The sequence below is a fragment of the Candoia aspera genome, chromosome 3 (assembly GCF_035149785.1).
Source record: "Candoia aspera isolate rCanAsp1 chromosome 3, rCanAsp1.hap2, whole genome shotgun sequence".
Lineage (NCBI taxonomy): Eukaryota > Metazoa > Chordata > Lepidosauria > Squamata > Boidae > Candoia > Candoia aspera.
In genome coordinates this window covers 189,060,425-189,204,603 of record NC_086155.1, presented here as the reverse complement: position 1 = coordinate 189,204,603, position 144,179 = coordinate 189,060,425, and the positions used below count along the sequence as shown (strand labels likewise).

At 39.5% G+C, this 144,179-nt stretch overlaps 3 protein-coding genes across 4 annotated transcripts; 2 read left to right on the top strand and 1 right to left on the bottom strand.

Annotated features, from left to right (window-relative positions):
• The first annotated feature begins 42,062 nt into the window (after window positions 1-42,062).
• Window positions 42,063-75,936, top strand: LRP12 (LDL receptor related protein 12). 2 transcript variants are annotated; one of them, XM_063299586.1, is made up of 7 exons: window positions 42,063-42,398; window positions 57,629-57,685; window positions 64,473-64,608; window positions 65,837-66,039; window positions 67,602-68,700; window positions 69,134-69,266; window positions 73,473-75,936. In XM_063299586.1, the coding sequence occupies exons 1-7, from the start codon at window positions 42,320-42,322 to the stop codon at window positions 74,331-74,333; spliced, it is 2,568 nt and encodes an 855-aa protein (XP_063155656.1). In that variant the 5' UTR covers window positions 42,063-42,319; the 3' UTR covers window positions 74,334-75,936. The 2 variants fall into 2 exon arrangements, with proteins under 2 accessions (XP_063155656.1, XP_063155657.1); XM_063299587.1 differs by lacking the exon at window positions 57,629-57,685.
• A 6,129-nt stretch (window positions 75,937-82,065) lies between these two features.
• DPYS (dihydropyrimidinase) lies at window positions 82,066-122,525 on the top strand. The gene is made up of 10 exons (XM_063299584.1): window positions 82,066-82,385; window positions 90,823-90,981; window positions 92,958-93,137; window positions 95,537-95,726; window positions 101,424-101,580; window positions 102,991-103,132; window positions 105,088-105,230; window positions 117,287-117,494; window positions 118,581-118,682; window positions 120,846-122,525. The coding sequence occupies exons 1-9, from the start codon at window positions 82,137-82,139 to the stop codon at window positions 118,653-118,655; spliced, it is 1,503 nt and encodes a 500-aa protein (XP_063155654.1). The 5' UTR covers window positions 82,066-82,136; the 3' UTR covers window positions 118,656-118,682; window positions 120,846-122,525.
• On the bottom strand, window positions 122,521-130,233 carry DCSTAMP (dendrocyte expressed seven transmembrane protein). Its single transcript, XM_063299585.1, has 3 exons — window positions 129,194-130,233; window positions 123,081-123,407; window positions 122,521-122,613 (listed from the first exon to the last, which is right to left on the bottom strand). The coding sequence occupies exons 1-3, from the start codon at window positions 130,205-130,207 to the stop codon at window positions 122,521-122,523; spliced, it is 1,434 nt and encodes a 477-aa protein (XP_063155655.1). The 5' UTR covers window positions 130,208-130,233.
• Between the last annotated feature and the right edge of the window lie 13,946 nt (window positions 130,234-144,179).

The window sequence follows — 144,179 nt, the reverse complement described above, 5'->3', positions numbered from 1 at the left end:
AGAAACTGGGAGCATATATATGTACACACACCCTGATTTTCCATGAAAGTAGCTGTATTGAATAAACCTTTGTAAGAAATAAAGTATTAGATTTGTCAGCAAGCATTAAATACTATTTTATTTTATTTTATTTTATTTATCAAATTTTACCACGGCCCATCTCCCCCCCCAAAGGAGGGACTCTGGGTGGCTAATACTAATGTTGTGAGCAACATCTGATTTTTTTTTCTTCTTCTCAGGCATTCTGCCCTGTTCCCACTGATTCACTCAAGATTTTTATATTCCTATTCCTGTATTTATTAGCTATTTTTTATTGACAGTAATTATATGCCACTCAACAGCACCATGAGCCACATATAACAACAAAACAATAAAATACTATTACAAATCATTTTTAAATGATGCAGCAAAAAAGCTCCAGCCACAGCAAATAACATCAGCATGGCAAAATCTGCAGCAACCTCAGAAATATGTATTAAACAGACATTAACTTTATGCTCGAGTTTGAAACAGTTTAGAGCAGGGCGTTCAGATACTGCCAAACTACAGCTTCATCCTTCTGGCTGAGGGTGATGGGAGTTATATTCCTTCAACATCTGCATGGGCAGTTTGTTCCATAAAGTAGGGATTAGGAAAGCCTAGATCCCAATCCAAGACCCCGTGTGGAGGGAATCCAGAAGCAGGCCCTTCCTCAGTGTCTAAACTGGTCAGGCAGAATCATGCTTGGCAAAAGGGTTTCTGATGCATCCTGATGCCAGGCCATGTAGGGTCCACATGTAATAAGCAGCACTTTGAATTGGCCAGGAAGCCTACTGACAGCAGCAATGATATTGATGTTATATGACATTGGTCTCCTCACAGCCACTAGCCTGGCCTGAAACATTCTGTATCAGTTGCAGCTTCTGAGTTATCTTCAAAGGCAGTCCCACACAGAGAGCATTGCAGTAGTCCAATCAATATGGTCAAGCCATGTCACCAGGCATCCTGATCCAGCTGGGCTACAATTGGCATACCACTGAAGATGGGCAAAGGCTTTACTGCTGATCTAGCAGAAGCTGGGAGTCCAGGAGAACACCTGAGTCATGGACCAGGTCCTACTGGGGAAGCATAACTCCATAAAGAGTGACTACTGTGGCAGATGTACTTACAAATGTACTGTAATTCTGTTTTGCCAGGGTTTAATCTGAGTTTCTTTATCCATATCTGGACCTAACAGCCTATAGATAACAGTTCAAGGTGTCTAGTTTGGCCTACAGTGGTAATTTAGAACTGAGTGTCATCAGCATATTGACAGCATCTCATCTCAAACCACCTCTCTATGTGGCTTTGGATAGACATTAAATAGCATGAGGATAAGGGACTCAGTGCTATGGTACCCATATTGGAGCACCCAAAATCTTGATCATTATTTCCCCATGACCATTGATTGGACCCACCACCACCACCACTCAGGTAGGAGTGGAAACACTGTAAGACAGTGCTTCTAACTCCAAAATACTTGCAGATGGTCTATTACTGTGGTCAATTATATCCAAAGCTGCAGAACAGTCCAAGAGGATCAGGAAGGATGTTTTTACCCAGTCCAGGTCCTGATGAAGATAACTGTAAAAATGCTGATTTTGTCCCATCACAGGCCTGCACCCTGACTAAAAAGAATCTAGATAATCTGCTTCCCCTTGGATCTTCTGCAGTTTAATCCCCAATACCCCAGCACCCAGCTTCCCTAAAAGGAAATTATCTGGATCTGAAGAGATTTTGGAGAAAGGGTGAACATTATCAAGGATGGATGTATCAAGAGAAGTTTCTTTTTTCAAGAGAGGGTGTCCTATTGCCTCCTTCAAAGCAGGGGGCATCACACTGCCCCTCAAAGAAGTATCCAGAAGAATCCAGCTGCACATAAAGCATCTAGGAGGAGCATGGATCTAACCCATAGTCACTTCATTGACTTTATCTGCAATTGACTTTATCTGCAAAAAATACCCTTATCCAGCCTGCTACTTTTCCTTGAAAGGTTCCAGGTTACTTAGGAGAGTGATGCCTATAAGTCTTATTGTGCACAGACATTTACCACCACCAGCCTGAGTCAATAAAGGCAATTGACTTAGAATGAGGGAAATACAATAGGAGCAACTTAATTAGAAGAAGGAAACCGCATCTTTCTCCTGTAAAGGCCAACCACCAGATTCCCCAATCATACCTTCCTCTGGCCATCAGACACTCAATAGGAAGCCCAGCTACTCCAGCACTGGAGTCTAATCCTAATCCTAAACCCCTGCCCTGCCCCGCCCCATTCCAATTCAGCTCTCTCCATTCATTCATTCTGTCAGCACTGATTGCCCTATGCTGCAAGGGATTTCCACAAGCAGGTCCAGAACATTCAACACAATTTCTCAGTCATACCAACCACAATCTTCTGCTTACATTCTACAACAAGCAACATACAGTGATTCACTTCACCATCCAAAACAGCAACTACTTATGTCCTTGAGATAACCAACCTTCAGATCTTCCCCCAACTTTTCACCCTATTATCGATGTACCATACATCAACAGAAGCACAGAATCCTTCATCCCGTTCTCTTGCTCTGAAGGGGAGCCTTTCTCATCACTCTCCTGATCTCACCTGTGAGGAAGAAGCTAAAACAAATTATTTCATTCCTCAAAACATAGTCTGTTAACGTCTGCCATCTACCATACCCACAGACTTGGAGGTTTGTTTGTTTATTTATTTTATTTATTTCAAGATTTATAAGGCTGCTCAACTCAGATAGTGTGTCTCTGGGCAGCACGCAACATAAACACACAATAAATAAAAACAAAACAAAACAAAGAAAACCACCTAACAACAGACAGACAATATATAAATACAAAATGTAAAATGTAAAATACATGTAATACAGGTAGTCCTTGGGTTACGATGACAATCAGGACTGGAATTGTAAGTAAGGACCTCACAAGTCGTTAAGCGAGGACCTCACATGACTACAACTTCTGACTTCCTGCTGGCTTCCCCACTGACTTTGCTTGGGGGAAGCTGGCAAGGAACATTGGAAATCACAATCACATGACTGCAGTTTGCTGTGACGTTGTAATCATGAGCTGAGCACCAGCTGCCCAGATCACAATCACGTGATCATGGGGGCACTGCAATGGCCAGAACTCCAAGGACCTGTCATAAGTCCCCCTTGTTCAGCACTGTCACAAGTTTGAACAGTCACTGAACGAGTGGTCATAACCCAAGGACCACCTGTATATAAAATATAGCATTGTTGCTCCCAGCTCAACCTCTCCAGTCCAACTAAACTTCTCACTTTCATTTTCACCATCATTTCCTAATGGTCTAGCTTCGGTCCCATTGCTCCTGCTTCTGCTGCTGCTCCACTGTCCTGGGGCAATCCGGCTACCACCTTGAATGTTAGCCATTCTGTGCCATTGCCCTCTCACTCTTAGCTGCCTAGGCTATAAGGGCAACCACTTCACCGTCTTCCTGCAATACCATCAGGAAGGCTCTGCCAGTGCCACTCGTCTTCTCCTGTACTCTTTTACACCCTTGAACAACATCTTTGGGAGAGCAGAGTATCGGTAAAATTCACATCGTTCATGTTATTCCTTTTTTCTTCTTATTATCAACATTTGCATCTCCCATCCATTCCTTTTCCACTCAGTTTCTTCTTCACAGCACACTGTAACAGAACCAGCATCCACTCTCCCAAAGATTCCTCCAATTTACTTTTTCTGTCATCTTTGCTCATCTGCTGAAATTTTTCACAACATCCACAATAACTCCAAATCAACCAAAAAAAAAAAAAACCCTGGCCAGCTGAATCTATCAATCACATCTAGGTACCATCTTTAAAAAAAAAATGAACATACTTGTCCTAACAAGCAGGAACCACGCTGAGACGAGGAGTAGGTCTCTAGTGTTTATTACTGCTACATTAGATAGAAAATCCTAACAAACTGAAGAAGCGTAGAAAACCCATACAGATAAACCCCAAACGTCAAGGCAGGTCTGTTCTATGTCTCTTTGAATGACTGCTCAACTCCTCACTACTACGCATGCGTTTTCCCCCCTGGATAGGGGCCCCCTCCTGCTCACCATCAGTGCTCATGACAATACTGAACTACAACATCATGGGTTCAGTAAGACTTACTCCCAAGAAAAGTCATAACAGACTTTTCCAGAATTTTCTAATTTATGATTTAATTCAGCTTTTACTTCACTATGCTCAAATAAATCTTTAATTTGGATAAAATGTCACCCATACAGTTGAATTTACATTATAAACCACTCTGAGACAAATATTAATGAAGCAATGATGTATACATGCATGCTTAAAATTAATCAATTAACTAAATAAACACATTTATAAAGCTGCCTTTGAAGTTTATGCAATATTTTTCTTTGGACCATGACAGAAATTGGCTTTTCATTGCCTGTAAACTGAATGGAGACTTTTCCCCACAAATATCTTCTTTTAATATTCAAGATGACATGTGACAACCTTGATGTATTTTATTTGAATCCCATCAATAAGGAAATATAGCTTTATATTTTGATATATTAATAATTTTTGGTTTATATTGTAGTATTGTATTTTAATATTACAGAGGACACTGAGTTCACAATATACAGTGTTTTGTTGTTTATTCGTTCAGTTGCCTCCAACTCTTCGTGACTCCATGGACCAGCCCACGCCAGAGCTTCCTGTTGGTCATCAATACCCCCAGCTCCCCCAGGGACGAATCCGTCACCTCTATATACAGTATACAGTATGTATTTAATTAATAGCCATAAATTCTACTGAAGCCAGTAAGGTTGTCCCCACTGAATTCTAGAAATGTTCAATCACAGTTCTTAGCAGTTTCTTAATTTTGATGTGTATAATGACGATTTTGCAGTGAGCAGGCCCCAAAAGCTATTTTGTTCAGAATTTCCTGCTCATCAGTATGAGAGTCTTAAACTGACATAATATGCCCATCTATATCAGACCAAATTTTCTACTGCTTCTTGCTTTATCCATTTTTTATTTTCCTATATTTATGGCCATGTTTTTCATATGATACATTTGCATCTAACATACCTTTTTCTATAGATCTTCCCTCTATGGCCATCAAGCCATTCTGTGAGAAAAGTGGTTCAGACTGAGACCTCTTGTAATTCTTTATTTGCAGCACCATTGATTTACTAATTCTGTGTGATCTGTTGTTATTTGACCCTCTCTGTGTTACCCTTTCACAAAACCTTATAGATTCTGTCCTCTCCACATAGATTCTACTCATTCTGGTATATCCCCCCAAAATCCAAAAGCTGAACAGAAACCAATATTACCAATCCTAAAATATATTTCGGGAATCCACTGGGCCACAGAAGCTACATGGAAAAACTCTGAACAGTGTAAGATGATATTCAAAACCCATGTGAAAAGTGTTAAATTTAGGTCACCAACACTTAAAGTCAGAATATTCTCAATAGTAGTTATTTGATTATTTATCCTGAAGGATTTAGCAAATTGCTAGTTAAGGCATTTCCCCAAGCATTTTTTAAAAATATTAATTGCATTGGCTTTGACTGATTGGAGCCAAACACCTATTGGGAGAGTTTTTAGAGAATACAGTACAGCCAGTACACAACCTGAGCTTTATGGACAGTACTGGATGAGCTATACTAATCCGATAGTAATTGCTCCAAATCCAGTTCAGATTACGTTTCAAGATTCGCCTCTGTCAAAAAAAGAGAGAGAGAAATACAATTCAGTAGTCTAAGTTCAAATTTTTGTAGTGCAAAAAACATACACTGATGTTTTCCCCAACTGTTCATTAAGGACCATTTGTTTTTTAAGGATTATGAAGCCAAAGAGCCTAACAGAAAGAAGAAATCTTGGGAAGGTCTAAGGTTAAAATAGCATATTTTATCAGTAGAAAGATGAAGTGACTTTAGAGCTGTAATAATGATAATTTCTGTGACCAACAGTGCTGTCTTATGATTAATCAATTATGCAAATCACCACCATTTCAAAGCTAAGTAAAGGTAAAGGTTTCCCTTGACATTAAGTCCAGTCGTGTCCGACTCTAGGGGCGGTGCTCATCTCCGTTTCAAGGCCGAAGAGCCGGCGTTTGTCCGTAGACACTTCCGTGGTCATGTGGCCAGCATGACTACACGGAATGCTGTTACCTGCCCGCCGAAGCGGTACCTATTAATCTACTCACATTTGCATGTTTTCAAACTGCTAGGTTGGCAGGAGCTGGGACTAGCAACGGGAGCTCACCCCGATATGCGGATTTGAACTGCCGACCTTCCAATCAGCAAGCTCAGCAGCTCAGCGGTTTAACCCGCAGTGCCACCGCGTCCCATTTCAAAGCTAGTAAAGACTTATTTAATGACATTTTTCATGCATCTCATTGGCTTTAATAGATTATCATCCAGCTCTATCTTGACAGAGACATCCACCAGAGCAGATCATCCGGCCCCATGTAGCAGTCCATAAAATCCTTTGTCCAGATTGTGAAAACAGTTGTTTATTGGAATAGATTCCCCTCCCTTCCCCAATATATTGATTGCTTTAGAAAGTGGGTGACTGTAGCTCAGCGGCTAGCTTGTTAGCCTTATTCTCCTGGAAAAATGCCTTCATGCAAGGAGGCTGCAAATGAATAGACTCCTGAGTTTAATGTATCAAAATTGGCTCCATATTCCTCTTTACCATCCCAAAATGATCTTCAGTCAACTTGTGCTTTTAAGAATAATTCACTCCTTTATTGCCTCACTTCTGTACAGAGGATAGAAATAATTCAGAATTTTTTGTGCACTTTACACCCTTAAGGAAAACAACAACAAGGTTAATTTTAGGAAGAAGTTAAAGAACCCTGATATCCTGTCCAAAGCTGCATTGTGTGACACATAGTAGAACATTTTAAAAGTGATGTCATTTTCAAGAAGCAGAAGGAGAAAGAGGGCTAAGGGAAGAACTCAGAATTTCATTTTTGTAATGCTTCCCATATAAAAGAAGAGAGATGCACTCCCATTAGATAGAAAGCTATCAGATTCAATCAGCCTAACTACATCATGCATTTCCCCTAATTTTTACCTAATGCCCATCTTGTTTCCCTTTCTTACAACAGTGCTGAAGAAATGAAGCTATCAACCAGAACCAAACCAAGAAAGATACCTATCCTTAATTCCAGATGTGGATTGCAGAGGTATTTATTTAAAGTAGGGTTTCTCAACCTTGGCAGGTTTCAGAAGTGTGGACTTCAATTCCCAGAATTCCTCAGCTAGCATGGGAGTTGAAGTCCACACATCTGAAACCTGCCAAGGTTGAGAAGCACTGCTTTAAAGTATTCAATTTCTATATAAAGAGTTCAGTTCATAGGGATCTTGGGCTCTTATAAAGGAGCCACCATTCTGTAGTTCAGATACTACAGTCCAGTCTGCTAACCATGATCAAATGAATCATAAAGAGATAATCTCCCTCCCCAGCACCTAAGGAAGGCCCTGTCTTACAACCCCATGGAACTTGCAGTGTGTTGAACAGAGCTTGGATGCTCTATGTATGTTATTTCTGTGCTGATGCCTAGTTTTGCTCCAGCTGATGCTCCAAGCTACACCAAGCCAAGAAACTTTGCCCCAGCTGATGCCCAAGCTACATCAAGCCAAGCAATGAAGCTCAAGTAAAAGTGGAGGGGAAAAAAGTGGAGAAAAAAGTGGAGAAAAGGGCATGATCCACAATATTGGAGCAGGCGAAAGGATACAGGCAAACACATCAGAAATAAAAGCAATTCCTAGTCTCAGGAAGCAAATGACTACTCTTCTTTTTTTTCTCCCAGTAATCTGTTATAAAATAAAACTTCCTCAAAAAAAAAACCCCTGTGCTTCCTTAAAAAAAAAGAGCAGGGGCAGAAACTTCCTAGAAATTAAATAAAGCAATTAGACAAAAATGATTTGTAACTTGTATCATGTTACTGTGGTTCCAAACACCTTTCACATATTTATACAATGTAACAAAACCTTTATTTTACTCATATGATTAAAAACTTTATATTAAATCCATGACTTTCCCCTTTTCACCGATATGACTGGGTAAAAATTCAGATGCTTCAAGAATAAAGTTGCATTCCATGAATTTTGCTAAAGATAAATTAGATCTGGGGGGGGGGGCGGAATTAAGAAGTGCAACATTAGTTATGAATGACTCAAGACCTCCATCTAGTGGCTACATAAGATGTAATGTTCATTTCCAAAATTTAATATTCCATTCCAATATGTCTTTTTTCCCCTACAGTGTTTAATTTCGATTCATGAAACACAAGGCCAGCCCTTCCATTAGGCAAAATGCGGCCTGCTTATCTCAGACAGCAGATTCTAGGTATCATAGTTTTTCTTTTTAATGAATAACAGTATACAAATTGAGTAATTAACAATAACTAGAATAATGATATCTGGATTGTCCATCTGTTGGCCATACTTTTTCCATTCTAACCTTTCCAATGACAATTTCAAGTGGAACTAGTGTAGCCTGCTGACCACAATCAACATGCTCACAGTCATGGTCAGCAGGGACATTCCTTTTCCATGTTCACAGAGTTTGCAAGGTACTTCATTTGAAAACATGCTGTCTCCTTGTTTGAGAATCAGTAGAAAGGCAGCAGGAACTAATCAATCGATGCCCCAGAGGAGCCTTTTCTAATCTGGATGCTCTCCAGATATATGGACTTCCAGAATTCTCAGCAATGGGTGGAGAATTCTGGTGTTTGAAGTGTATGTATCTGAAAGACACCCAACGGGGAAAACTGAACTAGAAAGACAAATTGTGTAGATTTAGGAAATACTCCTAAATACTCCTAAACCATTCTCCTAGACCTAGGTTTTGGGGGCTAGAGGATGAAGCAGGTTAGCGTTTAGCCCAGAGGTTGATATCTTGAAACTTAGAGCTCAGTGTACCAGAATTGAAGAGCACTGGAAGAGCACTGAAATCAAACCGGAATTTGCCTCCAAGATTGCATTCAGGGATCTGCTTACCTAGGAACAGGCCTCACTGAACTCAGCAATATTTACTTTGAGAGACCACCATAAAAATAAGGGAGGCATCAAAGAGAGATCTGCTGGCACTGGTGCCTCTTCTGCTTATTCTTCCTCCTCCTTTCTCCTCAGCAGCTTTCACCACAGTTGTGGCTGTCTCACCCATCAGATACCTCCTAAGAGAAACCATCACAGCCGTGTGTCCAGCCCTCTCTGCACAGAGTACAGAAGAGCTTTGTGGCTCTCAAGTAAAAATAAAGCTTTTAGCTTTTGGATCAATAAATGTTGTCTCTCTATATATGTGGAACATGGTTTTTGCATGTCTCTTTCATTACATCAAAGTAAGCTGAGTTTTAGGCACCAGGGCATACCCCCAAGTAAATGAAACCTTAAAATGCAATTCAGTGCATGCTGCTCAGAAATAAATTCAAGGCTGCAACCTAAGTCCGCTTAGCTGGGAAATAACATTAGTGGGTCTGAAAATACATCTAAGAATGCTCTTCACATCTTGATTGATCAATTCAGAGAATATAGAGTTTCTGTTTGGCTCTACCAATATTAACAACATTAATTCAAGTCTGTTTGGCTCTATCAATATTAACAACATTAGCAAGCACAGCCTTGTAATATGTACCCACTATAGATATATCTGGAGAATCCATCGTCCCTGGTTTATAACAGGCTTCCATGACCTGGTTGATGCTAACGGAAATTACAATTCCATGCATCTAGAGGGCTCCAGGTTGGAGAAAGCTGTCCTACACTTTGCATTGTGCATTCTATATGATGTAGCCTTTCTTCCACAGATATCCCCAGATGGTTTTGAGCTGTGTGGTTTGAGCATTGCTCCCCAAGTTACTAAAAACTGGGTGTCCTTATTCCTAGGCCAGGAACTCTCTTCCAATTAGTTCAGTAGGCATACATTTTGTAGAACTATGCACTGCTGCTTGATAAGATAGCGGGAAGGAAGCTATTTTCTGATTTACAGATAGGGTATCTGCCTTCACAGTTTTCATGGCAGTTTTAAAAGTTCTAAACACATTTGGTTTCCCATTTGCACTTACTCTGATGGCAGAGAGCAGATAAAAACATGTCAAATATTATCGCACTGGCAAAGGTTCCTCATTATTTGAGATACAGACCTGGGCCCATTTTTATCAGATTTCAATTCTTCAGGTAAACCATGATTCACAAAGTGAAGCATTATGCTGTAATGGCTACATTAACAGGAGACACAGAGATAAAATTCTGGTCATTTTGACTGTGCACCTACTATCATTAGAACTCTTTCATTTTAGGAGATGATTCGTTGGCAAAGATTACGGCTTCAGTTGGGTAAATTGTCTGGAGTTATAAACAAATCAGTTTTTAACTATGTCTTTTACCTTCTACTGCTATGTAAATTGGAAACAAAATTTTCTCCAAGTGTGGTACATAGTATTTACAGGATGGTGGATGGAAATATATTTAAATGTTTTACATGGAGATAGGCAACCTGGGGCCCTCCAGATGTTCTGGGCCTTGGGTCTTTTCAACCCCAGCTAACAGAACCAATAGAAAGAGACTGTGGGAGCTATAATCCAAAATGTCTGGAGAGCATCCAACTGCCTACCCCTATTCCAGTGGCATCCATAACAATTCACAATTGCATCTAAATAATGACATGTGCAGATGTTGACAAAAACAGACCTCAAGATAGAGAAAGGACCAAACTTAGTATTTGCATCAAGATATCTACCATAAGTACATAAGTCATCTCATTTGTGTCAGGCCATCATGACACACCTAGCATCATTTGCTTCCATGCCCTTCCTAAAGATGTCTGCGTCTAGCTTGGAATACATGGCTTTCATTATCACAAGAGGTATTTTAATTCTAATCGGTTTTAATAATATTTTTAAATGATGCTGTATGAAAATGACATGTTTTTATAGAAAAGGGCAGAAAAAACCTTGGCTTAAGCTATACCCAAATCCAGTTTCCTGAGAGCATGTTCTTTTGAAGACAATGAGACTTTGAGTAGAAATGTATAGGATTGAGCTATAGGATCTTGGCTAGCATGAACAGTGGCTCAAATGACATACATGATTTTATGTTTATAATGATGGTGGATGCTATCATACCTGTATCTTTCACAATTAGTTGAAAGGCAAATAATCTGGGGACAAATACATTGAGCTGAAGGTTTTTTCCCATTATCTGCTTTCTCCTGCCAACCTGTTCCTTGGCCTCAGGATCATAAACTGGTACTATCTTCTTCCTTGAGGTTGTGCAATGTCCACCTTACTTTTCCCTGCATGTATCTCTTCTGCCATTCCAACAAGTAATGTACGGTGAGGGTAAGGCCACGGTAAACCCACATCCTGCTCTTCTTCTACTGTATTGGCCCAAAACCAAGAACTCTGGGTTTCCTTTACTACCATCAGAGTAAGTGGAAGGAGGGGCCCAGAGAGTCATCTACTGGCACTGATGCCGCTTTGGCCACTGCTGCTGCTGCCACCCTCTTACCAGTGTCACCACAGCTGTGGCTATCTCATTCCACAAGTCACCTCCTGAGAAGAACTGCCACTTCCACCCATTCAACCCTTTCAGCTATCACCTCTGCATGAAGAGTCCCCATGACAGAGGAGTCAGGTTCTATTGGTCACCGTGCCAGAATGGTGAAGTAGGCCTCTCTGCTTCTGCTACCAATTTGTTGTTTATTCATTTAGTCGCTTCCGACTCTTCGTGACTTCATGGACCAGTCCACGCCAGAGCTTCCTGTCGGTCGTCAACACCCACAGCATCCCCAGGGACGAGTCCGTCACCTCTACAATATCATCCATCCACCTTGCCCTTGGTCGGCCCCTCTTCCTTTTGCCCTCCACTCTCCCTAGCATCAGCATCTTCTCCAGGGTGTCCTGTCTTCTCATGATATTTCATGACAAAAATTTCAGTTTTGCCTTTAATATCATTCCCTCAAGTGAGCAGTCTGGCTTTATTTCCTGGAGGATGGACTGGTCTGATCCTCTTGCAGTCCAAGGCACTCTCAGAATTTTCCTCCAACACCACAGTTCAAAAGCATCTATCTTCCTTCTCTCAGCCTTCCTTATGGTCCAGCTCTCACAGCCATATGTTACTACGGGGAACACCATTGCTTTAACTATGTGGACCTTTGTTGTCAGTGTGATGTCTCTGCTCTTAACCATTTTATCGAGATTTGTCATTGCTCTTCTCCCAAGGATTAAGCGTCTTCTGATTTCCTGACTGCAATCAGCATCTGCAGTAATCTTCGGACCTAGAAATACAAAGTCTTTCACTGCTTCTACATTTTCTCCCTCTATTTGCCAGTTATCAATCAAGCTGGTTGCCATAATCTTGCTTTTTTTGAGGTTTAGCTGCAAGCCAGCTTTTGCACTTTCTTCTTTCACCTTCATCATAAGGCTCCTCAGTTCCTCTTTGCTTTCAGCCATCAAAGTGGTATCATCTGCATATCTGAGATTGTTAATGTTTCTTCCAGCAATTTTAACTCCAGCCTTGGATTCCTCAAGCCCAGCATGTCCCATGATGTGTTCTGCGTTCAAATTGGATTGGTAGGGTGAGAGTATACAGCCCTGCCATACTCCTTTCCCAATCTGAAACCAGTCCATTGTTCTGTGGTCTGTTCTTACTGTTGCTACTTGGTCGTTATACAGATTCGTCAGGAGGCAGACAAGATGACTTGGTATCCCCATACCACTAAGAACTTGCCACAATTTGTTATGGTCCACACAGTCAAAGGCTTTAGAATAGTCAATAAAACAGAAATAGATGTGTTTCTGAAACTCCCTGGCTTTTTCCATTATCCAGCGGATATTGGCAATTTGGTCCCTAGTTCCTCTGCCTTTTCTAAACCCAGCTTGTACATCTGGCAATTCTCGCTCCATGAATTGCTGAAGTCTACCTTGCAGGATCTTGAGCATTACCTTACTGGCTTGTGAAATGAGTGCCACTGTTCAATAGTTTGAACAGTCTTTAGTGTTTCCCTTTTTTGGTATGGGGATATAAGTTGATTTTTTCCAGTCTGATGGCCATTCTTGTGTTTTCCAAATTTGCTGGCATATAGCATGCATTACCATGACAGCATCATCTTGCAAGATTTTGAACAGTTCAGCTGGGATGCCGTCATCTCCTGCTGCCTTGTTATTAGCAATGCTTCTTAAGGTCCATTCAACCTCATTCTTCAGGATGTCTGGCTCTAGCTCACTGACCACACCGTCAAAGCTATCCCTGATATTGTTATCCTTCCTATACAGGTCTTCCGTATATTCTTGCCACCTTTTCTTGATCTCTTCTTCTTCTGTTAGGTCCTTGCCATCTTTGTTTTTGATCATACCCATTTTGGCCTGGAATTTACCTCCAATGTTTCTAATTTTCTGGAAGAGGACTCTTGTCCTTCCTATTCTATTGTCTTCTTCCACTTCTGTGCATTGCTTGTTTAAAAATAATTCCTTATCTCTTCTGGCTAACCTCTGGAATTTTGCATTTAATTGGGCATATCTCCCCCTATCACTGTTGCCTTTTGCTTTTCTTCTTTCTTGGGCTACTTCTAGTGTCTCAGCAGACAGCCATTTTGCCTTCTTGGTTTCCTCTTTCTTTGGGATGTATTTTGTTGCCGCCTCCTGAACAATGTTGCGGACTTCTGTCCAGAGTTCTTCCGGGACCCTATCTACTAAATCTAGTCCCTTAAATCGATTCTTCACCTCCACTGCATATTCCTTAGGAATATTAGTGAGCTCATATCTAGCTGATCTGTGGGTCTTCCCTAATCTCCTTAGTCTGATCCTAAATGTGCAATAAGAAGTTCATGATCTGAACTACAGTCAGCTCCAGGTCTTGTTTTTACCGACTGTATAGATGTTCACCACCTTTGGCTGCAAAGGATGTAGTCAATCTGATTTCAGTGTTGTCCATCTGGTGAAGTCCATGTATAAAGCCATCTCTTAGGTTGTTGGAAGAGAGTGTTTGTTATGCAGAGTGAGTTGTCTTGACTCATTCTATCAGCCTATGTCCTGCTTCGTTTCGTTCTCCCAGGCCATGCTTACCTGTAATTCCAGGTGTCATTTGACTGCCCACCTTAGCATTCCAGTCTCCTGTGATGAAAATAACATCTCTTTTAGGCGTGTTGTCCAGTAGGTGCTGCAGGTCCTCATAGAACTGCTCTACTTCAGCTTCTTCAGCATCTGTGGTTGGGGCGTATATTTGGATCACTGTGATGTTAGATGGCTTGCCCTGAATTTGAATTGAGATCATTCTGTCATTTTTTGGATTGTATCCAAGCACTGCTTTAGCCACTTTACTATTAATTATGAAGGCTACTCCATTTCTTCTGTGGTCCTCTTGTCCACAGAAGTAGATCTGGTGGTCATTTGATGTGAAGTGGCCCATTCCAGTCCATTTCAGTTTGCTGACGCCCAAAATGTCTATCTTTAATCTTGACATCTCACCAATAACCACATCCAATTTGCCCTGGCTCATAGATCTTACATTCCAGGTTCCAATGGTGTGTTGATCCTTAGACATCAGATTCGCCGTTCACCACCAGCACCGTCGGCCACTAGCCATCCTTTCGGCTTTGAGCTAGCTGTGTCATCACATCTGGGGCTAGTTGAGCTCATCCTCTGTTCCTCCCCAGTAGCATTTTGACCATCTTCCGACCTGGGGGTCTCATCTTCCAATGGTATACCGAAATATCTCTGGTTGTACTGATCCATTTAGTTTTCACGGCAAGAATACTGGGGTGGGTTGCCATTACCTTCCCCAGGGATCGCATTTAGTCTGACCTCTCTGTCATGACCTTCCCATCTTGGGTGGCCCTTCATGGTTTAACTCGAGGCATCATTGAGGTGCTCAAGCTCCAGCACCACAACAAGGTAACGATCCTTTGCTGAAGTCTGCTACCAGTAGTTATGGATTAATAATGGCAGAACAGTAAAGTGGACATCTCAGCAGGTTTGGAGTATTGTCAGAATCCCACAGAGCATAGTTCTGCTACAAATGCCACCTAAGAAACTTTCTCCTTCAGTTTGCAAAACTTTTGATTGATGGTTTCTGTTTTATTGACAATACCCTGAACTTTCACTTTCTGCAAGTATATTCGAATAGACACACACACTTACACATACATATTGTTAGAGTGTGGAGAAATAATTATCTTTTGTTACTTCACTCTTTCCAGTTTGCTTCTAGGATTTTTTTTTCTCTCATTTTCATTAAAGGGTATCTTTCCATTTATATATTTATTCAATTTATATAGCTGCCCATCTCACATTTGTGATTCTGGGCAGCTTACAATTGAAACATAAACAGTGCCAAAAAAAATCAGAAACTAAAACAACCATACAAACATTAAAACAATTGAACAATTAAAAGCATACAGTCACCAGGAGAGCACAGCCATTCAAGAACAGTTTCTGTTGAGCTCCAGGTGAGAATTTACAGCCATCAATATATTTTTTGTTTAGGCAAGTCTAGGATAGCAAACAAAAGAATTACTCAATTCCACTAAAATTAAAAATCCAGTGGCTGACATCACTGTATTCATTCATTCATTCATTCATTCATTCATTCATTCATGACTTTGTATACACTACTGCATTGAATTCTAGCAATTTACAAATATAATCCCAGGAAACAATAAACACATAAAAGTAGACAAACTGAGAATGATGTGGTGTTGTTCACAAGAAGCTGAGATGTCTAATTTGGATGGCTTTAAAAGGGAATGTCTTCTGTATTTAAGGTATATCTGACTATCATTTACCAGGGACCACAAAACGATACCGTCCAGGTTTTCCTTTGAGCACCTGTATGATTATTGTTGGATTTTATGAGCTGGGGTAGTTAAGAAATTGTTTTAGTTTTAATGGGATTTTATTAGAATTTTATCGTATATTTATTTGAATTTTTATTGTATATTTATTCTATATTGTAAACCGCCCAGAGTCCCTCCGGTTGGAGGAGATGGGCGGTGACAAATTTGATAAATAAAATAAATAAATAAACAGAGTGCTAGAATAGATTGACTTCTTGTCTGACCTAGCAGGATTCTTCTGATGTTCTAGGTAGCCATGGAAATTGGAAACAAGCCATTCTGAGCTCCATGGGATTTTCACCTGACATATACATACTGTATTGCATTGCTTATCATTTTACTCTCAGTACTTTGTTGACTGGTTTTGTTGTCTGACTTCCACTCTATTGTGGTTTTTATGCTTTTACTTTCTGTAAACCACGACGAGTCACAAGATTCAGTGGTCTATGAACAGAATAAATAAGCAAACAAGCCGAACTGCACAATTTAGAGTTTTCAGCTAGCCACATTGCAAATGCAGCTCAGTGCTCAGTAGAGTTCATACCATATAGGAGGGACGAAAAAATCCTTTGGAAAGTAGCACTGTACTTAGAAAATGTAGCATGTCAGTGGAGACAGCTGGGGGCAGGTGCTGAAGCATTTCCCAAGCCTTGAAAAAAAAGGTGGCTGCTTTAGAAAAGAGCTGCTTTGTAAACATACCTATGCATATTTGTTTATTTATATACAGGAGAGAAATGTCTGGTAAAGAATTGAACCAATACAATATTTATACATCAGCAGCTGGTCCAGATAGAGTTGTTCATACTTCCATATGCTGACTACTTGTGCGGAATATGAATGTGAGTCTCAATAAAAACAATATCACACTTCTAGATAAAGCCCATATTAAGATGTCGGTCTCATTTGCAGTTAACAAGCAATTTCCAAAAGTGAATAGAAAGGGAAGTATGCAAATTTAATGTCCTTTCAAAGGTGCCAACCTTGATTAGAGCAAGATGGCTATTCCCTCATGTCCCATAGAAGCGGCTGTCTGGAGCACTTGTGGGAGATCTCAAGTCCTCTCCTGGTCCGAAGAAGTTTTGAAGAGCTGGTCTACTCATCAGCAATTCATTCCACTGTGGTTGTCAGGTCCACTTTTTGCAGAGCCATCTTCAGTCCACCATTTCTTCCTTCCTTTCAGCTATTGGAAATCTTTGGATCAACAAGTTTGACAGAACTTAGGAAAAAAAATTGGGAATATACAGCAAAAGGGTGATTAAAACTTTGACTTTGGAAAGTTACAAATGGACTAAGGGTCCAGATAAATTTGAAATAAGATTTTGGAATTAATTATAAAGAATCCTTCCCGTGGGAAAATGCTTTTGTTTTTGTTTTTTTAAAAAAACATTATAAGGTAAGATTTTAAAAATTGGACACTAGAGGGAACTAAAGATTACAATTAAAGGAGAAGAAGACCTAAACTCAATTTACAATTACAGAATGAAGCAAAATATTCTAATGTTGGACATATGAAAGGATATTTTCGAAGGATATTCTGAGGATATGGACTCAGAAATTATTATTAACAGTGTCAATAGAGACATCTGCCTCTATGGACCAGTGTTTCTCAACCTTGGCAACTTTAAGATGTGTGGACTTCAACTCCCAGAATTCCCTAGCCAGCACTGGCTGGGGAATTCTGAGAGCTGAAGTCCACACATCTTAAAGTTGCCAAGATTGAGAAACACTCAGCTAGACGATCTTCTGAGCAGCTGCTATTTTAATAGAATTTTATTTGGTTACATATAACAGTTCAGATTACTGTTTTTTTTTGTTTTTTTTTAGTGTTAATGCGTAACATTTCCATATTAACACAGTTATAATTAAGGACAGTTCCTCCTGATTTTTTTAAAAAAATGCCCTTCCAATAATGTTAAGAATGTTTGTTTATCCTTTTGTGATCAGTCTGCATTTGCCACTAGAAATAGTAAATCAGAAAAGTGTAGTTTTAATATATTATTGTTTTCACAACTTGTAGAAATTAAAGTACTCTTTTAAAATATAAGATGGTCTTTGAGAGGTTTAAAATAAAACTGAACAGAACAAACTAGTTCTACAGCTAGGAAAATTATTTATTAGTAAGAACCAAATAAGACAAAACATTGCTGTACTACAGAAGGCAATCACCCTCAAGGTGGAGAGACTGGATGAATGAATTGTCAATAGATATTGGAATTACAAAAGTTAATACAAAAGCTGGCCTACTCTTTTATGGCGTTTTATTTACTCCTAATAAAGGTATTGGCCAATTAATTTTTAAAAAATCATTTTCCTTCCACTAGAGGGTGCTGGTTTGTAAGCAGAGAAAATCAGAATATGGTTTTGTTTCTCAGTTTCCAGAGCCCAAAGAAATTTAGTTTTCAAGAATGGTGCAAGCATTTAATTTTAATACTCAGTTTGAAGACAATTCAACTGAATCTCCAAATGAAAGTTCTGAATCAGGTTGTCAGCTTGGACCAAATTGCCAAGTTAAATTAGAAGTTTCTGAATCAACTCAAGAATTCAATGGTCTTTTAAAACTGGATCAATCTGACTTGATACTCCAGTTTCAAAATCCAGATAAGTTCAGAGATCCAAATGAAACTAACAGTTCAGATCAGGTTGATTGAATAATCCAAACTAATAATCTAAATCAGATTGGATCCAATACGCACATTTCTGCCTCTTCTTTTTACAGACTGCTGTTTTAGGTTTCTGATAGTCCCGATTGGCTTCTACGTCATTTCAGGAGCTATAAGGATCCATTTGTCTTAGTTATCTGTAAAATACAGAATTAAAGAGAACATGGTGTCAATAAATACAATAATGTAGTTGGACACCAGAATTACTTTGACAGAATCAATATAACAGACTTCTGAAGTGTTAGACTACAAAGCTGGCTGGAAGTTGTGGGTGTTATACTCCAACACATTAAGCAGTCACCAAATTGGAAAAGGCTGTAACAGCCAGACTCCACATTATGCCTGCAGATTACTAATTGAGATGGTTGTTGTCATTACTGCTGTATAATTTTATACATGCAGGTGTGAGGTGTTGGTAATGTGATTGTGAAAGATGAGGGTGAAGGCATTAACCTTCTCTGTTTGCCATTTCGTCCATGAAAATCACCCAGATTGCAGTGTTGATTTATAAAATGTGGGAAAATAAATGCCTCAATTATATCCCCCACTTTGTAAGCAGCAGTTTGAACAAAGAGTGAGTTTGGACCAGAAAGAAGGTCCTGGGGAAGGTTTATATAATGCTCTAATGCACATTGTTCCCTCAGTTAAAATAAAGACTGCTGTAAACAGTACCCTGGAGGAATGATATTAAAACATCTGTTGCATGTATGTATGTGTCATGAGTACGGAGGGAGAGCAGGGGGCTCCCATCCAGACTGTAAAGCGCATGCGTAGCACTGAGGAATTAGGCAGCCATTCCAAGAGGCACAGATCGGGCCCGCCTTAACCTTTGGGGTTTATATGTCTGGGTTTTTCCCACGCTTCTTTAGTTTGTTAGGATTTCCTGTATGTAGCAGCAATAAAACACTAGAGACCTGTTCCTTGTCTCAGCGTGGTTCCTGGCTGTTAGGACAGTAGGTATATATATATTCATTCATTCATTCATTCATTCATTCATTCATCCATTCATTCTGTAGTTAGGCAGGGATTGCTTTCAAAATTACTTGGTAAGCTGGTGTGGATCTAGAGCAGGGGACACCTTCATAAAGATTCAGGTGGTTCATTGACCTCCCCCCCCCATTTATTATATGAAAATAATTTAATAAATGCTACTATAATAATAATAATAATAATAATAATGACAACTCAAGGCTGCTCTCGCTGCGGCTGATGATCCAACCCTGGGTAACACTGTCTTGCCACTAGCTACCTCACCTTCAGGACTAGGGACTGGTATGGTACTCTACAGAGACCTCAAAAGATTAATTGACCTCAACTGACATTCCATCATTTATCAACCTGCTATTGACCCCCAGACATTTACTGGTCCCCTTTTGACCCCCAGAAATTTGTTGATCCTTTGGATAGTCCCATTGTCCTTTGGGTGTCAATATTGGCCACTTTGGGGAACCCTGATCTAGAGCGAGCACTAGCACACTCTCCTCCCACTATTCATCAAAGTAGCCCAAATGTTTTCAGGATTCTATGGGGGCCTCCTGCTTAAGGAATCCATTCATTACACTTAATGCAAATCTTCAACCAGCAACATCTGTAGGGAAACAATCTTAGAAAACTATTGCTGAATGTGGATAAGCACATTGCTCTGAACTGCTTGGAAGTTCCTTGCTAGATTTGTAAAGTGTTTTATGAAAAAAGAAGAAATTACACAGCTACCTGGGCATCCACAGGGATGGTCGGCAATGTCAAAATGATGGGCATTGCCAGTCCCTCCCCCCCTTTTAACATACATTGCCCATCTCTCTTAGCTACCTACTTGGGGGACCAACTAGGTTGCAGAAATCCAGATCACTTTTGATGACAGCAGAGTCAGTTTCCTTATCTCTTTGTAGTCATTTGGTAATTACCTGGATTTTTGAAGCCTAGATATGAAAGCCCCTTGCAGAAAGGACAAAAAAACCCTAAGATTGTTACATTGCCTTATTCTCAAATCCTCTAAAGTCAATGTATATATTTAAGAAACTTGTGTATCAGTGGTAAGCTTATAGCCACTTATAGCTGTAGTTGAATAAGAAGTAATTCAACAGATTGACTAAGAAATTGACAACTTTTCTTCAATTCATTGCTCCTGTTTTACAGTAACTATATTGTACAAACTATGTAACATATTTGAAATTATTGGAGTTTTAGCATTTAGGAACTAGCCAACAAACTTTGCAAACTTCTTCATTTTTAAACAATCTCTTTTGCAGAGATTGTTTCAATTTTCAATAATTTCAATTTAGATTCCTTTTAATTTTAATAACAGAAATATAAGCAAACTCATGCTTCAAAGTCTCTTGTTTTTTAGATTAGATTTAAGATAAGCTTTCAAGCGCCTGAAACAGATTCAGGTAGTAATTAATTGCTAACCCCAAAATAACCTTTTAAGTCAATCTTGAAGCTTTATGGTACAAGTTCATTAAAATCATAAGTCTTTTTACATTTGCACATTTTTTGCTGGGTATGTGACTCTTTTATGTTTCTGATCTACATATCAACCTCTGTCTATGCCTATTGTCATAATAACCAATAATGCATAACTTACACTTAAATTAAAACATACTGGTTATTGGCAAGAACAACAACCAATAATAAGTAACCTGTTAAGAGTCATCATATAAAGAAAAGGAAGTCTGCATCTGGTAAGCATGATTCTTTTAAAGCTTATTTAAGTGTTTTGATTCTAAAAATATGTGCTTTTCTGAAGAATCATGGAACCATTAACAGGATCTGCCGAAAGCAAAATAAGAAATCTTGTCTGTATTCATAGTTTCACTACTTGAAAGGGTTTGAAAATAAAAGGGGGTAGAGCTTTGCTGTAGAAATTCAATGGCAGGATCTAGGCCCTGTAGGAGCTATTAAGAAAGAGTCAGAGGTCAGATATGACCTGCTGGTTCAAACTCTGGCACAAATGCTTTTTTTTTTTAATTATGATTTTTCTTTTCTTGAGTAGGTAGTTTTCCGCTGGATTTTGGGGGGAAACATGCCCTGGGTTTTACTGTTTACTATTTTACCATTTTTCCATTTCCATTTTACTGTTTTACCATTTTTCTTTTTCTTTTCCTCTTCCTCTTTTCCTCTTTTATTTTTTTGTATTTTAATTGTTGTCAAATTTGTTTTGTTCACCTTTTTTTCTTTTTTCAGAATGTATAAACAATATTAAGTAACAAAACAGCAAAGATCTTAATATTAAGTAATCAGCTTAAGACTGAAACCTTTTTTGTACAACAAACACTTTGATGCAACCCATAGTGGTTTTTTTAATGTTATATTTAATGCTGGTTGAAAAAGTTAAATAATCTTATGCTCATTAACATTGACATTTTAAATCAGAATCAATACTGATATTTCTTTCTTCTTTTTATCTTCAGTGGTCTAAGTTATTTAAACATTAGAGTATTTACATTCTTTAATTAATACTGTACAAATACCACTGTATCAAAACAATATAATGTATAATGTAAGTTTCACAACAATGTAATAACAAATATTACTATTAAAAAACATTAACCTTCAGCTCCCACACGACTGTAAAATTTAATAAGAAAACTGATGGTTTAAAAACAAGCAACTTTCTCTACGCTAAGCAAAGATCTTAACCACCGTGCTATTTCAACAATATTGGTGAAGTGAGGTAGAGAAACTATTAGATGCATGATAAATAGACATTGGCCCAGGTAAAGAGGCAGTCCTTTCTCAGGTGAAGTAGCTAGTGACCTGCCAAAGTTACCCCTCAACAAATTGAAGCACTTTATCCCATGATGGGAGCACTCGAACCAATGTAACAAGGAAAAGTATACATTAGACGTGGAGCAGGGTAAACATGCCCTGAGGTCACTTTGAAGGTAAATGGGAGGTTTATACCATCTAGAAAAATTCTTCTGTGTGTTCTGGTAACTGGGCAACTGGGAAGTTCAGATAAGCCATTACTCTAATTTCATATGACTCAGTTTTGACAATCAGACATTAGCCCTCCATAAGCTATGCATAAAATTCCCAGGATTTGTTAGTGAAATGATAATTAAAATCTATATATTTCTGTTGTTTATGTAATGCAGAGATTATATAAATTAGGTGACCTCAAGAGCTTCCATGCAGCCAAACTGTGGGCTACAGGGAAGCCTGTCTTGATAGTACAGGGGTTGAAATAGCTGATCTACCTCTTGTAAGACTAAGTTTTGGGTCCTCATAGCAAGTAACATCATGGAAGAAAAATGCTAGATATGCAAGGCATTCATATTGTTAAAATGAACCAAGTTTAGATCTAGATGATCCCTGGATGAAAGACCATTGGGAGCTCTATGTATGCTGTCTTGAATTTCATATGGAAGAAAAGCAGGCTTTAATTGTACTAAAATATAAATCACAATTAAATTATCTATAGAAAAATCAAGTGAGAAATTATCCCATCTGTCCTGTAACAAAGTCAGTCATCTGCCTTCTATTTAGTCCTGACATCTGCTTGAATAAATTACTCTGAGTTTTTATTAACATACATTTTCTAATATCACCATGGTGATAATGATTAATCCAGAAACCAGATAGAATAAAAAATGAAATAGTTTATTGTAAATAAATTAAATCCTTTTCTTTCTTGCTCCCAGTAAAATAATACATTTATAGTCTTTTTTATTTTTGAATCATTGTCTTATAGGATTTAAAAGTGATTTGGAATTCTTGAGAATCATCCTAAGTAGAGCTAATAATCACCACTTCTTTAAATGACTAAAAAACTAGCTTTTATTGAAACACACAGATATGCAAGATGGAGGGTCAGTTCAAAGGAAAAGGGAGAGGAAGGAAGAGAGAAAGCAAGATTAGAAGAACCTAAAATGAATGGATTAGGTATTCAAAGACAAGAAAGACTGATATTTCATAATCCTCCTAAGACTTTTTGTGGTGTGCAAGATTTTTTTTTTGGACTGTATGTAATATGCTAGCTTTCAATGGTCTCCAGGCTAACACCTGCATCTTCCCATCTTTAATGGGAGAAGAGAATAATTCTTTTCCTACTGTGACAAGTTACAGAAGTTTTTAGAACTTCTGCATGCATAACCGAGTACAGCCTTTGTCAATGCAAGGTTTGATTGAGCACTTTCAAATCAGATTCTGAAAGCTGTATAGATCTACTGTGAACAATGAGATAGATGCTAGACTCAGCCAGGTGTTCCAGGGGCATACATTGAAGCACTATGGAATAGTGAAATGACTGTCAGAATTACAATAAGGTAACTAATACCTAGTCACAAATCTTATATTAGTCAAACCAGTTATGTATATGAACCTCCTCTCGTGTATCCAATCTATAATATCAGCCTGATTCACACATTATGCTAATTCACAGATTGCTTAACAGTGATTGATTAAGCAAGCATATTTGGCCGGGTTTGTATAACATGCTAAACCATAAATAACAGTTTGCAAACCACAATGACTAGGTTAACACAACCAGACTAAGCCAAAACCAAGTGAACCCATCATGTGTTGGAGTGCTGTTCAAACTCAGTTGTAATGATGTTGCAGCAACTCAGCCTACAAGTATGCCTGTCTTATGTTTCTTGGAGCAAGAATGTCACAAAAGCCATCTGTTGGCTAAGAGCAGAGAAGTGTGCTTTCAGTACATTGCCATACTTCTATTATTATAATGATTATAATCATTTTTAAAATACGGTGCTCACAGGCATCCATGGGGTTGGTCAAGGGGGCACCAATGATGAAAGCAACACTGTACCAAAAGCTCTGCCCTTCTGCAGATGCCTCATGATATCACACATAAGTATGAAATGAGTGGGGCTTATGTCACAAAGTGGCAAAGAGTTCATTTTGATGAAAACACTGGGTCCTCTAATAGTTCCTATCTAACCTAATAATATTTTTATGTTGAATGAAAACAAGCTACTATATTTTGCTGAATGTTACCTAAACCAATCCAAAATGTGCATTTTTTTAAGGGCTTCCAATATGAAGTGATTTCCACAGAAAATTTGGTCAGTTGCAGATAATGATTAAGGGTGAAGTTGGTAACCTGAAGAAGAAAATGCTGCCGGAGACTGCATTTTCATTGGGCTGGAGGATATCAGAAAACAATGAGATCTGTTTCTACCTCCAGAAACTGTTGGTGGCCCATATTCACAATGGGGCTTCCTGGCAGTGCAAATATACCCTTAGATGAGTGTTTTTCAAACTTGGCAACTTTAAGATGTGCGGACTTCAACTCCCAGAATTCCCCAGCCAGGCTGCATACTGCTAATTTTCTATGTTCTAGATCTGGTTTAGTTCTCCCGGCAGCCATACCCTGAAAAAGACAGATTATCAAGACAGAGAAACATATTGAAATAATTTATCATATTATCATAAAATTTTATTTATTTATTTATTTATTTTGTAATATTTTTATGACCGCCCATCTCCCCCACACGGGGGACCCTGGGTGGTTCAATGGAGGGAGGGGAATAAACCCAAAAGAGAATAATAAATAGTTTGAAAATACAGTATTTTCTCATTTCCACAACATATTAGGTACTTAGTAAACAGGCTAGTAGAAAATATGCGCTTTACATGGGGCTACCCCTGAAGAATATCCGGAAGCTACAGCTGGTGCAAAATGCAGCTGCGCGGGCGATCTTGGGTTTCCCAAGATCAGCACACGTCACTCCTTTGCTCCGCGAGCTGCATTGGTTGCCAGTTTGTTTCCGGGTCCAATTCAAGGTGTTGGTTATAACCTTTAAAGCCCTACATGGCATGGGTCCAGGTTACCTAAGGGACCATCTCCTCCCCATCACATCAGCCCGTCCCACCTGGTCATGTAGAGAGGGCATGCTACAGACCCCATCTGCAAGAGAATTCCATCTGGTGGGGTCCAGGAGGCGGGCCTTCTCTGCAATAGCACTTGCCCTTTGGAATATCCTTCCCCCGGAAGTGAGATTGGCTCCCTCCCTCCTGAACAGCTAAAGACCTGGTTCTGTAATTATGCCTGGGGTGGGAGGGAGAGTAGCCATTCTTGAGGATGGTTAGTTTCTTAGAAGGACCCAGCTCTGCCTGCAAATCATAAAGAACTTTTAGCCATCGAGGTTTTTATTATATTCATTGTATTATATTATAGTGTTTTATAGTTTCATATTTTATAAAATATTTTATATTTTTATTTATGCTTTATTGTAAACCGCCCAGAGTCCCTTTTGGGAGATGGGTGGTGATAAATTTGATTAATAAATAAAATAAATAAATATTTTTAATTGTTGATGTAGGATTTTAGCAGTTTCACCTAGATAAGAAAGCTTCAAGGCTATGTATTTTTACTATGGCTTTGGAAGATAAAGATTTATAGACTTCCATTTGGCCTCAAAATGCTTCACAAAAGATGCTGCAGCAAATATTTGGGGGGGGATTGCTATCATCAAGATATAAATTGGTGGCATCCTTCTAATGGACAGAATGAAAGAAGAACATGATCCTGATTACTAAAGGTTTCAGAGAGCAATTGGTGGGCTGAAATGTAGCAAGTAGAACTGAAAAATTGTTTACTTGACAGTGTCTGAAATAACGTCTAAAAATGGATCATATTGATCCAAGAAAAGAAAGCACCTCTTTTGCCACCTCAGCAAGGAGGGTGTTCAACCATTCTTAGAGATGGTAACTCATGCAACCTGTTGCATTAAACTCAGACAGAGCATACTAGTAGCTTTAAAATGCCTACAGAAAATGCAGTTCATGAGTATAATCCATCCTAGACAAAACAGCCTTAATAGAAAAAGGGCTGTATTTATTTGTTTGATTTCTTTCTTGCCTTTAATCCAGGAGATCAAGAGAATGAACACAGCGTTTCCTCCTTCAGTTTTCCCCACAACAATTCTGTGAGGTAGGTTGGGCTGAGAGATAGTGAATGGTCCAAAGTCATTCAGAGAATTTCCATGGCACATGGTTGATCCGAACCTGGGTCTCCACAATTCCATACTTTAAATACTATGCCATATTAGTTCTCTTCAAACACAGAGAGGGAAAGATCCACCTGTAGAAATGGATTTGCTGAAAGAGCTTAGTGGGAATTGATTTATTTACCCTCAGAAACATGAACTATCAGATTGTTCTGGATTATTTTTCTGAACTTATCTTTTAGATGGTCCAACTGTGTCATAACTTACTCAGCACAATAAGGTTCCTTGAAATAAGTCATTTCTTAATTTTTAAAACATGAATTTAAAAAGTTTGCCAAGCTGTATGAACATCAATATATATACAGCAGCACCCTGGCTGCAATTAGAATTTGGGAGCAACTAGTAGTATTAAAGATTGATGCAAGGGGAATCTGTAGCAAGCAATTAGGAGCTTGCAAGAGCATTAAATTTTGAAGACATACAGAGGAAACAGGACCCTGGATGTGAGACAGTAATTAAAAAGTAACAGGTGAAAGTAAGAGACAGATTGTTACCACTGGCAAAGCAGCAACATGAGTTAAAAAATTGGGGACCTTGAAAATAAACTAGAATGGGAGAACTTTAGAGCTGTAAGGTAAGAAAAGATAAAGAAATTAGAACTAAGAAAAGAAATGAAGGATGAGTGACATAAAAAGTATTTTAAAAACTATAGCCAAGCAATGTAAAAAGGCATGGCCTGGGGCAGGGGTGTCCATGGAGGGAGAGGGTAGGTGTCAAAAAAGTCAGTATGGCAGCCACATCCATGCAATCAAAGCCCAGCTCTTTTTTGCATGTGTCACAAACTGGGATCAATGCACAACCCCAATTATTTCTTTAAAAACTGAAACTTAAAACAACTGCTTATGAAATTTTGTTTTATCATAGACCAAAAGCACCCTTTTCTGCTTTCCATTACTTAGAAAAAAGCAATATATTCAAGAAACTAATGACTGTGGAAACAATAAACAGGCGTCGAAATGAAACTAAGTGAGACAGAATGAACAAGTGGAAGAACAGGGCTAATTATGGTGTTATGTTCTCAGACTAAAATAATGATCAGAAAAAGGAGAATGAGGACAGCTACTGTACATGATTCTGAGAGTTGTATATTTTGGATACCAAAAAGGGGTGGGAATTAAAAAACTATCAAATATCAAACATGAAGAAAGTTATTCTATAATTTCCTGTCTAGAACATTTTGAAGCCTTTCCTTATGTGAAGTTTTGAGGTAGTGTCATATGAGGATAAACCTAAGGCTATACTGAATTCATCAGCCTTTATTAGACTGTTAAGGTTATGCCTCTTAAAACATCCGCAGTTAATGAGCACAGCTAAGCTCTTAGTTTATAGGCCTGTGGAACATTTCAGATTCACCTGCAAAATGGTGCTTTGGAGCATGTTGTTGTTTATTCGTTTAGTCGCTTCCGACTCTTCATGACTTCATGGACCAGCCCATGCCAGAGCTTCCTGTCGGTCGTCAACACCCACAGCTCCCCAAGGAATGAATCCATCACCTCTAGAATATCATCCATCCATCTTGCCCTTGGTCAGCCCCTCTTCCTTTTGCCTTCCACTCTCCCTAGCATCAGCATCTTCTCCAGGGTGTCCTGTCTTCTCATTATGTGGCCAAAGTATTTCAGTTTTGCCTTTAATACCATTCCTTCAAGTGAGCAGTCTGACTTTATTTCCTGGAGGATGGACTGGTTGGATCTTCTTGCAGTCCAAGGCACTCTCAGAATTTTCCTCCAACACCACAGTTCAAAAGCATCGATCTTCCTTCGCTCAGCCTTCCTTATGGTCCAGCTCTCGCAGCCATACGTTACTACGGGGAACACCATTGCTTTAACTATGCGGACCTTTGTTGTCAGTGTGATGTGAGGTTTTTCAAAAGTCATTTGCCATTGCCTCCTTCCTAGGGCTGAGAGAGAGAAACTGGCCCCAATTACACAGCTGGCTTCATGCCTAAAGTTGGACTAGAACTCACAGTCTCCCGGTTTCTAACCTGATGCCTTAACCACTACAGCTAACTGGCTCAATTCTACTGTACTGCACTTTAATGGGTTTAACTGTGATATCATGCAACATTTAATATATTAGCTGTACTGTTTTCAAGGTACAGTTTCATAGATTTTATCTAGTTCAATTCTCTGCGATGTGTAAGAAAATCAGTTAAACCATCCTCAAGAGTGGGTTGTCCAGCCTCTCCTTAAAATCTCCAGAGATGGAGTACCCACAACCTCTGTTGGTTGACTGTTCCACTGTGGTATAGACCTCCAAGTCCTGGTTTGTTTATGGTTGTGTAGTAGCTAAGAAGATGCTCATTTCTTCATTCACAAGATATAAATACAACCCTTCATTTGATACTAATCAAAATGTATAACATTAGCAAGAAATCATAAAAACTTCTGAAAATGAAGAAAAAAGCTGCCTAGTACTGACTGAAGCAGCTAGGAGTAAAAATTCTTCTATTTTCTGGCATATTATTGCTGGCTAGTCAGATATGAAACACCAGAGTTGAGGACTGCAAAGACTTGGAAGCAGAAGAGCCAAGGAGGAAATTCTCTCTTTAAAATTATTGCACTAGCTAAAAATATATACAGATTTGATGCATTCTCAATGGAATTGTATTCTTTTGTTCCTCTTAAAGGTTAAGCTAGATAAAATAATGTTTTATTATGCTAGTTTCCCTGAATAAACCAGTTTTTTTAATGAGCACTGGGGCATTTATTGCTTTAACCTAGTCTAAAATAAAGCAAAGGCTCAATTTTATTTATTTATTTTAAAGTAATATATATCATTTTTCAACAAACAGCACTCTCTAAAAATCCTTTAAAATGATACAGTTTAATACAGATCTGATGCAAACAAATTTAATCTATTAGCAGGTTGGTCTCTAGCTGACTTGGAAATGTTTCATCTGAGTACAGTGCATGTTAAAGATAAAATAGCAGCAGCATCCACTTACAGCTGAACTGAAAGATACATATCCCCCAATTTGGGAGCAAAAATATCTATAGATTTCAACTGCTGTATGAAGGAACTAATATAAATATTAAACAGGGTGGGTGCTACTATGAAGCCTTGGTGTCCCTGAACGCCCAAATAGATTTGGATGGAAGACCTGCATCGTTGTATCAGACCCACATGGAAGACCCTTTATGGAACCTATGAAAAAGCAGCAGAAGGCATTTATCAATTGAATTGTTTCTCAGTTTAGATCATAGGAACCTGTGTGACATAGAATCAAACACCATATTAAAATCATTAAACGTGGCAAGCAGTTTGCTCTTGGGCCTAGAAGCACGTTTTTCAATGAGGTGCTTCAAGACCAGGCAACAATCCGTGATAGAACTGCCCAATCTACATCCAGCTTCCTCCTTCTCCAAAACGTTCTTTTGGATAATCCAGTTATCTATTGGTTGCTAGATGCACAACATGCAAATTCTTGATGATGTTGAGAAGATAAATTAACAAAGTAATCTCTGCTAACAATAACTCTATATAGCCACGCCCAGTCAATGGGGATGAAATCTGTTTTATCAATATAGGTAAATTGGGAAGCCTGTGGCTATAAAACGTTTCCAGGCAAAGGCCTTAGCACAGCTATTAACCTAGACAGCACTCAGCCCATATCCTAACTTTAGACCACTTGAATCTGTACAATCTAGATTTCTCGGTTATATATTTGGCACTCCTAAATGTGTTTCTAATGCAGTCCTTAGGCTAGAATCTGTGCTCATTAGATGGGAAAAAAGAGCTTGGATAGTTATTTTTAATTATTGGCTCAAGCTCATTTACCAGCTGTTCTACTTTGTTTTAACTGATACTTTTCAGTCTCCTGGAAGAATTCCCTCAAGTAGCAATTGATTTCCCAGACTGCTTTATGTAACCTTGGCTGGTCATCCCCCCCCCACAAAAAAAGATAGTCCTAAAAACTGAATTACAGTATAATTTGAACAAGTACTGCAAGACACCATAAATATTTAGTGGGAGAAGTATGGCTTCCTGCCTTCCTTCTCTGATATACCAAAAAATACCAGTGGGTCTTTTATTAAGCACGTTGCAATGCCTTCCACTCTGTGCTATTATAGGGCAGATACCATAATATTCTTCCATATAGCACATTGTTTTTACTCCTGTGACACAGATGACGTTGAACTGATCACCCATTATTTTTTTACCATAGATTTTATTTGACAATGCACCAACACCATCTTATCCATCTTTAACAGAAATCTCCAGCCATCCAGATTCCTTCTATGTTGATTTATTTCCTGCAAACAAGATCTTTTATGCATAATATTGTGAAATGTTGTCACCTAACTTCAAGACTGTAGCAGGGGATCTACTGTGGAAAAATAAGCCCGAAAACTAGATATGCTTACAGTATATTTTATTGTTTGCTTTGTTTTGATCTTTTCTTGTTTTTGCATTTGGTTGCTAGCTAGTGGCCATAATAAATTGAAACTGAATTGATCTTAACATCAGCAACTTTTTCTCTTGTATTTAAATGAAATCCAGGTGGCTGCAATGTATACCAATTATAATGTACTTTGTGATGCTACTTACAGCTTTTGAACCTATCCTTCAGGAGCCCTTTTGTATGCCTGTTGTATGCGCACTATTGCCTTATGATATGGCAAAGTGTGAGAAAAAACTTTTTTTTGTGGAATCATCTGCCCCAAAGGGTTACATAATCTTCTAGATTGTGTTCCACCCACAAGTGGATCTATCTTTAATTTTAAACGAGTGTTTGATTTTGTTGCTTAATTTTATTTGCTAATTCTTTGGGGCCTCTTTTTTTGTGTGCTGGTTTTAAAAGACTGATAAATTTGTTTTAATGATGGATTAAAGCTGCTGTAATCCAGAGGTTGCCTGATCAAGTCTTAAACTAGAAATGCCAGCTCCTAGATTGTCTCTCCCAATCAAAACTTTTACTTTATGCTCCTAGTTCTAACCTGCTCTATATAGATTAATTTATAAGGATTCTTCCTGTCAGACTGATGATTTTCCAATTGGGGCATACTCAGAATTAACACTAACCTTACTATTGATGGACGTAACAAATGTTTGGCTTTGTCCTCTAGACAGAATCATTCAAGTTTGTAACGTTATGCACACCTGAATCTCCACAGTGTCTTCAACCAATATCCTTCTTAGATAAAACAAAGGGATCTTTTTTTTATCCTCTCCACAGTACTGGGCATACATCATCATTCCATGACAATTAAAAGACCCAGAGGTTTGTCTTTAAAATCCAGTGTTAATTTGAATTTAAGTAAAATTGTTGATTAACTGGCATGAGGGTCATGATTACAGTAATTTTACAGAGGGAATGCGTTGCCGCGCATTAATCAAATGACTTACCTAATGTCCTTGGGCAACTGCAAGGCTCATTTTTTATATGTTGCTCGGAATACACAAAGGATCTTAGTTGCTGCATTGTCCTTCTTTCACACCAGGGGAGCCCATTATTTTCCAGCTGTCATAAAGCTTTTTGTTGCCACATCTTTGGCATAACTCTCTTATGATGGAACTTAGCCTAGAAAGTAGGCCTCTTGTCTTGGAGGTCATTCAGACCAAGTTCCTATGCAAAGTTTTTAAAGTCGTTTATTGTTCCAAGTGAAGCACTCTGGTTAGAATTAGACTGAGCAACGGGAGGGACCTCAGCCTGCGTAAGCATTTTCAACAATTGGCTTAAGTTGACTTTTTCCCACAAGTTCTGGGTCTCTAATATTCATATACAAGAAAAAGCAATCCCTTTTGGAAAAAAATAAAAAGTCCCTCTGTGGACTGGAGTGGTACTGTCTGTGTAATACCTCCTCCTGTTCTTTTCATACAGATAGTTGTGAGGACATTAACTCCTGCAGTGTAATTTCTAAATTCACTAGAAATTCTGATAATTTTTGTGTCAGGTACAGGAAATCAAGATCATAATATTACATGGCAACTGGCAAAATTTTGTGGGTCTACTGCATAGAAGGCACGATAAAAGTAAATGAAAGGGGACTGCTGTAGAGATTGGCATGGTAGTTTTCTGGTATTCTAGTAGTTTAGTACGACAGTAATTCACCAATTTAGATTGTATTTAGATTCTACTCTGAATCCAGTCTGTCAGTTCAGCTTATTATGCTTTATTTCCTCTTCTGGAGGATTAGTTATCCAACTTTTTTTTTTTCACATGCAGTTTTGAAATATTTCTTCTGTCTTGTCATTTAAATAATTAAAGTGTCAAAGAATAAAAGACCCTGGACGTTGGTGCAGTTTGATGAGGAAAAACTGATGAGTACTGTTTATTTTCCAGCCATTTATATAACACTTTTCCATCTTGAGCTCCTTTTCTTCTTAGCTGCTTCTGCCACAGAATCCTGCTTATCATTACTGTGAATTCAGTACAATCTGCTTTTGTGAAATCCAAGATTACATTCAATTACATTTGGCTTTCTATCTCTTAAAATCAAGAATTCTCCCATGACATGATTATTTTTCCCAAGTTTCTGTTATTTCCACCTTTCCATCTATTACCTGGTATCAATCAAGGATTGCTGTTTCCTCTTGTGATTATATTTACCTTCCTCTTCTTTAATCTCCTGTTTCTGAGTTCCCATCTCTGAACATTAGTATATAAATCACAAACCATGGACTCCATAAACCTGTTTTGTTTTATTTTGCTGTTGGTTTAATAAGCCCCATTATAGCAATACTTTCATTTCTTTCTACAACACGCAAGCTTTACATCAGTTTTCATTACCAACCTCCATAGGGTTCAGTTTAAAAACGTCATTATCAAAGCAAACACAGTCCTCTTCCATGTAATGGATGAGAATACCAACTGAACCCCCAGGGTCTTCAGCTTCCTTCCTAGATCTTCAGTGCCCATGGTGATATGACTGTAGTTGCTTCTCTAGTATTAATTTGTCCCCACATGAAAAAGATAATTATCAGAGGACTTAAAGACCTTGGGTGTCTTTTTGCCACTTCCCTGATCCATACCTAGTAAATACCACATTTCATAAGCCAGTGATTGTGCCTGGCACAATTTCAGTTCCTCATAGTAGTGAGTCACTAACTGCCACAACTTTATTCTTTGTCTTCTTGCAGAGTGTAGCTCCATCTTCTCTATTCTTTCCCCTGTTCAACAATGTGTCTTTTTCTTCTCCTTAAGACAATGGCAATTGCCAGCTCTCAGGACACCCACCCATTGCAAACCGAGCTCTTCGGAATACAACCTTTTCTTCCCACACAACTGAGTTCAGTTGTTCAAAACACAGTCCCCTAGTCACTCATCTCACTTCTTGACTCTTCCCATTGAATTCTGCCACCAAAGTCCTGTTCATTCTGTTTGCCTCTTCAGAAGGCCCGCTGCTGGGAAACTGCATGAATCTGAGTATTTCTATATACATCTCCCCCTAACGTAACACTTTTTAATTGTTAGTGAACTGCACTGAAAAATCTAGAGAACTGTGTATCTTGCTTATGAATTGGTTTCAAAATACAAAATTAAGGACATTCCCATTAAATGTAAACTAAATGAAGTTCTCTTGATTTCTATTATACGAAGTCTATAACTGCAGTCACATTTGTTGTTGCTTAAATAATACAGATGCCATGTTTCATGTTTTGTACATTACTAATGTAAATTGCATGCTTCAGTTCCTGTCCTCCCATGCTCTCACCAAACTAACAAAAGGAATTCTTGATGTTTAAAAATAACTATACAGAACCCAAAGCAAGGAAACCTATATACTGAGTGCATGCTTCAGAGCCTCTTAGCAATATCTTCCTCCCTGTTGTTTGAATTTTCTATATGTATAATTAAAATTCAGAAATAGCTTTCCAAGAAAATGGTTCATGAAATGATTATATCATCAAAAGTATCTATATTGTTTATTTAGCACTAAATGACCATGACTTTCAAAAAGATGCTATTGTTTGGGTTGCACAGGGATACAGTCCCAGTATAAAAAGCAAACCAAACATAAAATGTTACTTATTCATAACCTGCTCATCACAAGATTTTACTTCTCTTTTACTTCACCAACATCAAATAAAACAGTCCTTCTTTAACATCTACCTCCCTTGGTTTCAGTAATACCCAGATGTCCACACAAAATAGAATGGAATCCACTGATAAGACTTCTTGATGATTTGCAGTAGATCCAGAGGTTAGATTACTGTAATACAGCCTTTCTCAAACTTTTTATCCTGGAGGAATCCGTGAAGTAATTTTCAGGTCTCAGGGACCACCTGCATAAAAATTACAAAAACAAAAACAAAAACTTCACAATTCACTTCTAACTTACACAATCTGTGTTTTACAACGTGTATAACAGCAGCAAAGCAGCAGGCCAGCAGCTGAGTTGCAGTGCATAAAAATTCTCACCATTGTGTTAGCATTGTGGGGTGCACAAAGTTCCAAAAGCAATGGTTTGGTTTTCTTTGTTGACCTCATACAGAATCCCTAGCAATCTCCCATGGATCCTTAGGGTACTATGGAACCCCAACTAAGAAAAGCTTCTGTGATAGACTCTCCATTCTGTCTCAATCCTGATTTATCATTTCTGTATCTACATTCTCACACTGAATCAATCATGAATATAACTGGCTCTGGAGATGGAATGAACAAAAATTTTGAGATCCATTTTAGTAGTTCCTCAGTGTTTTTTAATGCTGCTTTAAGATTAGAAGCTGGTTTGTTTATCATCTTAATTTTGGGGCTAAAAGTGATCTACTTTACATCAAGATTAATTCCACTAGTATTCTGGATACCACAGACTCCAGATAAAACAAAACTCTTACCGAGGAGCTGAGTTATCCACTGAAGAGCTGCTATCAATGCAGCATGAAAATGCTAATTCTGATCAAATGACAATTCCAGGATTAGATTTGCAGTAGAAGCAGGTTTACAAATATAAGCCCTAAGAAATCCAGCATTCAGGCTGAAACCAATTAAATCTCTCTCTCTCATTTTGCCCACGTTTTCATAAAAATAATTTCATGTGGCCAGATTGCAAACCTGCATACTACTTTCTGTTTAATGTGCAGTCTTTATTTCCCTCAGCTCTATTCAGCAGCTGTGAATCAGTGAAGTTGTTTTCATCCTTAGCCAGGACCTGAATGTTTGGACTTTAAGTGATATATGCATGTGAAAACTTTCATAGTGTTGTGTAGGAAAGGAATTTAGAGACAAAGACATTTAATTATGTCCCACAACTGTGATTCCAGATATTACAGTGAACTGAAACTGGAATTGTGTGGCCCACCTGACTGGCAGAACTACAAAAAAAGGTAAGGCTTATATTGCTGCATAAAATGAGATTTGCATTTAGAATATGCAGACAATTCCAAGACCTATGAACAATGCTTAGACCTTTTGTTCAACCTAAGTTCAGACATGACTCTAACTGTGGTCTGGAGCCAATGCCAACTCTTACTCTACCTGTAAGAATGGTGCCCATGTTTCTCCAGCTTGCCAATAACTTTTAGGAATACATTTTCCCGCCTTCATCTTTATTCTGAAGAACTTCATTCATTGCATCTTGGCACGTGTTTAGCGTATGTCAGAAGTAAAAACTCTTCCAAACCCTGCTTGCTGAGCAAGCATCTTCCTTTGCTGTTCTTAGCATTTCTATTGAGGACTGTATGTTCCGTTTGATTACTTCTCTGACTACTTACCATTATTAAACCCCTTTTCATTTTGGTTATTTGTCTGCTTTCTGTCAGGATAAATTAGCCATATACATGTAAATAGAGGCAATCATTTATTTTTAAAAGGAAATGCTTTTACTTATAATAAACAACACTGTTCATAGGCTCTCTTTCTTGATTTTTTTTTTTTTAGAAACACAGAGTGAAAAAGAATTTACAAGAGTTACAGTCCCCTTATTGGCAGTCTTTGTACAGAAACAGATAACTCACTTGTTGATCTTTGGGTAAGATCAAGTGTAGTAGATTGGTCTTTCCCCCCACCATCTCAGTCTTGTCCTTGGCTCTAAAAACCACAAGAAAAAACTTACCACTATCCACCCTCTTTGCTGTTTCCATCCCAAGCAGCAACAGCCCAAAACACTTCAATTACAAATCAGCTAAGTCAGAGGTGTGCGGTATTTGGATATGGATGAGGCAAAGGTGCTTCATATCCAACATGGGAATCCTCACTGTATCCTTTCAGGCTCCTTAAAGGAGCCATGCCTTTTCCTGAGTTCATCTTGTAGCCACGCAGGCCCACAACAATACATGTTTAAGAAGTGTCAAATGCAGTATATCTATGATTCAAAGATTGCTTTGCTTCCAGCAATCCTCTCCCATCAGGCATTCTCTGCTGAACTGGACTCTTTCACATACGTTTGTACGTATCATCCCTTGTTAAAACTTACATTACAGTAACGGATCATATGTCTGGGATAAACGATACCTGAACTGTGTATGTCATGTAATATTGTGAATGAGAGAAAAAGAAGCATCCATGTAGTGAAGAACCTGTGAAATGGTTCTATTCTCTTAATGGCCTTGAGTGAGAGATACTTGCTTTCTGTTTCTACAATGGTTCTGTTTCGCCTGGAAACTGCTATTTCCTATATTCATTCCTCAAAGCGCAGTGGAAAAGACAAGTCCTGCAGGAGAACGCAGTAATCTAGTAATAGAGGAAGTGGCAGATCTATTCCAACACTGTCAGAACACCCTGCCTTTTCTGCATCCTCAAGAAGGAGCAAAAAATATGGACAGAAAAGACTACTCTAGTACAGATGTGGGCCACTTGCCATCCAAGGGCCACTTGTAGCTGCTAGAGCCACTTCTGACCATTACTGTTGAAAACTGGCTGCCCAATTTCTCACCATTTTGAAGCAGAAAAAAACATAAACAAACAATCCAACACTAGAAACGATAGGCTCATTGCTCCACCCACAAAAGTAAAGTATGACCCTTGCTATCAAAAGCTTGCATACCCCTACCCCTGTTGCATGATCAATGCTCATAGAAAAATGGCCTGGTGTGGATAAAGCAATGATGAAATCCTTACACAAAGGACACACCAAACCAAAACATGTTGCTTTCTAAGATGAAAGACAAGATGCTGCTCTATATGGTCCTCCTAGTGAAGCCAAATGGGCTGGCAGCTTATCTCACTTCAGTGCAAATAATGATCCACAGGCTTCCTTGGGATAGCAAGATGCCTGGACTACTGCTGTTTAGCAGACGGAATGGCCAGAGAGCTGGAGGTACTGACTGTCTTCACACCATGCAGCCGCAGCTACCTAAGTTAGCTGCTTTTACATCCTTAATGACAGTGCTGACCTTAGCAAGCATCTTGTGTAATGCATGTGCACCCCTCCAAGAAACGCAGTAACAAGCTCATGGCTCCCATGTTTATCTCTATCTCTTTATAAAGTTCAATTATTTAATTTGTTCCTTTTATGTAAAGAAATATATATTGATTATGACAGGTACTGAAATAGCTATTCTATTATCACATACTTTCCCTTACGTATTTTTCACTCACTGGCAGATTGCCCTATAAGCACAAAAATCCCTCCAAATGGCTGCATCAATATACAGTACATAAAAACCTTGAAGCTACAATTTCAATCCTACCTTCTTTAACCTTAGATGGAGTAGCACTTCCCCATTCGAGAGTGGTGTGCAATCTGGGGGTCTTCCTGGATCACAGCTCCTGCTCGGTGAGCAGATGGCAGCTGTGGCCAGGAAGACCTTTGCACAGCTTCATCTGTTGCACTATTTGCATTCTTTTCTAGATTGGGAGGCCCGTCAGAGTTACTCATACCCTAGTCACCTCATGGCTCAATTAGTGCAACTCCATCTACATGAGCCTGCCGTTGAAGACCACCTGGAAATTTCAAATGCTCCAGAATGCAATGGCACAGGCAGTGATGGGCATGCCTTCGTATGCCCACGTAACACCCCTACTTCACAAACCTCACTGGTAGTACTTCCAGTTGCAATTCAAGATGCTGGCTATGATCTATAAAGCCCTACATGGCATAGGGCCTGATTACATGAGGGACCATCTACTGCGGTATTGGCCCAGCTGGTTTAATCTGACAGGATTGGTGTGCTCCCGCTTCTTTCAATTAAGCAGTGCCATCTATTAGAACCCTGGAAGTGCGTCTTCTTTGCCAAAGCACCTGCCCTCTGGAATGAGGTTCCCCCAGAGATCTAGATGGCTCACACCCTGATGGCGTTCCAGAGGGCCTTAAAGACCTGCCTCTTCTTCCGCACTTTAGGCTAGGCTGGTTGAACAGACCAGGGTATTGTGTAAAGGTGATGTATTTATCTGAACGTTGATTCTTCATATTTAGCACATACGTATTTTATTATTGTATTTTCTTTTACCTATTTTATCCTGGAAATAGATACCTTAAATTTTACCTGTTTTTTTGATATGGTCATAAGACTCATCAATCAATAAATCATCTATCTACCTAACACATTAAGGCTCTGGGCTAGAAACCAGGAGACTGTGAGTTCTAGTCCCGCCTTAGGCATGAAAGCCGGCTGGGTGACCATGGGTCAGTCCCTCCCTCTCAGCCCAACTCACCTCACAGGGTTGTTGTTGTGGGGAAAAGAGGAGGAGGAAGGAGTATTACGTATGTTCGCCGCCTTGAGTTATTTATAAAAATAATAAAGGCCGAATAGAAATGAATGAATAATTTTTTTTAAAAAAAATGGCTTTATAATATTATTCTATTTTGAGAACTCTGGAACTAGCTGGATCTTTTATAAAATTAGCTAAAACCTCCTCCCTACAAATATAAATCCTTGCCTGAAAAATCTAGGGCAAAGATCTTGCACTCAGTGATATATAAAACCATTTGAATTCTATAGTGCTAGAAGGAAATATCCTTCAGCAAAGTATTTCTAATGCAGAAAAGATACAATAAATGTTGTGAAAGCTACAACCTCAAGACTGCTAGATACCTCTTGTGTCCTATTTCTTGGTGACTGACATGGAGGTCCTAAAGGCTTCCTAACCACCCAGTGCCTTTTTATGTTATTTTAAAGAAACTGTCAAGAGAAGGAAGCATTGTCATGGAATTCTCTGAGCCTAAGAATGGGAGAGGCAGTTTGCAAAATACTGCAGGCCATAATATTTGTACTTTTTTTTCCTTACCAGGTAAACAGGTAAAAATTTCTTGTCCTGATGCAGATGGATTAGGAGAAAAAGCAGCATTCTCTGAATTAATGGTGAAGGCACCAGAAATCGTTTTTGGAGCTTTTAGATCAACATAGAGGCCAGAGGTGGCAGAAACAGCTTGAGTCAGAGGACTATGCAGTGTTTCTTCCTGGTTATGATAAACTGGCCACATCAACCCAGAAATCTAGATAAGGATTGTCCCCATCCCCCCAATACCTAATGATTAATCTTGGGTACTTTATTTGGTCTTGCTGGTCATCCAAACCAGGAAAACAAGGTTAACATAAAATCTGTCCAGATTGCACTAGACAGACTGGAGGTTAAAACTTCCCTGCAAAACTGATTCTATATATTTGCTGATTTTTCTTTCCATTCATGATCTTGTAAATAAGCTGCAAGTTCAGCTTGCCCTTTTTATATAATGGGTTGCTAACAAAGCAAACATAGGTACAAACATTATATCCTTAGGTGAGACAAGATCATGCCAGCCTCATTTAGGAGATTCCTCAATTTGCATTCCTTTTAACAAAACCATGTTAGTGGTTTTGTGCTGCATAAGAGCCAAAACAGCTTCCCCAAAGCAAAAGAATCTTTGCAGTTAGCTTCCCTGGCTGAGTTTGTCATTTCTGTGAAAAGCATCCTCTTGGGAACAGAATAAATATAGGTACAACTATGGTCTGTTGTGTTATACATGTCAAACATCCTCTGCTAAAAGTAAACTTCGCTTACTGTACTGTGATTGCTTGGTTCAACGCTTGTCAGTTGCCATGCTCTCCATTCACCTACAGGTAGTCCTCCCTTAACAATAATTTGTTTAGTGACTTACAATGGTGCTGAAAAAACAACGTATGACCGATCCTCACACTTACAACTGCTGCAGCATCCCCATGGTCATGTGATCATGATTTGGGCACTTGGCAACTGGTTCACATTTATGACCGTCGCCGCATCCCGTGGTCATGTGATTGCCATTTTCAACCTTCCCGGCTGGCTTCTGGCAAGCAAAATCAGTGGGGAACCATGTGATTCGCTTAACAACCACATGGTTTGCTTAACGCCCACAGCCACCACAAAAAGGGCCATAAAATCGGGTTGGACTCACTTAATGACAATTTAATTTGGCTTAGCAACCAAAATTCTGGTCCCAATTGTGGTAGTTAAGCGAGGACTACCTGTACTTTGTACAGCAATGCTTCTTCAATGTTGCTGTATGTTCCTGGCTTTCACAATACAATATTAATGGAGCTCAGTAACTAACAAGTTTAAAAAAAAACAACTGCATGGAGTTATTCAGCCAAAAAGGAGTCATACTGATATCTCCAACTTGCACGGAGCTGACAAGAAATGTCCAGTCATTTTGCATGGAGATTTCTTCATCCAGGATCCAAAAAGTTTATGTTTTGGATTCTGCCAATTAAAGCTGCTCTAATATATGTTTTATTATCATTATTAATTATATGATTAATTATGCCGCCCAACTCACAATGACTGGGCAGCTCACAATGAGTGACCAGTGAACAACCAGATTGTCATGCCTCTTCTAAACAAATAATAATAAATATATAAATATATTTATAATAGGTAATAAATAATTCATTATATTGTATTAATTTATCATTATATAAATCATGAGCCAGTTTGGTGTAGCACTTAAGGCATTAGCCTAGAAGGCTAGAAACCGGGAGGTCTTGAGTTCTAGCCTTGCCTTAGGCACAAAGCTAGCTGGGTGACGGTGAGCCAGTCCCTCTCTCTCAGCCCCAGGAAGGAGACAATGGCAAACCACTTCCTAAAAACCTTGCCAAGAAAACTGCAGAGACTTGTCCGGGTAGTCTCCGAGAATCAGACACGACAGAACGGATGAAAAAAATAAACAAATAATATTTAACATAGAAATATAATACAGCATGTTTTCATGGAGAAAATCGATCTAGGTGGTCGCTGGGAGTCGAAAATGGCTCGAGGGCACATATGCAATCATGCAGGTTTACGTCAAAGTAACTCCTACGACCTGGGGACAACAGACGGGCGGGGGGGGGATGATGGAAGCTGAAACCCAACCCACCTGGAAGGAACCAGGAGGGGAGACGCCGTCCCAGAGAGAAAGAACAGGACTCCCTGCCAAGGAGCAGCACCCGAGTCAACAGGCGCGGGAACACCGCGGCACCCCTGACGTCCGCGGCGCACTTCCAGCGGGGAGGGCAACCCCTGCGGGAGGGCAGGTCTATGCCGGCACCTCGAGCAGCAAGATATACCCCGCCCCCCGCCCGACTTCGGAAAAAGAGACCGGCGAGGCGGCTCAGCAGCGACCCCGACACGCCCCGACCCGGGCCGAAGTCAGCTGCGGCGGCTGCTCCTCCCCTCCTCCTGGGAGAAGCGGGGTTTCCCCGCCCCAGCCAGCCCTTCGGGAGGCAGCGGCCCGGCTTTGTCATGCGCAGCTGCGCCGGCGGAGCCCCTCCTGTCCGCCGGAGGAGAGCGCTCCAGAGACGGGCGAGGAAAAGAGGCCGAAGCCGGCGGGGGGAGCGGCAGTAGCGGCAACGGCGAGCGGCTCATGGCTCCCGGAGCGGCAGGAGGCTGAAGCGGAGGAGGAGGGCGGGGCGCGCGCGGGGGGCGCTCTTCCCCGGCCAGGCGACGGCGAGGCCCTCCCGCTGCGGGGCTCGCGACGCAACTCCGGCTCGTCTCCTCCTCCCCCCCCCGCGCGGCGGTGTTATGGCCTCTTGCTGGGGCGCGGAAGGGTCTCTTGCTTGGAGGTCAGCGCAGCTCCTGCTCCTCGTCGCCTCCTGTTGCGGTAGGTGGTGTCCCCCCCACGCTCGGTCTCCCTTTGTGTCCGTCTTGCCGGGCTGCTGCTGAAGGAAGTGCCGCTTCTCTTTCGGCGACCCCCCCAAGCCGCCGGTGCGTCCCGCTGGCCGCCGGCAGGACGGGACTTCCTGGCCCGGCTTTTGTTTCCGAGGAAGTCTGGAAGCGCGGCCCTGCCTTTCGTGCCCGGCTCTCTCCGTCTTCCCGTCCCTGACTTTCCCAGGAACATTGATTAAATGAGCCAAAGCCTTCTAGGTTTAAAGCAGGGCCTGGCTACGCCGGAGGATCTCCCTTCCTCTATTCTGATCTGCCCCCCACTTTGAAATGGGAAACTCGACCGTCTAAGATGCAAGCAGCCCATTGTTAATGCTGAGACAAGGGGAGGGACCCCTTAAACTTGGGGAGGTCTTGGTGCTTCCCCTTAGACCCCTGTTTTCTGAGTTGATTTTTCCTTATCCACAAGCATGTTCATCCTATTTCTATCAGCTCTGCAATTAGTGCAGTACCGGAAATCTCTCTCTAGTGCCGGCTAAGTTCAGTGGAAGTTAAATCTAGAATTATATCAAGGACACCAGCCTTTGCAGCCTATTTTGAGATCATTTTATATAATTCCTTCTCTGAGATCTGAGGGGCTTAATTACCTCAGATTTTGATATTCTGCAGGGTGGGTGTGCTCCTGAATGCCAAATCATTTGTTTGCATCCTTAATAAAGGTTTTTAGTCTATAGTTTTGCCTGGGAGGCATATTACTGATCTCTAAATATCTGGTTCTACAGCTTACTTGGTTTTGAAATGGGTTATAGGTATTTGGCAGAGATAGACTTGGTATGTTTTACAGGTTCTGCAACAGGGAGCTCTTTCTAGTAACAACCTGAGAGCAAAATTTTCTGTGCACGAGGAAGGAGTCTGCTATCATGTTCAGCACTGCACTTGGAAGAAAGTTGACATTATATTACTGAGGGTGGTTTCAAGGGAAGAGGCTGTTCACACAACTTTGCTAAACGTTGAATTGCAATTTTTAAGAAACACTACAATCTAATAGATCATAACAGGTAACAGCAGGTATAGGTTGAAATTTTGGAGAAGGAATTGATTTCTGTTATTAGGAAATCAAAGGAAGTATGTTTCAAAGCCTGACCTTTCTGTTAAGGCTGTTTTTACCCAGAGATCTAATATAAGAGATTATGTGACTAAATAATATAGAAACCGCTCTTATCTGAGTTTTGGGCATCCTGTTTGTTGTCTCCTTATGCATGATGACACATAATTTAAATTTCCGGTTTCCAGTTTGTCATTTGTGCCTTTCAGAACAGGACTTTATATTAATTGGTTGCTATAACAGTTAATATGATAGATTTCCATGGCATAAAATCTGTATCCTTCTAGGGCATGTAATCTAAATCTTGTGATGTTTTGCTTTCTTGTGTTTTGCAACTTAATTATATCAAGATAAGACAATCAACCTTGAGTGCAAAACATGGATAGAAACTGGAATGATGATTAAATTAATAGATAACTATTTTCCCTGGGTTCATGCCTCACAGTAAGCCAAGGTTAGCCTTAAACATGTTTTGTTGCAGTAGAAGAGTTCACTTATTGTGGTAAGCCAAAAGTAAGGTAACCACATTAAGAATTAATGTGATACATGGATTCAATCTTGTCTATCTCTTGCTTGAAGCCAGAAGCCACAGACCAATACATTTAATTGCTGGATTGCTGCCAAATGCATAAAATCAGCTTCCTCAACATGGTGCACTTCAGATGCATTGAATTCAATCCTGTAATTCCCAGGCAGTAAAATGGGGAAATCTGGCCTAGAATTTTGAGTAAGTCTGCTGCTTACTAGAATTTTAAGTATACTCTAAGTATAAACTAATGTTCTTTCATAGGTTGGAAATAAAATGTTTGTGCTGTCTCACTGACAGCTAAAAACATTGAGATATTGAACTATAATATTCATTGGGCTTACCTTTGTTTTAATACTATGGATAATTTTACATAAAAGTCCTTTAATGTGCTTTGAGTTCTCAAAATCCTGTTTTAGAAGACATTTATTTTGTTCTCAAAGAAGGAAAATAATAATTATTGTTATTGTTATTATTGTTATTGTTTTAGTGTTCTCAATTTCCAGTATTTCTGCTTTTCCTTCAAATTGTGGAAGGAGATGAACTTTTTCTGTGGTTATTATATTCATAAATAGAACTTTTTTCGCTGCCTTTAAAATGTCATTTTTATTCAATATGTGAATATTTCTGTTACTGTAGTTTACCAAATGATTAAGCGTAAAGGGTATATTGTATATAGTTGGCTTTGCCCTCTGTTTTTTAGGACTGCCAAAGTCTGGGGAAGTGGAAATATTGGGCCTCTTGTTTACACATTTGCAAAAGATCTGGGGCTTAAATATTTACATTTCTAAATTTGTTTAATAGTAATTATTTCTTCCCAGGAAACACTTGTATTAAAGTATAGCTCTCTAAAGGGCAAGGCTCTAAGTATCTCTTAACCTCTTTTGTTTATCAAAAAATTGAAGGAAGCATTCTTACTGTTAAATCCAACCTTGCATATTTATGCAAATGATTTTCTTCTACAGGGAATGTATTGAGAAACACTGGTTTATTCTCCACAAAATAATTAATGTAACTGGCAGACCAAAAGAAATCCAACACCTGGATGATGTCGTTCAAGTAATGAGTGAATCATAAAGCATATAATTAGAAAAAAATATATAGCTAGAAAGAAGAAGGACTTGGAACAGTATGGAGACTATGTCTCATATGTGACTGGTAGGATGAGAAAAATTCTGGGGGGAAAAATTGTAGGAGTAAGATTTGGGTAGAGGAACATTGTAGAATAGCCTACAGCCTACTAATAAATATAAACTCTCAAAACTAAGAATCAAAAGAACTTATAAATAAATTGCCAAAATGGGAATAGTTGTATGGAACAAAATAGATGCTTCATAGGAATCAGAAAGAAAAGAAAGGGAAGCAATATTAGTCAAAACACATATCAGTGTTTACCAGTTACAAAGACCCAAATCACAAATTTAATCTGGAGACAATCAGTAAGTAGGTTATCAACTGTTGTCTTTCTGGAAGTCAGCAACTGGTTGTAGGTGCTCTGCAGCATTGAATACAAGCAGTATATAATTGCATTTGTTGTTGAGCTGAATTTCCGTTTAACTCTGAATAAGCTAGCAGAATGACTAATGAAACAGCAACACATATTTATTGTTCAACATGACCTTACCCAGAAGTCATTATTCTTCTGATGTCTAGAATGCAGATATAATTGTCTAAGGTTTTCTAATTTTATACCACTAGTCCATCTGATAAGTGTACAGGCCACTCTTTCTTCCAAAATCTTATTATCTAGGTTGCTTTTTCATTTTATTGATCCAGCATTCCTTAATACACTTGTTTTATTGGGCCTCAATATAGTAAACTTCCCAAGCAGTGGACCAAATTTCCATTATAATTTATTCATTTGTGTTATGATGTCATTATGCAGCTGATTAATTTGCATAATGCCTTCATTATGTGGATGTCATAAAATGCTACAGATAATGTGATTTGCGTGATGAGAACATTACCCAGACAACATAAATTACTCTGGTAGTAGTCTCATCAATTTAACATACTTGTGAATAAATAATATCCCCTCCTTTGTTAAAACAAGGTTTAACTATAGTATTGTTTGGTAAAATCTGATATTTTAAGTCTTTGCTTGAAGATTACATTCTATGCTTCTGTTAAAAGGTATATACACTTGAGATAAAGAAGTGAGGTAAAGGTAAAGCTTTATTGCCTTTGCAGTGATAATTCTAATTTAATGTATTAGATGTCCTAACAATGGTTAGGGCTAGCTCGGAGTCACACTTTTCAAACGTTTTAGTCACCATCGTTCTAATTGACACTTGTCAAATATGGGGGGTGGGGGTTGAAGAAAACAGCTGTTTTTGCACCATGGCAACTCTAATCATGTCCTACAGTGTGGCAGAGATTGCATTAAATGCCTGCTACAGCTTTTCAAGTTTTCTTGTCTTACCACTTTCAATGCTGGTCTTCTGGATGCTAAACAATGGAACAGCATGATAGCATACTTCAGGCATGGATATATGGGCCTAGCATTGCCTTTCTTTAATGTTCCTTGTCCTCCTCCATTTCACAGCACTTAATATACACTGTACCTCTTTCAAATAATGCACTGTGAGCCTGTGATGCTTTATCAATTCCTTTTGGCCACCAAAGCCTGCTATAAAGACAATGAACCCAGCTATAAACACAGTTAACTTGAAAATTAAGCTCAGAAACTTCAGTAAATGTGAAACAAAAGGTTCTTAGCATTAAGTTCCATATTTCTGGTTAAAGCTTTCTACATTACAGCAAACTTATGTTAGACCTGGCATGGTTGCCTATCATAAACAAAAGATTGAGATATAAAATACCTTGTTATTCACAAGTAGCTGATATTTTTTGACTGCTTACAAAAGTAGTAACTTACTTTTGGGAAGAGGTATACATCAATCATCTTTGGAGTATATCTGCCAGGTTACAAATGAGCATGCATACACATTCCTCCTATATTACCATATACATGTGGACACACACTTATACCCAGTGGGTTTTTTGTTTTGTTTTTTGAGGAGAAAGGAAGTGTTCTTTCTTTGGGGGGAAAATTAGTGTTTTTCTCTTAAAGCTGGAAAAGTAAGAACAGCATCTTTTTTCCCCCTCTAACCTTCCTCTCTTACCCATTCATTGTCCTCACCGTTTTTCCTCCTGCTCTGTACTTCTGCCTCTTCCTCATTTAAATCCCCTTCCTGTTCACCCTGCAAATGCCTCTTCATGCTTGTTGCTCTAGCTAACCAAGGTTTCAACTGAAGGCACCCCATTTCAAGATAGATTGCATTTTCCTAATCCATTGCTCCCTTGGGAGGGATAGCCATTTAGAACACTGGAATTTAGAGAAGCCTGCTTCAGCATGACCCAACCTTGCAGAGCTACTGGGATGTGCAAGCATTTCATAAGTTTGCAGATTTGAGTGCTCAGTGCCTCTTGTTCCGCTTGTACCTGAAACATGCATGTTTGCTTGGGGCAGAGACTTGGAGCATGCATGTTCTGGGCATAGGAGCAATAAGGAAAAGCCAGCAAACAAGAATGCTGGAATGATTTAAGTAAAGGGCAGGCAAGGTGGTTGGGTTGTGCCCTATTTGAAATCAAGTTCAGTAGCAGAAGAGAAGGAATGTCCTGGGAAGGGACAGGTAGGCGTGGACCAGTTGAGTTTGACACACTTTGCAATAGCAGAGAGAAGGGAAGGAAGGACCTGGAAAAATTGGTGGGTAGGCTGACCCAGAAGCCAAGCAGAGAAGGGGAGAGACATATGAGGCCCATCAGCTTTGCTCTACTCAGAATTTCCTGGATTTGGTTCAGCTGGATAATGACCTGCCTGGAATAGGTCTGGCTGAACCCCTGTGCCAAAACATCCTTATTTTGTGCATGGAACAAAACACAATTTCTGTTTTCTGCCCATTTCTAGAAGTTACATTGCTGTGTTCCCGTTTAAGAGTCTTGCATACAGAAAACGGAGCTTGTTCATGTATACCACATTATAATTTCATCAGTTGTATTCTTTTCTATAAATTTATCCTCAACCTTTTTTTAAAAAAATGTGCCATCTGTAGACGTGTGGCTGATTCCTGCTCCCACTAAATCTAATTAAAGATTTTCGTAATCTTTCATTCAGTGAATGGAATAGCTTGTTCTTAAATATACTTGACCAGAATATGGCAATATGAATTTTCCCTTGGGGCAGGGGGAGAGATCTTGGTGAATGAAGGCAGACAAAGTGCTTATAAATGCAAGTATTGGTGAAAAGACTTTGTTACAATTTCTTATAATGAATGTGATAGGAGTTTGCAACCTTTTGCACAGATACTCTCTTAAAGGCAGGAAGAAACATAAAAAAATACATACTTGTTTTAAACAACAGGTTTTCCATTGACATCTTTAATTCTGTATGGATGAGAGAGAAAAGACAGGAATGCTGTTCTAGTATTCTGATAAAACTTAACTGTATTATCTAAGTTACAAACTTTAAATGTACAAGTGTTTACACCATGAATGGAGTCAAAACTGCTTTGATTGACATCTTTGTTGAATTTGATTGTTAAGTTTTGGAGGGAAGGAGGAATTTTGCAAATTGTTTGGTTCTCTTTATTTCAAAATAACCTGAAAAGATTAGAAATTACTACTCATAAATCAAATTCTTCAAAACTCTAAGAGATAGTCATAAAATGACAAGGTGCATAAGAGATCATTTAGTCCAATCTTTTGCAGATATAGGTTGCCAATCTGTCTCTGCTTATGCATCACAAGTGATTAATGATAACATTATTGTTCAGTGTTCTCTGTTTTATTTTTCTGCCTTTAAAAAAAAGAAAGAGAAAGTACCTTAAATGGCTTGCAACTTTTTTCTTTATCTTTCTACTGTTTGGAAACTCATTTTCTATATAAGACCACTTCCAGTATCTAAAATTGGCATACAGGAGTGTCTAGTCTATCCTTCTTGTAGAAGCCTCCGTTTTTCCTTATTAGCTGTGATTAGTGTTACAAATTGGACAAATACAACCCTAAACTAAAAACAGAAAACATTTTCCACTTTGGCTTGAGTGTTCATCAAAATTCCTGGTTTGCTATACATAGTTTGCATGTCAATCTGTAAAGTAGTCTGTTAGCCTAAAAGTTAATGTCTATGGACAGAATCTGACTTTTTAAATTTCGAACCTGGGAATATAATACTTCTGAGCATAATGAACTGGATAATTTGTTGTTACACTCAATAACAGTAATTTTCATTCTGCACTGTAATAGGAGCGACTTGTTTCAGTTCTTCCCTGCTTAGCAAAAGCAGCTGCTGTAATAGAAAGAGATTAAAAGTAGCTCAGACATGACTTACTCTTTCTGAAAGGGAAAGTTGGGACTTATTTGAGGGTCTGTGTACTATGGTAGCTTTTAGTTTGATAATTGCTTGGGCAACGTGCAGAGAAAGGTTTCACTGAAATGCATCTCTGTCCTGGCAGTCTTCGATATCAATTTAAGTACACATAATTTATTTAAAAGTAGTGCCTCAATCTAATGTATAGTTTACTTGAAAGGGATGTACTAGGAAAAGTTAAAGGTTGGAAACATTAGAAGTAAAATATGTTTGTGCATGTGTGGGAAAGAGAAAACTGTAGTTCAGAAACTTAATATTTGAACAGCAGTAGAAAAGAAGAGGAATTAATGGTCATCTTCTGTATCCACCTGAATGAAATGGGCAAAGCAAAAACAAGATTTTTTAGAGAGTATCCTGATAATGCATGATGATGCTACATTGCAAATATGACACCATTCTCAGCCATGACTAAATCTGACATTTTCAGAAGTTTTCTTATAAATTATACTGAGTTTCTGAAAGGAAATGAAATAGATACTCTGGGATCTAGAATTCTTCTTCAGCTGTGTCTATCTGTTACCAGATGGGAGTGTGTTCTCTACCTTTGATACCTAAACATAGATATCATATCTATCATATCCCAGAGTCCCTCTTTTGGGGGAGATGGGAGGTAACAAAATTTGAATAATAAATAAAATAAATAAATATCAATATTATATGCAGTGAGTATATACTGATATATTGCATAGTATGGTATGTTGGAAATGACAGATTAAATATACTGAGCAAGCATTTTAAAATGAATGTATGCAGTGAATTTAGCGAGTGCAGATTTTTTAAGTGTTAAAAGCATTGTAAATACAAAGGTAGAATTTTTAACAAGCTTAAACTTAAACTGAAGTAGTAAAAATTGAATTTGAGAAACTGTTGAAGGAGTGCATATTAAAATATTCCCTATTTCTTTGCTTATTTAGTAAGTTGAAAGGGAGTGAACTTTTGAAATAGTATTAGATGGTTTTTATTATGAAATAGTTGTCAAAATATGCTATCCAACGTTTTATAAAGGGTTTTTTTTTGCATAATTGATTTTTGTTGTTTATTCGTTTAGTCGCTTCCGACTCTTCGTGACTTCATGGACCAGCCCACGCCAGAGCTTCCTGTCAGTCGTCAACACCCCCAGCTCCCCCAGGGACGAGTCCGTCACCTCTAGAATATCATCCATCCATCTTGCCCTTGGTCGGCCCCTCTTCCTTTTGCCTTCCACTCTCCCTAGCATCAGCATCTTCTCCAGGGTGTCCTGTCTTCTCATTATGTGGCCAAAGTATTTCAGTTTTGCCTTTAATATCATTCCCTCAAGTGAGCAGTCTGGCTTTATTTCCTGGAGGATGGACTGGTTGGATCTTCTTGCAGTCCAAGGCACTCTCAGAATTTTCCTCCAACACCACAGTTCAAAAGCATCGATCTTCCTTCGCTCAGCCTTCCTTATGGTCCAGCTCTCGCAGCCATATGTTACTATAGGGAACACCATTGCTTTAACTATGCGGGCCTTTGTTGTCAGTGTGATGTCTCTGCTCTTAACTATTTTATCGAGATTTGTCATTGCTCTTCTTCCAAGGATTAAGCGTCTTCTGATTTCCTGACTGCAGTCAGCATCTGCAGTAATCTTTGCACCTAGGAATACAAAGTCTTTCACTGCTTCTACATTTTCTCCCTCTATTTGCCAGTTATCAATCAAGCTGGTTGCCATAATCTTGGTTTTTTTGAGGTTTAGCTGCAAACCAGCTTTTGCACTTTCTTCTTTCACCTTCATCATAAGGCTCCTCAGTTCCTCTTCACTTTCAGCCATCAAAGTGGTATCATCTGCATATCTGAGATTGTTAATGTTTCTTCCAGAGAGTTTAACTCCAGCCTTGGATTCCTCAAGGCCAGCTTGTCGCATGATGTGTTCTGCATACAAGTTGAATAGGTAGGGTGAGAGTATACAGCCCTGCCGTACTCCTTTCCCAATCTTAAACCAGTCTGTTGTTCCGTGGTCTGTTCTTACTGTTGCTACTTGGTCGTTATACAGATTCTTCAGGAGGCAGACAAGATGACTTGGTATCCCCGTACCACTAAGAACTTGCCACAATTTGTTATGGTCCACACAGTCAAAGGCTTTAGAATAGTCAATAAAACAGAAATAGATGTTTTTCTGAAACTCCCTGGCTTTTTCCATTATCCAGCGGATATTGGCAATTTGGTCTCTAGTTCCTCTGCCTTTTCTAAACCCAGCTTGTACATCTGGCAATTCTCGCTCCATCAACTGCTGAAGTCTACCTTGCAGGATCTTGAGCATTACCTTACTGGCGTGTGAAATGAGTGCCACTGTTCGATAGTTTGAACATTCTTTAGTGTTTCCCTTTTTTGGTATGGGGATATAAGTTGATTTTTTCCAGTCTGATGGCCATTCTTATGTTTTCCAAATTTGCTGGCATATAGCATGCATTACCTTGACAGCATCATCTTGCAAGATTTTGGACAGTTCAGCTGGGATGCCGTCGTCTCCTGTTGCCTTGTTATTAGCAATGCTTCTTAAGGCCCACTCAACCTCACTCTTCAGGATGTCTGGCTCTAGCTCACCGACCACACCGTCAAAGCTATCCCCGATATTGTTATCCTTCCTATACAGGTTTTCTGTATATTCTTGCCACCTTTTCTTGATCTCTTCTTCTTCTGTTAGGTCCTTGCCATCTTTGTTTTTGATCATACCCATTTTGGCCTGGAATTTACCTCCAATGTTTCTAATTTTCTGGAAGAGGTCTCTTGTCCTTCCTATTCTATTGTCTTCTTCCACTTCCGCGCATTGCTTGTTTAAAAATAATTCCTTATCTCTTCTGGCTAACCTCTGGAATTTTGCATTTAATTGGGCATATCTCCCCCTATCACTGTTGCTTTTTGCTTTCCTTCTTTCTTGGGCTACTTCTAGTGTCTCAGCAGACAGCCATTTTGCCTTCTTGGTTTCCTCTTTCTTTGGGATGTATTTTGTTGCCGCCTCCTGAACAATGATGCCAACTTCTGTCCATAGTTCTTCCGGGACCCTATCTACTAAGTCCAGTCCCTTAAATCTATTCTTCACCTCCACTGCATATTCCTTAGGAATATTAGTGAGCTCATATCTAGCTGATCTGTGGGTCTTCCCTAATCTCTTTAGTCTGATCCTAAATTGTGCAATAAGAAGTTTGTGATCGGAACTAGAGTCAGCTCCAGGTCTTGTTTTTACCCACTGTACAGATGTCCGCCACCTTTGGCTGCAAAGGACGTAGTCAATCTGATTTCGGTGTTGTCCATCTGGGGAAGTCCATGTGTAAAGCCGTCTCTTAGGTTGTTGGAAGAGAGTGTTTGTTCTGCAGAGTGAGTTGTCTTGGCAAAATTCTATCAGCCTATGTCCTGCTTCGTTTTGTTCTCCCAGGCCATGCTTACCTGTAATTCCAGGTGTCATTTGACTGCCCACCTTAGCATTCCGGTCTCCCGTGATGAAAATAACATCTCTTTTAGGCATGTTGTCCAGTAGGTGCTGCAGATCCTCATAGAACTGCTCTACTTCAGCTTCTTCAGCATCTGTGGTTGGGGCGTATATTTGGATCCCTGTGATGTTAGATGGCTTGCCCTGAATTCGAATTTAGATCATTCTGTCGTTTTTTGGATTGTATCCAAGCACTGCTTTAGCCACTTGACTATTAATTATGAAGGCTACTCCATTTCTTCTGTGGTCCTCTTGTCCACAGTAGTAGATCTGGTGGTCATTTGATGTGAAGTGGCCCATTCAAGTCCATTTCAGTTCACTGATGCCCAAAATGTCTATCTTTAATCTTGACATCTCACCAATAACCACATCCAATTTGCCCTGGCTCATAGATCTTACATTCCAGGTTCCAATGGTGCGTTGATCCTTAGAACATCAGATTCGCTGTTCACCACCAGCACCGTCGGCCACTAGCTCTCCTTTCGGCTTTGAGCTAGCTGCGTCATCACGTCTGGGGCTAGTTGAGCTCATCCTCTGTTCCTCCCCAGTAGCATTTTGACCATCTTCCGACCTGGGGGTCTCATCTTCCGATGGTATACCGACATATCTCTGGTTGTACTGATCCATTGAGTTTTCATGGCAAGAATACTGGGGTGGGTTGCCATTACTTTCCCCAGGGATCACATGTAGTCTGACCTCTCTGTCATGACCTTCCCGTCTTGGGTGGCCCTTCACGGTTTAGCTCATGGCATCATTGAGGTGCTCAAGCTCCAGCACCACAACAAGGTAACGATCCTTTGCTGAAGAGTTCCATCTGCATGGGCATTTTATAAATGGCTGAGCTCAGTGATTTTAAACCTTCTCAAAAAGACTATAGCAGTGATAGTATAAGAATTCCTGTCCAAAGTTTAAGGTTTTTCTTTGTTGGTAAGCCTACTTGTCAAAGATCTTTGAGAGCTATAATGCACATTTTTAATTAAAGATAGACAACGTCTTAGTTACAGTATTAGTTCTGAAACCTTTGGTAATGATAAAGATATTTCATGCTTACGGTTTCAGACATTTTCTTCACATCACAAAGGATCCAGTGTTTCTCAAATCTTGTATAAAATTAATGAGTTCATAGGAAAGTGGTAGGTCTATGGAAGATAAATTATTTGGTGTTGTCTATCTAACTGAAAACGATATTTTATGCCCTTGACCTGCACAGCTCTGTCCTAGAGATTTTATATCTTACTCATGTGAAAGTGTAACCAACTGTCGGTAAAAGTAAAGGTAAAGATTCCCATTTAGTCGTGTCTAATGACACACTAGGGGGTGGTGCTCATCTCTGTTTCCATGGCCAAAGAGCCAGCGTTGTCTAAGGACACTTCCACATCATGTGGCCAGCATGACAATCACGGAAACACCGTTACCTTCCTGTCGAAGCGGTACCTATTTATCTACTCGCATTTGCATGCTTTCAAATTGCTAGGTTGGCAAGAGCTGGGGCGAGTGCAGAAGCTCACTCCGCCATGCGGCGCTCAGGTCTTGAACCGCTGAACTTGCAACCTTCCGGTCAACAAGCCTGGCGTCTTAACCACTGAGCCACCACGCTCCCTAACCAACCAACTGTTGACAATTTTAAAAAATGCTGTTACAATATAAAATATCCGGTTTTAAGTAAGTATTTACTTAAAAGATTTCCTGACTCAATGAGATAATGCTAAGAAGGATAGCCCTTTTCTTGTAGGTTTACAGTCTAACCTACACAACCCCAAAGGTGAATGAGTTGTTGAAGGAAGAAGAGAAAAAGCAGATTCAGGCCCCAGGTCTTAAAATTGTAGTCATATTGAATAGTATGAGAACATTTCAAGACTTTGGAAAGTGTTACTCAACTAAGATAAATCAACTTACTAACAATCGATAGGTAGAAGACTGCTTAGGTAGGTAGGTAGGTAGGTAGGTAGGTAGGTAGATAGATAGATAGATAGATAGATAGATAGATAGATAGATAGATAGATAGATAGATAGATAGATAGATCAATTTCATTGCACTTGCTTTGCTTGCTGTTTCGCATGATAGCTCAAGGAAATAGAAAATCATTTTAGGTGGCCTGGAAGAATGATGATATCCTCAGGATAGCTATGTTTGTTAGCATTATTAAATTCTGTACTGACAACATGGAAAGCGAAGCAACACAGCCTTATTGCTGAAGAAAAGGAAGCATGTATTAACAAGCACACAGTACAAAACAAAATGCCAACAGTAGTATCATTGATGTTTGAAGGGCTGGTTAATCAGATTTGTTTTGCCTAACTCTGGCTTATTTTAACCTCCAAATCTGCCCAGGGCAACAAACCCTGGTTTATTTGTGGTAGCAAAATCCCATTTGAAGCCATGATTTGAAGTAGGTTTATCAGTCCCAGCTTGTTTTAACTATGGCTTATGTCTGAATCCAGAATGCTGACTTACTCCAAGTTGGTTTTTATGGTTTGCACAAACCCTCTCACTGAAGTACTGTACAAGACAGGACCAGACCAGCTTAGGCTTGTTCCACAAATATTTTACACTGTTCAAGTTTGTCCGGTTTTCTCTTCAAAATTCACAACTGCTGCTTTTGGCCATAGTTAGCTGAAAACTCATTCAGTTGTTGCTTCCTGAAACCGATTAATCTTACTTTCTCCCGTCCCCCCCAACTATTTCATTTTATATAGAGAGCAAATAGTGCCATTTTATAGCCAGGATAGATTTTATTAATCCTTTTTCTTTATTTGACAATATTTGTTTCCAGTTATATTTCTTTTGTAATACTTTTGTAGTATTTTTAAAGCTTCTGTTCAGTTATCCTGAATAACTTTCAGTACAGTATTGTGCAGTATATCCTGTTTATGAGATCTTGTTTATGTAAGCCAAAGATAATACAATATTCTCTGTAATGGACTCAGTGAGGATTATTTGTTTTCTTTTAAGCATCTCTTTGGATGTTAGTAACCAGTTTGAGTAATTGCCTCAATTCTACATTATTCTTCCAAATATTGTTGCTCATTGCTGGCTCAAAGTTCCTCCCTTTATATCACTTACATAAAGATGCTATTTTGTTATAGTTCCTATTTATCAAGATTTATTTATGAACAGCTAGCACTATAAATAAATAATGCTTTTGCTGTTAGAATTGCTCATGAAAATATTTGGCAATTTATTACTTTTTGAAAGTTAACTGTGAATTACACTTACATATAACTAAAACAGCCTCATATTCCTTTAGATTTGAACAGAATTTTTAGCTAAATTGTCTGTTTTTTTCCCCTGTATCTGGTTTTCCATAGTACTTTCCATAGCATAGTACTTTGATTGAGGAACCATTGCATCCGCCAACACCTGCTCAGAACCTCTCACCAGGTAGACATGAGATGAGGGCAGCTATAATCCAACTCAGTTCTTTCATCAGTCATCTTGTACCCTCCACCCACCAAAAAAACCCTGCTCTGGAGGGTTGTAAGTCTCTCAAAATAGATTTTGGACAGGAGGGGTAGAAGAACAAAATTCTGAAGAGGTTTAGAGGAGTATTAGATTTCATCTGTGCTTTCTTTCTGCCTCTTTTTTTTCATGACTTTCTAGAGATATACACTATATTGTGCAGCAGTGTTGTGCAGAAGGAACAATGTTGAGGTCCACTGCCAGAGGTTCTACAGGTTTCAGACTATGTGGCTCAGAATATAGAATTCCATAGTATAAATATTTTGAATGTGCTGTAGGGTCCTTTTCTGGCACTGGGTAAAATGATTGAAGCAAATGGTTTCTCGTTAACTATTTAAAGTACATCACTCCTAGTGTAACTGCTATCTTGCTATGCAAAGAACATGTTCAAAAGAACATCCACTCACATGTATGTAATCCCAAAAGAACATTACAAAAGGGTAAAGTTTAGATGGGAATCCTTGGCTATGGAAACATGGTGCATTATGCAACAGAAGTAGTACCTTAGATTTGGATAGGCTTGGAGCATAGGAACCCATATTCTTGCTGTCCCTGTGTGGTAAACCATTTGAAAATAAGGTGCTTTCTTGTAGCCAACTCTCAATGACATAATCTATGGTGACATTATTTATGTTTTTGGTAACTGAAAACAAACCACAGTTTGTTGACAGCCATGGCAGAGTGATGTGCGTAGCTATCCATCTAATAAGACCTGAGATGCAGTGTATACATCATATCATACAGATGATGCTGTTAAAGGGCCTGGCAACGTTCTTTACCTTGGCAGATGCTACAATTACTTCAAAAGCAACCAGGGTCTGCTTGGTCAGAGTTGGCATGGTGGTTCCCTATAAGGGACTTAGAAAATCTGAAAGAACTTCAGCCATTGAGGTTTCTCCTTGTGCTATCTCTACTTTTCTCATTGTACTAATCTCCCTTATAAGCAGGAAGGGAAGTATAAAAAGAGTGAAAGAGCACTGGAAGACGCAACTGTTAAGCTTAACAGCCAAAATCCCTGGTCTGTTACAAGCTAACCAAACTCTTGGTATCTACTAGGTTCTCTGTATAACTTGTTCATTGTGTAACACAGACTCCTTTGGTCCTTTAATTATATAATTTTATTCCCACTCATCATTTTTTCTTCTTTTAAAATGTGGCATAAGAGACCTAGGATCTAAAGTGTTTGAAAATTAAATGTTAACGTAGTGTTAAAGTAGAATATTAAAGTAGTTCTTTTTTGTTCTTTTTGTTCTCTGTAATACTGTATCTGAAATTTTTTTACAAATTTTATCTTGAAAATTAGTTTATTCATTATGTTTAATTTTAGGAAACAGTGCTCTTGCAGAACGTTCTGAAAATGTGCATTTTTCAGGAAGCTCAACTGGTAAGTCTTTTTTTTTTTTTTTGGGTAATGTTTAAATTTCATGCATGACTTAACTAGTAAATATTGAAAGCCACCTGGTATCTTATGAAGAGATATTTGGCTATAAAAATTATTACTGCCTTTTGCAGCATGTAATAAGGAATGAAGCAACTGGAACATGGAAAAAATTTTCATAAGATAAATTTGATACCACTACCATGGTCACGAACAGATTATTTCTCTCTGTTTAATTATATTTCCATAGAAACATTAAAAAGAAAAGTTGGCTAACTTGATTTCTTATATCAAAGTTTTGTGAAATTAAATGTTTTGAGTCTTTTTAAAGTGTGTATTACACATCTTAACACATGATGCAACATCTGAGGATGCTATTCATTAGACTGCGCTTCAATCTACTCTACAGAGTAATTGGGTGAGGCCTTAAGGTTTGTTCTACTCCTTTGTAGCCCAGAAGGAAACAATATGAAGAGATCCTGAAAGCCTGTACCTTTGCTTGGAGGTGCCTGGTTGTGTTGTTCTGAGCACGCGTACGTGTTTCTAAAATGGCAAAAGCCATTCAGGCTTCTTGCATCCTAAGGAGCAAAATTAGTAAAGTAATTTAAAAGAGCAATAATAACAAACATTCCTATTTCATACTTAAACAATTGAATGAAAACAGGAATTGCCGGATAAAACAGAGCAAAGAAAAAGGGAAAAAATACAAGTGTATTCGGAGATTTTTTGAAAACCTATAATGATTGGTTTTAATGGACTTCATGTGGGAAACTGTTGTGCAGTTATGCGGTGACTATAGAAAAGGCCATCTTCCCTAAACTTGCTACTTTAGTTGCCTCAAATGTAGACAAGCACAAGAAGGGCCACCACTATCAAACTTAAAACACAAGCAGAGTATAAGCAGTGGTTGAAATAATTTGCTTTAAAGCCAATTAGTACAGGTTTTCAAAAAAATTCTGAATGCATATCCATTTTCTTCAACCTTTTCTTGCTTGTCTGCCTCATCAATAAATAGCATGTGCATCTGCAGCTCCAGCTGGTTTTGTCCACACAATGAAAGCAGAATCGGATATGGATATGCATGCAGTGTCATGATGGACGTGCAAAAGGGGTAGGGCTTGGGACAACATGATGTTGTGTTTGTCAGACTGACTGTTTGGACTCCATTCATATACCACCCGCACTGATGCAGCTGATAGGGAGGTATTGCTTAATGTTTTAAAGGCTAAAATCAGCACTTGGAAATGCGCTGGTAGAGATACTGCTTCATCTAACATCATATTAATATCCAAGCATAGTTGGGTTGCTATGAATAGAATCTGAGTTAAGACTAGTTTGTATGGTGAATTAATTTCCTTAAACTCTAACTAATTCTAAGAGGGCCAGTTTGATGTAGTAGTTGGCACCAGGCTGGAAACCAGGAGACAGTGAGTTCTAGCCCCGCCTTAGGCACAAAGCCAGCTGGGTGACCTTGGGCCAGTCACTCTCTCTCATCCCTGGGAAGCAGGCAGTGGCAAACCACTTCTGAAAAACCTTGTCAAGAAAACTGCAGGGACTTGTCCTGGCAGTCGCCGGGAGTCAGAAACTGAATCGAAGGCACAAAAACAATTCTAACTATTATATATAAGAAGTGAGATATTGACACAACTAAAAAAAACCTTGGGGTTTGTAGCGATGCAAGTGACTTTAAAAGAAAATATAAGTAAATGAAGGATACAACAAAAGCAATTCTGCAAGGACATGATTCCTGGACATCAAACAGGAAGAAGTAACACCGCGCGGCGGGGTGAGCTCCCGTTGCTAGTCCCAGCTCCTGCTCACCTAGCAGTTCGAAAACATGCAAATGTGAGTAGATCAATAGGTACCACTTTGGTGGGCAAGTAACAGCGTTCCATATAGTCATGCCGGCCACATGACCACAGAAGTGTCTATGGACAAACGCCGGCTCTTCGGCTTTGAAACGGAGATGAGGACCGCCCCCTAGAGTCGGACACGACTGGACTTTACGTCAAGGGAAACCTTTACCTTTACCTTTATGACGCCCCAAGGTGTGTTCTGATCTCTCCAATTTTTTCTAAATTTGTGGGTCACACTGATAGATTCTACGTCTACTTCCTATTAAGGGATGTTGATTCGTCACTCACACCCCTGGTGGCAAAATATTTTTATCAAGCCATATAATTACACAAAATTTTTAATTAGATATATTGTTTTATCATTTTATTGTTTTCTTTCCTTCTGACAATGTACTGGTGAATTTAACCATTCTTTTTTATTGTAAAGGCTGGTCAAACACCGTAATAAAAGTAAAGTAAAAATAGTAGGTAGCAATTGGGGTGAAAAAGAAGGAAGCTATGGGCTTGTTCCAAGTTCCTATTGTTTCCTGTGGCCTGAACTATTGAACCATTTCACTTTTGGTTTTGTCAGAACATGGAACACTTGAACCATTTTTGAGTTTTGTACTCAGAAAGTTCCAACAAAATGTTTCAAGTCAGGCTATTTTGTTCTCAAAACAAAACATATTTTGTGTTTCTTGCAAATCTGTAATTGGAATTAAAAAGGCCTAATAAAATTCCCTGGTTAAACACTAGAGGGAACAATCCTAGAGCTATTTCTTCATACCCTGACCTTTTTTTAGATAGTGAGCAAGCTTGGGAAGAATTATATCATTTTTTTAAACACACAAAGTCTTAGCTTTCTTTTCTTCAAAATCACTCTCAAATCTTCCAGCAGACCCAGATTCATTCATTCATTCATCATTCATTCAGATGACTCTCTTCAAAACAGTTCTTTTAAGTTCTGAAATTAAAATTCTTCCAAACTAAATGTAACTTCTAGTTTAAAACAAAAAAAATATACTTAAATGTATTCAGTGTTCATTCACTGAATAATTTCTTTTGACACTTTCAAATTGCCAGGCATGTTGTATGGCTGAAAATCGTCAAGATTCTACAGGATTTAAGAGCAGGCTATCCTAACTTTGTGGGGCTCTTATCTTTTTTTCTGGTAATCTTACATTTTAATTGATATAGCTGGTATTAGCCCCTTCCATAAGCATTGTGCCACCAGCCCTTCCCATATGTAATATGGAAATGATAATACTGACTTATTCCACAAGTTTATAAAAGGGAGAGAACTGACGGAACATATGCTAAAGGCATTAACAATCTGAAATCCCAGAGAAATCAGGAATTGAGGATACTGGAACCACTATTTACCCAAAGTATTTAAATATTCTGGGATTTAATTTTAATGAAGGTAGAAAGGCAATCCTATGAGGGTTTTGCAAATCTTATTCAAAATGAATAAAGAACGGCCATTAATAGGAAAGTCCAGAATATGTTTTTCCTTGGTCTTTTTCTTTCTAACAAAAGCATGAGGCAGGCAAAACAGTATACTAAAGAACTAGAAATGGATCACAGTGTTGTTGTTTGAAAGTACTATAATCAATTGTCCCCTGCATTAGCTTTATTTACTTTCAAATCCTGTATTGTAGTTCAGGAATTGTGAGTTGCATAAATCCCCTGGGGATTTATGAGCAAATTTGCAGGGAGTTGTATCTGGTTTGTCTGTATAGAACAGGAGTCCTATCAGACCAGTTTCTTGCTCTGCATCCATTTGTATTAGGAATTCTTCCTTCCTTGTTTTGCTCCTGTACTCCTAAAACTCCCTCCCAAGATCCTCAGTTCCATTATTCTTGACAGGGCTTGCTATAGAGAGCAGTTTATATGTCCCACCAAGGAGATGGGCAGAAGTGGGTCAGTGTCCTCTTTTCCCTTCACGTGGCACTAGTTGATGACTACTCTTAAGGGCAGGCAAGGAGATGTTGGTGGTAAAGTGCCTGGCTGGGTTCAAACACTAGCTGCAAGCTCAGATGTCTGACAGTTGCTACCATCATGCCAGTAGAGCCTTGGTTATGCACTATGTGGTGAAGGAGACTATCCCAGTCATATGCACTTGTGCCCTAGAAGAAACATAGTGATGGCATGAAGGGTTTTGTTGTTTTAGTATCTTGGTGACTTTATGGACATACAATTTGCCATTGGCTTCTCCCAGGATGTTTGGGAGCTTTCAAGCCGATAGTTTGGTATTTCCTATAGGAAGCCCATCCAAATGGTAACCAGTTCACTTAGCTTCTGAGCCCAGACAAGTTCAACCAGATTCCATCTGTTGCCTTCAGCAGGCAGATGGACCCCCTTACCAATTTTTTTTTTAAGTTCTATCTAAAGCATCTAATAATCTGGCTATGTTGGGTTTCATAAGCAAGAAGCAGCAGCTTCTTGCTTATGGATTAGACTTGAAGATTTTTAAAAAATGATGGTTACCTTACCGGTTAAAAGCTTACAAAATGAATAATGACTTGTAAAAATTTTGTGACCGGTTTTGAGTTTTTTTCAGTTTTTCTATTACCAGTGGTGTGTTTGAGGATGGAGTTTGGGAAACCTCTGTATTTGAAGGAAGTAACTGTACTTTAAAAAACATAGCATTAATAATGTAGCTGCAGCTTTTAATGATTTCAAGATTTTCTGGAAAGGAAGTGTTTGCCTTAAGCTTTGTTGATCTTTATATGTGGATAAGATCATCTGTTCTATCTCATATCATGAATTCCAAGAAAAATTAAATTCATGTCAATCTAGAAGTCCTCCCAAAATGGTGGGATAAGAGCACCACCTAATGGGTAGTTAAACAAAAAGAATATAAACTCAAAACACTGCTGTATAGTTGATGGAAAATCTGAGTTCTAAATGTTTAAGGTTTGCATTTTTAAAAAATCTCTGTAATTATCATATATGATGAGGCATAAACCTCTCCTTTATTTTATGCCATGTGCACATTTCAGCTTTATAATAAATATTTTTGCTAGAGGTATGTTTTTGGAGTCCTTGGTGCTCTCTGAGCTTGGTTGTTTGCTTACAGATGTTTCACTACCTGACTAGGTAACATCATCAGTGCACAACAGCACTGATGATGTTACCTAGTTGGGTAATGGAAAGTCTGCAAGCAAACAACCAAGCTCAGAAAGCACCAAGGACTCCAGTTCAACCCTGAGCTACAGATACTCTCTTCTAGAAGTATATTTACCTGCAGCCTGTTCCCTTTACCATATTACGGTTGTGTATAGTGTATTTTCCATAATATAGTATTGCCATTGTTCACATATAATAGGGAGCTGCTACATTTATATGCATTTTGTTAACAAGATTAAATTTCACTCAGTTTTATTTTTTGTTCTTTATCATATAGCCATCAATGTAGTATTTGTGTTCTAGTTTTCTTTAGAATAAATCAATGAAATATTTAATGCATTTCACTGTTACTTTGTCCTCATTTCTGAGCACTTGTGCATGTGAGTTTCTATAAAGGTTTGGAAAATATTCACAATGTTTATACGTAGTACTGACATTTCAAGGATAAATATCATTTATCTGTTGCTGCCCCCTAGCAATATTTACATCTCTTGACATCTTGATTTGGACAAGTGGCATTTTTAGCTTCAGACACATCTAAATTAGTAGAAGCAATCATTTAAATGATACTTAAATTAGTAGAAGTAATAATATTTTTAAAAACCCACAATTAGTCATTATAAATACTTGTTATTGATAAAGTAATTTGATATGAAACTTTTAAAGATTGAATGGAACAAGGAATTGGAGATCCCCATTTTGTCAAACATGGGAAAATATCTTAATGCCTGTATCAAAAAATGCTGTAGATCTTAAGTCTACAGCTTATTCAACCACAAAAGAATAACTATAAGATTTTGGACTTCTGTGGACCCAATTGCACTTGTATGGAAAAAGAATGAGTAGCTCAAGTTGTTGGAGATGCAATGAAAAATAATACTAAATTAAAACATGTTTTAGTGTCCTAGAATTATTATATTCTGGAGAGAAGTCAATACACATATTAATTTGACTTTGAGACAGGGTTTAATATTTTTAGACATCCATATTCTTCTCAACTACAAACCTAGTACATGGAAACTGACAGATGAACAATATAAAGGAACTCTCTGTGTCCTTCCTATCTCTAAGAAACTTGTCCTTCAACATTGGAAAGACAAATTTATGGCCCCAGTTGCTCACTGGACTGAAGATCTGATACTGCTTGCGACGTATGAACAACTTGCTTACCTGTGTAGATTATGTATGATTATAATGAAATATAATCATCCTTTATTGAAATTAAATAAAGTATTTATATGCATTTATACATCTGTGAGAAACTCATGTATATATAGTAATTTATTGTTGTTTTGCTTTCTTTCCCCTTTTTTCATTTTTCATCTTTGTGTTTTGTTTAATTAAATAAATAATGGAATGTATATGCCTTTTTAAATTACTATAATGTTGTAGTGACATTTCATCCAAATTTTAATGATTTTTTAAAAAAATTAACTTGTATGTATGTTACAGCAGGGGTTTTGCATTTTCATTTGTATGAAAATCCAAAATGACCATGTAAATATATGTGAGTTTTATTCAGTCGTGATAATAGTGGAAGGTGCCCACCAGGGGAACAGAAATGGTATTTTTTGGGTGTTTCACTTCCTCCCTATGGCATTCTGCAACCCATTCTCAAATCTGATCCTGGTGGCCTCCAGTTCTGTGTAACAGATTTGGAGATACATGCTTGGTCTCAGGTGGCAGGATGGGTACAGCTCCAAAAGCTGTACCCAAAAGGACCATTATTGGGTACAGCTCCGAATGTTCTTCCATTTACACTTAAGTAACAGAATGCAGGAATATCTTATGACTAATAACATCAACTTTACTTTTTTTTTTTCCAGGTTGTGGAGATATTCCAGAACAAATTAGAGGCTCAAGTGGGATAATCACAAGTCCAGGCTGGCCTCTTGAATATCCTGCTAGATTGAACTGTAGCTGGTATATCCAGGCAAACCCAGGAGAAATTATTACAATAAGGTAACTTACGTATTTTATGAATATAATGTGAAAAGTGTAAAATAAACTTGTTTGTGTTAGATGCTTCACTACTAAAAATTAAGAACTTACAAATGTTTTGATTAACTGCATTTATCCTCAAATTTGTTGGTACTTTTTGATTATAAAAAAAATCCTTATATTAAACTTTCAGATACAGAACATTCCATTGTTAGGACAGAATATCAAATCCTAAAGTAAAAGAGTCGCTCCTTGAGTGAGATGGGCAGTGACTAAATTTGAAGTATAAATAAATAAAATGAAGCCCAATAACATTTCCCATAACTTCACATATTGGATTCTATAGCAGTGTTTATTAAGTCAAGAAGTGAAAACTTACAAGTTCAACATTTTGAAAAAGGTGAAGTAAAACTGCTCATTAACCATGTACTTGTTTTGGTTTTTCTCCATGTCGTATCTCAATTTGTTTTGAAAGCAGTTTTCTTTGTGGGAAAGGGTTTATTCGTTGAAAGTAACAAAATCTTTTGAGTAACTACCTTCACTAGGCAAAAAGACCTTCCTTATGCTGAAGTTATATTCCATTCTTGGATGTGCTCAGTCAAATTTCTCACTGTAACATTGTATAAGTTTTTAACTTGCTGAGGAAGTTTTCAAAAATTCCAAAATAGACCAAAAGTGAAACGAAATTGAAAAGTATTTCCATCTCTGCTACCTTTTGCACAAGGAGAACTATAAAATTTGCTTTGGTTCTTATAGTAGGATATCCGGTCTCTGATATAGTTACAGATTGCTTGCTTATGGATAAAAGATAGAAAGGAATTTCCTGTCTGATATATCCTGTCTTTAGTGACAAGTTAATATCCCTCAATAGCTCTGTATTGAATTAAACCAGAGTAGTGGAATAACCCACATTTTCATAATGGAAGAAAAAGCTCATATATGCAGATGATCTTTAGATATTATAGCATGCAATTCTCTGTTTAGCTTAAAATTAGTAAGGCTTTCAAAAGTTTTCCCCTTCCTCCCAAAAATTTGGTAAAAAATTAAGATGCAGTTTGTATAAGATAAATGTATTAATTTATTGTATAGAATATATGAAAACCATGATCTTGTGATAATGTAACAAATACTTCTGTAAGCCTTTTAAACTCTGTCATGTCAAACATTCATCTAACGTATGTATGAAATTGCTACTTATTAAATAGTGATGGTAATTCTTAACAAAAGAAGATTCCGTTTTTTCCCATAGTTTTCAGGATTTTGATGTTCAGGGATCACGGCGATGCAGTTCAGATTCCTTAACAATAGGAACCTACAAAAATATGGAAAATTACAGAGTATGTGGATCCTCTGTTCCATCTCCTTATATCTCTTCACAAGACCACGTTTGGATCAGATTTCATTCAGATGATATCATATCACGGAAAGGCTTCAGATTGACTTACTTTGCTGGTATGTTTAAATTTAAAAATGATATAGTCAATATGTTACATGTTGTTTAGATAATGGGCTCATTATAGTTTCACATGGAAAGTGTAATGACTGGGTTCAAACAACTCACTTGGCCATGATTTTGTTTAACCAGAGTTTACCAAGTAAGCTTCAGTTAGCTGGATTTGCACAACATACAAATTCATAAATTGTGATTTACAAACTGAAATGGTTGAGTTAACATAAACTGCTAAATCCAAACCCAATGAATTTAGTTATCATTGGCTTTAGTCTACGTGTGAACAGTCTTTATGATGGAAACTTACAATTTTTGCATTTTTTAAAATGGAAAAATTGCTGACAAGTAATTTTTTATATTAATTTTAGAAACATTTGAGGATTGTTAGACATTTTCAGCTAACTTAAATATGTCAATAGTTGATCTAACGCTCAGGAAGAGGACCCAATCTTTGCAATAATTTAGAGACATTCACCTACTGCCTATCTGAAATTTGCATACTTTTCTTAAGCACAAACAGGCAAACTCATGCACAAAATAAAGCAATTGAAATTATGTTATGTGTCAGTAGCCAACACTATCAAACTGGTCAAGTTAGGTTGATATAATACAATTTCCAGATCACTTATTCTCTTACTAATTAGTGAAAGTTTTAATAGTTGTATTAATTATGGATATTTTATTTTATTTATTGTCCTTCGAGTCAATTTTGACTCCTGGTGACTGCCTGGACTAGCCCCTGCAGTTTTCTTGGCAAGATTTCAGAAGTGGTTTGCCATTGCCTGCTTCCTAGGGCTGAGAGAATAACTGGCCCAAAGTCACCCAGCTGGCTTCGTGCCTAAGGCGGGACTAGAACTCAGTTTCCCAGTTTCTAGCCTGATGCCTTAACCGCTACATCAAACTGGCTCTTAATTATGGAATAGTGTGTCAAAATCATGATACAGGACTCTTTCCTACATGAACAGGAGTAAAACTTTTAGAAAAAAAGGCAGTGATTTTTCATTTGGAGATCTGCTCTCATGATGTAGGGAGCCTTAGAAATGCCCTTGGAGAAGGCATCCAGAAGCTGCAAGAAAACAACAGGTGCTACAGCATGTATGAAGCCGAGGAGAGCAATAGAGCATTAAAGACTCAGAATGCCCCACAGGCAGACTTGCTAGAACCTGTTACAATAGCCTATCTCAATAAAGGGCAGTTCTAGCCTTCTTGTCGAGCCAGTTTCCTGATCTGGTGTACCTTGTAGGGCTGACAGGCGATGGTGGTTTCCAACCCCTCCATTTGGCTAAGAGTCGTGAAAAAGGTTCTGATTCTTGATTTTTTTATCATGCATGCAAGAGTTTGGGGGAACCTAGCTATTTTAAATTTAGACACGTGGACTTCCAAACCTCAGATATCCACAGAAATGTGAGCGAGCTGAAAGAAAACATTTTCCATTGGGAGCAGGCCACAGTACTGCAGTTCCTTTTTCTACAGTTTACCTTGCATGTAAATGTAGCTGATGTAAAATGAGAAAGTGGTAAGTTTAATTAAATAAATAAACATTTCTTAAATATATCGGTTTCAGGGAAATCCAGTGAATTGAGTTGCGACTGTAACCAGTTCCACTGTGCCAATGGGAAATGTGTTCCAGAATCTTGGAAATGTAATGACATGGATGAATGTGGAGACAATTCTGATGAAGAAATCTGTTCCAAAGCTAGTCCTCCAACTGCTGCTTCCTTCCAGCCATGTGCATACAATCAGTTCCAGTGTCTCTCTCGCTTCAACGTTTATACTTGCATTCCAGAATCTTCAAGATGTGATGGAAACCTTGACTGTCTTGACTTGGGAGATGAAATAGACTGTGGCATGCCAACCTGTGGGCAGTTACTAAAATATTTTTATGGTACTTTCAATTCTCCTAATTATCCAGACTTTTACCCACCAGGGAGCAACTGCACTTGGCTGATAGATACAGGAGATCACCGCAAAGTTATTTTGCGTTTCACTGACTTTAAACTTGATGGTACTGGGTATGGGGATTATGTCAAAATATATGATGGATTAGAAGAAAACCCACACAAGCTATTGCGTGTTTTAACAGCCTTTGACTCTCATGCACCCCTTACAGTTGTTTCATCTTCTGGTCAAATAAGAGTGCATTTTTGCGCTGACAAAGTAAATGCTGCAAGAGGGTTTAACGCTACTTATCAAGTAGATGGTTTTTGTCTGCCATGGGAGATTCCCTGTGGTGGAAACTGGGGATGTTACACAGACCAACAGCGTTGTGATGGCTACTGGCACTGTCCAAATGGAAGGGATGAAACCAACTGCACCATGTGCCAGAAGGAAGAATTCCCGTGCTCCCGGAATGGCGCCTGTTACCCACGCTCCGACCGCTGCAACTACCAAAATCATTGTCCCAATGGTTCTGACGAAAAGAACTGCTTCTTTTGCCAGCCGGGGAACTTCCACTGCAAAAATAATCGCTGTGTGTTTGAAAGCTGGGTGTGTGATTCTCAAGATGACTGTGGAGATGGCAGTGACGAGGAGAACTGCCCTGTGATTGTGCCCACCAGAGTAATCACAGCTGCTGTCATTGGGAGCCTGATCTGTGGGTTGCTTCTGGTCATTGCATTGGGATGTACTTGTAAACTCTATTCATTAAGAATGTTTGAACGAAGGTAAGCAACCTGTTCAAAGTTAAACCAGTTAAACTGCTTGTTTGTGTTCATTTGTCTGAAAATATTATAGCATATATATAGAATAATAGCTTTTGTTACTGATGAATTCTACAGATGTTATTTGTCAAAGACAAAGTAAAAAAACCTAATTTTGACTGCTTGAAATACATGGAAAATAGGGATTGAAATTTGATAGGCTTATGCAAATTAACTTCTTCCTTTTATGAAATTATTATTATTCTTATAATTAATTCTACACCATCAGTGTGCAAATGTGTCTTAGATTAAAAAAGGACAGGTCCCAGTCCTAGGCAATTGCAGTCTAAAACAGAGCAGCACAAAGGTACTATATAACACAAAGTATTGTTGCTGTTATATGTACATTAAAACACATGACTTGGACTCCATATGGCATTTCTGTATTTTTGTACAGGTCATTTGAGACACAGCTGTCAAGGGTTGAGGCAGAGTTATTGAGAAGAGAAGCACCTCCTTCTTATGGACAGTTGATTGCACAAGGTCTTATTCCACCAGTTGAAGATTTCCCAGTTTGTTCACCAAATCAGGTTAGTACTTCCATGGTAACTCTCAATAGGTTGCTCTGAAAAATCAAATATTACAGGTAGTCCTTGCTTAAGAACCATTTGTTTATTGATAGTTTGGACTTATGATGGTGCTGAAAAAATTGACTTATGAACCATTCTTACACTTACAACCATCACAGTGTCCCTGCGGTCATGTGATCATGATTTGGGCGCTTGGCAGCCGGTTCGCATTTATGATTGTCGCAGCATCCCGCGGTCATTTTGACCTTCCAGGCCGGCTTCTGACAAACAAAATCAATGGGAACCACATGATTTGCTTAACAACCACATGGTTCACTTAACACCCATGGTGATTCACTTAATGACCACCACAAAAAGGTCATAAAATCAAGTCAAATTCACTTAATGGCTGCTTCACTTAGCAACCAAAATTCCAGTCCCAATTGTGGTCATTGAGTGAGGACTACCTGTACTTTATTTAGTTCAGCTCCTTACTACAACAGGATTCTCTAGACTCAAACTGTCTTACCAGATACATCATTTCTGACACACTAACTTTCACCCTTTGGCTCTAACCAGCATCTCTCTTATCCTGTTGTTCCCTCACTCCCCTTTGGCAATTAGATTGGGAATACTTCTTTTGCTAAATGTAATTGCCATGAGATTAGAATTTTTACAGTCTGATACAAAGTGGTCAAACAATTTTTGTCATAAAACTCAGACTGCTTCAGTTTAATATGTGAAATGCTATGAAATAGTTACATTTCATGGGTTCTTGAAATATTTCTGAAATCTGAAAAATATTTCCGACTGGCAAACTGCATTTAGTAAACATCTGGACACTACCTTGTGAATGATCCTTTCTCCTACACATACACTACACATATGGGTAACAGTTCTACTCATTATACATGGATAATTAATCCTTGATTACTCATGTTTCATGAGTACTTGCTTATCTTTCAATTTCCATTCTTTCTGTTTTCCAAAGAAACATACAGAGCTCCTGAATTCTCTGAATACCAGTGTAAATTCTGTGGAGTCCTTGGGGAAAAACACTATGAAAACCAGAAATCTATTACACATTAGTTTTATGTTTCAGCTCTGTTACTGCTTAATAATCTTTCTGTGCAAAAGTCCTTAATTCTTAAAATTTGAAATTCAGTGATCTGTGTCCTTCAGAAAGCAAAAGGACAGTGATTTTTTCCTATTTCAGTCACTTTAGTACATGTGTAAATAGTTAAATATATACAAAGTGAATAAAGATAAAGCCAATGGAGCTGTTTGCCATCATGTAATCATGTGGCTTTTTAATATGTGTGTTGTTGTTAGTTGCTGTCGAGTCGTTTATGACTCATGGCGACCCTATGTATAACAGAACAAAATGCTGTTTGGTCTTGTGCCATATGCCTGACTGTTGCAATGTTTGCATCCATTGTTTCGGTAATTGCATCAATCCATCGCATTGAAGGTGCTCCTCTTTTCCGCTGGCCCTTGACTTTACCAGACATAATGTCCTTTTCAAGCGATCGGTCTTTCCTGACGATGTGTGAGAGTCTAAGCCTAGTTACCTTTGCCTCTAGGGAACATTCTGGTTGTATTTCTTCTAAAACTGATTTGTTTGTTCTTCTGGCAGTCCATGGTATTTTCAATAATCTTCACCAACACCACAATTCAAATGCATCAATTTTTCTTCTATCTGCCTTTTTTAATGTCGAACTTTCACAGGCATATGTGGCAACTGAGAAGACCATGGCATGAGTCAGACTCACCTTTGTTTTTAAACTGACATCTTTACTTCTGAAAACTTCAGATAGGTCTTTGATGGCAGATGTTCCCAGCACGGTACATCTTTGATTTCTTGATTACTACTTCCCTTGGCATTGATCATTGACCTGAGTAGACTGAAATTGTTGACGACTTCGATTTGTTCTCCATTTATTGTGACATTGTTTATTGGTCCATTTGTGAGTATCTTCATCTTCTTCACATTCAGGTGTAGTCCGTATTGCTCATTACAACCTTTGCTCTTCATCAGCAAGTACTTCAAGTCATCTTCACTTCCAGCAAGCAAAGTTGTATCATCTGCATATCACAGGTTGTTAATGAGTCTTCCACCAATTCTGATACCCCGTTCTTCTTTGTACATTCCTGCTTCTCGAATTATTTGTTCAGCATACACATTGAATAAGTAGGGTGAAAGTATACAACCTTGCCGCAAACCTGTTCCAATTTTGAACCACTCGGTATCGCCATTTTCTGTTCTAACAACTGCGTCTTGATCCATGTACAGGTTCCACATGAGTACAATTAAGTGCTCTGGAATTCCCATTCTTCGTAATATTAACGATAACTTGTTATGGTCCACACAGTCAAATGGTCAAATGCCTTTGCATAATCAATGAAACAGGTAAACATCTTTCCGGTATTCTTTACATTCAGCCAAGATTCATCTGACAATCAGCAGTGATATCTCTCATACCACATCCTCTTCAAAATCCAGCTTGGACTTCTGGTAGTTCTCTGTCGATGTAAGGCTGCAAACGTTGTTGAATTATTTTCAGCAAAATTTTGCTAGCATGTGAAATTAATGAAATCGTTCAATAATTTCTACATTGTGTTTGATCTCCTTTCTTTGGAATGGGCATGAATATGGATCTCCTCCAATCAGTTTGCCAGGTCGTTGTCTTCCAAACTTCTTGACATAGAAGAGTAAGTGCTTCCACTGCTGCATTTGATTGTTGAAGTATCTCAATTGGTAATCCATCAATTCCTGGAGCCTTGTTTTTTGCCAATGCCTTCAGTGCGGCTTGAACTTCTTCCTTCAATACCAATGGTTCTTGATCATATTCTACCTCTTTAAATAGCTGAACATCGCCTCTTTTTTATACAGTGATTTTGTATATTCCTTCCATCTTCTATTAATACTACTCGCGTCATTTAATGCCCATAGAATCTTTAAGGATAGCAACTTGGGACTTGAATTTTCTCTTCAGCTCTTTCAGCTTGAGAAATGCTGATCATGTTCTTCCTCTTTGATTTTCTAGCTCTAGGTCTTTGCATATTTCATCAGTATTAGGTATGTTCTCCACCTTGAGTTATTTATAAAAATAGTAAAGGCGGGATAAACAGTAATTAAATAAATAAATAATATTTTCCCTTGTCTTTCCAAGCTGCCCTTTGAAATTTTCTATTTCTATTTATTATATTTTATATGTGTAGTATTTATATTATCACTGTAATAGTTTAGTGAGAAGCATGATATTCTTAGCAAAGTATTTCATCAGAATCCAGGACAGAAAATTTTAAAATGTCCTAATTTTTAAGGAATTTCTAAGAACTTTAAATATCACCAGAAAACCATGCCAGTAATGCCTGAATGTGGAAAAGAACAACAACTGCGCCATTAATTAATTTAATCCACTATCAAATATGATAAATAGATTAAAAAAATTAAATCTTCCAGTGTGTATGTTGAACTAAGGAACTGAAATACTAATTAAGCCTGAGATGAAGCCATCTACCTTCTTTCCTGTTCCTTGCACAATGTTTAGTGGGTCTGTACTCGGACTTTGGAGATTGCCCAGTACCTTGGGATACTGGTGGGTCTGTCTCGAGGCTCTTAAGAGTTCCACTTAACACCTTGTGGGTCTCATCTGAAATTCTCCTTGGGGACCCACACTGAGACTCTAAGAGTTCAACTCAATACTTTGGCCATGCCTCACTCATACACCCCCTTTGTTCTTTAAAGTGGCATGTAGAGATTTGGGGAACAATCCGGAGTGGGGTCAAGCTGCGTCATCATTATTTATTTATTTTCTTCCCTGCCTTCATTATTTTTATAAATAACTCAAGGCAGCGAACATACCTAATACTCCTTCCTCCTACTATTTCCCCCACAATTATTATTATCTGGAAGATGTAATAAGGGATGGAAGGGGGTGGAGGGGAAGGAATTGAAACTACCTAGTAATAAGTTTGGGACCTGTACTTTTGAAAGACTGTACTTAGATGAAGCAGAGGTTCAAGCTTCAGCATGACATTAATGCTTTTACTCATGGCATCTTTAGCAAAAGCAGGCTTCTCTTTTCTGCTCAGATTCAATTAGTTCCATGTTAGCTGTAAAGTGAATAGTGAGACTTACAGAAAAAACAAAATGGAACCAATATTACATTCATTTTTACCTTTTTCTTTATAGCACTGCCCTTACCTATGTTTGTTTTTCAGGCCTCTGTTTTAGAAAATTTGAGACTAGCAGTGAGATCTCAGCTTGGATTTACCTCTATTAGATTTCCAATTGCTGGCCGGTCAAGTAATATTTGGAACCGAATCTTTAATTTTGCAAGATCTCGTCATTCAGCATCCATGGCATTGGTGTCATCAGATGGAGATGATCATACCAGCCAAAACAGTAACAGAGAAACAGAAAGAAATAGTTCACACCGAAGCCTCTTTTCAGTGGAATCTGATGATACTGATACAGAAACTGAACGAAGAGACACAACAGGTGCAGTTGGCGGTGTTGCTGCTACTTTGCCTCAAAAGGTCCCTCCTGCAACAGCTGTAGAAGCAACTGTACTCTGTGGAACTTCCTCAATACAGAATACTAGCAGTAATACAGACAGTGGAAGAGAACCAGCAAGCATGGACCCTCCAAGTTCTAGTCCAGGACGCCATCAGTTTTCTAATGCGTTAAGTCGTATGACTCAAGGGTTACGCTGGGTACGCTTCACCTTAGGAAGATCAAGTCCAGTTAATCAGAACCAAAGCCCTTTGAGACAGCTTGATAATGGAGTAGGGGGACGAAGAGATGAAGATGATGATGTCGAAATGCTAATTCCAGTTTCTGACGTAGCATCAGACTTTGATGTGAATGATTGTTCACAACCTCTGCTTGATCTCACTTCAGATCAAGGACAAGGGCTTAGACAGCCATACAGTGCAACACATAATAGAGTACAGTGCTGTAATCGAGATGGCCCCTGTGAGCGTTGTGGAATAGTACACACTGCTCAGATACCTGACTCATGCTTAGAAGCTCTGTTGAAAAACGAAACTAGTGATGATGAGGCTTTGTTACTCTGCTAAGTATTGATTGAATGAGTGGAAATGTCTGCAAGTTGGAGCAATATGGTGATTGTTTTTGTACTTCATCCTTAAGGAAAAAAATAGATTTTTGTTACAAAAAGAACCCAGGGCAACTCATGTGACTTCCAGATTTGATTGTGCATGACTGAATGAATCTGTCGCAAGAGGAACTAAAACAAGATTGTTAGCAGTCTACATACATAATGTATGTTTGTTGCTAGGGTGGTTGTTTTTGTTGTTGTTGTTATTATTACCCTTTAAGGGTCCTTTTCCTGAGAGCTTTTCCTAAAACTGCTTTTCCTGCTAGAGTCCTTAAAGCCTGTGCAAGGAGTTGACGGAGGATGGGTTGCCTCTGTAATTTTTGAAACATAACCAACAGGTGAACTTGGTGGAATTTTGCAGCATGCATGTTTCTGGCATACCAGAATGTGTGCGTTTTCAGTGTTGTAGAGGCATGCATCCATCGCCAGTTCCTTATTCATGCTTTTCAGGAGGAAAGGGGTGTAGAGTAATCTAGGAAGTGGTCCTCAGTTCCAGATAGTTTAACCTTGTGTAATTTACAATAGGAACGTGGCTGCCTACCATTCACTCCCATTTGTCAGACTGTTTTGTACGTAATATTTATTTTATGTTAAAATCAAATCCAGTGTAAATTGCCAGTATAATTTAATACAATATACTAAATGCTAATTATTGCTGAAAATATTTTTTTTTCCTTCTTGTGGTTTATATTGTCAAATTACTGAATGTTCTCTAGTGAGCTTTTTTTCCAGAGGGTAGACTTTCTCCAGTACACTGTATTTGTTTTTGTTTTTTAATGTTGAAATGGCAGAAACTGATAGCAAAAAAAAAAAAGTTTTGTAGCTTTTATAACATTAACTTTAATAAGTTGGTCTAGAATGGTACAACCAAATAAGGTGTAAAAATTCAAAGAAATTTTTCATCTATCTTTGTAGATAGATACTCAAAGCAGTTAAATATGCATTTGATTCTTGTATATAATGTGTTTTTTAAGCTGAAATAGGTACACATAACTTTAGAAAACTGTAATGGATCTTTCCCTAATAGAGTTTAAATTTGTTCAGTCTAAAGGGATTTGCACTAAACCTATATTAAGGTCTCTAAAGAGCTTGGTGCACATGCACTATAACTTTAAATATTAGTCTCTAATGCAACAATGAATATCTATTTCCATAGCTGTGTTCTTGGGTTCTCACTTTCTTCTGTTTGTTGCTGCAGTTGAATTTGCTTTACTAACTTCCTATTTATTCACTGTATTTAAAAGCTAGTTTACCTGGTATCAGTTTGTGCTTTAAAACAACAAAAAATCAAGGTTTTTATTTTATTACATCCCATTGTTAGTGCAAAATATATCAGCAAGAGAAAAAAAATAGTTTCCAGTTTAATGGCCAGCTGGTGGTTCTTACTTCTTGATGATACCAAGAAATGCATCTTTTGAGAAGGTAAAGATTGTGAATTGCTGTTATATTTATACTTGGGCAGTCTAAGTAGGCTTAATGATTTATTATGAAAAATGTATTTGTGTATGACTGTGACCTATTTATTAAATTTTGCATACATTGCTGAATGTCATTTTAAAGCATGTTTAAAGTCTTGTGGAATTCTTGTTATGCTGTTGAAAAAACCCTAATATTTTAAGATATATCAAATTAAAAAAAATATCTATTGAGATACTTTTTAAAGAAAAACCAAAATATTGATTTTTCTGTTTGTGTTTTTTAAGAAAACACAAGGAGAAAGCCTTATATATAAAATGAAACGGAAGGTGTGATCATTTTTCACAAAGTTGAATTGGAAGTTCTCTTACTATTGAATCATAGTCTGCTTTCTCAGTAAATGAATAAATTGAAAAAATGCAATTTTCACTTTTACCAAAAGTAGAGAGATAGGGCTCAAACAAGATGATACCAAGTTAATTAATTCCATGCTCTAAAATAGCCAGCAAAATATTCTACCTCAGTCTTTAAATACGAACAAGTTATAGAGAACTCAGTATGCTTCATACTTTTGGGGGGGGTAGTCTCTTGAACCAAATTCAAGATTTCTAATTGCAAAGTTGGCTGCTAGGATTCAAATATGTTTTTAATCTTCCAAGCTAAAGATCATGTTGTTTTTCTTTAAACAACATAGAATTATGCTAAAGTAACTTAAAAATATTCAAACCTATTGCAATAGGGTTTAAAATTAAAAGATTTCATTTTCATTGATATCAAGAAACTGATCAAACTATTGGCTTGAATATACTATGATTTTTGTTTCTAAGAATAAGACATTTGTTTCATCCTGTATGGCAAACAGTTAAGTTTTTCAGTATAATCCTATACATGGAAGTCCTTTTGTGTTCACACAGCTTCATACTAAGCAAGCATGCATAAGATTGCAACTTTATTCACAATCATACATTCTAGATGTAGAAAAATAATTTTCCATCAAATTTTATGGGGGAGGAAGCATCCTCCATCAGACTTGTAGAGATCTCAGTTTAATCTGATTTTGCAATATCAGTTCCATCATATTTTGGCCTTTCCCTTGCATTGGCTTGGCTCTTTCCTAAGTAAAAGCATATCTTGTAGGTATCTTTTTTTTTTCCTTCTCTCCTTAGACTCTTCTTTCTAACTTGCTAATAAAGCATTTCATGAAAGACCTAGCATGTCTCTATCCTCCAGTGTCCCTACCACTTCTGGCCTGGAGCTTCTTCCTTGTTCTATTTTAATGTTGAAATCCTTTGAATTTGTGGCTATCATCCCAAACCCACCACCAATGGAAATGCCATTTTTGTTGTAACTTTGGCTAGTTTTGCTGGAGAACTGTGCTCACTACCAAGTTCTTCATCCAGCTGTTTCCTTCCTTCCAAAGTTGGTCTTAACTTTCCATCTGAATTATGACATATTTCCTGTATTTTTACCAAGTCATGGAAACTTTGTTTCATCCTCTGGATGTCTATTTTGCTCCTGCCTTTTACTTGGATTGTATAGTATCATTTTTTCCAGGACTAGATTTTATTACTCACCAGTGTGTGTTAATCACAGAGATGATTATACAAAATTTAACAGGCTCAAAAATGTATAGGCAACGTTCTACACTTAAGTATGATTAGCCAAGAAGTGAGATAATAAACTCTTTATTTCCTGGGGTCTTTGGTCATCTGTGAATTCACACAACATATAATTCTTACCCATTTAGTCTCAGGTGGCCTCATAGTTTCTTCAAATCTACTGTGTTGATTTTTAAAACTGACAGTGTTTAGCAGAAGCTGACTATAATTTTATGGTATGCTTAGAGGGCAGGGCCCCTGCCATATAATTCTGTTAAGGTTTCAAATGGGCTTTGTGCAGATGCATCACCAATGAGCATGAATTCTGAGATGACCACTTGAAGAACTGCAGTTGGGTAAGAACCAGTTCTTGTCTTAAGTGTGTTGCCCATTTGTATGAAATTACAAATGGGTTGTGTGCTGATTTATTTATAGCCTTATAGTAGAAGGCTACTTCAGAGCAGGAACCATAATCTCTATAGATGGACTCTTCACCCACCCCTACCATGCTATGTTCAGAGCAGTTGTGTCAGAATCATTCATCACGTGCTTAACTGCAAACGTCTCCATAATGTGGATTGTGTACAGTAGCATGAAGAATTATATTTTTCTATGCATAATGTATATGTAGTAATCCAAAGAGGAACATGACTTGTCAAAAGCAGACCATTTTTGTGTACTGAAGAAACTGGAAAGAATAGAAATAAATTCTCCCGCAAAGGAACTGATAAATTTCTCAGAAAGAGCAAAGTACTTTGCAGGTAAAGGTAAGATTTGCCCAACTAGCTGCAATCTTTTGGATGACCTTAATAGCCCAGTGGCGTGAAGAAAGAGGAAAAATGACTATTATAACCAGGGCTATCACAACATTTAACATACACTGCAAAATATGTCACCCAGTTTATTCTAACAATTTATTCTCTTGTTAATGAGCTCAAGGCTAATATAATTCAACATAATATTTAACTTTTTCATTTTAAACAAACAAAGTTTTAACATTCATTGAAGTTGTGAAATTGCATAAACTAATCCCAAAAGGAATAACTTTGTTTTGGCTATCCTCCTTTAACAGCTCCATGTCTGTAGAGGGGCTTGTTAATTCATTACCTCACTTTTTGGCCAATCATACATTTGTAGAATATTGCCTGTACTGCTTTTGGCTTGTCAATAATGGAGACTCTGTAATACTGTTTTGGATATATACAGTGCTATAATGGCAGCATCCTTGTTCCAGAGGTCTTCGCTTTCAGATATGCCCTTTAAATCCTACCTCCTTCATTCACATTCTTTTGTTTCCCTGTCTCACCAGCCAAGACCTGCTTTGCAGTATGGAGGTAACTTACCATAAATGCACCTATAGTATATATGCCTTGGTTGCAATTATAGTCCAGGGAGGGAGACTGAAGTATTGTGGATTACCATAATTTTTGAACTATTACAGAAATTGCTTTTTTAAACAGGAAACTTACCATTTGGGAAAATGTATGGTTAACTCAGAATAATTTTTGAACTGACTCCAAAGGGCCCTGTTTGTCTCTTGCAGCACAAAACAAAATATCTTCTGGCATATTTAATTTATTTACAATTGGCCTAGAAAAGCCACCCTTCCAAGAAGACATGTATAGGTAGGCCTTCCTACCATCACAACAAATTGGTTAGAGATTTTGCTATCTTCTGTTTTCTTACTTGGTAGACAATAGTTTGTCTAGTGGTTAAGGCTCCAGGCTGTAAACCAGGAGACTGGGAATTCTAGTCCCGCCTTAGGCATGAAAGCCGGCTGGGTGACTGGGCCAGTCGCTCACTCTCAGCCCAACTCACCTCACAAGGTGGTGGTTGTGGGGAAAATACGAGGAGGAAGGAGTATTAGGTATGTTCCCCTAAGGTGGGATAAAAAATCTAAAAAACAAAAGAATAGGCCACTGAGCTGGTAGAGCAAAAGTTGGTATGATTTAGTAGATGTTAAGTTGTGATTACCTGTAGAAAACCAAATTCAGATTTGTTGGCCATTTCTGTAATAATACCATAATTCTGTTTATTAATTAAAAATGCTTACATTCTGGCCATTGTAAAATAAGCTCAGGGTAGTCATGGCCCACGCCATATTATAAAATTATGTTAAATAATTTAAATTAGCAGGGGAGGCCATAGAGAGCATCAATGCAGGTGGAGAAGACTAGAGGCAATGGTAGGAGGTAGCATTATGGTAAATCAATGTTTATGGTATATTGTTTAGGGTATTAGAACAGGATTGAGGGGACCCTGGTTCAAGTCCCCCCTCAGCCACTGAAATCATTGAGGGCTTTGGATCGATCACTTCACAATTTTGTTGAGATACAGTGAAAGGAATTACTATATTATTATTATGCCTTTTTATATATAAATACCTCAATCCCCATGTAAATTACCTTGAACTCACAGAAGAAAGTTGGAATATAAATGTAGGACATAACTGTGTTATTCATAGTAACTATTTTGTGAAAAGGCAGTCACCTCCCTAGCTCTGCTGTTACTTCTCAAGAACATCCATACATTTCCAGAATTCCAGCTGGGCCCACCAGGACTGCTCTCCCCCCCCCCCCGCAAAGTTGTGGGTCCCCATTCTCCATATGGCCTACTTTGCATGCATTGGCTCAATCGCAGTCCTATACACTGACATATCTACTCCCTTTATCATTTTTTAAACCTGTCATTACTTAAGAGAACTGTGTTTGAGTTCAAGGCCACTGTGAATGTTTGCAAGCCAAAGACTGAAGTACTGATTCCAGCTCTTAGCAGCAGAGTAAACAGGCAAACCAAAAAAAAAAAAAAAAGGACAAAGGTTCATTAGCTCAGCAGATGGCAGTATATGGTTAACCATATGTTAAACTAACCAGGATTGGGCCTGGTTAGTTTTGGGACAGTGTCCCCCCAGGGAATAGCAGAGCAGTATGCAAGGCTGAGAAGCTGAAAAAACAAGCAATACTAAGTCACTTCCATATTGTGACCAAGACAAATACATGGAAGTGTCTACAATTCACTGGGAATCAAACCTGATTACAAGGGTCAGTGTTAAAGGTGTTTCATAGTCTAAACCAGGGTTTCTCAACCAGGGTTCCGTGGCACCCTAGGGTTCTGTGAGAAGTCACTAGAGGTTCCTTGGGAGATAACAATTTATTTTAAAAATTATTTCAAATTTGGGCAACTTCACGTTAAAGAGGTAAGTTTCATTCTTTAGTTTAAGAACACTGTTAATGTCCTAACAGTCAGGAACCATGCTGAGACAAGGAATAGGTCTCTAGTGTTCATTACTGCTACATTAGACAGAAAATCCTAACAAACTGAAGAAGCGTGGGAAAAACCCAGACAGATAAACCCCAAAAGTCAAGGCTGGTCTGATCTGTGTCTCTTTGAATGGCTGCTTAACTCCTCCGTACTACGCATGCGTTTTCACCCCTGGATAGGGCCCCCCTCCTGCTCACCATCAGTGCTCATGACAGTTAATGCATATATACAGGCCTACACATGAAACAGGCCCACAACTAGGGTCTGTGTCACCTGGGGCATACGTGGATTCTGTGCCCATTTTGGCGCCCCCCCAGCACAGTGCCTGGGCCACATGCCCCGGTTGCCCCCCCTCCCAATTGCGGCCCTGGAAACAAATACAATAATTTTGTAACTTGTGGCCTATATTTGAGCCTGAATGTGCAGGGATTCCCCGAGGCCTGAAAAATATTTCAAGGGTTCCTCCATGGTCAAAAGGTTGAGAAAAGCTGGCCTAAAACAACCTCCCCTTCCCCAAAGGCGTTTGACTTCAACTGCTGTAATCCCAAATCAAGGGCTACCTCATGCTGTAATCCCAAATCTAGGGCTACCTCATCTGGGCTGCAAAAATCTAGATCACCACTAGTTGGCAATAAAGAGAGAATAGCCTTTGCTGCCATTTATTAGTAACCCAACCCTAGTTAGCAAGCCTGGCTAGCGATTACTGAGTTAGAATCCAGCAACACAGTAGGAAACCTAACCTTTTGTAAAAGGACTCTTCATCCTAAGACTGCCATTCTGGGGGGTGGGGGGGAATTCTCCTTGCCTTTCTCCACCTAAAAGCTACCAGATTTGTTAAGGAATTACTGTGCAGTAATGTTAATTATTTGACGAGTATATAATCCTTGTTTATTTTTATTTCATAATAATTTAGTGGATTTAGTAGAATGGGGTGTTCGTTACCATTATTAACCGAATCAGGGTTTACTCCACGGCGCGCTATCAACTAATGCGGCGTTTCTCAACCTTGGCAGCTTTCAGATGGGTGGATTCCAGGCCAGCTGGGAAATTCTGGGAGTTGGGGTCCACCCATCTGAAAGCTGCCAAGGTTGAGAAACGCTGAACTGAGGACACGAGCTCAGTTTGCACCTCGAGACACCACCCCACTTGTGGCGCAAGAAAGCGCCAAGGTCGCAAGGGTGATTCTGAGTCATTTCTTTAGAAAAGATCGCCGGGGGAGGCAGGGCCACGACTGGGGTGGGGCGGGGCATGTGCCCCGGGCGCCGCGTTGGTGGGGCGCCAAAATGAGCGGGGCGGGGCGCCAAAATGGGCGCGGAATCCATGTTTGCCCTGGGTGACACAGACCCTAGTTGCGGCCCTGGGGGGAGGGGAGGTCGCGGGGAGCCCTCGGGGGGGCGGGACGGACTCGAGGGGGAACCTTCAAAACGCGGCTCCACTGAGCTCCGCGCGCGGCGACGGGGCGAGCGATTCCTGCAGAGACGTCGATCATGCAGAAGCTCTTGATCCGAGGTGGGAAAGTGGTGAACGCGGACTGCTCCCAAGTGGCTGATGTGTACATCGAGGACGGGGTCGTGCGGGCGATGGGGCCGCATCTCCAGCCTTCCCCCTCCGACGGAGTCCAGGTGCTGGATGTCTCGGACAAGCTGGTTCTTCCCGGCGGGATCGACACTCACACGCACATGCAGTTCCCCTTTATGGGAACGCAGTCAAAAGACGACTTTTATCACGGAACGAAGGTAACGCATTCGGGGCAGCACCCCCCATGGATTCCGCAAGGTCTCCCCCGCAGGAACAGCAGAGCAGCTGGTGCGCGGGGTGTGCCCCCTCCCCACTTCCTTTTCCAGGGTCCTGCAAATCAGCAACAGCACGCCTTTCCTACCCTGGCTGGGTGAGTGGGGCATGTCCTGCTTCCTGAGGTGGGCTAACAAGCACCCTCCCCCAACCCCCACCAGATTCTTCTAACAACTGATAAATTGTGTAAATAGTGAAACACTGAAAAACATTTTCTTAAAGATCGCCTTTAAGAACATAGGAGTAACTAAGGCAACACTCTTTTAAAGGAGAAGGTCTTCAACCCCAAGGTATCTTACCTCCACTTAGTGGACACCTCTGGCCCTTTGGGAGATTCTGCTGGGCAGCTTTGGGGCATTCCATGATTGACCACTGGGGAAGAGCATTCTTGCTGCCTGGTCACTCCCTTCCTCTTCCCTATTCAACCATGGGGCAGAAATATGGGGCCCAGTCAAGCTGCCCAGGGAAAGTGAAAGAGTGGAGGAAGAAGTTGCTGTGATAAGCCCAGATCAATCCAAGATCACCTAGAGCAGAAGCAGACAAAGCAGGTAGTGTCTTCAGAGAAAGGTGGTCCACCAGCAAGACTTGGGATGGCCTTACCCTCAGCCTATCTGCTCTGAGGAGAACCACTGCTGTGGTCCTACAGCAGATGTCCCAGTAACTCATCTTCCCTCCCTCCCATTCCTTCCTCAGCTGCCACCAATCATGTCTTTGGCATTTTTTCCATTCTTACCCCCACCCCCACAACAACAGTGGGGCTGTTTTCTTCTTGATACACTTCTTTTCAGAACAACTGTGTTCTGGTGTGTATCAAGAAGAAAACAGCCCCACTTCATTCCATGCATAACCCCAAACTTCTAAAACATGTTTCTCTCCATTTTTGTGCACTGAAAACCAATTGTTCGATGTACTGAGTATTTTGGGCAGCACCCACAGCTATCTAAAGAAGTATTCAATATAGCCAGTATAAAGTGTGGCCATCAAAGTGCTTTTCCCTCCACAAGTAAATGATGAAATATAATTCCTATTGTGCATAAGTTCATACAAACAAAACAAATTGTCTGAATTCAAAAATAAAATTCCAATTCAGGCATATTGCTCACAGTGCCTGTGATGACGTAGGGCTGTGAATACTGGAATAATGCTTTATCCCTATAGCCACCCTGAAAAGGGCAGTGAATGCTCAGTTCTCCAGATACTGTTAGACTACAGCTCTCATCGTTGTTGGCCACTGGTTATGTTCACTAGGGTTAATGGAAGTCAGAATTGCACAATCAGGAGAGTTGGCTGTCCAACGTGAAGTGGACAGAGCTGCCCTATTCTGTTCCACTTAGAAAAGGTGACGGTATAATGGTATGTGGGAAAGGCCTTGGGAGACTGGGCCAAGAGACGCTGCCAAGGGAACGGTCAGATAAGAGGCAGCATAGATAGTGGGAGGGGCAAGAGGCTCAGAAGAGACCCTCCCTAGTTTCTTGGGTTGTAAAGGAGATGGTGGGGGGGGAGAATTGTACTTTCAGACTTGCAAGATTCTGTCAATGTGTAGCTTTACAATAAAGCAGAATTAGCTCCTCCGATTGTGATTCCTATCTGGTTTACCACGTGATGCCAAAAGGAATCTTGCAAGTCTGGGACTTACCCCTCCCAAACTGGGCATCCTGAAAATCTTTTTAATGGTTGGATGATCCCCACCCACAACTTCTAGACAGCCAGAAGACAAAACCTCATAACCAGGCTTTATCTTTAGTTTAGTAAGGAGGAATGCTCACTCATTTGACACTTCAATTTAGAAAGGTCTTTGTCTTCTTGATTGAGACTCCTACATCAAGTAAACCATTTCCATTTGAGTTCATCACATCTCCCTGAGAATATGTTCAAGAACAATGCAAGATTTTAATTCAGAGGTTTATAGAATATAACTGCCTGAGAGAATTACAATGACTATGTTGACTGTAACCATTTTCTTTTTTAATTATAAGTTGCATGGAATTTTATTGAAGATCAGATGTAATAAACACATTCACACACACGCAGATTTATGAATTAAACAAAAATCCTTAACGCTATTTTAGGCTGCTCGTTATTTACAAATTCAAATGGATAACAGTATAGAAATTATTATTTCAATTCCTGCTTGTGTATGTGAGTCAATGTGAAAAACGAATTGAATAGCACTTCACCTCATTCTTGCTCTTAAAAGGATGCAGTCAAGTCTATTTATAGACTGTTTTTTAAAAGCGCCCTCCAGAGCAACTTTAAAATTGAGAGATCATCATATATACATTTAATTATTCTATCACCAGTGAAGACAAAAGCAAAGTATCAGTTGGTTTCTAATATATACTGTATCAGCACCAATATTCTCAGGGCTGTTTCAATTCTGCTTCTTATCCCCCGGGAAGTAGTTTGATCAGAAAAATGCCACGATTACTCAGTGCTACCAGGGATGCACGCCGTTAAGAAAGCAACCATCCTTTCCATCTGTGTGCATTATTCAGCGTTCATGAGCTGCAAGCTTTGTCTCCCTTTGCATCTTATTTACTCCACTGCTTTCTTTTTCCCAGACCCTCACTTTCTGGAGTCTTCCCTGCCCATATTAATGTTAGGGTCGACTTGCGATCTATCTCTCATCCCCCAGTTCTTCAACTGATACATTTCCCTGAGAGTGGACAAAGATATTTCATATGGAACCCTCAGCGTCCCTGAGGGGCTTTACTTTACTCTTCTGGGTTGCAACTGCCATATTTCAAAGTCATAATTTCCACTTCTGTTATTGTTCTGCTGAGACACAGATTTATTTTTCCAGCTCAGCAGTCACTTGGAAAATGGTTCCCGCTAATTGTGTGCCTTGGGTCCTTCTGGCTCCCTTCTTCCTCATCTGCAGACCATCTGGCCTGGTGAGCTGGTGAGGCTCAGTAACACGTAAATGCTGCAGAGATTCCCAGGCAAAGCCTTTGGTGCTGCACATAGCCTTGAACATGTGCATGTGCACTCATATGAAAGCATTCCTGGGTTTGGAACATTGCTTCCTACCTGGTGCACCTTTAAAATGTGCTTAGCTGAGAAGATGCTTCTGCCCTTGAAGAGCATTTCAGAGCTGCAGCTGGTCCAGAATGCAGTGGCTCAGGTAGTGACGGGTGTATCTCAAGGGCCCACACAATACCTTAATTCTCAAAGCTGCACTTTTGGCCAGTCAGCTTCTGAGTGCAATTCATGGTGCTGGTTGTCACCCATAAAGACCTTTATGTTTTGTGGCCTGGATATCTCTGTAATTGCCCTCTCCCTGTAGTATCTACCCACCCAATGAGATGTAGGGTGAGCTTGCTAAGCATTCCCTCAATGAGGGACTGTCATCTTCAGGGTCCACATAAGCAGACCTTTTCAGCCACCATCCCCTCCTTTGGAATAATAGTCCCCAGATGTTGGTCCCTTTCCAGCTTTTAAGAAGGTTAATGAAAAATTGGTTATTTCCACAAGCCAGGGAGGTTGGCTTGTTATAATTCTCTCACAGTCATGAGACTGAGTCTTTGTATTATGGTTAATGTTGCATATGTGACTCCTGGTTCCAGCAGAATGTCTTGTGGGTCTTTTTTAACTGATTACATGTATGATTTTAATCCCAGCTTTGTACTGGAAAGCTAGTGGCTGCTCAGAATCAACAGCAGCAGCCTCTAAGCCCCATAAGTAAGCAAGGAAATACAGATATTTGAAGAAGTCTTCTCTTCCCTGCTACTTATAAGGCTGCCAGGTGTAGAGGAAATAGGGAATGGCCTTGAAGGACAGGAGAAAGAGCTGCTACCAAGGCAATGGTCAGAAAAGCAGGGCTTAAGCCTGGGCCAAGAAAATAACTTGAGGAAACATTCAGCCCACATGAAGATAAAGTGAGGGAAGGGGAACCACATTCAGCCTTGCAAGATTCTGTAACTATAGCTGTTAGAATAAAGTAGTTTTAGATCTATATGGCATTTGTTTCTTAGTCTGGTCTACCGTGGTGGGCAGACACCAGGTCACAGAAGTCAAATGTATGTTTTCTTAATACTTTCTGTTATAATTTCTCCATAATACATGAGGTTTTCATGTTTTGTGCAACAGCCTATAAAACCCACTGGAAAAATTACCAGTAAAAGCTATTACATGAAATTAAGACCACATCCATGTGTTCGTATTTTAGACCACATTGTATTATACTCTACACTACTGTATATTTGGATTACATAGTTTTAATGTTAATATTATGATTTTTACCTAAAGATTTTAGTTATATGGGGATTTCATATTATGCTAGGAATTCTGATTTTCCATAGCTTTTCATCTTCAGCAAAGGATCATTACCTTGTCGTGGTGCTGGAGCTTGAGCACCTCAATGATGCCATGAGCTAAACCGTGAAGGGCCACCCAAGACAGGAAGGTCATGACAGAGAGGTCAGACTAAATGTGATCCCTGGGGAAGGTAATGGCAACCCACCCCAGTATTCTTGCCGTGAAAACTAAATGGATCAGTACAACCAGAGATATGTCGGTATACATCGGAAGATGAGACCCCCAGGTCAGAAGATGGTCAGAATGCTACTGGGGAGGAACAGAGGATGAGTTCAACTAGCCCCAAACGTGATGACGCAGCTAGCAAAAAGCTGAAAGGACGGCTACCGGCCGACGGTGCTGGTGGTGAAGGGCGAATCCAATGTTCTAAGGATCAACACACCATTGGAACCTGGAATGTAAAATCTATGAGCCAGGGCAAATTGGATGTGGCTATTGGTGAGATGTCAAGATTAAAGATAGACATTTTGGGCGTCAGTGAACTGAAATGGACTGGAATGGGCCACTTCACATCAAATGACCACCAGATCTACTACTGTGGACAAGAGGACCACAGAAGAAATGGAGTAGCCTTCATAATTAATAGTAAAGTGGCTAAAGCAGTGCTTGGATACAATCCAAAAAACGATAGAATGATCTCAATTCAAATTCAGGGCAAGCCATCTAACATCACAGGGATCCAAATATACGCCCCAACCACAGATGCTGAAGAAGCTGAAGTAGAGCAGTTCTATGAGGATCTGCAGCACCTACTGGACAACACGCCTAAAAGAGATGTTATTTTCATCACGGGAGACTGGAATGCTAAGGTGGGCAGTCAAATGACACCTGGAATTACAGGTAAGTATGGCCTGGGAGAACAAAACGAAGCAGGACATAGGCTGATAGAATTTTGCCAAGACAACTCACTCTGCATAACAAACACTCTCTTCCAACAACCTAAGAGACGGCTTTATACATGGACTTCACCAGATGGACAACACCGAAATCAGATTGACTACATCCTTTGCAGCCAAAGGTGGCGGACATCTATACAGTCGGTAAAAACAAGACCTGGAGCTGACTCTAGTTCCGATCACGAACTTCTTATTGCACAATTTAGGATCAGACTAAAGAGATTAGGGAAGACCCACAGATCAGCTAGATATGAGCTCACTAATATTCCTAAGGAATATGCAGTGGAGGTGAAGAATCGATTTAAGGGACTGGATTAGTAGATAGGGTCCCGGAACAACTATGGACAGAAGTTTGCAACATTGTTCAGGAGGCGGCAACAAAATACATCCCAAAGAAAGAGAAAACCAAGAAGGCAAAATGGCTGTCTGCTGAGACACTAGAAGTAGCCCACGAAAGAAGGAAAGCAAAAGGCAACAGTGATAGGGGGAGATATGCCCAATTAAATGCAAAATTCCAGAGGTTAGCCAGAAGAGATAAGGAATTATTTTTAAACAAGCAATGTGCAGAAGTGGAAGAAGACAATAGAATAGGAAGGACAAGAAACCTCTTCCAGAAAATTAGAACCATCGGAGGTAAATTCCAGGCCAAAATGGGTATGATCAAAAACAAAGATGGCAAGGACCTAACAGAAGAAGAAGAGATCAAGAAAAGGTGGCAAGAATATACAGAAGACCTGTATAGGAAGGATAACAATATCGGGGATAGCTTTGACGGTGTGGTCAGTGAGCTAGAGCCAGACATCCTGAAGAGTGAGGTTGAATGGGCCTTAAGAAGCATTGCTAATAACAAGGCAGCAGGCGACGACGGCATCCCAGCTGAACTGTCCAAAATCTTGCAAGATGATGCTGTCAAGGTAATGCATGCTATATGCCAGCAAATTTGGAAAACATAAGAATGGCCATCAGACTGGAAAAAATCAACTTATATCCCCGTACCAAAAAAGGGAAACACTAAAGAATGTTTAAACTATCGAACAGTGGCACTCATTTCATATGCCAGTAAGGTAATGCTCAAGATACTGCAAGGTAGACTTCAGCAATTCATGGAGCAAGAATTGCCAGATGTACAAGCTGGGTTTAGAAAAGGCAGAGGAACTAGGTGTCATGAGCACCGTTGAGCTGAATGCATCAGCACAACGGCACACATGACAATACCACGGAAACAAGAGTAAGGGATTAAAAGATAAGCAAAGCAACGCACAACAACAGACACAGACCCCGAGGAGAAGGGAACGACCCCGGCCGGAAAAACCAGTCAAGAGAACACAAAGGGGGAAGAAAGAGCGACAAAGACACGGCGGATCACGAGGCACACCTGAAGCTGTCAGCAGGAACGCAAAGGATATCGCCCAGCTGACAGCAATCACCGGCCAGAAGAAGAGAACGATTATGAGCGAAGCCCGGGGCACCAGCAGGGGCCCCGCGACCCCTCACCTACCGGCAACGAAGCATACAGGACTTGGGGGGATGACACAACCCAAGGTGGGGGGGGCGCTGACCGGCGCGGGCTATTTAAACCCCGCACCGGCGCCCTCCCTTCACTCTCAGCTTTTTCTAGCTATGCACTATGCTGAAATAAACCAGAACCTGATCTTCCCTGAATTAGTGTCTGTGTTTTACTCAGTAGTAGGCAGCGCATGACACTAGGGACCTAATTGCCAATATCTGCTGGATAATGGAAAAAGCCAGGGAGTTTCAGAAAAAGATCTATTTCTGTTTTATTGACTATTCTATAGCCTTTGACTGTGTGGACCATAACAAATTGTGGCAAGTTCTTAGTGGTATGGGGATACCAAGTCATCTTGTCTGCCTCCTGAAGAATCTGTATAACGACCAAGTAGCAACAGTAAGAACAGACCATGGAACCACGGACTGGTTTAAGATTGGGACAGGAGTACGGCAGGGCTGTATACTCTCACCCTACCTATTCAACTTGTATGCAGAACACATCATGCGACAAGCTGGGCTTGAGGAATCCAAGGCTGGAGTTAAAATCTCTGGAAGAAACATTAACAATCTCAGATATGCAGATGATACCACTTTGATGGCTGAAAGCGAAGAGGAACTGAGGAGCCTTATAATGAAGGTGAAAGAATAAAGTGCAAAAGCTGGCTTGCAGCTAAACCTCAAAAAAAGCAAGATTATGGCAACCAGCTTGATTGATAACTGGCAAATAGAGGGAGAAAATGTAGAAGCAGCGAAAGACTTTGTATTTCTAGGTGCGACGATTACTGCAGATGCTGACTGCAGTCAGGAAATCAGAAGACGCTTAATCCTTGGGAGAAGAGCAATGACAAATCTTGATAAAATAGTTAAGAGCAGAGACATCACACTGACAACAAAGGTCCGCATAGTTAAAGCAATGGTGTTCCCTGTAGTAACATATGGCTGCGAGAGCTGGACCATAAGGAAGGCTGAGAGAAGGAAGATCGATGCTTTGGAACTGTGGTGTTGGAGGAAAATTCTGAGAGTGCCTTGGACTGCAAGAAGATCAAACCAGTCCATCCTCCAGGAAATAAAGCCAGACTGCTCACTTGAGGGAATGATATTCAAGGCAAAACTGAAATACTTTGGCCACATAATGAGAAGACAGGGCACCCTGGAGAAGATGCTGATGCTAGGGAGAGTGGAGGGCAAAAGGAAGAGGGGCCGACCAAGGGCAAGGTGGATAGATGATATTCTAGAGGTGACGGACTCGTCCCTGGGGGAGCTGGGGATGTTGACGACCGACAGGAAGTTCTGGCGTGGGCTGGTCCATGAAGTCACGAAGAGTCGGAAGCGACTAAACGAATAAACAACATACCTTTTCATATATTAACATGTATACCACACAATTATATATTGCATTGTATTATAATTATAATTATTATATTATATTTTATTATATTATATTATATATTCTTAATATTAACATTAAGTATAATCTTTATATATAGATTTTAGTGATATAGTGATTTTATAGCTTTGTGTTATTCTGTTATTGTTCCATAGCTTATAGACTGGTTCCTTTCATGTTGGAATGGTCCTAAATTGTTGTAGTTCTAATATAATTTTATATTGCTCAGTGGCAAAATAAATATTTGATTTAATTGCAGCCTCTCCTTTTCAGGCTGCCCTTGCAGGAGGTACCACTATGATAATGGACTTTGCAATACCTCAGAAAGGGTGTTCCCTCATTGAAGCCTATGAGCAATGGAGAAGCTGGGCAGATCCTAAAGTCTGCTGTGATTATGCACTACATGTGGGAGTCACATGGTGGAGTGATCAGGTATGGTAGGCAGAATATCAGTAGTACATGCATTCCTTTAAGAAAGTCCAGCATGCAACAGGGATGGTACCAGTGGCCGAGAAACAAAAGGCTTGCCATTTTCCTAGGCAAAAGTATCAAAAACCATGGGCCTGACTCAAGCAGATTGAGAATTGAAGTTTAGAGGTGAAACTCTCTCAGCCTTGAGGACAGTTTATTGAGTTTAGGGGAATAGCATATAGACAACCATGGGCATTTTTATGCTTAGTTAACATTTATTATAATTCTAAAAATTAATATTGCAGTAGTTCATCAAAGTTTTCTAAAAGAAGACTGTACAGTATCCTCATCCCTAGTTGGCTGGGAGATGATGGGTTGACCACGTTAGATGTTACTGACCAACATTTCTGGGGGTAGCAGATTGGGGAGGGCTCCCATTGACAATTCAAAATAGCCCATGTCTCTGCAAGGCTGGTGTCATGAGTACTGATGGCAAGCAAGGTAGGGGCCCCTATCCAGGGGGGAAAACGCATGCGTAATACTGAGGAATTAAGCAGCCATTCAAAGAGACACAGATGAGACCCGCCTTGACTTTTGGGGTTTATCTGTATGGGTTTTTCCCACGCTTCTTCAGTTTGTTAGGATTTTCTGTCTTATGTAGCAGTAATAAACACTAGAGATCTATTCCTCATCTCAGTGTGATTCCTGACTGTTAGGAGAGCTGGAGTCCCTTTGCAAGCAAGCCAGACCTGCCAGTGCAGTGCCCTCTAGTACACAATGGGGGGGGGGGGGACTGAGCGGTTGGCTGCAACCAGAGTTTGGGCTCATGGCTTGACCAGAGGATTAAGGTTGTGCAAACACTGAGGAAAATTTGGAGGCACAATTTGGGGTGGGGGAACCAATAAGTACAGTTGCCAAGAATCCTCAGCACATTATAGAAAATTATGGGGAATGTTTTGAGATGCACCCTTAATTCAGTATGGGAGGCAGCCAGACCCATTCGTCACATTATGGCAGGAATAGGTAACGTGCTGTGTGAAAATGCTTCCAATATGTCTAGAAAAAATCTGGAGTGGTAGAGAGCATCCTGCGGATGGGTTAGAAGTGATACAGAGTCCAATTTTAACAATCTGCTTTCCAATAAATGGGAGTTTTGTCATTGGCCGTATCCTCTGGCCACACTTTTTGTTAGAACACCCACAATGCTATATCAGAAATAGTCTATTTCTAATAGCCAGTCTACCCCAAAGGCCAAAATATCCTAAACACTATAGACTGACTGATTGATTGACTGATTGATCGATCTCTCTATCAGTTTTTCACAGATTCTTTAATACACCTATTTTTTCCAATTTCTGTAGCAATACGCAATTTAAAACAAAGTAGGAAAAGTAGGTAGAGCATAGCTTCTGGAATTCTTTCCTGCCCCTTAATCATAGCTTGGCTGTGGGTCACATGACCAGTGGAGGAGAAAGGAGGGCTTAGAATGGGGGAGTGAGCCCTCTTTGCAACTTCCCAACTGCCTCTCCCATAAGGATGGGGGCGGGCAGGATTTTAAAAAAAAGCTTTAAAGCAATGTTAGCTTATAGCCATCAACATACCTTCTGGCGATTAATTCCATCTAAGATACTAATATTTGGTTGAGCACTCCAACTTTCCTATTTACTGTATGAAGAATGACATGTCCCATGTGAGTTTTTTTTTCTTATAATTAAACTTAATTTCTCAGTAATTACAGTTTTAATAACTCTTGGAAGCCTTTTCCACAATCAGTGGAGCAGCCTTTTCCCCGTGTTATTAAGTTAGGATTGCAACTATATTTTATTATATGACTTTTTAAAATAAAAAATTAATAATACAGACGTGATTATGAGAATCATGATGAAACAGGAATGATCATAGCTAGATGTGGTGTGGTGGTGGTGGTGGTTTTTTAATTTCCAGCACTATGCATAGAACAAATTGAGGAGCTGCATATTTTTCTTACCTTTTTTCAGGTCAAAGAAGAAATGAAAATTCTTGCTCAGGAAAAGGGTGTCAATTCCTTTAAGATGTTTATGGCATATAAAAATCTCTATATGCTTAGAGATCCAGAATTATTCATGACCTTCAGTCATTGTAAACAAATTGGTGCAATTGCTCAAGTTCACGCAGAGAATGGGGACTTGATTGCAGAGGTAATTCCCACGTTAAAGATGAACTCTTCAGTAGCTTGCCATCATAATATGTGCATGATATATTCAGTGGTTAATGGGCCTGTATGAGGTGGCTTGGATTCCTCTTGCTAAAAGACATTGTTCCATGGGGTGGCACAATTCTTTTGGTCAAACAGGGGCATCTGGGGCAGGGTGTGTGTTACAAAGTCAAGATGGTGGCTGCAATTGCATGATTGAAGTCTCACAAGTTGCCCTGATAAAGCATTGGCCTCACTTCCCAGACTTGCCCTGGCAACTCCCAGTGACAACTGAGGCAGTCAGAGAAGATAAAATAAAGCATCCTGATCATTTTACGTTAATGTGACCTCCATCAAAGCAGAGCATCCAAGATTTCCACAGCCCTAGTAGGCGTACACACTTAGAGTACACACTTACATGGAGGGGGAAAGATACCTGACACATTGGACCCACTCCAGTGTCTCCAAGTTTCTTCCTTATTCCCATTTGGAGCATCTGTGTCTGCTTGAGGAAAGCAGTCCAGCTTCTATCTATGCTTTGCTTTATTTAATCAGGCTGCCTATTTAGATCAATGGCTGCAGTTTGCCTTGCAATTTCTCAGGACCTCTTCTTCTACTGCAGAAGAACTTCTGTTGTTCTACCTTACGCTCAGGATGCTTGAGAATTTCTTTTGAATTTCTCAGCTGGTATTTCCAAGCTTGCTTTCTTGTTGGAGCCATGCCTGGTGATATGCTTTTCTATTATACATCTTGCCATCACTCTGAAGCCGCCTTGGATGCCCATATTTACCAATAAAAAAAAAAATCCAGTGGATGGGGTTTCCTGACAATGTATTTCTTCAGATTTGATCAAAATGTAGGAAGCCAAAGAGAAAGAGAAATACATACATACATGCTCCTTAGCCACCCCTAACTACATTCATTTTGAAAGAAAATTGCAAATTCTCTTTCATCAGAACTCTGGTAGAAAAAGGTGCAGGAGAGTCCAGTTTTCTAATCTAGATATATCCGAAGTGGTAAAAGTTTTTTGTAGCCCCTCTTTTAGAAGCTTCAGGGGGGCATGCTATATCTAAAATTGTATGTCAGGGTTGTGTGGATTTCATTCAATGTCTCACCTTTCTCAGATGCATTCTGAGTCCTGGGCCTCAATTCATTTTGCCTTCTTTTTGCAAAGATTTCAGCCTCTATTGTGGTGCTCAGGTGAAAGATATGTTTACCAGTACCATAAACCCTGATTTTTTCCTACCACTGCTGTGGTGTTCCTGTCACACAGGTGCATGTAAACTAAGCACTCAGCAGTTACAAATGTGCCCATTATGTTCATGCTTTGCAAATGATCTGGAGGAAGTGTTTAGGACAGGCAGCTTGAAGATGAGTGGACTTCAATTCCCAGAATTCCCCAGCCAGCCATGCTGGCTGGGGAATTTTGGGAGTTGAGGTCCACACATCTTCAAGTTGCCAAGGTTGAGAAACCCTGGTTTAGGATCATGAGAAAGAGCACTTCATCTCTGTCAACCATTAAAGCAGCTCATCTTTTTCCAGTTGTCCATATCACAGCCTGAAAAAGAGCTGTTTTAAGGAGTCCACATTAAAGTCATTTTAATTTTTACAGTGTGTATATATTTCCTTTTACATCAATAATAATTTTTCATTCTTTACTTACATCCAGGAAGAACCAAACAAAACATAAAGCTAATCACATAATTTGTCCTTAATATGGAATTTTTCTCTTCAGAAATAGCCAGTAGAAATAGTCTTTGATCTAGACTGGGATGCTGAATGTGTCGTTGATGTTCCCTCTCCCAGTCTGAATGCCCTCATTGAACCAGAGGAGAATACTTCTTCCATACCAGTTGAAGGCAGAGATTTTTAAATTAATGTCGGGAATGCAGTGGGGAGCATATATCTAAAGCCACAAGCACCTGCAGAATCAGACTGCTATTGTCAAAATAATGAAAGCAGTGTCACTGTAAGCTCTGCCATTTTGGGATGTGTGTGTGACAGCACAACACACATACAAAAGGGATAGGGTTTGCATCACAACAGCACAACACTGCTTTTGTCAGACCTACTCATTTGACACACACACACTCCCTGCAAACATCACTAGCTTAGTTCATTCTGACTTTTCTTTGCCAGAAAAATTCTGCACTTGTTCATGTTACATGTAGTTTGACCCTACGCCTCTCACCTAGTGGTCAAATGTAATGCAATTGGTTTGCTGGATTCTCAGTATCATGGTGTAATCAATTTGTTTGTTAGGAAACATGGAGCAAAACATCCTTCTCCCAGGGCAAGCAAATTAATGGGATTGTAATGTTTACAGCCATTTGTTGACTGAATCTCACTTCTTAGTTTTGCTGTTGGTAACACTGGCATGTATCCACCATGGCTGGCCTGCAGGGTGAAAAGAAGATGCTGGCTTTGGGAATAACTGGTCCAGAGGGACATGAAATGGCCCGACCAGAAGAAGTGGAAGCAGAAGCCACTTTGAGAGCAATTACCATTGCAAACTCAGTGAACTGCCCTCTCTATGTTGTACACGTGATGAGCAAATCTGCAGCCAAGGTAGTGGCAAATGCCCGCAGGCAAGGTAGGTTCCTTGCTAAACTTGCTTGAATGTTATGATTTTGTTAGATCTCAGATCCTAAATACGGTTCCACAGTCATCTCTGCTGGAGGCTGTCCAGCTTATTGCCCTACCAAGTTTTAATTCCTCCCATCCCCACTCTGTACAGGGTCTTTCATTAAACAAAATGAAGTGGACATGTTGCAAAGCAAGGTCCCAGCTTCTAGCTCCACATAAGCCCTACAGACATTCTTACAATATGAGAATGGTGGTTTGGGTATTTCAGTGCTTTTTTTGTAAATGTGCTGTGGGGGTGGGGGGAAGAATATAAAAGGTAAACTGTAGTGGAGGAAGCATCCTGTAAGGCTGGAGACTGGGATGAAGAACCACCTCACCACTTCGTCCTCTGATAAATGTGTTCTGTGACTGGCCATGCCCCTCACTGGCAGTCATTTTGTCTGAGTGCCCACAACACGCTGTCAGACTTGTCTTAGATTTATATTCAGGAGCTCAAGTTCTTGTACTAAAAGCTTGACAGGATTTGGGGACCAGGTTAGGTGAAGATATGACTATGAAACATTACATCATCTTATGGATGAAACTGCAAGTTCTCAATGGTTATGTTAATCCCTCAGCTAAATGGAGGCTGTCTCCAGGTTTAAAGAACATTTTCTAGTTACTTTTGCAGTCTAAGCTTCAGTTCTTTTTTCTGTAACTACTAAATATTTAATTAACCTAAATATAACGCTGATCTGACTCCCTTTTTCCATTATCATTAGGCTGATTTTTGTCCCTTAGATGTCCACAAGATGTCACTGTTGACAATACAATGAACTCATTTTGCAGTTGGGATTGCACTCCGCCTTTTTAAAAAAATGATGTGGTTTCAGAATCAAGTGTAATAAACTATAAAATCAGCTAAAATATGTAGGTCAGAGCAAAATTTCCCAAGGCCATCCAGAAGCTTCCAAACTGGAAGGGATAGATTGTTTGTGCTGCATCATGTAGACCCACTATCAATTCTATACTGATACATTCTGTACAGAATTCACCTGCTAAAACATATTCTTTTTTTCTAAATTCTGTACATGTTATATTTACACACTATAGATCATGCTTCCCCAGATAGTGTCCCTGCAGGGAGATGATCTAACAACCGGAAGAGGCCAGGCTGAGTAATGTGGTTTAAGGAGAAAGGACTCTCCCATCCAGCTTACCCCCTGGTGACCACATATCTATGGCTTAACGGTAAAGAAGATTTGCTATTGCCTTTTCCCAGAATGACATTTAGCCCTTCTAGATGACTGTCTAAGTCTGGGAGCACAAGGCAACTCTTAACCATGTCCACTCTTGAATAGTTTTTTTGAGATTGGACAAGGCAAGCTAGATTCTGTTGTTAATCACCCCTGTTCAGCTACCTATGAGTACTGGGCAGGTGAAAGATATTTAATGTACATCTCTTAACACCAACAGATAAACAAGATTTGTGGTGTGAAAACCTAACTGGCACTTTCATCTGATCACACAAATGTATATTCCTATAAATTCTTAGCTGGGTTTATGTCATATTACACTCTATTTCATTTATTTGGGAGTCAGCATTATAGAGCTGTTAATTAAGTGAATGATTCCCAACCTTCTCCTTAATGTGAACCATTAATCATCATCACATGTTTTTGCAGACACCACATAAGCAAATTTGGCTGAGAGGAGTCAGATTTGTACATTAAGAAGCATTAAACTGCCCCTATTTCTAAGCACTTATTATGGCCACTTGCAAACATTGTATTCAGTACAGTACATTCACCTGCAATTTGTAGGAATATTAATTGAGATTAATATAACCTCAAGCACTGGCAGCCCTGATAGATGAGCCAGACCAGGAAATCAACTCCACAGGAAAGCTAAAACTATGTTTATTGAGATTGGCTATAACAACAGAATCGTGCAAGTCTGCTTGTGCTGTACCTCCTCCTCCTCCTCCTCATAGCTGAAGAAGGTTGAATTAGAGAGGTGTCTGCCTGAGCTGCTTCTGAATGTTATCTCGCTGTTCTGGACTTAAAAAATGTTTCAGCCCTTTTGTGTAGGTAATGCTTCCGCACGTCTGCATCAAGGTCATCTTCCTTACTATCTACAAGGATGATACATAAGAAGCCCACTGGATTCTATTATTATCTCCTACCCCACCCCCAGCCACTTGCGGTATCCTTGCCAGATATCACAGTTTGGGAATGGCTGAACTAGGCCATCCAATGGGAAACAATAGGAGAAATCTCTCTTTTAAGACAAAAGCTGCAGATGGCAAGAATTATAACACCTTGAATTCAGGTTTTCAAGTTCTATAAAATCTCTCTTGCTTTTGGAGCAATTGGGAGGGCACATTCTATCTATCTATCTATCTATCTATCTATCATCTATCTTATCAATTGCATTTGTGAAATGTACAGGTCTGTTCCTAGTCAATAGAAAAGACCAATTATTTGAATATACCCTTGATTAAGATACTGAAGTCTGAAAGATCCACTTCCCATTATTCCTTGATCTAGCCTTTTAATATGCAATGTAGGTACCTTCACTGACCACATTTTAAGATCAAGCTCGTAGTTGAGGCTTTTTACCTATCCAACCTACAACAACAAAAGGTTGATTAGTGTGCTGCATCAAAAATGAGATGTCATTTTATGGCTTTATTATGTCATCAGTTTTCCCAAATTTGATGCCCAGCAGATGTCCTGTCATTGCTGCTCCCAGAATTCCCAGTCAGATTGCAGAAGTTGCATCATAAGCTAAGCAATTCAATATAAACCATGCTTATTCAACAATAAGTCAACAATACTGAATTCTGTAGGCTGATTTCCATGAAGATTGGTTTCAAACATCCATGCTAATGAAATGGGGATTACTATACAGTAAAATCCTATACAGTAAAATATACTATACAGTAAAATATAGGGATGCGGTGGCGCTGTGGGTTAAACCGCTGAGCTTGCCGATCAGAAGGTCGGCAGTTCGAATCTGCGTGACGGGGTGAGCTCCCATTGCTAGTCCCAGCTCCTGCCAACCTAGCAGTTCAAAAACATGCAAATGTGAGTAGATTAATAGGTACCGCTTCAGCGGGCAGGTAACGGCGTTCCGTGTAGTCATGCCGGCCACATGACCACGGAACTGTCTACGGACAAACGCCGGCTCTTCGGCTTTGAAATGGAGATGAGCACCGCCCCCTAGAGTCGGACACGACTGGACTTAATGTCAAGGGGAACCTTTACCTTTACCTAAAATCCCAATGTTATATAATTTATGCAAATGGTATAAATGACATAGATTCTTGTTTAACAGTTTGGTTCCAATGGACATTACTTCCCCTTTAATCTGTAAACCATGATTTTTTTGTACTACATCTGGGTTACAAAAATTCAGACAACCACTAGGTGACAACAAGAAGTTAGCTTTCTTTGTTTCTTTGCTGCCAACTAGTGGTCTGTGCAGCCCAGGTATGGTAGCCCTACACTATAATCTGTTGTACCTGGATCTGGATCTGCCTTTGATGTCAATTGTAGTTCAATAGCTACAATCATTCTTCAAAATATAGCAGTCAAAATTTTGACTGAGTTAGTTCTCTGGGAAACTATGCTGCCAATTTTGCAAAATCCCTGTTGGATAGATTCACTTTTCAATTTTCCTAGCCTTAAATAGCTTGGGATTCAAATATCAAGTTTTCAAATGGCTGTTTTAATTTGAATTTAAATTCCTTTTGTGGTTTTATTTTTTAATGGTAAATATTGTTTCGTTTAGTTTCAATTTGCATGGTAAGCAGCCCTGGGATAAATATTATGAAATGTGGTTTGCAAAGGTCTTAAATAGGTATCAGCTACTGAGTAAACATCCTTGGGTTTTCCCTCTAAACTTATAAAGCAGCATCATTCTCAAGTGGCCCAAAAGCTTTTACCCTTATATCCTCAATGGTGGTTCTGTTGGTTTGATTTCTCTGTCAAAAGTAGATGGGCAGAGAGGCTTAACCACATTCATCTAAAGGTTCTGCACATGGTTGGGTGGCTGCACACACACACACAATATTATGTTTGATTGCATAGTTACAACCAGTACCCTTAGTATCTCTTAGGACAAAAATATGGAATTTTCTGTGTCGTTATTAATATAAAGATCACTCAGGAGACAAGGAAGGATAGGAGTGTTCATACTTAATCAGTGATAAGTTGGAATAGTTCCTCTGTAATTAACAGCTAGCTCTGCAGCCCAGTTAAACACATTCTGCATTAGTAGAAAACTATCATTTCAGCCTCCTTTTTTCTAGAGACCTGCTGGGAATGAACAAACTTCAATTCATGGTTCTATGTTTCAGTATAGTTATACAGCACAGGGTGGGACTATACAGATGGCCAGGGATGTCTGCAGGGTACAGTCCAAATCCTCAAGATGATGGCCAAAATTGAAGCTCTGCCTGTTTTTGTATGTACCTCACATCAAACACACAGCAGCAAAGTGCTTTTGATTTCTTTTCCAAATTCCTTCCCAGCTTTCATTCAGTATTCCCAATGTGTAAGAGGTGCAAATGCATTTGGGAAAGCATCCCAGAGTCCTGAAGAATTCCCACTTTATAAGTTACTGCTGGATGTCCTGTAGGCTGAATAAATCTCAGTTTTTAGAATTATTGCTATGTAATCGTCATGGAGAAAATCAATCTTTGTGGTTTCTGGGAGTCGAAAATGACTTGATGGCACATAATCAATTGTTCTCAAAATGCTATACTTCTGTTTGTGCTGCCAGGCCCCAGGTTTTTTGCACAAACAAAAATTGCTATATTCTAAACTAATATTAGACCTCAATCCCCAAATCTCATTTTCTATGGAATGAACACCACTGAATGCATAGGACACAATAACATACTAAATAATTTCCTCTGAAGAAATTCTCTACTTGTGTGTTATAATTGCTTCCTCATACTTTGTGGATTATTTTGGGCTTTGTGCCTAAGAAATATGATAATCCAGCTGTACCCTTCTTGACTTTCTACTTGCTATGATTGTTGAGAAACTGGAATGTGTATGTATGTATGTATGTCCTTCCCAGAGAAATGAAGTGAGAGAAAAGTGGAGGAGGAATGGCTAAGACGAAGCATGAGAGAAAGACAATGGACTATCAAAAGATGTATTCCATGGTCTACCATATTTCTTGGCACTTTGCTGCTATGTGTTGATCTATCTGGTCTTCTTTCTTTTCTCCATTATTATATTTAAGAGGACAGAATTTAATCCCTTTTCTGAATTATCTGAACCACAACATAATATTTAAGTTCCTGTCATCTTTCCTAAGTCTTCATCATCAGAATAATTTTGCTTCTCAGATCTCTGTTTTTACATGGGCTGGTTCCAACATTCATGTACATATTTTGATTTTACATATACACATATTTGGAAGACCAGTTTGCCCCTAAAATTATTGAGATGATTTACAGTAACAAACAGTTTCTGTAGCAAACTTCAGTGACCACGGAAAAGCATCACTGTGGAAGGAATGTACATGTGTCCCATAAGCTGCCCACTCCAAAATTAATTTTTTCCCAGACACCTGCGCATCCACTGTCACTGAGCTGCTCATACTTAGGGTAGATATATTGACTATATTATACCTGATCCAATCCATTGATGTGGAATTGCAAGCTAGTATTAATTCCCATTAATTTGCTTCATTCTTCCCTCCACAGGCAAAGTCGTGTATGGTGAGCCTATAGCTGCAGGCCTTGGTACAGATGGCACTCACTACTGGCATAAAGACTGGCCTCACGCGGCAGCCCACATCATGGGCCCTCCACTACGGCCTGATCCTTCCACCCCAGACTTCCTCATGAATCTTCTAGCAAAGTAAGGAAGTTCATCATTCACAGGAGCCCTTTAATAGATGTACCCTAAGTGGTTGTTCAAGCCAGCATAGACAAAACTGCAAAATATAGTAATGTATTTCAATGGATTTTGAAACAAAAATGAAAAATAATGAGGAGAGGAATTTTAGTGTCTCTTTCTGGTTGTTTGGTCAGGAAAAGTATACAGTATTTGGGGAAATAATTAAGGTTCTGATTTATGTAATATGTGTCATATACAGTATGGTTTTCCCAGTTTGCTTGGAAACAGCTAAATATTGAATAGAAGTCATGTTGCTTATTTTGGAATTTTGAGAGAATATCATGGACCCTCTCAGAAAATAGCTGACTTTGCAAGGGAAACATAACCAATCACAAAGATCAAAAGGACAGTGTCCTTTGAGTCAAGCTCAACTTTAACTCCTATTGACCTCAGAGACATTTCCATGTTGTTTACTTGGCAAAACTACAGAGATGGTTTGCCACTGCTACATTCTGGGATGTTTTTCAACTTCCCATCTAGCCTGCAATTTCAGGCTAGTATTTCTAGGTATTTCTTTGTGGTCTTACATTCAAATATTAACCGGGTCTGACTTTGCTTAGCTTTTCAACATCAACCCCTTGGCTAGGTGTTGCCCTCAAGGCGGTCATATTGTAATAAATCCCTATTTAGTAGAAGCCAATTTCAATAGGTTGCTTTCTCCTCCCTTCTAGCCTCTTCTAGCCCAACTCTAGCATCCTCTTGACTTGTCCAGCTTATCTTGGTCAGTTTCCAAATATTTGGAACACTTCCAAAGAAAGTATTGGTTTGAAGCCACCCACCATTTTTATTTCCTAAAAGGATTGTGGGGGTCCAAGGCATTGATACCCTTTGTACTGCAGCATTCCAGCTTCCTATCATTGGTTAATTAAAGGAATATAAACCTGCACCCCCACCCCAACCCCCCAAAGTAGTACTTCCAGAATCTTCAGTGGAATGAAGACTGTAGCATCACTAGGAAGCAATATCATCATTGGGAAGCAGTGAGAGCTATCAAGGTCTTGTGAGATTCCTGTGTACTTCTGGCTAACACAGAGTGGTTGAACATTTTTTTGATCTAGCAGGACTTTATTTTCACTGCTCTTATGCCATTGTTCCATCTAATTCAGGGTATGGCTGAATCCAAGCCAACATCTTCTCAAAATGTCAGCATTCATCAGGGTTTTGGTCTTACCTAGAGGTGATGTGATTTCTTCATTCTTTATCTCCTTACCATTCTTCAGCAGATTTTTTTCTTCAATGGTTTTAAGACTTAAACAATGAAGCAAGTAGGATGCATAATTCTGAAATGGAAGGTGGGATGGGGCATATAAAATAATCTAGTCCTTTATGCCACCTCAGTAGTAATATTTCTTTTACCTTATTTTTTTAAAGTGGTGACTTGACTTTGACTGGAACAGATAACTGCACATTTGACATCTGCCAGAAGGCTTTGGGAAAAAATAATTTCACAAAGATCCCAAATGGAGTGAATGGAGTGGAAGACAGGATGTCAGTGATCTGGGAGAAAGGAGTGGTAAGTGGGGTTTCAATTCATTCTCTAACACAATGGTGAAAACAGTAACAAAAAGTCCTCACTTTTTGCATAGGAGGAGGTAGATACTATGGTTAAACAGTGCTTTGAATTCAAAAGGAAAGGGGTGCTTTAAAGCATGTGCCACCTGATCACAACTCCTTAAAGCAGCTGCATCTTTTCCTAGCATTGCATGCTTGCCCTCTGGGTGAAGCCCCAGGAAAAGACATGCTTAACCTCAGAAGCTGCAGAAAGCTGCTTCATGAGCACCCTCTGTGTGCACCAAAACATTTTTTCCCTTTAAATCTAAAGCATGCATAGGCACACTCAAAAAATTGTTATTCCTTTCCCTAGCTTACTGATCCTTTCAAAGGTATGGCTTGAATAGATATATTACCAATGATTTCTCTTGCCTGGAAGATAAAGTCTTGTTACTGTACTTACCTTGGTAATATTTCTGGTTTGACTACATAAAATGCTCTGGATTGTTCTTGATACTGTATGGCAGCAAATGATCCAGACTATGACAGGTTAATTTCTAGAATTAGCTGCCTAGAAGGATCATTATAACTCCAACTTTACATAAGTCTCATTGTTGAAAAAAAGTAAGTTGTGGCTAAATTCAAGGAACTGGGGCTTAATATAAGTTTTTGTCTTAGATACTTGAGAGGGTATATTTCTATCATATGTCCTTCCTTAATCCTTAACATCTCTCATAGGTCAAGCTAAGCCACTTTAAATGCCTTTTAAAAAGACAAGAGGGATAAAATATTGTAAATAAATAGATAACCATCTACTAGGGCTACTCAAAGTATAAGTTTTGAGCAAGGACATGAAAAGGATTTTAAAAATAGGCATAGGAACTCAGTCTGGATTGGGGATTAAAGAGGATTCAATTATTTGTCTTTACTCTGATCCCATTATCAATAGGAATCTCAACTTTTTTTGCATCAAAAGGGAATATTTCATTTGTACCATTGAAAGTTATTCTTTAAATACAGTTAATAGTTGTAAGGAACCAGATCAGGCCTGTAGTGGAAGAGTAAAAATCTTTTTACCAACTCTGAGTTGAGCTCCTACTGTATGTCTGTTGTTTACTTTAAATATACATAGGATTGCTAAATTTGTGAATAATCAAACATTTGATTTTCCCCTAAGTTCCATCTTTTAAAAAACAGTGACCATTGACAGGTTTCATCACAATACACACAAAATTATGGAAGCAGTTTATATTAATATCCATCAAGTTAGAACCTTAGCAATTCATTTAGGCAAGCTTTCTATTTAGGCATATATACATATATCTACATATTCATATTCAGTTTGCTGATTGTTGCAGTGCCTCTCTCTATATTCTCTCCAATTTACTGCCACCTTTGAAAATACTTCTTTCAGTTTTAGTTTTTTGTTCTCCCACTTCAGAATTATCATAGCAAAAAACTTTATTAATTTTAAGAATGTGCACCAGTTTCATTTATTAGCCTGTTTGATTTCCCTGAAGCCAAAAGCCAACTATTTTAATCTATCAAGGTTATAAATTTGGAGCTGTTTCCAAACTATGTCTTTCTCTTACAGAATTATTACCTTGGTGCTATGTTTTTGTTGTTTGATTGGCTGTTAGGAGTTAACATTTTCAGTGTTCAAATATTGTGTCCAGAACCAGAGCATCTGTTCAGGGGGAGGTGTCAAAAATGCCAAAATGGCAGCCACAGATACGCAATTAAAGCTCTGCTGCTTTTTTATGCAAATAAAAATGAGTGGGTTTTGATTGCATGGCCATAGCTGCCATCTTGACTTTTTTGACACCCCCACCCCACTGTGAAAGCCCTGGTACAGTAGCTTTGTAACATGGGCGTTATTTTCCCCCAATGGGAAATGGAGTTCACTTGCAATAAGCTTATGAATATTTTTCCTTCTTTGTATGTTTTTATTAAAAATTCACCCCTACTGTTTTACAGCACAGTGGCAAAATGGATGAAAACAGATTTGTAGCTGTTACTAGCACAAATGCAGCTAAAATCTTTAACCTATACCCAAAAAAGGGAAGGATAGCTGTGGGCTCTGATGCTGACATCATCATTTGGGACCCCAAAGCTACAAGGTATGGCCTGAGCAATCAAACCCCATTTGTCCTTTATGTCTCTGGGCAAAGCAAGAAGAATATATTTTTAAGACATAAATCCTGGTGAACAGAAGACATTTGATTTGAATTATTTGCAAGAGAGTCGGTCCTAGTCACAGCACATCTATGCAGAGTATTGTGTCTAGTTGGAACATTTTTTTAAGAAATCTATCTGAACTGCTAATCAGAGAGGAAAATAACAAGGCTTGCACCTTTGTACTAATTGCTATTTGTTTGAAGATAGTCAATTATTAATAATGGTTCCTAGGCAATTGCATTTATATGCTCTCTTATGCCCACATTGTGGTATCTTAAAAATACTTTAATGATGTGCCAAGTGTTATCACATACTTATTGAGAATGTATCAGGCAAATTTATTGCATTTCCTTACTCAAGAAAGCTCTCAGCATTCCTGGAAATTTCACCAATAAATAGAAGCCATGACAACCCACAATCTAGTCCAAAAATTTATAATGTAATATACATTGTTATGCAATTATGTTATAAATGGAAAGTATAAAATAGTTTTCTTCTTCTGTCACTTTAAAAATTAAAAGTTAGTATTTACTTTTTGGGAGAGCCAATTTGGCATAGTGGTTAAGGCACCAAGCTAGAAACTGGAAGGCTATGAGTTCTAGTCCCATTTTATGCACAAAACCAGCTCGGTGACCTTGGGCCAGTCATTTTCTCTCAGCCCTGGGAAGCAAGCAATGGCAAATCACTTCTGAAAAATCTTGCCAAGAAAATTGCAGGGACTTACCCAGTCAACAATGACTCAAAGGCGCACACACAAACAATTACTTTTGGAGGATTTCTGGGGGGTTGCATTTAATTATCTATGCATCTATCTCTCTGTCTGTCTGGCTATCATCTTTTGAGTTTATATGCTACTCCAATCCAGAAGGACTCTGAGCATTTCACATTCTTAGAGTAAGAGGATTAAAATGATAAAGCAACTTCACAAGATAGTAGAACTTCAACAGCAAAAAAGAGTCCCCCTTTTAGGGGGAGATGGGCGGTGAATAGAAATGTGAATAATAAATAAATAAATAAAAATAATAGCAAAAATTACCAAAAAAGACTAAGGCTACCAAGAACAATAAACATCCAAATTCATCTGGGGTGTGGGATTAGGGTTAGGGTTCCCATTTGGGACACAGCATCGTATATTCCCTGATATAAATAGATCTGAATTTTTCAGGCCTGAATGTGTATCTTACACTTTGCCCATAATACCTTCGTATATTACCATATTCATTCTACATAAATATCATTAAATTATTCTGATGTTTAAACAGCTGTATACATTTTTTTCTCATTCACCCAGCTCTTGATTTATCATCTTAAATAGAATAATTCCCTGTATATAAAATTGATCAATCAATAAATAAATAATTATCACAGCCTATAATTAGCATTAATATATGCAACTGATAAGATGCAAATGTTACTGCATTAGTAATTCTGTCATTTTTAAAACAATTATTTGCCTTTGTATTGATACAGAGAGCTAATTATTGTTTCCTTTTATTTCTGTCTTAATTTATGTGTGATAATTCAGCGAAGGCAATTCCTGCAATGCCCAGCTGCTTTTGCACATGAGCAAAGATTGTATGTTTTCCGACAGTGTGACATTTTAATTTAGATAAAAGGAAGAACAAAGTTAGAAGCCAAGTCAGTTCAGTTTATACATGTGCCCATCTCTGTACAGGGAGCACCTAATCACTAAAACACTCTGGCATCATTTGACTATCAACCTAACACAGTTTTCTGCTCCAGAGACTCATAATTCTAATTCTTTGATACAAGGCCACCCTCTGGGGAAGTAAAAGATAACCAAGATGGTGTTTGCCAGCATGTGATCAAAGCCTGCCCTTTTTAAACATGCAATGCACAAAACAGGGACAAGGCTCAGACCATTTATTCTCCATCCTATTACCTGCTCAGGTATGGAAGAGGGGAGTGGCATAGATAAGGACAAATGCTACTTTGATAAGTGATTGTATGTATGATTTCTTGTGTTCATCCCGTACCATTTCCATTGAAAGAACTCAGAGCAGGTGGCAGTATTAATCTATTTTGGAATAATGCAGCTTTGAATGCAGCTGATATGCAGAAGCAGAGAAGAAGTTCTTTCTTTGTGGGGAGCTTCTATTAACTAGCCTCAAATGGCATTGCCAACAATCAAATTGCCCTTCGCCAACTTGGTGCCTATAGTATGTGTTGGGATTTCTAGAATTCACTGGGGTTGAAAGAACTGAATAACTATTTAATTAACATTTATTTATTTATTTCAATTTCAATTTATTTGACTGTTTGTCTGTAAATTGGATTAGAAATAAATAAATAAATGTTTCCAAATAATGTTTTAGAAATAGCCCTCCTATATTATTTCATGAAAATAGCAGAAGAATTTAACCAACATAGGCCATGTTTTGAAAGATTCTGAGCTTTAATGATGATCAGCTCTTGCTAACATTAGTAAGTATAATGAATTATGGACAGAAAAGGAGCAATAGTTGTTTTTTAATCTTGGACTCTTTTTTTGTCATAAGGTGAGGAAGCTGCCTTTCAATCACCTACTTTCTTTGTTTGAGTAAGCTACGGATAAAATCCTGGCCATGCTAAAATGGTTTGAGTTGAGTTAGTGATTGTCAGCCCTTCCAGGTAAATCAGACAGGAACACAACTAGATGAACTAATTCTACTTCATTGTAAGGCTACGTTAACAGAATCTTGCAAGTCTGAAAGTACAAATCTCTCGCCCTCACTATTTATCGCTTGACTGGTCAGGGTGGGTCTTTCCTAAATTACTTTTTTAGACTGTTACCCTCTTGCGGACTCCCTTTCCTTTTATCTGATTGTTCCCAGGCAGCATCTCTTCCTTCTGTTCCCCAAGGTCACCCTCACATTCCATCACAGTGATACTGTTCTACCAAAGGAATGAAAAGATCTCCAGCTGGACAATACTTGCTCTGCTGAAGGTGACATTCCTTCCTTTCTTATACTTATGGAAAACTCAGCAGATGTAAATAGCCCATCAGTGATAATTCTCCATTGGTGGTGGTGGGCAAGGTATACTGGGGACAGCCACTACTTGCTCTGAAAGCTCAGCTTGGAGTTGGTTATAATTACTTTTTGCAGTTGAAGAGGGTGAGGAAAAATGGAAAGAATGAGCCATCCATTTCTCCTCTGCTTGCCAGAGCAAGCCAACTGGATTCAGGAAGTGCCAATAGCTCTATCAAAGGCACCCACTCCACCTGCTCAGCCAGAAAGCTGTTGACCTAGAGCAGCCATCATGATGAAGTAATTTACAAAATCCATTTTGGTTTTTGTAAACTCGGTTATCTGACCCACAACTTCTTTCTCTTCTGTGATGGTCAAGATAATCAAAACTGGTGTTTCCATATTATAAATGGGCAGATGCTACCCAGAAGCTTTGGCCATTAGATGTGCAATCAATACCAGTCCGGCATTCAGTGCACTTGCAGGAATTTTCAGAAGCTTCCTGGCAATGTCTTTAGCAATGAATTTGCCAGTGAGACTAGAAAACAGTCGGATGGGAAAATTTTATTGAGCTCAATTCTCTGGAGCCATCAGTAATTTTGCTTTGTTTCTCCACCTAGAAAATGTTATGCCTTTTTTGGCCCAGAAAGGCAAGCTTAAAAAGTGAAAAAGGAAACAAAAGTAGGGTTGATGGTGTATTTCACCTTCTCCAAAGTGTTTGAGCTCCAGTCTAATATAACCAGATCTGCTCACATCTCAAAAGGAAGGCAGCTTTAGGCTACAGATGCCTCCTGTTGACTAATAAATCAACTAAAAGCTGATTAAAAATAAAATTATAGTTGAAATATTAGTAGAGGCTGGATCAAGGTATCTACCTTCTGCAGATTTATTTTAAGGCTATGGATCTCACCTTGGTGTTTTTTTTGAGCAATTCTAATTAATATGGTGTACTATAATGGTAGTACAAATTGAAGGAGTTTGAACACATGATGTTGTATTATATTGAGCTGGATTAATGCTGTCCACTAAACTGGGAAGTTCAAAACAATAGTAAGAATTCTAGCTGTTTATTTCCAACTTGTAAAAAAAAGCTTGAACATATGAAGCAAAAGGGAGGGTTCCTTTAGTACATGCTCACCATCTCTTAGATAAGATTTTTATCTTTTTCTAAGAAGTCATGAGGTGAATTACATACCTATCAAGGAAACAACCCTTTCCTAAAAGTACACTGTTTACTTTCCTACTATTTTGGGATTGAGAATTTTATGAGTTTCATAGAACCATAGAGGCATAGAATTAGAAGAGGCCTCAGAGATTATCTGGTTCAACTTCCTTCTCAGTGCAAGATCTCCTAAAGCATTTTGGACAGATAACTATCCAAACTCTGAAGACCCCCAGTGAAGAGGGGCATGAGGCAATCTATTCCATTGCTTGACAGCTCTTACCGTCATGCAATACCTCCTAATATCTATCTACCTGCATCTATTTTACTGTACTTTCAACCCATTTGTTCTGATCCTGGGCAATTGTAGACCATGTCCACTTCCCCTTCTATATGACAACCTTTAGATATCTAATTATTGTTATCATAAGCCCCCTCCCTTTTCTCTTCCAAACCTACATAGATCCTTTAACCATTCCTGGTTCCAGTTCCCTCACCATTTTGGTAGCCTTTCTCTGAACTTGTTCCAGTTCATCAATGTCCTTTTTAGATTCTGTTGCTATGTCCTGGAATCTTTCAAGTCCAGCCTGACCAAGGCAGAAGAGAGTGGGACACCTACTTCTTGCAATTTTAACCTCATGTTCCTTTTAATACAACCCAAAATAACATTTGTCTTTTTAGCAGCTTCATCACTCTATTGACTCATGGTTGGCTTCTGATCTGCTAGAACATTCAGATCCTTTTCACATGTTTTACTGCTAAGCCAGGTCTCCCCCTTCCTATATTTATACTTTTTTTTTCTCCCAGACTTTACATTTTTCCCTGTTAAATTTCAATCTGTTTATTTTGTCCCACTGTTCAGCCCCCTCTAGATATTTTTGAGTCTTCTCTTTTTCTTCAAAGTGTTAGCCCCTCCTTGTTTTTGGTCCTATCTAAATATTCACAAACATACTGTGTAAGAATGTGTTTGAGGACCCTGCCCAGTTTAGATGTAAGCTGATGGGTAATTTCCTAAGTGTTCTTAGGAAATTTGCTAAGTATGCAAGCCATCCAAGATTTCTACCATTCAGTTGCACAGCTGGGATGCTCTTTGTACTTTTTTTCTGGGCATAATATTTAAGGGTAAACAAGTATTATTCACAAATGTGGTAACTTGCCCTTCTTCCATTTTTTTAAAAAAAGATGGAGACAGCATTTGTCTTCTCCCGTCTTCTATGACCTCATCAGTCTTCCAAGATTTCTCAAAAATTACAGTTAGTGCTTCTGCAGTCATCTCTGCTAGTTCCTTCAGGACCCTAGCATGTAATTTATCTGTCCCTGGAAATTTGAATTCATTTAAATTAGCTAAGCATTCTTTTACCATCTCCTTGTCTATCTGAGGTATTGCTTCTCCTTCAACTAGTGGCTCTTCAGTGGCCAGCTAAGACTTCATTCCTCTTCTGAGAGAAAACAGATGTGAAATGTAAGTTAAGGCAGTCTGCCTTCTCACTCTCACACATTACCACTTCACCCCTTTTTCCTCACAACATACCCACAGCCTCTTTGCCATTCCTTTTGTTTAGCCTTCCTGACACAATTCTGACATAACATGTGGTGAAAGGGATAAACACATAGTCCTATCATACTTTATTATTCTCCCCACCCCACCCCCCGAGAAGCACTGGGAAGGGATTCATTGTTTTACTGCATAATAAAGTTAACTGGCAACTGCTTTGTATCCATTTTGGTGATATGCCCTTCCTTCCATTTCCTATACATGTTGTTTTTTCCTTTTCAACCACTTTTTGTAACCACAGCCATCGTTTTGGATGTCTTCCATTTCTCCTTTTAGAAGGATTTTTTGTGGATCCACCTTCAATAGCTTGCTTTGCAGAATGTCTCCTCCTTCCCAAACTGTTTGCTCGTTCAGAGTTTTAGATCACTGGAGTCGATGTAACTCCTGAGTTCATCAATATTCAATCTTCTGAAATCCCACTATACAAGCCTGATTGTTCCTGATTTCTCCTCCCCTTGATATTATAAACTCAAGGATAACACGATCACATTCTTCCAAGGTTCCAGGCAGCTTTACTTCTTCAATCAGTTCTACTCTGTTGCTGAGGATTAGGCTTTCTTACTCATTTGCTAAGTATTTATTTATTTATTTATCCATCCAATTTGTCCCCACCCATCTCCTCCCATCGGTGGATTCTGGGTGGTTTACAACAATCAATTAAAACAATCATAAAATATACAGTATAAAATTACAATAATAAATAATATAAATAAGAGTAAAGATAAAAAGTCCAAGTGGCGAAAGAATCTAAAACAGTCCAAGTGTGGGAGGAGTGGTCTATAGGAGCCATCCCCATGTAGATGGGGATGCAAGCCATCCAAGATTTCTACCATTCAGTTGCACAGTTGGGATGCTCTTTGTTCTTTTTCTGGGGATAATATTTAAGGGTAAACAAGTATTATTCACAAATGTGGTAACTTGCCCTATCTGACCTCTGTCTATTTGAATAGTTATTATAAAAAAGAGGCCTGTGGCATACTTAGAGGTAGATAACATGTGGTGAAAATGATAAATGCATAGTCCTATCATATTTTACTATACTCCCCCCCCCCCCAGAGAAGCACTGGGAAGGGATTTATTGTTTTACTGCATAATAAAGTCAATTGCTTTTCTGTGTAACATGTAGTTCTCTCTAATGCTTAACAAGTCTAGACAACTTTTCCCAATCTGGAGTATTCCATATGTACTACTGGAAAGTATGACAATTGAAATCCAATATATCTGGAGGGCATCAGGCTGGGAAGGACTGTTTTAGGAAAACAGAATCCATACCAAGTAAAACTACAGGCTATTGACATAGCTGTTTTGCATCCTTGAGTAATAATCCAGGCATTCAAAGAAAATGGTATATTACAAGTCTCTCTTGCTTCCCAGGCTGATCTTACCATTAGAAGATTGAACAGTTTTGAAATATCATGGAAGAGTAAAAATATATTAATTAACACATAGTTATTACATTTGTTTGGCCATGTGGAAATGGAAAGTTATTTATATCAAAATGACTTTATCTCAGGCAACAAAAGTTGTGGGATAGCCCTGCTGGTTCCTCATGGCTGTGGTCACCTCTTAAAGTCTGCTCCAATCTCTCCCCAAGGACTTAGGAAGGATGCCTTAGGGATTTAGAGAAAATGCCATCACTTAGTGCAGCCTTTCAACCTTTTGACCCTGAAGGAACCCTTGAAATATTTTTCAGGCCTCAGGGAACCCCTGCACATTCAGGCTCAAATATAGGCCAGAAGTTACACAATTATTATATTTGTTTCATGTATAGGCCTGTATATATGCATTAACAGTGTTCTTAAACTAAAAGTACAGAATGAAACTTACCTCTCTAATGTGAAGTTGCCCGAATTTGAAATATTTTTTTAAATAAATTGTGATCTCCCAGGGAACCCCTAGTGACCTCTTGTGGAACTCCTGGGTTCCACAGAACCCTGATTGAGAAGCCCTGGCTTAGTGGTTGAACAATTGATTTGCTGTACAAGATCCTGTGTTCAAACTCTGACAACTCCAGGCAACAGATCTCAGATACCAAACCTAGGAAAAAGGCTTTCCTGAAACCATGGGAGAAGCTATATTACCCTTCCTCAACCTGGTGCGACCCAACTGAATTGGGACTGGAAATTCTGGAATTCCCCAATCAGTCGTACTGGTTAGGGAATTTTGGAAGCCTTTCTGAAGGCACTAGGTTAAGAAAGGCTGAGCCATAGCCTCAGTTCTGCATTTGAAGGACCTGTGACATAAACCAGTCTTCTACAATAGCCATACTGAGTAAGACATTCTGGGAATCATTGACTCAATACAGCAGGAGGGCACCAGGTTGAGGAGGGCTAACATAATGCCTCAGCTATTTATCTGGACATACTGTAAATAGGTCTATAAGCCCTGTTTTGTATTTCAGAATCAGCTTGTAAGTCAAAGTAGTTTAACTCTCCCAACTTTTCAACAATACACCCGAGGTTTATTTGTTTTTCAGACTCATTTTGTATCTTTTCTGAATCCATAAATTTAACATGCCAGTGCTCTCTACCCTGAGGATGTAGCAGATAATTATACTTTCCTCCTTAAATTCTAGCATTATTCACTGTTGTGACAACAGCAAGCAGCCTGGATGAATTTCATAGTCATAATGACCCAGACTTCTTCAACTTGGCTCTCCAGATCAGGTAGTCTAACTCCCATATTTACAGCAAGCATGGCCACTAGGAATGAGGTCTAGGACATCTGGAGAGCTTCAGCTGAGAGAAGACTGATTTTTCCCTACTTTTTTCACTTTTTATGAACAACAGGATTTTTAGATCATGTACCTCTAGGGACGCGGTAGCGCTGCGGGTTAAACCGCTGAGCTGCCGATCGGAAGGTCGGCAGTTCGAAACCGCGTGGTGGGGTGAGCTCCCGTTGCTAGTCCCAGCTCCTGCTCACCTAGCAGTTCGAAAACATGCAAATGTGAGTAGATCAATAGGTACCGCTTCGGCGGGAAGGTAACGGCGTTCCGTGTCGTCATGCTGGCCACATGACCCGGAAGTGTCTATGACAACACCGGCTCTAAGGCTTAGAAACGGAGATGAGCACCGCCCCCTAGAGTCGGACACGACTGGACTTTACGTCAAGGGAAACCTTTACCTTTACCTACTAGATGGTAGGTAATAGCACCAGGCAGACCTTAACTGCACTCAAAAATTAATCATGGTTGGGCTTGGTTATTACCTAGTTTTAAACTACATTATTAGGGAGTTCTGGGATTGCAAGGTAGACCAAATCATCATCCCGTAAGACAATGGCAAAACATTTCCATGCTGTTACAGCTCAACTTAAATTGTTTAGGTTTTGTTAGCAACCCTAACCCTGTATTTTGTACCTGGTTCCAAATGGGAAACCTTAGGATTCTAGTAACAGCTTGTAAACCTGATATTACCGTGACCTTCAGCCTGCCTTCGAAGTGCCCCATTTGATCTGGGCATGTTGGTGATGCTGAGAGTAAATTAGTTTTGCTCAGGGAAATTGCATTTTAGAGCTACTGCATTTTTTATTTGTTTTGTTTTGTTTCATTTTATTGAGCTGGCTCAGAACTGCTGTCAGCTTTGATGGATATAAGAGAAGACCGTTCGTGTTCTTTTACCTCTTTAGGCCTGAAGGAGTATATAAGTGCTGTTCCAAGAGATGGCTCTGACCCTGAATGCTGATTGTTTGTGAAACTAGGATCATCTCCTATAAAAGAGTTTCTACTTCTGCATTACCAAATGAAGGGGGAATGCATCACCAAAGAAAAGACAACACGTAGTGGCATAACACTTTCAAAGAGATAGATAGATGAGAGAGAGAGATCAGTGTTTCTCAACCTTGGCAACTATAAGCTGTGTGGACTTCAACTCCCAGAATTCCCCAGCCAGCATTTTTGGGATTTGAAGTCCACACAGCTTAAAGTTGCCAAGGTTGAGAACCACTGATACAGATGCTAATTAGGAAAGAATATATTACTATAATTTTAAATGTACCCTAAGTCTCATTACAGCAGGGAAATCTCATGCAGTAGGATCTACAGTTTTGTGTGGTGGTAGTTTTCCAAAATACAGTATCTGATTTGAAGGTACATTTATTTATTATATTTATTTTAAAGGTTTATATGGCCACCCAACTCTCAAAAGTGCAACTCCAGGTGGCGTACAACAATAAAAGCAAATTTGTAATGCAACAAAACTCCACAGAAAACAACAACCCAACACACAGCTGGGGCACGCCAATATGTACTCCACCTCATGGGACAAGCTTCTCTGGCATCCTAGCCCTAATGCCTGAGGGAACAACCAGGCCTTCAAGGCCTTCCTGAAGGCTAAATGGGTGATATCTGCTGTAAATGGATGATATCGGCTGTATTTGTAACATGAGATGACACATAGCTGGCAACTATGGAAGATGTATTAGATGCTAGAAGGCCAGGTGTTTGGACAATCAATGGTTTCTGGCTTGGCTTTGTCCAGTTTTTGTCTGCAAATGTATGCAGGTTCCAGCAAGGGTTTCTTTATTCCTGCATGTTTGATATAGTTAAACAAAGAAAAGAAAGAAACCAGGCTTTCCCTGGTTACCAATATCCTTTGAAAGAAGCAAAGATCTTGGAGATACTGTCTGTCCCTTTCCCCCATCTTGGGAAGTTCCCTCTTTCACTTCATTTAACAAGCTGACCACATGCTGAGATATCTGTGCTAGTTGTTTCTCAATTCCTCTAGAACCCTCAACTGGATTTTCCCTACTTATGTAAGTAGCAAGAACTTTCCCAAAGCATCGTCCCATAATGAACCTGAGAATACCACAACCTTGAACTGTATTATACTCAACAGGACAAAGAAGCTGCATTTGTCTGAAAAATCTGTATTGGAAGCAATGAGGGGGCAGATATGTGAGAGACAACATCATTGGAAGAGAAGTCCAAACAGGTGTCATGAGTTCTGTCTCTAAGGGAGCTGATACACTTATAGAATATAACTACTATGTATAACCCCCTGGATACCCATGTACCTGTTCCGTTTGTTGCGCGGATGCTAACTATGAAGTGGGGATTAGGCATCCATCTGTTCAGGATGCTTTAATTTGGATTCCTGCATTGAGCAAAGAGTTGGACACAGTGGCCTTAATTACCCTTCCCAACCAGAGCACCCAGTCTTGTGCTAGACTAGTTCCTTTTTTCACTGATTTATTTACAGTAGTGCTTCAATATTTTAGATCTGTGTATTTGGGATCATGGTTTTATGCCAGATGTAACATTTGTTGATTTTAGGTATGTATTATTATTAATACAAAATGCATTTTTCTCCTTTTTCTGAGAAATCAAGGCAACTTACACAGGGCTCTCCTCAATTTTTTCTTCCCACAACAAGCACAGGTATGCAAAAATGTTTCAAATTTGGAAATTTTCCAAGTTTGAAATGGTTGTTCCAGCCATTTAGGAAGAGTTTCTAGCTCAAAATACTTCCAGAATGATCAAAACAACCAGGGCCACATGCTGAATGTTTTGCATTGCCATCTCTCACAACGTCACTTTGGTTGAAATTAATCCAAAAGCATGCACTGAGTTGAATCGCCACATGAATACAACCAAAAAGAATTTTCAAAATCTATGAAATGAACTTGAAGTCAAAAATATTTGAAGAGAAAATTCACAGATGAAAAATTTCAAGTGGTGTTTGCAATGGGAGTTACATGAAACAAGTCTATTTACACTCCTATGTTCTCTGAGAGCCCCCTCGTCCCTCTTTCTGTATTATCCTGGTAGTTGTTCAATCAATCTGTGCCTTCCCTCTGTGTCTTTGAGTTATTCTCCCTGTCAGCTTTCCTAACTCTTACTTAGTTCCACTAGCATTGATTTAAGGAGCTTCAGGCAAATAGTTCCTTAGCCATTTTTCAGACTTTTTCTTTGGGTGTGTCGAAGCTTTTCCATTTGAATATTTTCAATTATTCGGTGAACTATATTACTATTTCAGAGTTTCCTTCCTTCCAAACTGTAACACCCAAAGAGGACTACAGTAAATGAAAAATTCTTCCACAGAAGCGCCATTAGTGTCCATAGGACATACTGTACAGCTTCAAAATGGGGAGATTTCCCCTTCGTGGGAAAACATTCCTAATAGATTGTGCCTCAAAACTGTAACTTAAACTTCTGCATGCTTCAGTGGATCTTCTAAAATAATATTTTGGAAATGGCTTATCAGTGGTTGTTGTTTTTCAGCCTTGAAAAATTCTCAGGAGGTTTAAATTCTGAATTAAAACAGAAGAGCCATCCTAAGAATTGATATCACTTTGTTCTTCTTTCAAATGCAGGACAATCTCAGCCAGGACACATCACCAGGCCAATGATTTTAACATATTTGAAGGAATGATCTGTCATGGAGTACCCCTTGTGACCATTTCACGGGGCAAAGTGGTTTTTCAAAGTGGAGTCTTTCATATCAAAGCAGGAGAGGGGAAATTTGTTCCTTGTGACCCTTTCCCTGAATATGTTTATAAACGGATCTGGCAACGGGATCAGGTGTGTACTTATATATTGCTTCTTTTGTCAATTTTTTTTTATAAAAAATGGCTTTGCATGTGTCATGAAATGAGCTAAAGGCTGCAGAATGTTCCCCTTCTCTCCTTTGACAAAAATAGAACAAACAATCAAACTGTAGCAAATTTTACTAAGCCTTTTAACTTAACCCACAGTTCTTATGGTTTTGAATCATACTGTATATCTGAAGGTTCCCTAATCTGTGTTAAGAAAATATAGAGGATATAGAGAAAGTTATACCTAAAGATAAATTTAAGTATTGTTGTACAATATTTGGAAGTCCTCAAGCAGAGCTTGGATGGTCATCTGTCAGAGATGCTGTAGTGGATCCTGAACTCATTATGTCTGTTATGTCTTTTACTGTTTGTTTGTTTGTTTGTTCTTTCTTTCTTCATTCATTCATTCATTCATTCATTCATTCTTTATTTTCAGATAAGAGATTCAGTTAGAGTAATTCTATGTATGCAGTTAATGCTGCCAATACATCCATGCAAGGGGTCCATGACAGTAAGAGGGTAATTAGAATGGAACCAATAAGTGGAGAAATGTTGAGTTCCCCTTCACTGAATTTTTCCAGCAAAGCTAGACTTCCATCTCTTGTGGGTATTTTAATCTGGATTTCTGCACAGAGCAAGGAGTTGGATTATAAGCCTAAATGGCTTCTTCCACTTCTATGATTCTATGAAAGCAACTCTAGACCTCTGTATTTTGTCAGCAACCTTGGAAGAAACCAGAGCTTGATTTATCTCAGCTCATTGTTATGTAGCTGAAAACTGCAGAGCTAGGATTTTGGGGGGATGTGGGGGAGGAAAGAGGGAGGGAGGAAATGTTATTAATCTGTATGGTCCTGTAAGGGAAATACTACCTTGATGGCCTTGCAGGTCTCCCTCAATAGTCCAGACAAGAACAGATAAAACTGACAAGAGTTTTGCAGTTTCCTCCTCCTTTTTAACATCTAGGCCTGACTTGCAATGTACCAAGCCACTTGGTTATTTATTTCTTTAGTTTCCTCTTCACCATTAAGAAAAGAAAATAATTAAGATAGACAAATTAAATATGTCATTGCAGGAATGTCAGCCTGTTGCTGTCAAGCGAGCACCGTATGTGGGAAAAGTGATCACACAAACCACTGAACCAAAATAACCTCCTGACATAGCTGATGTTATTCAGGTAACTGTCTCATTTATTTATAGGAAACTGCTTCAGCCCAAACTAGTTTTATTTGCAGACAAGAATGAACAGGCTCAGATCTTCACCCAATAATTCCTTTACTAGCCTGAAAGCACGTTGAATGACACACTGAGATCCGACCTTTTGAAACCGTGAACTATCTCAGATAGATGAAGTAAGAATATGTAAGTCAGATAAAATGCAGAAGGTAACTCAAGAACTTCTAGAAATGACACTTCTTATGATTTGGGAACCCATCACAGAAAATCCAAAATCCAAATATTTTTAAATTAGTGTTATATCTCATGGGATTCCGAGCATTTGTCTAGGCTTTGTACAAACCTGAAGTACACATTCTCTTCCCATCTCCCCCAAAAGATTTTGATTGTTTTGACAGATTGGAAAATGGTTTGGTATCAGTGAGGTTCTTCTCATTTCCAGTTGGGTATGCACCTGAAATTTCCGACTGCCAACTGTGACACTATGAGATAGACTTATATTAATCATCCATTTTACAAATGCAATTCAAATACTGCTCCCCACCTTAGGGGTTAAGTACTCAGTTATCCTTGTCCTCTAATAACTCTGGCCTAATTAATTTAGTCACGTAAGTTCTGAATCCTGTAATTCATCTCAGCAGTAGATGTTACTGATTATTCTGAAGCACTTTTTAAAAATCTCTCCTGGTTTTGGATCTGTCGCCTCCTCCCACTCAAGAGATCTGTTCTTAGTTATACCCTTATGAGGATGATTTTGAGAAACAGCTGGTCTAGCCCTTCCCCTTGTGCACAGTGGTCAGGATCCCACCTAGGTCCCTAGGTGACCTTGGGCAATCCATGTACCAGGCAGCAGACCCTACAGTTTTGCTTTCCAGCATTAAAAACGGATGGCTCCTGATATGGATCAGGACCAACACATAATGATTTGGAAGGGTAAACCTTCCCAACTCATTTGCTGCCACTGGAGTGCCCTTCCCCTTTAACCTGTGGTGTTTGCAATGAGATTTTGGCATAAATAGCTAGAGAGGGAAAGCTTAACCGTCCTCAATGTAGATACAGCAGAATGTGTAATTTGATCTTTAACTGAAACTACTTTACAGGATTGGTATGAGGATAGAACAGGGTAATCCTACCATTGTGAGCTTCTTTGAAGAAAAATAAAGACTTCTTTGAGTTGGGTGGTGACTTCATGGACTTGTCCATGTAGTTTTCTTGGCTATAATATGGAAAGTGGCTTGTCAACTGCCTTTTTTGGGGATTCCCCCCACCTTTTAATTTAGCCTATAGCCTTGTGATTTCTGAATGTTCTCCCACCCAATTACTAAGCTGATTTGACCACACTTAGCTTTTTAAAATGAGCTAAGGTTGCATGGGTTGACAGAGGAAAAATGGGATACAAATTACAGGAGAGAAAGCCAAACTAGACAGGTGTTGGCTACAGATCCTGGGCATAACCTTCAGTAGGATGTTCAATAAATACTTCACTGCACAATAAAAGAATTTTGAAGAGGCAGTAGGAAGGAAGTCCTGACTTTCATATGTCTAAGGTAGCAAATACAATATACTAAAGAGGTTGGCCTATTGATTATTGTACTTTATCCAGGTTTAGGGTTTCTGTGCCACCGGTGAATACAGCTGCCCTCTCCCCCAACACTTTTCTTCAGCTACTTCAGTAGGGGGGACACTTTCAGATGTGGGCTGCAGTTTTTCAGAAAAGCTGGTGCAATGGGTTAGACTAAAAGAATCACCAACTGCATTTTGTGTTCTTTTAGCAGTGTTGTAGAGTTTGTGCTACTTAGAACTGGAGGTGTCTGAAACACAGAAAGAAGATTGCAAAACGATCCTCCCCACAGACTTCTTTGAGGACAAGGGTGGAGTTTCAGCCAGAACATGACTAGGATAAATTCCTGGAATTGCAGAGATGGAAAGCTTTTGTGTCAGTGGAAGCAACATTTTCCCCTTTACCCTTAGGCAAGGCACACTTCTGACCAAGAAGGAAGGTCTAAAGCTGCAGAGTCTGAGGAAACTATTACCATCTTTGCAGGGTTTATTTTTTCTTTTGTGTGCTATACTTCTGTTATTGCCTCACTAGGTGACAAAGTGCCAGGCAGAAGACTGCTTTCTTTTGAAGGTTTATACCATATCATTTCCCCTTTCTCTGTAGGTCAAAACAGTTGAAAACTAGTCTGTGTCCTGGTTATGCAATCTGTTTTGGAGTCATATTAGCCTGCAATTCTTGATTTGAATGCCTGAAGATTTCTGGATGATATACCAATCTGGTGAAACTGTTCTGCACTCTCCATTGGTGTTTTAATCATTGCTATCTTTTGGGAAATTACAGCAAGATCATCTCTCTGTCCATGGACTTTGACTTCTAGAGAAATCACTGTGGTTTTTCCAGCACCTGATAATCTAGTTCTCCGATCTTCTTTTAGTATCTGATTTATAGCAATTAGAGCTATCCCTGTTAGATGACTTACGGCACCTGCCATGACTGTCTGCTGGAAGAAAATCTGGAGAGGATGAATTATTTGATTTGAACAGGATGCAGCTCCTTAACTGCTATTAACTCACCAGTCTTTGGAAGAAATGTTCACAGCTTTAAGGCATGAGTTAATCCTAACAGTGAAAACAGTCATGACTAAACTGGGGATGTCACTTAGGAAATGCCTATACTTGAAAGCTAAGTGAAGACCTAATCCAAAGCGCCCCCAACCCATTTTCCTTACTCTTGGAAAACAGTACCTAGGTCCTGCTACTACACTCACTTTCAGGGTGTGTCCACCCAACACCTTTGCAGCATTCCAGAATCAGATCTGGTTCTATCTATTTGCATGGCATGGAACCAGCTTTTTGGCTCTGTTCATATGTATTTAATAAGATTTTGGCTCTGCTCTGGTTTACTGAACCTGGAGCAAAGCTGGATCATCCCTAAGCACTTTTTGCAATGCTTATAGGTGACCAGTTTTTCTGTTGGCATAGCTCTTGCCTTGCCATCTGAAGACAACTGAACCTGGCTTTTAAATTTTTAAAAAATGCAATGGATCTGACTTGAGGAATTTATACTAAACATTCTAGTATAACATACATACTAAATGTCTTTTTTCCTTGCCTCCCTCAAAAAAAAAAGGAGGGTCTGCATTTTAGAATGTACATTTTGTTATTATTGGATATGTGTAGACTCAACCATTTGCTGGGGAATTCTGGGAGTTGAAGTCCACATATCTTAAAGTTCCTGAGGTTGAGAAACACTGGTGTAGGGACAGGGGTAGTCACCTCAGTCTAATTCTAATTGGCTTAGGATAACTAAAACCCTTCATTTCATATTAGGTCTTTCATCTGTGGAAAATAAAACAAGAAATGGAAAACAAGTAGAGGAACTGAAGATACTTGGTGATGATATATCAGGAAAGAAAATATCCATCCACATAACACAATAGGGCAAAAAGTGAAGGAGAAGAGATTGGACAAATCTTTTAGAAGGCTAAGGAAGCAAACTGAAAATAGTATTGAAAGAAATTGGGCAGCATATACATTTAATACATTATTATTATTATTATTATTATTATTATTATTATTTACATGAAAAGGAACTGATACTTTGACGTGGTATCAGGAAATAGTTTGTTCAACTGAGTGACCTCATTCTGCAGTGAAAAGTGAACTAGTATAAAGGAAAAAAAGCAAATGTTTTTTATTTATTTTTCACTCATAGAGCCATGTATTTCTTTAATGGTTTCCAAAATTCATATTGAGGCAATCAGTGTTTTGCAAAACAGGCACAAACATTTGAAGTTCCAGGAGCTTTTCACCAGGCAAAACAGTTTAAGAACCTATGACTAATGCTGTAAAACGGGCCTTTCTTTTTCCACATCTGTTTCTTTCTTCCTGGCACTTCCCAGTGCCTGGAGTATGGGGAACCAAAAATGTAACTGTGGAAGGAGAAAGAGAAGGAGATTAGTTTTACTTATTACAAAATAAGAGGTTTTTATTTGATATCTGTCACCTAAACAGGATTGAAAAGCTAATGAAGAAAGAAAAGGGGAAAATTAGGAGTGGTTTTGCACCCATTTCAGGCAGGAGGAATGCTAAGCATTTCTTCTCCTTCATCATTCTGGCCAGGTATTGATGAAGGAAAAGGGAAGATTAACCTCAGGCTTATATGCATTGCAATTACAGAGGTATTACCAGAGCAGTGTGGGTCTCGACCCTACATGGCTTCCATATTTATTGAAAACATATGAATATTCCCTTTAGGGCATTCTTGTGGAAAGAGGGAAGTATTGATCCCAGCACTATAGGTAAGGCTTAGATGGCGCTTATTTTTGATGGATTCTACAATTAGATTCTGAATAGTGCTCACCAACTAGCACTGCATTTCCTGTTATTTACAGTTTACCTTTGCAAATGAATTAAGTTTCCTTTTCACATTTTTCTTGGAGAATTTGGATCTTCTGTTTAATAATTTTGTGTGCAGATACTTTATCCGTTTCATGTCTGTGCTTGGAAAGAATGCTGTTGCCACTAATATTTTAAGTTGTGTGAGCGTAGAAGTCAGAAGCCCCAGCACTATTAGAAAGAGCAGGATAACACCGAGCTGGATCCATGTACCAGAGAGGGAAATCTTTGGTTTGGGAATGCAGGCGTCCTCAAAAAGAGCAGTCTTAAAGGAAATAGTCTTGTCAACAAGCTCCCCGTTGTTCAAGATGAATTTAGCTGCATTTTTCTGTATAAGAGAAAATGAATGATAAAAATTATGCCAAGATCCATGCTGATCTCTAAAATGGCTACTACATAATAATTCTGAATAAATTACAATGCAATGATGAAATTTCTCCAAAGGTTGTCTGTGTTTATTTCCCTGTAACAGGATATTAACAGTCTCTTAACTGTCTGGCCTAGACCTTAAGCCATTAGTGTATCTTTCACATTTGGCAGTAGATGCAAGATCTGGCAAAGATAAAAGCATCATCATCTGCATTTATGGCACTAAATAAGAACAGAACAAGTGCACTGAGAGATGGGATTAAGGATCCCACTATCTTGGCCTCCATGATTCCACAATGGTCAGCTATGTGCTTTTTGGATGCATACAACAGGGCAAGATGTGTGACAAACTCAAATAGTTTCAGGGAAGAGCAATTAAGATTATCAGGGGGCTAAAAACAGTGTTTCCTAAACAGATTGAGGGAAGGGAGTATATTTAGCCTTCAGAAAAAGTCAGGGAAAATCTGAAGTCAGCACACACAAGAAGGTCACAATCTTTCCTCTGTCATCGCAGAATGCAGGACACGGACTCCTGGTCTTGCCAAGGAAGACATTTCCCTATTGAATATTAGCGAAAAAAATCCTCATAGGAGGACTGTGAAACCAGTTACTGAGAGGGGTGATTGTCTCCTTCGGATGAGTCAAGCAGAGGCCAGATTGTCTCCTGGTGATGCTGCTTTGACACTGACAAATCCTTTACTGAACTGCGGGAGGGAGGCCTAAATTGCTTACTTTCCCACCCAGCCACCACAGTAAACACTTGCTGTCATGTTAACTCTGAAGTCAGATGCTCTATTCTGTGATTAGAAGCAGGATCTCCATAAATTTATAAAAGAGTCCTCTATGACCCCCTAAATTAAGATGGCTGGCTAACCATTCTTGAAGGAGTCTTCCACATGGGGTATCTTTCCTGTTATCCCAAGCCTATAGCAGAGGCCAGCGGATTTCCTTTTTTTCAGAACTGAAATTGAACTGGTGTTTCCCACTTTTTCTCTGCAGAAGCCTGGCTATTTGTGCAGTGTCACACTTGGGCCAATGACCTAACAGAGGATGGGATCTGCCTGCTTTCTATCAGTCACATCAGCAGTATGACTACCTGTCAATACACTATGCAGGGAGTTCTCTCAATTTAGCCAACACTGTTGCTCTGGCAGGGAAGGGAGATCAACGTCAGCCACAACAGTCCCCCCCCCTCCACAACATGGTGCTGACATGCCACATAGGTGATCTGTGCAACTCCTCGGGGTGACAGTGGGCTGCCTAGAAAGTGGCTGGGCTAGCTGAAGCAAGAGAGTCCAGTGTCAGTCTCTGCCAGTGTGTGGGTAGGTCATGCAAGATGGGGGCTTTGCAGTAAACCCAGGGGAAGAGCCTCTCCTGCTTTTCTGAGCATCCCACAAGTGCCCGATCCAGAGGATGCAGCCTCTGCCATCCTGTGCAAGCCAGTGCATTAGGTGCTGTAGGAGAAGAGAGAGAGGCATCCTCACTAATAGCCAGTAAAGACAAAGGATATATCTTGAGAAAATAAACATTAAAAAGGCAAGCAAAGTGTAACCAAAAAATAAATGAACGGTGATTTAATTATTCCTTGCTGGTTAAAACAGGTCATACCAGCAGAAAACAAGGAAATTGGGGAGGCTCACCTGATTTTTTCCGGCAAGCAGGAACACAACGTGATTTCATGGAGTTTGAGCATGTGCAAGAATGTTGTGGTGCAAGCCCTGCACACAGTGACATCATGACATAGGCAGTTAAAGGAGGGGCTTGTGCGGTGACTTCACTGGCAGGTGGGGCTTGCCATACCTTGTCCCCCTTTGCTGCAGATACCGCTGACAGCTTCTCCTGCTTCACTGAGAGCCCACCCAGATCAGATTCTGACAGATGGCTGAACCCCCCCCCCCTCTAACCATCCGTCAGACCTGGTTTCCTCCCCCAGTTTTACTCCCACATGAAGGAGAGCAGTTTGCAGAGGTTTTTCTCACTGGCACAAAGGGACTCTACCAAGGACTGCACCTTAACCAAGTGGTGAATGGATATCTAGAGGAAGCCAAACCTTCCTTGGGCAAGAGCACCATTTTATTCTCCCTGAATGCTGTACTGCCCTGTTGAACATTTCACCTGAATCTAGGAGGGTTGGAAACAAGGCCCAGCACACTTCTCCAATCCTGTGCACTGCAGATGCCTTGGACAACAACTCACAGCATGCAGACTGAGAATTCTGGGAATTGTAGTCCAACATGCCTGAAGGCATCAGTTTGGGGAAGTGCTGTTTGGGCTGATGAGGCTGAAAAAGTGGCACAAGCATTTGGACTTCCCCCGGATAACTCTATGATTTATACCATTTTCTAGCATCACCCAATCATAGTTGTGCTAATATAGCAGTAATGAGGGCAGGTGGCTTGTGGGGTGGGTATGGTGTCTATAAGGCCCCGAGTGAAGAGGAGCAACTGCACTAAGATAGGAAAATAAAAAAAAGCGAGAAAGGAAAGGGCAAAGGGGAGGGGAGGGGAAAGGGAAGGGAAGGGAAGGGAAGGGAAGGGAAAGGCAGCTGCCAGGAGAGATGGATATTCCTTCCCCATCTTTTCCCCACTGCTGTGAAACAGTAAGGCTGGTACTTGCAATGAAGTATATCTGCTGAGGGCCAAAGGCTTGTTTATTTTATATATATATATATATATATATATATATATATATATATATATATATATATATATATATATATATTAATATTATTATTATTATTATTATTATAGTATTTCCAGCGTCTGGGATTCAGAGCTTGGGATGATGACATCATGCAGAGCTGAAGTTTTTTCCTTACTTAATTTTTTAAAGCTTACTGAGGTTTTTGCTATTTTATGTGCGCAAATGCTCTCTGAAAGCTTCCCAGACCTTATTTCTTTGGCTTTCTGTCAGAAATCAATGGGAAATTATGCCATCAATGTTTCATGATTTGCTGACCAATTTATATAGCGGAGTCTGGATGAAGTGAGGTATGAGCACTCTCCCCACCCCCACCCCCCCACCCAAGGCAGACTATGTGGCCGAAGTTCCTACGTCTGGGCTGCCCTGATTAGGAGGGACTCTTCTCTGTCTCCAGGCTTCTTAACAGTTCCATTGAAGTGGAACTAGCTAAGAGATAAGACGCAAACAGCCCACAGAGGGCTGAGCTTGGAGTAAGGCAGCAAGTGTAGCATGAGTGGGCCTCTTAAAGATTTAATACAAATATAACCCAAATTTGAACAAGAATTATTCACCTTCAGTAATTGGTATTTGAAAGAACAGTTTTCAACTTACTCATTAATTATATGTCACTGGGTGAACAAGCAACTCAAGCCGGTTAATGACACACTTTAGTTGGTGTGATTATGATCCCCCTCAGCAATTCTAGCCTTGCAGTTCTAGGAGGCAGGCATTTAAAAAAATCACCCTATTAAGAAACATTTTTGGCCTCTTGGTCAGGATATAATTGAGCCCATCTATATTTCTCTTTTTCTAAGGATCTTTGCAACAGTTTGTTATATCCTATGATTTCCAAAATTGTGGGTAGCTCAGATGATTATTACTTATGGACCAAGATTTCAGAATGAGATGGCCAGTGGCCAAATTCTGCCTTGACTCTAGTTGGGCTTAGTGTCACTCTTAGGGAAGAATGAAATCCAGTCAAACAAAATAATTTATATGGTTATTTAGGGATATGTTACCTAACCTGATTGAATTTTATATTTGTCTGTGTGTGTTGTCTGTTGGGTATATGAATGTGCTGAGCATTGAATAGTGACTACAGTACATTTTATTAAATGGAAACAGACTGAAGAGCTCCAACAGGTTAGCATGAGCCAGGTATAATGGTACATGAGAAAGACCTTGAGAACAGGGCAAAGAGATGCTGCCTAGGGAATGGTCAGATAAGAGAGGACAAAGCCCACAGCTGCATAATGGGCAGAGAAAGAGGCTCAGAAGGGATTCTCCCTCACTTCTCAGGTTGCAAAGTGGATGGCGGGAGATCTGTACTTTCAGACTTGCAAGATTCTGTTAATATAGCTGTACAATAAAGTAGAATTAGCTCATCTGGTCATGTTTCCTGCCTGGTCTACCTCGGAAGGCTGATATCAATCTTGTGAGTCTGAAAGTTGACTTACAACTGGTTCTCACACTTATGACCATTGCAGTGTCCCCGCAGTCACATGATCACCATTTTCAACCTTTCTGGCCAGCTTCTAGCAAGCAAAATCAATGGGGAACTGCGTGATTCACTTAACAACCATGGGGTTCACTTAGCTCCATGGTAATTCACTTAACAGCTGCCACAAAAAAGGTCATAAAATTGGGTCAGATTTGCCTAATGACTACTTTGCTTAACAACCAAAATTCCACTCCCAATTGTGGTCATTAAGTGAGGACTACCTGTATTTACCCTCCTTTTAAAAAGAAGGAATGCAGGACAACTTGCAGAGAAGCAAAGCAAGGAAGCAAAAAGAAAAGATCTTAAGCTGTGCTATCGTATCAGACAAACATTTTGATGCCTGCTGAGAATTGTTTAGCTTCCAGAGTTATGAAGGGATTATGCCCTTAATATAAGGCAGTGTTTCTCAACCTTGGGCACTTTAAGATGTGTGGACTTCAACTCCCAGAATTCCCAACATAGCTGGCTGGGGAATTCTGGGAGTTGAAGTCCACACATCTTAAAGTGTCCAAGGTTGAGAAACACTGATATAAGGGGTTGCTCAACATTCCAGTTTGCCTAACAATTGGCAGGAAGTGCAAGCCCATAAATCTGCTGACATGCTGAGTCACTGATCGCTAGCAAGCAGACCTGAAAACCTCGGCTGAAAAAGAACTTCTTCAAGACTCATATTCCCATCACCTCTTAGAGAGCTAGCAAAAGCAAGATGCATTTCTCCTTCCAGAAGCTTCCGGTAGTTCATGGGAATTAGACGTAATCGGGTAATAAATCTATTGCAGTGGACTCTAATTTAATATGAGAAAAATATTCTCTCTATGCTCAGGCACAATTGCAGAAAAAGCCAGAATTAGCAAATGCTTTATATGTGACTCTTAGATGCTGTTAGTTTTGCCTGCAGTTAATACAGCTAATATAGGCACCAGGCTGGAAACCGGGAGACCGTGAATTCTAGTCCCACCTTGGGCAGGAAGCCAGCTAGGTGACCGTGGGCCATTCCCTCTCTCCACCCTATGAAGGAGGCAATGGCAAACCACTTCTGAAATCCCCACACAAGCCACTTTAAACTGGATAAAATATAAAATTTTAAGAAATACATAAATATAGGGGGAGAACTCTAAACAGGGAGTCTTTTATCCCAGCAAATCTCCATATTTGGGCAGTTTAAGGAGTCATTTATTGGAAGAAACTTGGAATATGCACAGTGCCTTTATATTGGCTGAGTTCACAGACCGTACTTAAGCAAGTCAGTTAAGCCAGCCCATTGCTTTTTCCAGACCATCTAAGACTGACCTTCTTGCATTTTTCACCCCTCTCCTTTGGGCACATCAAACATTCTTTATGACAAAACAGTGGATGCTTTAAGCTGCCTTAAACATCAAGCTTGGTGCTGTCTTTGCTTTTGTTTAATATTCAGGCCCTTCAATCCTTGGGTTTTCTATGCCATGCCTACCCACTTTCAGGTTTTCTGTCCTGTTTCTTAGCATAACTTTATTCTGTAGAAAACTTGTATCTGAAGCAATAAAAACCAGCAAAAAGTGCTGTACTGTAGCTACGATACTTACATGGTAATACAATTTGAAGTGGACCTCTAGCTCAGGGAAATCTTGGAGATGCTTGCTCACGGAAAAAATGAGCCAGTAAAGCAAATAATCTACTGCTGCAAAGAGGATCCAAATGCAAAGGTTAGCAAGCACAGGGAGAAAAAAGCGTGCTGTGCATTTCCTTTCTTTAGGTGTTTGGCAAAAAGACGGCACCAGTGAGTACACATTTCGTTCTTCTTTACTTAGGGGAAGGACCGAGAGCTTTTGCTTCTGCCACACTTGTTCATTGTACTTAATGAACCCTTGTGTGATGTATGTGTTCTTAAACTTGAGGTTCTGTGGGCTCAGGAAGTTTCGGATGAAGAGATATGTCCCAAGGAGAACCAACACTATACCCAAAAGAGGTAGCACTTTCTTGCCCAAAAAGGACTGTACAGCTATTATGGAGGAGATTTGGCTTGTGATGTTGTGGATACCCAGTCTTGTTTTTTCCAGCTGCAGCTTCAGGTCTTCATCTGCAACCAAGAAAGACACGTTTAGCCTGTCACGCACCACAAACAGATGTTCTGAGATCTTCATCTGATTGTAAATCCACCGAATTGCTTTAAGATAGGTGAAGTCAAGGAAAGCCCAATTCTGGAAATCAAGAGTGCAAGTCACACTAACCGCCAGCTGCTTCAGGTTAAAAAAAATATTTTGGATATTGCCAGCAACCACCATTGCAGTCCCAGCAGCAATGAGAGTGTTTCTGCCTTCACGCAGTCCACAAGAAAGGAAGAATAGCACAACAAAGCAGCGAAAAGACCTGAAAAAGTACAGATTTCCAGAAAGGACGATCCATAAAATACTGACTGTGATGATAGAAAACATGGGATAGTCCAACAGGAAGGAATACCCAGGTAGAAGCAGGAACATGTTTGCTATTAAACCGATGGCACTGCAGAGACCAAAGAGGACCAGCTTATTATTCCAACTCAGCTTCCTCTCAGTCACAAAAAGTTTCCATGATTGCTGGAGAAATGTGGCAAAATCCATTTTCTCTATAATTCAGAGATCCAGGACATTCACTTGGTGGAAATAAAAAAAAATGAAATTAATCCTTCAACACAGAGCTTTGTTCAGACCTGAAAGGCCCATAATAAGCATGTAGCCAAACTATCCACATCCCTGGCAGGATGGAGCAAGCAAACAGCTCATCTACGTAGCTGCTACCTTGAAGCAGGAAAACGACCCTGGTTTCCAGGGCCTCTGTTGTGATTCCATTGGCTTAGGGCAGTGTTTTTCTCAACCTTGGCAACTTTAAGATGCCTGGACTTCAACTCCCAGAATTCCCCAGCCAGCATGCTGGCTGGGGGATTCTGGGAGTTGAAGTCCAGACATCTTAAAGTTGCCAAGGTTGAGAAACACTGGCTTAGGGTGTTTCTGCCTAGGGCCTATGTTGAGAATACATTGATATGTGAAAAAGGAATTATTGCACAAAGACCCGAGGATATGGGAAAAGTTATTATTTGATTGCTCTGTCTCTGTTTACCTAGGTTGGTATTCAATTTAAAGGGATAAATGAAAGCAAATATATAATTCAAATCAGACCTAGCCAGTAGTCCTCATTTTCAGTTGTATTTCCCACTCCCAAATACTCCCTCTTTTTCTTTTTTTAAAAAAATTAAAAATGCCAGCTTTTAAGAGGGATTTCCTCCATGATTTATACATTACCTGAAAATAAAGCTTTACAGGTCTGACTTGTTACTCAACTCTCCTATGGTTTCAGTATAACAGGATTACTTTATAAAGAAACATAACTGATTTAAGTACATATTTGATTTCTTAACACAACAATCCATCAACTTCTAATTATATGAAATAAATGTTTCCAGTTTTATCCTCTAATGAAAGTCTGGTCCCTTACAAATATCATTTTAATAGTGTAACATTATATTCTGCTTTTAGCTAGAACACAGCTGGTCACTGGGAATTACGGTACATATTTATACAGAAACTGTTCTCAAGGTTATTAATGTACTTCTTATCCTCTCTTTCATTATTATTCTTGTAACTGTATTATATCTATTCTTGTTCCAAAGCAGATGCACAGTAAGGAAAGGGAGATGCACATTTTACAAAACATCATGCCCTGGATTCCACCATATCTCAAATATATCATTTCTCCACACAAACTTGTTCAGCCTCCCGTGTTAACCAATTCTGTTTCCACAATAGGGTTAAACTGTAGCACATATGACCTCCAATATGTGCTGGAGGGCAACTGGCATAACGTAGCCATTTTCGGAGGGCCAGGACAGTGCTATAAAATGTCCTCTCAACAGGCTTAGCCATTTCTGTTTCAGGAAAGTTAACAACTTCAAAGGGTCAGCTACAACTTAATGCAGCATCACAGTATGTAGAAAGAGATACCCACTTCAGCCATTAAATCAATCAAATTTGATTTCAGTCAGTCCATCAAATATAAAATAGATGGGTGATTGTTGTTGTTGTTTATTCGTTTAGTCGCTTCCGACTCTTCGTGACTTCATGGACCAGCCCACGCCAGAGCTTCCTGTTGGTCGTCAACACCCCCAGCTCCCCCAGGGACGAGTCCGTCACTCAATCCAAGTTGGTCTTTGTCTAACCAATTACTGGCTGTATCATGCCTTGCTCAAAGCAATACTGTAGACCAGTGTTTCTCAACCTTAGCAATTTTAAGTTGTCCCCAGCCAGCTATTCCCAGAATTCAACCCCCAGAATTCTGGGAGTTGAAGTCCAGACATCTTAAAGTTGCTAAGGTTGAGAAACACTGCTGTAGAGATACTGTTGCTGTTCTAAATACAGTAGGAGATTGTGTGTTTCCCCAGCTACCCTGCAACTGCGGAAATGGCCACAAGAGTAAAAAATAAAGCATTTTTGCAACTTGTAATTAATAATGCAATTCTAGACATGCTTACAAGACACCGACCTAATTGTAATCCACACCTGAAATTGTGCACATCTCTCCCTGAAAGTCGCTCCTGTTGCTCACAGTGGACCTTCTTTCTATGTAAGCATGCAAAGACGGATTGCATAATGGAGACTAAAAGAAGACTCAGACTGTTATACTTTAGCGAGGACCTTCAAGCAAAGCCCTTAAATCTAACTTCCTACTGACTGCAGAATCTACAATGTAGGATTATTATTTTTCTGAAACACCTCTAGGGAAGGAAATCCTCATTGTCTCCCAAAATTGCTTACCCCATTGTCTAAATACATAATACCATAAGGAAGTTTTTCCTAAACTTTAATTGAAAATTAGGCTTCTTGCAATAGTCATTTACTACTATGAGGGCTTTTTTCTTCTAGGGCCACAGTCACAACCCTCAGATGAAGAGGAGGCATGCGTACAGTTGTCAGACATCCAAATATGCCTTCTCTTCCTAATTTTCCCCCCAGATTAACATAACCAAATCTCTTAACTATTCCACCTAGATGTGGGGTTTCCTTCTCACCTTCCTGGATGGCCAGGACACAGCCAGGTACACTAGCATTGCTTTTAAAAAGTGGTCCCCAAAACTAGATAAATATCCCATACAGCCTGATCAAAAAGAGTACAATATCCCATGTACTTCTACAGTAGAAGAACCTTACAGCTAGCAAATACATTGTGCTTAGCCAAGTAATTCTAAAGCTTACTCACAAACAGCTCTGCTGCAAGCATCCTATTAAATTTTTTCATGTGGCATTTCTTGATTCCAACGAGAAATACTAATGGGTGCCAATAAAAGAGTTCTTCATGAATCACTCCAGTCATGGAATCCACCCATCAAATGAGTGGGACATATGACAAAGCAGCTGAAATGGTTCTGTTTTTGAATGTGATTAAATGTGGAACTGTTTGCAAGAAGAGCAACTAATGATCTGGGCACAACAGTAAATATTGTTAAACAAAGATTAGCTACAGGCTCTTTAGGGTCCAACAAGATGCAGGATTAATCATATGAGTAGCCTTATTTGTTCTGTACGAGCAGAGGGGAGGGTTCATGCAGACTGCAAAATGATTTGGGGAAAGGAGCTTCTGCAGGCTCACCTTGGCTCAGAGCCCAGTGTGGTTTCTGTCCACCAGGGAGAGAAGCTGCTGTTCGTGCTAACAGTTTCTGTCCTGGGGTAATAGCAACGTGCAGGACTGGAACGGTGTCAACAGTCCTTCACGCTCACCACCACGTTAATGAAAAAGATGCCCACTAGGATGGCTGTATACTCTCACCCTACCTATTCAACTTGTATGCAGAACACATCATGCGACAAGCTGGCCTTGAGGAATCCAAGGCTGGAGTTAAAATCTCTGGAAGAAACATTAACAATCTCAGATATGCAGATGATACCACTTTGATGGCTGAAAGCGAAGAGGAACTGAGGAGCCTTATGATGAAGGTGAAAGAAGAAAGTGCAAAAGCTGGTTTGCAGCTAAACCTCAAAAAAACCAAGATTATGGCAACCAGCTTGATTGATAACTGGCAAATAGAGGGAGAAAATGTAGAAGCAGTGAAAGACTTTGTATTCCTAGGTGCAAAGATTACTGCAGATGCTGACTGCAGTCAGGAAATCAGAAGACGCTTAATCCTTGGAAGAAGAGCAATGACAAATCTCGATAAAATAGTTAAGAGCAGAGACATCACACTGACAACAAAGGCCCGCATAGTTAAAGCAATGGTGTTCCCTGTAGTAACATATGGCTGCGAGAGCTGGACCATAAGGAAGGCTGAGCGAAGGAAGATCGATGCTTTTGAACTGTGGTGTTGGAGGAAAATTCTGAGAGTGCCTTGGACTGCAAGAAGATCCAACCAGTCCATCCTCCAGGAAATAAAGCCAGACTGCTCACTTGAGGGAATGATATTAAAGGCAAAACTGAAATACTTTGGCCACATCATGAGAAGACAGGACACCCTGGAGAAGATGCTGATGCTAGGGAGAGTGGAAGGCAAAAGGAAGAGGGGCCGACCAAGGGCAAGATGGATGGATGATATTCTAGAGGTGACGGACTCGTCCCTGGGGGAGCTGGGGGTGTTGACGACCGACAGGAAGCTCTGGCGTGGGCTGGTCCATGAAGTCACGAAGAGTCGGAAGCGACTAAACAAATAAACAACAACAGGATGGCAGCAAACACCCAAGATCTGGAATATTCAGATCTGTACCCAAACTAATGTTGGGACTTTAAAAAAAAAGGCAATGTAATGTAAGGCTTATAGAGAGCCAGTTTGGGGTAGTGGTTAAGGCATCAGGCTAGAAACTGGGAGACCGTGAGTTCTAGTCTTGCCTTGGGTACAAAGCCAGCTGGGTGATCTTGGGCCAGTCACTCTCTCTCAGCCCTAGGAAGGACGCAATGGCAAACCATTTCCCTAATTTTGCCAAGAAAACTGCAGGGACTAGTCCAGGCAAACACCAGGAGTCAAAAACCATCTGAAAGGTGCACATGCACGCATACACACACAAACACACACACACAAGTAAGGCTTAAGGTATTCCATATGAGCCTGCCCTGAGGGATTCTGCTCCAAGTGTTCTCACATACTGAGATTTTAAAAAGATCCAAGTGAATCAAGTGGGCTTTTTCAGTGGTCATCCCCAGTTGTGGAATGTCCTTTCTAGAGAGTCTGTCTTGCAGCTTTCCCTTGATCTTTACTGCAGGCAATTCTCTTTGAATTTTCTCAAGGATTTCAAATATGACCTGTGTTATATTTTCATCACTCAGTTCTGGATTTTCTACCTTATCCTTTGGAACTGTGTTTAGCAGGGCTGTGCAAAGCATTTGAAAGTTGTTCTGTGCAAAACAGTCCTCCTTAAGGCAATAAAGCAACTGCATCCTCAGAAAGTTTGGTGCAGCTGCTTCAAAGGCTGTCTGCAGTTGTGTGTGCAAGCACAACCACATCAGTGTTGGCTCCAGCAAGAGCAAGGGCACACACACACACATGCACACAGCTGGGTAGCAGCCTTTGAAACAGCTGCACAAGGTGCCTGTTCCATTTGCCACTTCTGCCCCAGAGGGAGAGCCATGGCTTATGAGAAAGACTTTGTAACATGTTGATCAGAGTTAATTGTAAGAAAAGAGAAGTGCAACCATTTCATAATGGTTTGCAATGCTGTTGAAATTTGTCTAAAGCAGTGTTTCAGTCTACAACCGCCCATAAGAATGCTCTGGATCAATTACAAGATATTTGCAACCTTAAAAAGCAAGCACAACCAAAAGGTCAAAACAGAAAGGTGAAACAGGTAGGCTACATTAAGAAATGGCAAGGAAAGATTATAAACATAAAAACATTTAAACTGAACATCCATAACAGTCACTATCCCTCTGTAATATACATAGTTAAATGCAAATGTAATTTCAAAATGCCTGGAGGAAGAGAAATATTTTAGCTTGGTTCTGAAAATACATCAACGTAGGGACAAGGAAGGCCTCTCTAGGGAAGGGCATGCCACATGAGGAGGGGGGCCTAAAAATTCTCCCCAAAGTAGAAAAAAAATGCAAACATAAATATTTGCAATGCTTTAAAATTGTCATGTTAATAAATCTCATGCTCATGATAGAGCAGGGTTCCTCAACCTTGGCAACTCTAAGCTGTGCAGGCTTCAACTCCCAGAATTCCCCAGCAAAACACAGGGTTGAGGAACCCTGTGACAGAGTATATGTGGAAGATGGATACATGGGGTTGTCCCTGGAACAGAATTCTACTTAGCTACACTAATTCCATTTCCCATTTAAACAAGGCAATTGCTTACTCACAGGCAGAAGGCTAAGGTCCCTCATAGGTGCCAGGGTGTGGCTAACATCAGGGCCAAGTGCTAGCACCTCAGAAGCCAAGCACTAACTGCCATATACGTAAATAAAAGCCTGCCTGGTTTCTTAGTAGCCCAGGAAAGAATGAAACTAACTGGATGCCTGTAATAGCTAATGCAAATTGTTTTTATGCACTTCCTTGCATCGGAACCATCTCTAACAATATGCTGGACCATGTGTCTGGGGCCTTGCCCAAGGAAATGCTGTTCTTTGCATGCCTGACCAAACCCTGCAGACTCGTAATAAAAGAATTGGAGACTTTGCAAACTGTCTCCTGGTTGAGTAGTGGGACAAGTCTAAACTTTGTCACAGGGGTGACTGAGAAGGGAGAAAAGTGCTGAAGGAACTCAGAAATTTTTCTCCATCATATGAAATATTCAATTTATAGGGTAACATACACATATCATATCCACTTATAATACTGCAGATAATCTAGTCTCCAACTCAGTCTGCATTTCTCTTACACATATTCTGGTCCATGCACAGGAATATTCAACCTGCATCTTCCTTTCTTCGCTAATCTCCCATTTATGCATGGACAGCTATGCATGCTGAATAATATGTCTAGTGGATCAGGCTGGCTGATTAAGGCATTGGATTAGGACTGGGGAGACCCAGACTCAACCCCACCCTCAGCCGTGGGAGTCCATGGATTAACTCTGGGCCAGGCCTTCTCTTTCAACAGTCTCCGGGGGCAAGGGGAAACAAAGGTGGAAGGAATAATGCTAAGTACCGTTCCTTGAGCTCTGAAAGAAAAAGTGGGATATAAACCTAACAAAAACAAATCAGATCTATTTTAAGAGTTTTCTGGAAATCATTTATAATGTACTATGAAATGCATTATTATTTTGTGATGTGATTATTAGTCCATAAATATGAGTTTATCATTTACCGTTTTATTTTGACATTAAAAGGCTTAATGTTTTAAGAACAACCTCAAAATAGAAGTAATTAAGCAGCATCACAGAAACATCTATTAAATTCTAGCATTATTACCAATGAGTCAGGAGGATATATATAATAATAATAAACAATAATTCCAGCACATTGGAGAATGAAACTCTGATGAACTAGAGAACTAATTTACTTTATAATGTCTACAAATACTATTGCACTTCGAAGACAAAGTGAATGAATTCTGTCCATAGAAAGTTATTGGCTCTTAAGACCTGCGGAAATCAATAGTTAGTGTGAAATTAAACTACTGACTGTTAGTAAGCATTCCTCACTAACAGCCATACTGGCTGGGCCTGTTGACCACTGTGGGCAGCAAGATCCTACTCCATCCTAGCCCAGAAACTGAACCCAGTCAACTACACTAACTATCTTAATCCTTTCCAGAGTGAGTTATTTCAGTCACAGACCAATGCTGGCTGGGGAATTCTGGAAGGTGAAGTCCACCCATCTTAAAGCTGCTGAGGTTGAGAAACCCTGCTGTAGATTATATAGCCAAGCAAATATATTCAGAAGGTGCCAGCTATAAAATGTAGTGCAGTAACCGAGATTTCATAATAATACTGTCTAATCTTTCAAAATAATTTGACCTTGTGAGTGCCCAGTAACTCAGTGGATATTGGAGGGCAACACTGGCAAGTAAAACTTGTCTCACTTTGCACTGCAGCACAGTGATTGGAGATGCCAACTCACTGCCCCAATTAACAACTTCCATAAATGCTCACACACACACACACACACACATACATATGCTGGTGCAGTGCAGATCTATTTCCATGGCCTGAAAGGGTTCTCATAAAAAAATAAAAAACCTGCAGTAGCCACTGCATTTTTTTCATCTTTTCCTTCCATTCAATTCTTTAAATTCCCTGCCTAGCATAATCACAGCATATCTCCTAGTTGCAGAGCTATGCTGTATGTCCTCTAAACAGTCAAGTTTTGATTTATGGAAGATTTTCAATTAATGCGCAACTGATACAAGGTGATGTTTTAGCTCTGTTGTCATACCATGCAGTGGGGATTGCTTTAGTGATGTTCCATTTTGTCCCTGGGTAGGTTTCATGGAATGTCTAGAGAGTATCAGAAACAAATAACAGGAACCCACCCAAGACCATATATTCTCTTCCAAGCAATTACATTTATTGTTATCCGCATGGGTCCATCTGAGCTAAGTCAGCTAACTGTCGATCTCCTTTTTCAGCATTCTGCTTCCAGGGAGTAAATGCAGCCAAAAGATCTGCTTTGGGAATAGCAGTTGGTATTTGGAAACACAGCCCTCTTTTGCAGCCACAGAGGAGGGTGCCTTGGAAAAGAAGCAGGATGGACCCCCAATGTTGGTTTCCCTGAGGACCAAGTAAAGCCACCATGCAGGGAGAGGGATTTAAAACAAAGGGTACATATTAGACTTCATGCTCTCAATGCACAGAGGTCCTGATATACTGTAGATAACAACACTATCAGTTTATAATTAGGTGTATAGGGTTAGAAACTGCATAGGACAACACACAAGACAGGTGCTGTCAGGAGTGTCTGCAGAAAGGGGTCAAAAAAGTAAAAATGGTGGCCACAGCCATGGGATCAAAGCTCTGCCCCCTTTTAATGTGTGTTGCAATGCACATAAAAAGGGTCCGGGCTTTGATCCTATGGCTGTGGCCACCATCTTGATGTTCTTGGCCCCTTTCTTTAGACAACCCTGAGTACTGTCTAGTTGAGATCAGGAAGTGGGCTCTCTGTTCCCCAAGACAAGGCCAGTCAAGGGACATAATTCACTTACGTATGGTTTAAAAAGTCATGTAACTAAAATTATATAGCTCTGGAGAAAATGGGGTGGAGTTTGGGGCGGTTTCTCTCATTTCCCCCATAATATGAATGTTGACTTATATCAGTGTTTCTCAACCTTGGCAACTTAAAGAGGTGTGGACTTCAGCTTGCTGGCTGGAGAATTCTGAGAGTTGAAGTCCACACCTCTTCAAGTTGCCAGGATTGAGAAACACTGACTTAGATGACCAAAATAAAGCAGAGCTAGCTAAATAAGATGTTTTTGCTATGTTTGCTATTATATAATTTGAATGTGTAGGGTTTTGTTATTGCTAATCTTTTAGTTCTTAGCTGTTGCTATTGTTTTGGTTCAGTAAACTGTAAATGGATTCATGACGAGCAAAATAATCATAAAACTCCTAATAGAAAAACTAGACCTTTTTCTTTCATCTTTCTTCCCACATACCAGAAGAAAGAATGTAGCTTTCCCATGCTCCATTCCTTCTTGTTTTCTCCAAAATGCTGGAGCCCTGTTAAATATGGGCTTCCTTTCTCCAAGGAAGGACGCAAAAGACAAGACCTTCAGGTGTGAGCAATGCCTCTTTAAGTTTGACAGAAGGTCTTGGGTGGCACCATGTAATGCCACCTTTCCACACGGGGCATCAGTGATCAGTTCTTTAGAGTCATAAAGGTACATTAAAATACCTTTCCATCTGATGTCATTGGAAACAGGATCAATGTAAAAGACATTAACATTTGGATGGTCAGTGATTCATAATCTCAGCCACATTTTCTATTGGTGGCTTGCCTGCAATAAGTAAAATCAACTTATGAGACAAAACATTTCTAGACCATTATCCCGGTCCCCAGAGTACATCAGTGCAATGGATTCAAAAGCCTAAGAAATATTATCTCCCTGAAGTGGTTGACTGCAGTCTCTGGATTAATTCACGCACTTCCCTTCACTAATAGTTACTAAACTAAAGCAGGATGATGAATCTTATTTCCTGACCTAATAGTGGGAATAAACAAGATAGTTGTAAATTACTATAGCCAGACTGAAAAACGAGCTGTTGCCTTCTGCATGCTAACGTGGGATGTGGGCAGAATATTTTTAAGTGGTGCAAACTGTAAACTTGGGAGCAGGGTTCCAAGCCACTTATTTAATTAGTGATTTTATGCAGTTACAGTAACTGAACATTCCTAAAAGGCCAATATATATTTGGATGTCTAATTCTTCATATGGTCAGAATTGCTAACTTTATGTTGTTATTGATCCTAGAAGTTGGTGTGCATCCCAACCATGACTCTGTTGTACAGGGAAATAGGGATTTTCCTACAATTCTGAAGCTATTTGGGGTTTTGGGGTCGGCGGGGCAGGGGGGACATTGATTCACAAGACTGTACTTGCATCTAATGCAGTGTTTCTCAACCTTGGCACCTTTAAGATGTGTGGACTTCTTGTCAGAATTCTGGGTGTTGAAGTCCACACATCTTAAAGGTGCCAAGGTTGAGAAACACTGATCTAATGCATACATACCCTGGAGAAAGCACCCTTGAATATTGTGACTTCCAGCTAAACACACACAGGATTACTCTGTAAGACAGTTCTTTTCACAAATAACACAAAACTTCTCTAAGATTTGTCAAATAACATCTTTTTATCTCTGTAACTCTACATGTTAGAGCTGGTCAGCAGCCCTAAATGATTCTATTGGGTCTTAACAGTTATGTCTGATATGGAGTTGCTGAATATACACGGGGCTGTTTTTCTGCAAGGTCTTGGATTCTGGAAGAATCTTGCAGTTAACCCATCATATTGAATTCCCAATATGAAAGTAGGGCATTGAAAAACATGTAAAACATTTTGCAGTGACCTGATAGGTTTCCAATAAGTGAGTGCCATTTTTATGGAAGAGTTACACATCTAGTTCAGAGCTCCATAACAGTGTGAAACTTTTTGAAAAGAAGTTTCGACAGAAGGCAAAGATATGCAGGTTAATTTCCGATTGGAATTTAGGGTAAGACTTTCAGAGAAGAAGCAATCCACTTCTATTATTACACAAGTCAAAATACAAAAATCTGCCTTTTGCCTGAGCTAATCCTGTATCTGGTTATAAACTATTTCTATGAATAATTCAAAACTTGGTACTTTGTAGAAATAAAGCATTTGCTGACAATGAATGGAAATGTCAAAGTGAGTAATTAAGCAGCAAAGGCTAAAAATACTTTTTGTTTCCAAGGGATTATAATGACTGGTTCTGAACCATCATATCAAGACTTCTGCTTTTCTTTTCTTTTTTTAATGGGGACTTTCATAAAAGGAAGTTCACTTAAGGGACTGTGACATCACCAATGATCTTTCATAATATCAGCTATTACAGAACTTTGACAGACTTAAAGGACCAGAAACTGTCAGGCTTTCACAGCCAAGGTGCTGATCTGGGCCAGAACTCATAAGATTGGATAGATGCACATGTCAGAGAAACAAATCACCTTGGCTCCATTTCTCGTCAAAGACAAGCCAGCATTCAGTTAAAATGAATTGTTGCTTGAACAATTCTTCAAGAGAAGTACTGCAGAGAAAAGGGTGACCAAAGCTATGGTGCATGAGTAGCTTGGTCCAATACATGTATTTTTATTTTTTGGATTCTTGAGAACTTCAGTCCAATAGAATCCATAGATACATGTTGTCAGCTATGCAGTCCAAGCTAAGGGTCCTTGTTTTTAGAATAGATCAGGGATATTTCACTTCATCTGACTCCTTCCCCTTTTGCTCTACAGAAATGTAAAATGTTGACTGTTATTTATTAACAGTCCTATCTCATTTTTCTAAAGCAGTTTATTCATCATTATTTTCAATATATTTATGAACTATTTATTGTAAACCTCCCAGAGTCCCTCCTTGGGAGGGAGATGGGCAGTGATAAAATTTGATAAACAAACAAACAAACAAATAAGCTTGGAAATACAGGAATATAATAGGATATAAATTTAATCATCTATAATGCATATTCAGTGCTGGTAAACCAGTGCCATGAAAATAGCAACAGTAAAAGAGAAAGAAAGATAAATTCCTGTTTTGCTGGTTGTGAGGAGATGATGGATGACTGGAAAGATACTTTGGTTCTCTCATGAAGTGGGGAAGTTGGCCAGGCTGAAACTCCCAGAATGCCTGAACTGCAATTTTCTGAGGGACCATCAGAGGCAGACTCAGCTTTGGAAGTGGCTGACAATCTCTCCTTTGTTGCCTAACTCCAATTAGGATTATCCAGGCCATTGTAGACACTGTAGACCTAGTCCATACAAGTCATCTCAGATTATGGCTCATGGCCAATGGGTAGCTCCACCTGTTGAGCCACCACGTTAAACCTGCGTCTAGATGATCTACCTCAAAGTTCTAGAAAAAGATGGATTCCACAAGATTGAAAGTAAAAGAGTTAAGACACTGGTTTCAAGGGAGAACTGAAGTTTTAGCTCATTGATGCAAATAACAAAATATAAGCATTAGAGAAAACAACACCCAACTTAAGTTTTTGGACATAGTCAGGATGATGTGGAAAAATATATAGATCTTTCTGTTTGTTGGTAATAAAATGCATAGCTAATGTGCCTCAGGAAACTGATCTCTTCCATTACCTGTCATTAATACAGCTACTTGATTGTCCTGAAATATTATTTCCAGAAAGCACTGTCTGGAACATCCAAGGTTCTCAGCCACTTCACATTTTCCATTATTTGTGCTGCAATGCCAGTGCAGATCTTTCTGGCCTGCTGTGAAGAGTCCTCCCTTAGCAAAATACATCAATTCTGCTAACCTCCAACTGATTAATATATATTTTAGCCCAATGCATATCTGCTAAGGCTCTGGCTTTTAAATAAGGAAGTCTGCAGTTTGATTTGGCTTGCCAGCCACTATAACCATTCCCATCTCCTGCCTGAGTTTTTTTCTTTTTTAAGAGAAAAAAAACAGTGCTCGTTGACATCGAAGCTTCTTTTGCATAAGGTCAAGTCACCTTTGAACTGAACTTGACTCCTGGTGAGGACATGGAAGTGGTTTTCTACTGCTTTCTTGGGGGATCTTTCCAACTTCCCAAGCTAGCCTACAGCTCTAGTATTTCTGGTGGTCTCCCATTCATGCATTAAGCGCATCCCTGGTGAACTTTTGGGGTTCAGGCAAAGTTGTTTGTGCCTCTACCCACTGGGGCCTTCAGCAGCACCACAGGATTTTACTACTTTTATCAAAATGAGAAAAGCAGTGTTGCACATCACACCACAAACTCCCTGCCCTTTTGGGCAGGTCTGCAACATTGCTTGGGTCATGGGTCATGAAACTGCTTTTGTCACTCTGACCCCTTTTGCCCCATCCCATGGGTGCCACTAGGACTAATTTAGTTGGATAACAAGAATAAACCTTTTAAAATACAATTGCCATGCCTCTCCACGGAAAAGCCCATTCTGCATCGGGTTTATTGACAAATTAGCAAATACGATATCCATCAAATCATCTGAGGACCAAATCACTCTTACCACCACCGCCCTTGACCATTTGAGAGAAAATGCTCACAAGGCAACTCGTTCAGTTCTACTTTCTGTGACAGGAACAGGAATAAATACTTTTTTTACTTGCTTGCACAAATTTGAGAATCTGTTTTACACCCAATGATTGCTCTGTTAATGGCCCTGCTTTTAAACAATCCTCTTTGTAGCTTATGCATTTTATCTCATGGTGGTGCAACATGTCTTCCACAGGGTTGGCAGGCCTTCTGGGTGTCCTCTTCCCTGCTTGTGTCTGAACTGCCCCTTTTATCTTCTCCTGATTTTACTTGTTGGTTCTGCTGTGACCAGCTGTGTTGGCCAGTCAGGTCATGCCATAGTAGCCCTGAGTGACTTAGAATAAAATATTTCACATCAAAGTACTATTGTGCATCATGGCATTGCCAGGAGACAGGCTGATGACTGCTGCAACTTATTTTGTTGGTTGCATACATTTAGAAGAAAACTTTCAAAGCTTCAGCTATCTAGCATCCTTTCTTTTTCAATGAGGTTCCACTCCCGAGTATAGCACCTCATCAACACCAGTGTCAAGTAAGGGTATTGCAGAGGGGGGGAACCATTTAACAATTTCCTTTCTGTAAGGGAGATGTAAGCCAGAATGGCTGTTCAGACCAAGGTGAAGTTATCTTAGTCCACCTAGTCCAGCCTTCTACCTCATGTCCTTCAGACATACTGATTATCAGATTGGAATCTCACCAACAGAGCTGCTTAAACTAGCCTTTCTCATCTTGTTACCCTCCAAATATTAGAGTGCAACTCCCATTATTAGTCTCATCTACTGATTGAGAATTCTGGGAGTTGCAGCCCAAAACATCTGAAGACCATTAAGTAGGAAACACCTGAATTAATCCAATCCTGTTTATACTAACTGGCTACAGCTCTTCATGGACTTCAGCATCTGCTTTTGCCACAGAGCTGAACCCTAAGCAGAATAGT

Bases quoted from the DNA above. Each gene is read 5' to 3' on its own strand.
- DCSTAMP (XM_063299585.1), bottom strand. From the start codon at position 130,207: ATGGATTTTGCCACATTTCTCCAGCAATCATGGAAACTTTTTGTGACT. The intron at 123,408-129,193 runs GTAAGTATCGTA...TCTCTTATACAG, and splicing joins ACTTCAAATTGTATTACCAT to AAAAATGCAGCTAAATTCAT. The intron at 122,614-123,080 runs GTAAACTGTAAA...CTCCTTCCACAG, and splicing joins AACTTAATTCATTTGCAAAG to TTACATTTTTGGTTCCCCAT.
- DPYS (XM_063299584.1), top strand. From the start codon at position 82,137: ATGCAGAAGCTCTTGATCCGAGGTGGGAAAGTGGTGAACGCGGACTGC. The intron at 82,386-90,822 runs GTAACGCATTCG...TCTCCTTTTCAG, and splicing joins ACTTTTATCACGGAACGAAG to GCTGCCCTTGCAGGAGGTAC. The intron at 95,727-101,423 runs GTAGGTTCCTTG...TTCCCTCCACAG, and splicing joins GGCAAATGCCCGCAGGCAAG to GCAAAGTCGTGTATGGTGAG.
- LRP12 (XM_063299586.1), top strand. From the start codon at position 42,320: ATGGCCTCTTGCTGGGGCGCGGAAGGGTCTCTTGCTTGGAGGTCAGCG. The intron at 68,701-69,133 runs GTAAGCAACCTG...ATTTTTGTACAG, and splicing joins TTAAGAATGTTTGAACGAAG to GTCATTTGAGACACAGCTGT. The intron at 69,267-73,472 runs GTTAGTACTTCC...TTTGTTTTTCAG, and splicing joins CAGTTTGTTCACCAAATCAG to GCCTCTGTTTTAGAAAATTT.